This window comes from Chionomys nivalis, chromosome 21 (genome assembly GCF_950005125.1).
Source record: "Chionomys nivalis chromosome 21, mChiNiv1.1, whole genome shotgun sequence".
Taxonomy (NCBI): domain Eukaryota; kingdom Metazoa; phylum Chordata; class Mammalia; order Rodentia; family Cricetidae; genus Chionomys; species Chionomys nivalis.
The window spans coordinates 40,749,430-40,871,325 of NC_080106.1; the positions used below are offsets into that span (position 1 = coordinate 40,749,430).

Sequence of the window (121,896 nt, forward strand, 5' to 3'; positions counted from 1 at the left end):
GAACTCTCTTGTGTCTTTGCAGTCACCAGACATGCACACAGAGAACATACATACATGCAAACAAAACATACATAGACATGAAATGTGATCTATAAATATTGAGAAGTCATACATTTATGTAGTAAGTTCACTCTTTTAAAGTATACAACCCAGTAGGGTTTTTTTAGTATGTTCTTAAAATTATGTAACCATCACCCTATTTATTTTTAAAATATTTTTGTCATTTGGGAAAAAAAAACCTTTATTCATTAGTAGTATTCATTACTCTTCATTCCTCCAGACCCCATCCCCTATCAGTTACCAATCTGACTTTCCGCTTCAAGTGTCTCATTCTGGGCATTTAATAGAAATTAAATCATCTAATAAAGAAGGGTCTCATTCTTCAGTCCTTTGACTACTTTCAACTGAGCTTAATATTTGTGATATTTATTCATGTCCTGGGATGTATCAGTTCTCTACCCCTTTCCATGGCTAGAAACTAGACCACCGTATTAACACACTACCCTTTGTTTACCCACTCACCAAGCAGTAGGTAATTGGGTTTTCTTCCTTTTTTTTTCTTTTATAAATGCTCAGGTGCTAGTGGCTGCACTATCTTAACCTACAATTCCAGCAGTAATGTGACAGGGGAGGGAGGAAGGGAGGGAGGGAGGGAGGGAGGGAGAGAGCACTAGAGACCTGGGAATGGGCAGAGCATCTCTAAAAGGGACAGGGTGTCATTTGCTATGCAGGCAGGCATAGGGTATGACATGCTGTGCCAGGGTGTGCCTGAATACCAACAAAATATCTGATGAGATCCATTGCCCTCTGTGTCACTAGGATGTCGTTTTAGTGTTGAGTTATAGGAAATCTTTACTTCACCCGCCTGCCTCCCACCCGGCGGTAAGATGGCGGTTACCGCGGAGTGCGATGTGGGAATGGCGGGGACCGAGCCTGAACTGCTAGAGAACGAAGACTCCAAGAGGGAAGCGGAATCCTTCAAGGAACAAGGGAATGCATACTATGCTAAGAAGGACTACAACGAGGCTTATAACTATTATACAAAAGCCATAGATATGTGTCCTAAAAATGCCAGCTATTACGGTAATCGAGCGGCTACACTGATGATGCTTGGGCAGTTCCGGGAAGCTCTTGGGGACGCGCAGCAGTGAGACTGGAAGACACTTTTGTCCGGGGACACCTCCGAGAAGGCAAATGCCACCTCTCACTGGGGAATGCAATGGCAGCATGTCGCAGTTTCCAAAGAGCCCTAGAACTGGATCATAAAAATGCCCAGGCACAAAAAAAATTCAAGAACACCAATGCAGTCATGGGAGTATGAGAAAATAGCGGAAATGGATTTTGAAAAACGAGATTTCCGGAAGGTGGTTTTCTGCATGGACCGTGCCCTAGAATTTGCCCCTGCCTGCCATCGCTTCAAAATCCTCAAAGCAGAATGTTTGGCAATGCTGGATCGATACCCAGAAGCACAGTTTGTGGCCAGTGACGTTTTAGGAATGGATTCCACCAACGCTGATGCTCTGTATGTCCGGGGTCTTTGCCTTCATTATGAAGATTGTATTGAAAAAGCAGTTCAGTTTTTTGTGCAGGCTCTCAGGATGGCTCCTGACCACGAGAAGGCTTGTATTGCTTGTAGAAATGCCAAAGCCCTTAAAGCCAAGAAAGAAGATGGGAATAAAGCATTTAAGGAAGGGCATTACAAGCTAGCAGATGAACTGTACACAGAAGCCTTGGGGATAGACCCCAACAACATAAAAACAAATGCTAAACTCTACTGTAATCGGGGTACGGTTAATTCCAAGCTTAGGAAGCTAGATGGCGCCATAGAGGACTGCACGAATGCGGTGAAACTCGATGGCACCTACATAAAGGCCTACTTGAGAAGAGCTCAGTGTTACATGGACACAGAGCAGTTTGAGAAGCTGTGCGGGACTATGAAAAAGTGTATCCGACGGAGAGAAGAAAAGAACACAAAGAGCTCCTAAAGAATGCGCAGCTGGAGCTGAAGAAGAGCAAGAGGAAAGATTACTACAAGATCCCGGGGGTCGACAAGAATGCCTCTGAGGACGAGATCAAGAAAGCTTACCGGAAACCGGCCTTGATGCACCATCCAGATGGGCACAGTGGGGCCAGCGCTGAGGTTCAGAAGGAGGAGGAAGTGGGAGAGGTCTTCACCATCCTCTCTGACCCCAAGAAAAGGACTCGTTATGACAGTGGACAGGACCTGGATGAGGAAGGCATGAATGTGGGCGATTTTGATGCAAACAACAATTTCAAGGCATTCTTCGCTGGTCCCGGGGGGCTTCAGCTTTGAAGCGTCTGGCCCGGGGAATTTCTCCTTTCAGTTTGGCTAATGAAGGGCAACCACTCAGAACTCAGAAAATGTAGACTCACTCAGTTTAACCATGAATGTGGACGATTCACCTCCTCCATCATGTCCCCATGTACTTAGAGCAGTTTCGTTTGCTCAGTTGGGTGCCCTGTGTCTTTATGAGTGGGGTGAAGGAAAGGGAGCCAGCACTGAGGACTGGGGAGGGGAGGGAAGCCAGGGGTAGACAGGGAAGCAGCTTGTGAATTTTTGTTGTATTGTTTAACTTTATTAAAAAAGAAAATTAAAAAAAAAGAAATCTTTATACATTCTGAAGAAAAATTTCTATAGGCCTATATATGGTTATATACAACACATGGGAATAAATAAAAGGGCAGGAAAAATATAATGATTTTTTTCTGGACACAAGAGAATAAGAAAAGCAGGAACTTGATCATCAGGCCCTTGTGTATTATACAATTACTGACTGTACTGGAAAATATTTTGTTACTTTAAAATGTCATAGTTTTTTAAAGTAATAAAATACAATAAAATGAAATAAAAAGTAGAAGAGTCTTGGGTGAAATGTTTTCTTTGTTGGCACAAAATAGAAGAAGCTTGCTGAGACATTCCTTAGGAGACTGAAAAAATATTTCAGAGGCTCCAGTACTGAGGGGACCTAAGATGTAAGTAAACAGCCACACGGCGGGTCGCCCCACTCTCTAGGACCTTCCAGTAGGACACAACCCTGGACTCCTTCCCCAACTCCCTTGGCTTTTCTAGCCAACCAGCAGAGAGAGTTTCCTGTGGCTGGCTCTCCCCACAACCAATCCAGCCCATTCAAACTACTACCTACATCACACCCCCAAACCCGCCTACTCTCCTGCAATCTCTGTGGAACTCTGAAATTCTGCTTGCTCCAAATCTGAGAGGACTTCAGAGGTGAGTGAACAGCCACACCGCTGGACTCCCCTCTCTCTAGGACCTCCCAGTGGGACAAAACCCAGGAGCCCTTCCCCAACTCCCATGGCTAGAATCTAGCCACCTGGCAGTGAGTTTTCTGCAGCTAGGTCCCCCAAAGTGCAAGCCCATCCACTGTACCCCACCCATGCTACTAACCACATCCTGCCTAAGAGCTGAGAGCTGGCTATAATACTGAGGAGACCAAGAAGTTGCCCAAGGACCTAGCTGGGGACATCCCCATGGACACCTGGGAACCCCTCTAGAGCCAAGCCTCTTGCCAACCCTAAAAAGGGCAAATATGGGAGCAGGGAAGAAGATATCTTAATTAAGATGTTTATATTATTATTACCATTTTCAGTGTCATTTACATTGTTGTTTTGAACTCTCATTGTAGCTTGGGAGGGCTTAGAACTCACATGGAACCCATGTTGGTCCTGGGCTCACAGCTGTCTTCCTCCCTCAGCCTCTGCAGTGTTGAGATCAGAAAGGTACTATTGCATGCCTCGATAGAAATATGTTCTTGCTCAACTAACTGTGTTGTGGGATATTTGTTCACACTGTGTGAAGATGTCTAGGTTTTCCCTCACGCTCCTAAGGTACTTCCTAATTGGTTTAACGAAGAGCCAAATGAGAAGTAGCTAAGATAGGAGATGGGTGAAGTCACAAAACAATCCCACACCAGTTTGGAATTGATGTCAGATGTCTGTGCTATTATAGGTGTTGTTGCTTCCTTGGGTTGAGGTTTTCCTTCTAGTACTTTTTGTAAGGCTGGGTTTGTGGATACGTATTGTTTAAATCTGTTTTTGTCATGGAATATCTTGTTTTCTCCATCGATGGTGAATGAAAGCTTGGCTGGGTATAGTAGTCTGGGCTTGGATCCATGGTCTCGGTGTCTGCAGCACATCTATCCAAGACCCTCTGGCTTTCATGGTTTCCATTGAGAAGTCAGGAGTAATTCTGATAGGTTTCCCTTTATATGCTACTTGACCTTTTTCCTTTGCAGTTCTCAATATTCTTTCTTTATTCTGTATGTTTTGTGTTTTGATTATTATATGGCGATGGGATTTTTTGTGATCCAGTCTAATTGGTGTTCTGTAAGCTTCTTGTACCTTCATAGGAATATCCTTCGTTATGTTAGGAAAATTTTCTTCTATAATTTTGTTGAATATATTTTCTGGGCATATATATATATATATATTTGTAATTATGATGAGCTATATTTTAAAGGTGGTAAGACTGTAGGTCAGTGGTAAAGTGTGTGTCTGACATGGTCAATAACACAGTTTCTACCTCTAGCATGGGAAAAAATGAATATGTATTTTCCCTCTTCTATTTTTATTTAAAATAATATCAGTAGCTATAACTTCATTACTGCACTAATATTCTCTGATATATAGTATTCCAGTGCAAGAAACTACTGGAAGCTACTTTGTCTTGCATATTAAATTTGAGCTGCTTTTAGTTTTGCTGTCCCGAGTAACAATAACCTACCAAATGCTATAAGTGTCTGTTAATTTACAGTATTTATGTTCTTACCAGTGGAGAATGAGAATACGGAGAATGAGAATACCAAAACGATTATGAAAAACACTCAGAACTGACTAGTTAATACTAGTTAATGCACAGAATATACTGTTATACTATGGAGAAAGAAAGCCAGATGAGATGGCGCAGACCTTAAATCTCAGCAGTAGAGAGGTAGAGGCAGGCAGAACTCTGTGAGTTTGAAGGCCAGCCTCGTCTACATAGCAAGTTCCAGGATAGCCAAGTGTGCATGAGGGACCCTCCTGTGTTTTAAAAAAAAAAAACTAAACTAAAAAAAAAAAACAACCCACAAATATCCACAAACCTAAATAACAATATTGTAAGTGATATTAGTAATATTAATAGTAATAGCAATAATAAAAAGTGACCTAAAATACAGATTTCTGTTATGATTATTATCATTATAACTGTTATTATTATTATTTTGAGACAGTCTCACTGTTGCTCAGGAGGGTCTAGAAGTCATGTCATAGCCCATGTTGGTCTTGAAATCCCAACTGTCTTCTTCCCGAGGTCTCTGTGGTGCTGAGGTTAGAAATGTTTCAGTTATTTAAAATATTTCACTGCATTTGAACATTCCATATGCTTGTGTTAAAGTGACTTCTTGACCCAGTCTTTCTCACTAGTGTTCATCTGATTTCTTTGAAGGTTGTTTCTGTCCCAGAGATTTGAATTCTAACCAGATGAGGTGCACAGCTGTAATGTCAGCATTGGGAGGCTAAGTCAGATTTTTTGAGCTTGAAACCATCCTGGGCCACATTTCAAGATCACCCACATCAAGGAGGAAGAGAAAATGAAGGGAGGGAATCAACACTGGTTTATTGACCTTATGTCTGACTATTCTGTCAGTCTGTGGCCATTTCGCTGGGGGTCATAATGATATCCCAAACACCATAGAATAGCTACTTTGGGTTCTGGTGATCTTCCTTTTCCAAGTACAGAGAAAGGCCTTTTGACTGAGAGAAGATCCTCCCTGGAGTAATTATGATGGACTCCCCTTAGCTAGGCAAGACTGGCTTTGCAGACAGAAGCTGAACAGCTGTCCTCTCAGGCACCCATCCAGACTTTTCATCTGGTCTTCTGAGGACTTCCTAAGAGGCTGGTCCGCAGTATTTGTTCAGCTCTGTATTCCTTTCTTCATCAGTCTCATAGCTTGTGGTTACCTTACACATTCCCACCCTTTATTCCTATCTGTTACTGTGGATGTCTTTGTTCATACTCAATGCATAGTGGCCTATATTTTTTCTATAGGAGAATGTGATATTATAAAATATACTTAAACAAAATGGACATATTTTTACAATATTATAACTCTTAGAAACACTTGAAGAAATAGCAAGTGTAAATAATCCTATCACAATTGTATCAATTTTATGTACCTATAATGAAATGCCTCAGGATGCCTCCTACAGGAAGAAAGAAGATTTATTGAGCTCACAGTCCTGAAGTCTCAAGTATAGTACCTCTTGAGGAGCTCATGAGGAAGGCCTCACTGTGGGGAGCAGAGGAATGTGTACAGTAAGAAGAAATCACTGCTAGATAAGAAAGCGGGAATGGAAGATGATTTTCCCTTTTGTCATAGCCTCTCTCAGGCACTAACCCAAGGTCGGTCCCATGTAAAAGCTCCAGTGACCTCCCACTAGTTCTCAGTTCTACCACCTCTCCACACACCCACACAGGACTCACCCTTCCCATTTAGTGCGTCAATTATGCAGCTCACATGGTTTCTCATGCAAGAGTTGGTGAAGACTCTGTTCATTGCTTAGATTTGACTCTTTTCCTTTCCCTCTTCGGCATTGCAGACAGCGGGAGGCTCCTTACTGGCAATGTGGTACAGAAAGTGGTGTGTTTGCCGATGTGGAACAGAGACTCCTAAGTTTTTTTCCCCCTTCGAAGGACAGTGTCATACTGTAGTGTTAGAGGAGGGGGAGTTAGTGAATGCTTTCAGGTTGTCGGTGCATGGCTCACTGACCATCTGCTGCAATCGCTCTTGTAGTGTTCAGGGGTACTTCCAAACGTGTTTCCACTAACTGTGTGGGAGGTCCTTCTGTCTATGTGTTTCTTTTATTGGTTAATGAATAAAGAATTGTCTTGGCCTGTTGATAGGGCAGAACTTAGGTAGGCGGAGAAAACTGGACCGACTGCTGGGAGAAGGAAGATGGGGAGAGAGAAGCAATGGAGCCACCGCCAGAGTCAGACATGCTGAAACTTTGCCGGTAAGCCACTGCCACATGGCAATACACAGATTAATAGAAATGGGTTAAATTAATATAAGAGTTAGCCGATAAGAAGCTAGAGCTAATGGGCCAGGCAGTGATTTAATAAATACAGTTTCTGTGTGATTATTTAGGGTCTAAGCTAGCCGGGCAGCTGGGACCAACAAGCCCCTCCTCCTACACACTAATCTCTATTTGAAGGAATCCTAGATTTCTTCTCAAATACATGATCTAAAAATTCTATGATTAGGCCAGGAGTGTATTGTAGTTTTGGTTGGGCATTTCATTTCTGCTGAAGTTCCTTTGACTGAGAATGTTCCATGCTATGTTACACATTAGTTCCTTTTGTCTCTGTGACCATTCATGTTTTGGATGTTTCTGGCATTTTCTGAAGAGTAGATACTATGTTCAGACATGGTGAGACTCTCTACAAGAAGGAAACGTCCCCGAGGTTTATACCTGTTGTGTAGAGGACAGGAGCTCAGAGCACAGCCTCAGAGCTACATTGCTAGAGTGGGAATCCTGCCCCCTCCCTTTCCAGCAGTTTAAGATTATGTAATTTCCATAATCTGATCTTGACTAATAAAAACATGAAAATCATACCTACCTCAGCAGATATTGGGAAAATGGATTGGTTTTTTTTTGTTTTGTTTTGTTTTGTTTTGTTTTTTTTGGTTTTTTCGAGACAGGGTTTCTCTGTGGTTTTGGAGCCTGTCCTGGAACTAGCTCTTGTAGACCAGGCTGGTCTCGAACTCACAGAGATCCGCCTGCCTCTGCCTCCCAAGTGCTGGGATTAAAGGCGTGCACCACCACCGCCCGGCCTAGGGAAAATGGATTGTTAACTAAAAAACTGGTTAATTGCACAAACTATTGACTGCCTTACCAAGCTAGTGACCTCTGGTTCCAGAAGTCTTAGGGTTACACTAGACTGTGACAAGGGAACACACTGAGAGGACCCAGTGTATCCTGTGTCCTAGACGGGATCCCGGAGCAGGAATAACCTGAGGGACTCCAATGAAGAGTTAGCCTGAGTTACAGAAATACTTAAACTGAAGAAATGTGACATCTGTTTCCAAATGTCCCTCACATGTAACATTTTTAACTTCTCTTTTCCTTCTCTTTATTTCTTCCTGCTCCCTTCCTTTGTCTCTCCTCCCTAGCCTCCTCTCTTTCCTTCTATATTTCTTCTTCTTTCTTTTTACTTTTTACTATGATCCCATCATAGCTGAACTCAATACATATGTTCATACAAACATGCAAAACATATATACATGTATATACATCTATATACAGACATGTATTTTGCTTACCTTGAATTACTGAACCTTTTCCCTCCACCTCCTGCGGATGTGGACTGTGTAACACTTGGCTTCACTCATATAACTTCCAAGGTTATTAAAACTCAGTGAAGGGAAACCTTAAACTTCTGTGCCACGAAACTTTGGTAATTTAGAGTTTAATAGAAAACAATTGGCAGAATAACAGCAACAAAGAACATACATGAGACATGCACATTCAGCATGATAACCAGCAAGGAGCAAGATGCTGAACCCAATATGAGCTAAACAGATGGATGGGGCTCAGTCTTCAAGGGCAAGGGAGGTGTTGGCAGGGAACGGGCAGAGGCAACAAAGACATTTGCAGCTCCCATGAAGGCTCCAGGAAGTCTATGTCTGTTTCTAACTGAACCATAGTCAGATTCTTGTCTCTTTTTACTATGAGTGGGCCTTGTAGTCAGGAAAGGGAGAGTCAGAGAGAGGGGCTTTTTGGCACATACAGGTTTTTAAGGCATTTCATTTCCTCATAGATATAAATTTCTATATAGAAGGGCAACCCTTCCTGGTTAATCCTGTCAGAAGAGGTGTGTAGTTTCTCTGACTAGCCATCTTGAAATAGGTGAAGAAAGGTGTTTCAAGGTGTCATATGAAAGCATCCTGCATCCTACAAACACAGAACTGGGTAAATCAGAAAGGAAGTTCTCTTCTCCACAAAGAAAACTAGCGTGACTGTTTTGGAATATATCATTCCAAATCACAACATTTGTATTTATGTATTTGTAGACCAAGTCTCACATGCTGGTCTCAAACTCACAAAGTAACTCAAACCAACCTTTCACTCACCATAATCCTTCTTCCTGCACCTCCCTCAAGTGCTGGTGTTACAGACATGTACTTTCAAATGTAGAATGTGTTTATGTTTATAATGTATTTCCAGTGGTTTGATGCAAAAAGCCTTGGTCAACTTATGGGCTTAAATACTTGGTTCCCAATTAGTACAACTGTTTGGGAAGGATTTGAAAGCATGGCATTGTTGATGAAGGTGTGCTATTGTGAGTGAGCTTTGAGATTACAAATGATCAAGTCAGGCCCAGTCTCTCTTTGTCTCTCTCTGTCTCTTTGTCTCTTTCTGTCTCTGTCTCTCTTTATCCTGCACGTCAGCTATGAGCTCTCAGTTGCCATTCCAGTGCCATGCATGCCTCCCTGCCACTATTTCCACGATTTCACCATGATGAAACTAATTCTCTGAAACTGTAAGCAAACATCTATTTAAATGCTTCCTTTAAAAGCTGCCTTAGCCACGGTCTTTATCATAGTAACAGAATATTAACCAAGACATATTTATTGATTAGATGGAATCAATTGCAGGTAATGGAACATCAGTGTTCCTAGCATCATCATACACCCCACCTGGTGATCAAATTTGTCAGCTATATATTGTATCCCTTCATCTCACACTGACAGTGAACACTAGCATGGTAAAAACTGTGGAACGTGGCTTAGCACTGCTGTGTTCGGCACTTCAGACACTTGTTTGGCCATTAAGGACAGAAGACACATCTTGTACATGAGCATCGAGAACAGTTTATTACACAGACTGAGGATAATCCAGGTGACACATGTGTTTCAATAATATAATGATGTTAACGTAGTCTCCCCTTTACATACCAATAAATCAGCTGAGCAACACAAGAGGGGTTGCCATTGCACAATGTCTGTCTACTGGAAAGGAAAAAGAAATACTATCTAAACTTGAATACTGTTAAGATGCCTTCCTTCCACACTGGTGACTATACGCCTCTGAGCTTAGTGCTAGCACAGTAGATTTTACTTTGCTTTTGCATGGTTTGTTCTTTTCATTAACTTATCAATGGCGGCTTTGTCCCAGGTTTGGGGAGTTTGGCCCGTCTGTGGATTCTCTGCATGGTAAGAAGTAGCCTGGGAATCTGAGTTCAGGATAAGTCAAGGAGGTTGATGATACACAGTGCATCATGGGAGCCTGGACCTGAGTTATGCCTCACCGCTCAGTTCCCAGGAATAAAGCCTCACTCAAGCCCTACCCTCCATCCTCACTCAGGCCCTGCCTCATTACCCCCGCCATGGCCAAGCACTTTCTCTCAGGCCAGGCTCAACACCACGTTGCCTTTTTCAGGCCCCAACCTCGAACTTCTAGACATAGTCAGGCCTATTGCCCGACTACTTGAGTTCAGTCACTGGACACCTACAGAGAAGGAGAAAATTCACTCCTGTGAGTCCTCATCTGACCTCCACTTGTGGGCTCTTATCTGTACACTTGCACACACACACACACAAAATCACACACAGGCTCACACTAAAAATTATTATGTAAATTGACAATACACACTCAATTTCAGTCCTGTACTAGAGTGAAATTATTATGAGTCCACACTGCTGAGTCTGCCTAATACCCAAACTAGGAAATGTGGAAAGTGTCCTCTCTTTTGGTTACCCTTCATGCAGCCATATTGATATAGTCTTATTTTTAATTCATATTTTATTTTCTCAGCTTTTAAAACAGTAAAGAGACTTTCTCATGGAATAACAAATTTCTTCTGCAGAAAACGGGATGTCATAAAATTAATTCTCAATTAAAGAAACTACAAGTTATAGTGTAGAAGGTCTTATTTGTCAGATAAATTATTTGGTCTAGAATATGGGTTAAAATTTCATAGCTCCCCAACCATGATGTTTAGCATACTGTCTAAATTTCTAAATCCTCCAAGAATAGGTAACAATGAATTAGATATCGGGTTCCAATCAGTTTTATATACATCACCAACTGTAAGTTAGTCATTGTACTTGTTTCCTTGAAAACTCACACAAATATTTAGAATGCTGTTACGTTGAGTCCGTAAGCCAAGGATACAAGCATAGAGCTCTAGCAGCTCTACTGGGTCAATGTCTGCAGGAAATATATGGATGCTGTGTAACCAGTTCCAAGGGACTCCTTCCTCAGTGACTGGAAGATGCTGTGGAGTCGCCACAACAGAGGGGAAGGTGGTTTGGGGTGGGAAGGGTCAGGATCTTAGTTTTAAGACAAAGTGTTCATAAGCACCTCAGACTGACCCCACATTAGTGACATTCCTGCCTCCACCCCAGAGAGCTGAGATTAGATGTCTGTACCACTACGTGTAAACCAGGGTAGTTTTGTTATGACTCAGTTGCTACGTTTCCTATTGTCATAGTGCTCGGAGGTAGAGGAGAAACAAAGTGCTTATCCAAAAAAAAAAAAAAAAAACTCACTTAGCTTTTCTGTAGATGGCTCTGATATATGTATACACATAGAGTATGGGAAAAAGGACCTGTTCCATGTGCCTGCCTCTGTCTCCCCGTCTTGTAACAACTAATGTTTTTTTTATATGGTGTAATGCTTGCTTCTCTGTGTCAATGACAAGATATACACAGAAGCAAGTTGTGTTGATTTTTTGCTCAGGTGCTGTGGTAATACATTGACCAAATGCAACTAGAAGAAGAGCTTTTATTTGGGTTACAGGTGGCATTCAATCATCCAGTGAAACCAAGCGAGGACCCAAGAGCAGGAGCTGAACCAGGGACTATGAGGGACTGCGGCTTGCTGTCTTGCTCTACAACAGAGCAGAACAAGAATGGCTGTGGAACATCACTTGCTCAGGTGGTACTCTCTTCTTTTGAAAAATTAATTTAGCTTCAATTAACATATACTTACATTCTCATCCTCTCCTCCCTATAACCTCTCCCATTCACTCCCATGCTGCCCAAGGCTATGTCTGGGTCCACGGTCCTGCTGTAACTGGGGCCTCTGTTGATGCCTATGACTCACGTTGCCTCTAAGGCCATGGGGAGGCCTGAGGTCTGTTTCGCAAACTGTGGTCATTTTGGTGTCAGACTGCGTTGCCATTACTGGGACCCTGTTGATCTGAGTAGACTGTGCTGCTACTGTGGGACACGATGACACCTGATCCAAACTGCTGCCAGGAGTCATGATTGGGTCCAAAGTCCTGCGTCGGTCAGGGTCTGAGTTGATGTCCATGGTGCCTGTTACCATCAAGGTCAGAGTGGGTGCCTGGGGTCTGGACAGTCACCAGAGGTCCAGTTCACCAAAACCTCTAAATATCTGTCCTTCTTTAGAAAAGGGTGGCTCATCACAGCAAGTTCATCCTATTGGCTTCCTATCTGCTGTTAAATGATCTTTCGCCTCCACCTTCTGTCTCACAGGTGTTTCAGTGGAACTTTCAGGCTCATCTAAACAGTATCAGGTATTTCCTGTGCCTAGGAATCCAGGTAGACAATACTCATCGGGTCTTTTACTACCAGTCTCCAGTTTACATCTGGATGAATTAGTGTAAGTTCCTTTGCAAAGAGGTTTAAATGCATGAATTGGGTACCCTTCGTTTTGATTGCTTGGCACCTGAAAATTCACATAATTGATGACTTCACTTTGAGCCATTGGTTGTCCTTTAGTGTCTACAAGACTCCTCTAATAATTCACAGGTCCAAGTCATGGCCTGAAATCTCATTTTATGGCCCTCCCCTGGGCTTAGTGCGACTCTAATTTCCTTTTCCACATTTGCTGTTAACCTCAGGGCTTTGGTGTTTGGTTGGTCCTCAGAAGTCATTTTCATTGTGGCAACTGATAGTGAGATGCTGGAGTTGGGGATGCCGTTACCGACACTGTCTATGCAGATTGGGCAATAGGTTCCTCCCAGAAATTCAGGCATGGAGTAGTGGCCCCTTCTGGTCGTTGTCTAGGATTATTCCAATGCTCTTTTATGTATCCAAAGTTCTGTCCTCTGAACACCTCTTTTCATTTTTGACTCACTAATGTTGTTCTGACAGTGCAGGGAGATTCCTTCAACTCAAATCGCAAAGGCCACACAGTCTTTGGCCTTCTTACAGGTATCCACAGGCCTTGTGTGAGCTCTGTGAGGGTCAGAATTTACATGATCACCAGTTAGAAGGTCTTCCAAGACAGTAGTTACTTTTCCTTCTGTGTTTCTGAACACCTTCCCCTGTGTTTCCGCAGGTGAGCTTGTGCCCACTGAGACCATGCTCAAATGTCACCTCATCACAGCTTCTTCCTGAGAATCTTTGGCACACTCTTGCCTCTTGAACAGTCATCAACACTTCTCCTGGGGATTCCATATCTGGCCACTACTAGGGTCTTCATACTCAATCTCTTTTTCATCGTGTCTCTGTTTCAACCTCTTCCAAAGCTTGGCTGGCTCCTCAGAGTACACATAGATGACTCTCTTCCTGCCGTTTCCTCTTTTGAACTTTCCCTGGCTTTTCAGGGCTTGTGATTCCTACTGCTGGTGAGGTTGCCGTGTGGTACTTGGATTGCTCTTCTCGGGTGCTGGCTGAGGTACAGCTTTCTGATTTCCAAGTCAATGTCCCAGCCAGCAGGACTCTTCGATGGGTGTGCTTGTGTTGTCCTCTAGATGGCTGGAGCATCACTTAATCCAATAGGAGATGTCTTATGCTTTCTGGACATCTTAGCTCAGTGTCAGGAACCACTGGGTGAAGAGCTCAGATTTTCTCTTTATCAGTGGAGTTTGCATTTCTTGACAACATCAATGAGTACTTCTCAGTTGGTGTATCTATCGACTTGACCTTGCCTGTAAAGTGGCAACTGAGCAGGCCCATTGTAGAATGTTCCATGGAGGTCAGGCACTGCCTTTTCAGTTTTGGAGAAGTGGAACTCCAGGGCACAGTGAGCCTTTGTAGACCCCATTATTGTCAAATCACATTGAGCCAGTACCCCCCCAAGGACCCAGCTGCTCTGTGCCCCAGTTCTTGCCTTGGCTATAGGCTTGCAGGTTTCATAGCTAGTTTTGGGTAGTTTCCTAATTCATGATAAAATTTTATGGTGGGTGAGGCACTGTCACTATCATATAGGTCAAGGGTCTTAAAACTTGTTTCCACCCCTGGAGTTTCTGTTGGTCTGTGCCTGTCCCCAAGACTGAAGAAAACCCAAGCTCAATCAGAACTCAAGGGAGCTCTGTCTCCAGAAAGGGAGAAAATGTTGGAGAAGCAGCTGATACACTTCATTTGATTTTTCTGACATGTAATCTAGGAAAGAGGTGTGTATCCTTGGAAGGATTTATACACATGTCCCTTCCCCTCTGCTGAACAGAGAATTATACACAGAGATACATTTTTCTTTCTTTCTTTTCCTTTTGTTGTTGTCTTTTATAGAAAATAGATACTTTTCTTGTGGTCTTAAAAATTGCCGACTTCCCTGTCTCGAAAATCAAAAACAAAAACATGGCCTCTCATATTCTCTGTCCCCATGCTTGCTTGCTGGCTGGCTGGCTGGCTGGCTGGCTGGCTGGCTGGCTGGCTTGCTTGCTTGCTGGCTGGCTGACTTGCTTGGATGACTGAGTCCTCTGCTGGACATCTGTTCCAAAGTCAATCTTTGCCCATACCCTGAAAGCATACGATTTAATATGGCTCCACAAAATTATGTCTTTGAGGGTTTTTCTGTTTTAAAATAATCTCATTTTTACTTTACAAGTATTGATTTTTTTTTCTGGGTGTCTATCTGTGTGGGGTAAGAGGATACCCTGAAACTGGAGTTGCAGACAGATGTAAGCAGCCACATGGGTGCAAGGAATTGAGTCTGGGTTCATTGGAAGAACAGACAGTGCTGTCAACTGCTGAGTCAGCTCTCCAGCCAAGGTTTTACCTTTATAGTCTGTGGACTAAGAATAGCTAAGGCCTTATCTAGCAAATGTTTTCTGGCTTTGCCCTACCCAGTCTCATTTTTATTAAAAGCCTCTAATGTACAAAAATCAAAACTTCAGCCACACTGGTGAATCTCTGAATGACCCAAGATCTAAAACGTTTAGAGGTCCCCGCAAGATCTGCGCATTCAGGTAGTAGCTGCCAGCTTTTTCTGACTGGTCTTGTTGTCGGGGTACTCTCAGCCTGGTGACTGACAAATCAGAAAGGCTTAGTCACTGGGGACTCAGGCAAGTACCCAATGCCTAAACTTCAAAGCCCTTCAGTTCTTGAGGGCTGACAGTCTCAGGCCAAAACATAGATGAGAAAGGCCCAGCGTTGTGGATGTCACTGGTGAAGTCCTGGCATGGGGACAGAGAATATGAGAGGCCATGTGTTTGCAGGGAGCATCAGCAAGTTTTCAACAACAGAAAAGGAAAAAGGAGGCACCTGAAAGTCTCTGGAGTTCTGGGTAATGACCGGCCTGTAGTAGCACACAGTCCTGATTCTTGTGGGAAAGCTGAAAGCAGCATTATTTCCATAACCAGAGGGACTCAGAGGACTCTGGGGACTCGTGGGGGTCCAGAGGACCAATTTTGGAAGAGGTGGCAGCCTTCACATTTCAGTTCCTTTTCTTGTTTTGTGTGTTACTCTGCTTTTTTGTGTGTTACTTATTTTTGAAAAGAATCTGAAGTTATGGGTCAAAAGAGCTCACTCAGGAGATCCCTCTGAACCTGATGAAATCTCACTTGAAGGACTTCCAGAGGAAAGCTCAGGAGTCTGGAGAACACGTTTTTGTAAGAAACCAGTTTGCTTTTGTTCCTCTGGTTGTCCTTCATTCTATGTGGGCTATCCGGCTGAAGGCTCCTTTAGCCTTTTCTTATTTAGAGGGTAAAACAGGATACAACATGTAGAGTTTAGTTAACTGAGGCATGTGGTCAAACTGCCCTACATTCTGGCCTGGATATTCCTGAAGAGAACTCCCTAACCTTGATAAAGAAGGAGAAGCCAAAGTATTCCCTAATGCCACCCTTTAATTTCAGAAGAAATAAATGAACTTAGAGGATAGGACAAAGTCTTGACCATAATATGATCAGTACAGCAGAAGAGAAAGAAGTGTGCTACCACCCTATGTACCTTAAGTACAGGTCATAAAGTGAAGCCAACCAATGGAGAGGCTCCCAGGCCCTTCTCACTTCCCCCAGTCATGTGTAAAGTTATCCTATGCCCCAGGGCTGAACAGGTGGAGAGATTTACAATCAGAGGCAATACTGTGTCTTGTGCACACCTGGACAGATTCCACTATGAGCCCCAGTGTCCTGGTCATTCACTTCTATCTGACTCTGGTTCCCAGTCTACCTCCAATTTTCTGTCAGAAACCCATTCCCACCCACATTCATAGTCATAATAGATTTCCCTAGTGCTCCCCCTTGAGAGAAATGATCCTCCGCCCCCAGCTTGGTTGCAGCAGGATGCGCTTCCCTAGCTTTTTCCCAGCGGACTTCTCCTTGGTTCCTTGCTCCAGGCATTGTCTCCTTGAGAGAAGCGTTCTCATGGATGGAACCCAGAGGGAGGGGGACCGGATGAGAACAGTCATTTTATTTTACACGATCCTTTCTCTACTAGAGATCTATATAATTGGAAATCTCAAAATATTCCCTTCCCCAGTAAAATCCCCAAAGCTTGAATACTCTGCAAGAAATGATGTTTTTCAGACACAAGCCAACTTGGGCATCGTGTCAGCAGCTGCTTTGTGCCCTCTTCACAGCCAAGGAGAGGAAAATAATTTAGAAACCGAGAAATATGTCTTTGGAAATGTCAGAAAAACAACAACTGACCCTGTGATTGTTGAAGAAGTTTTCCCTGGCTTACAGCTAGATTGGGACCTAAGTTTTGGTGAAGGTAGGAAGTCTCTCAACCACTTTCACCAGACTCTGTAAGGGGGTCTCTGGGCAACACACAGAAGCCCACAAATTTAACTAAGGGAAGCCAGATAACTCGGGGCTCAGATGAGTCCCATTTTCGTTTCTAGAGTGCCTCCAAGAGACCTTTCAGACTTCAATCCAATTGACCCGGAGGCCGCAGGAAACCAGAGGGCTATTGGTATGGCTTCTGTTTCCCAGTCAGCACCAGACAGAAATTAGGGAGTAAATTCAGACAATAGAAGGGTTTGGAGGAAAAGTATTGTCAGAGTTAGCTGAGGGCATACAATAAAAAAAATAGCACAGAGGGCAGACAGACTAGGAAACTATCTAAGATTATGGTGGCCACCTACCAAGTACAAGTATCCTGACTTTGAGGATCTGCAAGGGAAGGGCAAAGATTGAAGGAAACAGACATGAAAGAAATAAACATTTTTAGGGAAAACCAATGTGCACAGTGCTAGGAAACAGACCGTTGGGAAGATGAGTGCCCACGATGCTGCTGGTGTGCATCCTGCCAAGAAGTGGGCAATTGGAAAAATGGTTGTCTGACCTGAGAACACAGGTCTGCATCTGGGTTCCAGCTAGGAATAGACTGATGGTGTCCAGACACCGCCACCCCTGAGTCCCAGTATTAGTCTGATGGTGTGTGTGTATGAGTGTTCCTGCTAAATTTCTTAAAGACATGGGAGTCACCTGCTCAGTTCTAAAATGGACAGGCAAACCAATAATAACAGAAAAACAATAATATGAGCAGCTACTAGTTCAAAGATCTGCCCCTGGATCACGAAAATCTACAGATTCACAAAAGAAGACAGCCAATCTTTCCGGGTAATGCCTACATGTCCATACACTCTCCGAGAAGTGATCTGTGTCATAAACTAAGGGCAGAAACAAATTGTGAAAAGAATGAGGTTCTACTCACCCGAAAGGATCCTCAATTAACAGAGTTCTGCTAACCAAGCCACTGGTGGACAAATACATCCTATTAAACAACCCCTCTGGATTAAGGGTCAGATCTATTAAAAGTCTTGCCGGGCGGTGGTGGCGCACGCCTTTAATCCCAGCACTCGGGAGGCAGAGGCAGGCGGATCTCTGTGAGTTTGAGGCCAGCCTGGTCTAGAAAAGCTAGTTCCAGGACAGGAACCAAAAAGCTATGGAGAAACCCTGTCTCGAAAATAAAAAAAAAAAAAAAATAATAAAAAAAAGTCTTACAATAAATTTTTTTTTAAAAAATCCCTTCTTTCTGGGCAGAAACAAACCCACCAGGACTAGCATGCCACCAAACCCCTGTCAAAGTGGAACTGGAAAGCAGTGCAAGTCCTCTCAGGGTAAAGCAATACCCTGTGACTTGAAAGTCCACAATACCAGGGGGTGAAACTGGCACATTGGTCCCTTGCCACTTCCCTTGGAAAACTACTTTCCTGCATGTCAGAAAACGAGGAACAGGGAGTTATAGGCTACTCCAAGAACTTCAGGTGATGAAAAAGAGAGCACAGGACATTCTTCCAACAATTCCTAATGCGTATACAATCTTCTGTTCACTCCCTTCTCACCTCCTCTACCCTGAAAGGCAGGTCAGCTCTGCTAGATCTGAAGGATGACTTCTTCTGTTTTCCTCTGGCTAAATTGAGCTAACTGATATTGGCCTCTGAATGGAGAGGTATGAAAAAAAGAGACCAAGGGCCAATTAAAATGAACTAGATTACCTCCAGGTTTAAAACCTTCTTCAACTTTGTTTGATGACCCCGCCACAGAGACTTGCAAACACTCTGATCCAACACTGAAAATGTCACACTCCTGCAATCCTTGGAGGACCTCCTGCTATCAGCAGAGACTGAGGAGGACTATCTCCACAACACAGAGCAAGTATTGGAAACACAGCAACTCCAGGGGTAGCGGGTCTTTGCAAATATCCCTAAGGCAGCATACCTGGGGAAGAACAGCAGGAAGGGAAGGGATTGCCTCCCCCTCACAGAATCCAGGCAATTACTCAGATTGCAGCCCCTGAGACACAGAGACAATCTGAGAGTTCCTCGGACTGGAGGATTTTGCAGGCTCTGGATACTCAGGCTTGCTGAGTTGGCCAAGCCATTATACGTTCCGCTTGGGGCACTGGAGAAGCTTAGTCTGGTCTCCAGCAGAGAAACAGGCCTTTGAGAGTTAAAGCAGCCTCTGGCTTTGGTTTCAACATCAGCCCTGCCTGACATTGCCAAAGAATTTCAGCTGGTTGTGAATGAGAGGAAATGCATTGTCGCGGCTCCTAACACAAAAACTAAGACCATGGCAATGTGCTGTTGGTGAGTTCTCTAAGAAATTGGATCCAGTAGCAGCAGGATGACCAGGATGTCACCATGGCTCTCCTAACACAGGAAGTGAACAACCTGACTCTGGGGTAAGCTGTCTTGATCATAGTCCCACATGAGTTGGAAGGTCGCTTGAGGAAGACTCCACCCAAATGTGTGACCAACTCTCCTATAACCCTTTATCAGTCCTTATCCAAGTTCAGCCAAGAATCAAACTTGATCAGTCAACTGCCCTGGGTCCAGGCACTTTACTTCCAGAACTGAAGATGCTGCCATCCAATGTGACTGCTTAGAGGTCATCACCACAGTTCAGGAACTGAGGACGACCTGACAGATGTCCCATCTCACCAATCACCCTGGGCAACGTTTTCAGGTGATAACAGTTTCATCTAGGGAAGAACAAGGTCTCCTGGGGCAGGTGATGTGACTGATCACACTGTTTGGCTAGAGATCCTTTCCCCAGACTTCATCTCAGAACGGAGAATTTGGTGTGCTCACCGAGGCTCTCAATTGAGAAGAGGAAAGACTATAAATACGTGTGCGGACAGTAGGCGTGCCTTTGCCACTGCGCATGCGCATGGGCCGCCTACCTGCAGAGGGGCCGCTTAGGAACAGTGGAAAATGGTACCAAAAATAAGACAGCGATGTTGGACCTGGGATCTACAATTTCAACCATAAGACAGGTTGTTAACATACACCATCCTGATCAATACGAAGGAGATTCATAGAGGAAACTGGAACCAGAATGGTCAACAAGGCAGCAGAAGAGACTATCTTAAAAGTGGTAGAATACCTCCTTGTATCCCAGAACCCAGACAGCCTGAGAGGCCACATCGCCCAAAAGAAGTCAACCTGGATACAGAAGAACACGGCCCCTCAAGGTTGGCTTAAACACACTGGTGAAACAAAAATTGTTCCATTGCGTTGGAAGACACTTGGCTGATCAACTCTATGAGGGGAGGTTAACTGAACTTAGGAGGGTAGGATTCATTTTCACAAGAATGGACCAGATGATAGCAGAAGTTGTTTCCAGATGACAAGCCTGTCAACAAACAAATGCTTCCTCAGGAATGGTGCCACCTCCAGAGGTTAGATAACCTTCAAGAGCAGGCAGATTCTAGGTAGTAGATTTTACAAAAGTCAGGCCAGAATAACAAGCATACACATATTCGCTTGTTCTTGTGGATACCTTTTTTGATGGATAGAGAGATTTTCCACCAAGACTGCTTAGAATACAGCTAAGAAACATTTAAGTGAGCTAATGTCTGGGTCCAGACTACCCTTGTTCATAGAGTCAGATAACAAGCCAGCCTTTCTACCCAAGGACAGTGAAAGTATTTCTGATGTTGTGGGGATCAATTGGAAATTACATTGTGCATCACATCCCCAAAGTGCAGGACAGTTAAGAGGATAAATTTGACCCTGAAGGAGACCTTAACTAAATTAACCTTAGAGACTGGTGAAAGTTGGGTGGGGCTTCTTCCCATTGGCCTCCTTAGGCATCCTGTTCTCATGTAAAAGGACTGACTTTATTTGAACTCCTTTTCTGGGAGGCTTCCTCCTATGCACCCGCAGATAGAATTGGAACTAGCTGTTGACATTACTAATCATCAATTGCTTCAATGTGTGCAGGCTTTGCAGCAATCTCAGGTTGTGGTCTCCTCAGTTAATGCTACCCTCCAGAGTCTGATACTTCATCTCCACCCCTTCTAGACGGGAGATGAGGTATGGATGGAGAGACATGGAAGTGAGGATTTAGGACGTTGCAGGAAGGGTCCTACCTGGTCATGCTTACTACCTCAACTGTTGTCAAGGTAGATGGTATCCACACCTAGATACACCACTCCCTGATTTAATCAAGGGCATCACAGAGGGACAAGAAGGCCCAGTTGCAGGGGAAGCCTTCAATCCAGCTCCGGAGAGGTGGACCATCCGCAGACATGGAAAGGCCGACTAAAGAGAAGACAGACTCGGTTTTCATTCTATTATGTGTTAATGCTTATGCTATATGTAATTATGTCTGATCATGCTATATGTAATTATGTCTGATCATGCTATATATAATTATGTCTGATCATGCTATATGTAATTATGTCTGATTATGTTGCCGCCTTTAATGTTTTGGGATTCAAAGTGGAAAACCCTTATACTCCCTCAGATGCCTATCGTCCTCACAGTAGTTTAGGATTCGGAACATCTGTAGACACTCTTGGTGCAATCAGCACAACATGGCTGACTCTAACTCCAGGACCTTAGGATGCCAGGAAACCCAGGATTTACTTGCATTGGAAAAGTCTACTGCAAAGCCAGAGGAACGGGTGGGCTCTTCAGCTGAGGTAATCTTGGAACATGGTAGAACTCTTAACCTACTGCATACAGACCATGGAGGGTACTGTATGAACAACTCATAGAAGCAGGAAAGACTGCATGGAGGCAGTCCAGGGATTCCGGTTTTTTGTTTTTGTTTTTGTTTTTTGTTTGTTTTGGTTGGGTTTTGGTTTTTTGTTTTGTTTTGTTTTTTGGGATTTTTGAGACAGGGTTTCTCCATAGCTCTTTGGTTCCTGTCCTGGAACTAGCTCTTGTAGACCAGGCTGGCCTCGAACTCACAGAGATCCGCCTGCCTCTGCCTCCCGAGTGCTGGGATTAAAGGCGGGCGCCACCACCGCCCGGCCAGGGATTCCATTTTCATAATCAGGTTTATCTTAGCTGGAATCTGTACTGTTAGCTGTTGCAGGACCTCTAGACCTCCGTTCCTTATGGTTACATTGGCCCTGCACCTTTAATGCTATAACTAGATATAAAAATTCATGCTGAGGAGCCATTACCCTGAGGTCACAATATGAGCAGGTACCCACTGCAGCATCACAGATTTGACAAAATATCAGAGTAAGACCGTTATTTGACTTTGGAGAAAACTGCATCACGACAAATCCATCACAACATGAAGTAGTGTGAGTCAAAACAGCATTGGCTCCATCTAATCTCGTGGGCGCTGTCTCTAACTCTGTCCTGCCTTCAGTCACCGCAGGACACTTTCATTAGAGTAGAGTGGGGTAAAATCATCAACACTGTACCAGGGCCCCAAACCTTAGCACAGCTGACTCCATGATGGAAGTCCAATTCGGGCCATAATCTCAGTAGTACATATACAGTACTCACCACCTAATCCATCAAAGTCCATAGTTCTGGGGAAGTCTCTAACTGTCCTAGCTTGCTATTTGGATTCTGGAGTTCCACATCCAACTAACTGTTCTTGTACCTGAAGTATGTCAACCCATGATGTGTGTTTTGTGCTCAAAAACTCACCCTGAGAAAGACTGGGGGCTGCACTGGGATTGTGGGTGATCCTGACTACCCAGTGTGGTCGCAGCCGGGTAATAAAGACTTACTATAGACTTGAGCCTGTGTCTAAGTAGTCTTCTCTGGAGGATACACCATAACAATACAGTCTACATTTGATTCAAGTTTTTATATGTGAAATTATCGTGTGTAGGTGTGTGTGAGTGTGTGCATGCACGTGTCACAGCGTGTGTTTGTGGAATCAAGAGGACAGTTTTCAGGAGCTGAGTCTCTCCATCCACGCTGGGCACCGGGGTAGAACTCAGCTTCGCTGGCTTATCTGGCTAGCATTTCACCCCATCAATCCTGCTCCACATGCACCTTTTCACTAGTAAAACATAGAGTGGTGTAATCCCTCAACAGAGTGCAGAACATTAGCTAGAAAACATAAAGTTATGAAGAATCAAGGCAGGGATAAGACACACCTGCAAGATGGGCATGGTCAGACTTGTATTTACAGTTTTCCTGTCTTTCCCTGTCACACACCATTTGTGTGAAAGATCTTCTGGCCCAGACCCTTCTCTTATATCTAAATATGTTCGTTATAAAAGTACAGGTGGGGGGCTAAATAAATGGTTCAGTGGTTAAAAGTACTTGCTGCTCTTTTGGAAGTCCCAAGTTTAATTCTTCAAACTCACCTGATGGTTCACAAATCCCAGGGGACCTGAGCCCTCTTCTGGCTTCCATGGACGGCAGGTATGCAGGTGGTACACAGGCAAAACACCCATACATATAAAATAAAAACATTAAAGATGTTAACTGCCGCCGGGCGGTGGTGGCGCACGCCTTTAATCCCAGCACTCGGGAGGCAGAGGCAGGTGGATCTCTGTGAGTTCAAGACCAGCCTGGTCTACAAGAGCTAGTTCCAGGACAGGCTCCAAAACCACAGAGAAACCCTGTCTCGAAAAAGCAAAAAAAAAAAAAAAAAGAAAAGAAAAGATGTTAACTACCTCTGCCTATTTCATTATAACTTCCATTTTTCAAAGAGACAAGAACAAAACACAAAACCTCGAGGTTCAAGCATCAGTTCTGCTGCTAAGGACTTTCTCTAAAGATCTGAAAGCCACAGTCAACATAAGACGACCTGCTTCTTCCCGTTCCTCCCTTTTGAGACAGTTCCACTGAGTAGCTCCCATGGCTACTCTTGGTTGTCAAGTTGACTAGATCTGGAAAGTCGAAAACCAAAGGTATGTGTATTCCTGAACATGCTTTCTCTTGATTGGGTCACTTGAGGTGTGAAGACTTCCCTAAGACAGGGCCACCCCTTCCTTAGCCTATGCAAAGGGCAGGAAGAAGGAGGCTTTGCTCTTTGCCTGCTTACTCTCGCTCTCACTGACCAGTTCATCCCTTCACTGGTGTTAGAGCTTGCTTCTTCAGGATTCCAGAATAAGCTGAAGAGCAGCTAGGCTAGTCAGCCTTGTAAACCAAACAGCTATTAGAATCTTGGATTTATTGGGCGATAACCATTGTTGGGATAGTCAAACCACAGCCTATAAGCCGCTCTAACCAATCCCTTGTATACTTGAACCCAGGTGATCCCCCTACATCAAGCCTCCCAGGTAAGGAGATTACAGGTGTGAGTCACGGGCACCTCCACCTTCTTATTAGTTCACACTGAATTTTCCATTTAGGATCACTGCACATCCAATCAAAGCACAGTAAGCAAGATATTATGAGATTTCTCAGGCTATGATGAAAAGGAGGAATTAGACCACTGGAAGCATTCTGTGTTATACTACCAATAAACACTTGTGAAAACCTATGGAATAGGGGCTGGAGAGATGGCTCAGTGGTTAAGAGCATTGTCTGCTCTTCCAAAGGTCCTGAGTTCAATTCCCGGCAACCACATGGTGGCTCACAACCATCTGTAAAGAGGCCTGGTGCCCTCTTCCGGCCTGCAGGCATACACACAGACAGAATATTGCATACATAATAAATAAAATAAATATTTTTTAAAAAACCCTATGGAATAAATGACCCCAAGTGCAATCCAATGTAAATCATGAGCTTCAGACAATATTAGTGCTACCAGGGTTCAGGAATCTGGACCGCTGTTTTCAGGTTCTTCAAAAATGAAATAAAGGAGCCGGGCGGTGGTGGCGCACGCCTTTAATCCCAGCACTTGGGAGGCAGAGGCAGGTGAATCTCTGTGAGTTCGAGACCAGCCTGGTCTACAAGAGCTAGTTCCAGGACAGGCTCCAAAGCCACAGAGAAACCCTGTCTCGAAAAACCAAAAAAAAAAAAAAAAATGAAATAAAGGCACACAGAGATTGCAAAATAGCAGAGATCCTTTACTAAAAGCCAAGTGATAGCACTGATCAGAAAGAAACATGCTGTCAAGAGTGGCATCGGTCTATAGGAGTGAGGGTACTCAAGAACCCCAGTTATTGTTGAGTTTCATTTTGTGGGTGCAGGAGGAAGTCCATGCTCTATTTACCAACCTCACACTTCACTCACTGGGCACATATCTGTGTGTCTCAGAAAAGGTGAGAAAAGAAGGCAGCCTCTAAGAATCTTCAACCAAAATACAAGGCAAAAGAGAGTCAAGGCTGTTCTCGGCTTCTGAAAATATGAACAGAAGTTATCCTCATTTGCTAAGACATCTTTTTGCCCAACTTTACACTGGTACTTACTATGCCACCTTTCATTCTGACCACTGAATTGCAGCTGACACTTCTCGTCTGGTCTAACTTTTGCTGTTTTCATTTCAGTGCTAATACCAATACCATGGTTTAAAAGTAAGCAATGTTGGGCTGGAGGGATGGCTCAGAGGTTAAGAGCACTGATTGCTCTTCCAGAGGTCCTGAGTTCAATTCCCAGCAACCACATGGTGACTCACAACCATCTGTAGTGAAATCTGGTGCCCTCTTCTGGCCTGTGGGCATACATGCAGACAGAACACTGTAAAAATAAATAAATCTTTTTAAAAAAAAATAAGCAATGGGATGTAACATTATTATTCTTAAAGGCCCATGGAATGTTCATATCCCAACTACATTGTACAGCAGACACATGCTAAGACATAGTAGGATTCTAAAAGCAAAAAACAGTTGCCCTACTGCGAGACTCCAAGGTGTAGGAGTCCAGAAGGTACAGAGATGGGATGAAAGAAGGCAGATCCGTTTTAACTGTGAACAGCGAGAAATAGAAACAGATGATTCTGATCACATGCCTGAAGCTATAACAAAGCAGCTTCCATTCAATTGATAGGAGGTTATTTTATCTTTAAATACTTTTCTTTAATATCAGATTCAAAGTTTTGGCAGGAGAGCAGAGTTCAATCGTCCAGTTGAACATTTTCAAATAACTATTCACATGTTTGTCTTTCTCCTTTCCTCAGTATGGTTCCTGTCTTTTCTTTCTGCCCTTTCCTCCCATCTAGCGTCAGGTCTCCTGCTCCACCCATGCAGAGGTTCATGCCAACTCTCCTTTCTCATTTCATCCTGAGCTCCTGTCTGCCATGGGAGGGCGCCACAGAGCTGCTGGAAATACCTTTCCAGAGCTTGTCCATCCCGCCATCTCCTTGTCCCAAACCAAAGAATCTGAGTATTTATATGGTTCCTTTCACCAAGCTTCTGTTATTATTACCTAAGTGCCTTTAAAACAGAGACTTAGACTTCTTGGTTGGCCACCAAGCTACCAACTGGTTGGATAAGCACACTGGACTAATCCAGCCTGAGAGAGTAGGTTTGTTCTATCTGGACAGGGGTGAAAACAACTTTCATCTGGCTACTCCAAAGGGAATCGTGAACACTTCATTTTCTTTATAACAGACAATGGGGTGCCAGGCTTCTAGTTCATTAGGCCAGACTTTATGATGCTACCATTTCTACGTTCAGAAATAATCAAGCATCAGGTGTGTAATGTGGTTTAGCCTCATAACTACCTATAAATATTGTTTATTTGAGTTGAAGAAGCTGGGCATAGTGAGAAACATCTGTCATTGTTGTACTTGGGAGGTTCAGGCAGGAGGATTGCTGCAAATCCAAGGACACCCTGGGTCACATAGGAAGCACATGACTAGTCAGGGCTGCATAACTACACCCTGTCTCACACCCCAACAACAACAAAACAAGAACAAAAATGAACTCCCTAGGCCAAGGCAATCAATAGATTTTGTTCTGTAGACTATCTGAAAATGCATACAGAACAGGCAGAAAAACCTATAAAACAAGTACAATATATGAAGTCAGTTTCCAATCAACACAGGAAACTCCAAGATGAAGATGAATAGAACAGTGAGCAGGTTCTTACGTCTTCTACCTCAGCAGTGGCTGTTAAGGTCAGGCCTTAACCTTCTGTATGGACATAGTCATAATGACACTGACTACAGGAAGTAGTTACTGGCATTTAGTATGTAGCAGACTCGGTGCTAAGCTCTTCAGGCAGCATTGCATTTAATTCCAATCATAAATCTATGAGGATTAGTGTTTGAGTCTTACAAATAAAAAGGTGAAAATAAAAACTTTACTGAAAGAACAATTCGTTTCTTAGAGACTCATTAAATAAAAAAGTCTTAACATCTTCACTATCACCGGAGTAATAAAATTCATCAGTATAATATTTTAATGTCCTTTAGTTGTGAACAGGAAGAGATCTGCCTGGAGAATTTCTTCCTACTCAATATCAGATCTGAAGGTTTCCCTGCTCCTCAAATGTCTTTTATGCAGGCTTCCTGACTTGACCTCCTAGAGCTTATTAGAAATTCAGAGTCGGGGGCTGAGAGATGGCTCAGAGGTAAAGAGCATTGCCTGCTCTTCCAAAGGTCCCAAGTTCAATTCCCAGCAACCACATGGTGGCTCACAACCGTCTGTAATGAAGTCTGGTGCCCTCTTCTGGCCAGCAGGCATATACACAGACAGCATATTATATACATAATAAATAAATAAATATTTAAAAGAAAAAAAGAAATTCAGAGTCTCAGGCCTCCACCCACAAGGCCTCAGACATACATTGGGAAAAGATCTCTGGGTGGCTCATGTGGGCATTAGTGTTTAGAAATGTCATCTTAAGTGTAGTGTGTCTGAATTTAAACAGATTCTAACGCAGTGGTTTTCAACCTCCCAATGCTGTGATCCATTAATTCAGTTCCTCATGCTGTGGTGACCCCAACCATAAAATTAAATCATTGCACTTCCATAATTGTAATTTTCCCTGTGTCGTTAACTATAATATAAATACCTGGTACATAGGATATCTGATATGTGACCACCTGTGAAAGAGTCGTTCATTACCCCCCAAGTGTCAAGAATGACAGATTAAGACCTTATCAGCTAAACTGATTCTGTTGTTGATGATCAATAGTGACGCCATACAGTTTAAAATGTCCCAGGACTCAATTCCTGAAGTGCACCCACTGAAATCCAAAGTGGAAAGAGTTTGAGAAGTCATGGATCTTAGTCAGTCCAGACAGTACAGGATGCGTGTTCAGAAGAGCAGTCTGCTCTGACGCTCTGCCCTGATCCATGAATATAACCTAGCTTACAAGCGGGGCTTTACCTACTTCATTTTTAATACTCCCTGGTGGGGACAAAAACATATCCTTTCATTTAATGGGACTCCCAGAATGGTTCACATCAGATATGAAAAGCACTGAAGCAAATTTATACCCAAAAATGAATGAGACATTTACTACTTTGATCAACCCTGCAACAGACAAAGGTCTGATCTCCAAAATATATAAAGAACTCAAGAAACTAGACATTAAAATGCTAATTAACCCAATTAAAAAATGGGGCACTGAACTGAACAGAGAATTCTCAACAGAAGAAGTTCGAATAGCCAAAAGACACTTAAGGCCATGCTCAACCTCCTTAGTGATCAGGGAAATGCAAATCAAAACAACTTTGAGATACCATCTTACACCTGTCAGAATGGCTAAAATCAAAAACACCAATGATAGCCTTTGCTAGAGAGGTTGTGGAGTAAGGGGAACACTCACCCATTGCTGGTGGGAATGCAAACTTGTGCAACCACTTTGGAAAGCAGTGTGGCGGTTTCTCAGGAAATTCGGGATCAACCTACCCCAGGATCCAGCAATACCACTCTTGGGAATATACCCAAGAGATGCCCTATCATATTACAAAAGCATTTGTTCAACTATGTTCATAGCCAGCATTATTTGTAATAGCCAGAACCTGGAAACAACCTAGATGCCCTTCAATGGAAGAATGGATGAAGAAAGTGTGAAATATATACATATTAGAGTACTACTCAGCAGTAAAAAACAATGACATCTAGAATTTTGCACGCAAATGGATGGAAATAGAAAACACTATCCTGAGTGAGATAACCCAGACCCAAAAAGATGAGCATGGGATGTACTCACTCATAAATGGTTTTTAACCATAAATATAGGACATTGAGCCTATAATTCGTGATCCTAGAGAAGCTAAATAAGAAGGTGAACCCAAAGAAAAACATATAGTTATCCTCCTGGATATTGGAAGTAGACAAGATTGCCGGGCAAAAATTGGGAACTTGGGGGTGGGGTGGGATGGGGGTAAGGGGAAATGGGGAGAGAAAAGTGAGAAGGGGAGGATGGGGAGAGCTTGGGGGAATGGGATGGTTGGGATAAAGGAAGGGTGGATATGGGAGCAAGGAATAAGATACCATTTACTACTTTGGAAAGTTGTTTCGGAGTCTGGGAAGATGGGTCAGCCAGTTGGTCAACTGCCTACTATGAAAGCAGGAGGACCTGAGATCAGATCTCCAGCAAACATGGAAAATTCTCAGTGTGCTGGCCTGCGTCTGTCATCTCACTGCTCAGAAGGCAGAGTCAGGGGAGTTTCTGGAACTCAAGCAGTCTAGCCCAGTGGGTGAACTCCAGGTTGAGAGAGAAACCCTGTGGAAAGGGATTGAAAAGGACAGCTCACATCAACCCATTTCCTCCACATGTATAGGTGCATACACACACACAGGGCCAAACATTTACCAGTGTCAAAGTAATATTTCAGTAATGAGGCCTTGTGGCTGCCAGGCCCCTGGTGAATACTCCTGTTTGCTCCACAGGTAAATTGTCAGATGGTTCATGCAGTTATAGTTATGGAAACTTGGGCCATCCAGAAAAGACAGGAATCTCACCATCAGGCACATGTCTTATAACATCCCTCTGAAGAGTGGAAATTGTAAATAGGAGGCCCTGGAGAGCAGCAGAGGATAAGAAAACAGCCACCACCAGATGGAGCAAGTCACAGGAATTGATGTGAGAACAAAGTTCAGGTGGAACCTGGGTCACCCTGACTTCTAGTCTTTAAGTCACAGTCATTCAGAATAATCAAATTGAGAAATCAATTTGGTTGTTAAATATGAGAAAGATGATTACAGCGAGCTACAAAATCCTTTGATATCCAACCACAATGAGAAGCAGTAATTGTACTGTATGTTAGCCTGAGTCCCAGTTAAGAGATTACAGGCACATAGGAAGCAGAGAGTGGGGAAGAGGACTGAATCTGGGTGCAGGAAGATGTGCTCTGGAATTGTGTCCTTGTTTGACCTTAGTTATTGAACACTGTGTCTCCAAGTTCTCGTTTGTAGTATCAAGGCATTGGTATCCACCTTGTGGGGTTCTTGTGAGGATTGAGCAAAATATTCACCTTAGAGAGTGATGCTCAAATCTAGTAAGATTGAGCCATGAACACACAACGTAATTGTATTAATTGTTGATAGGATACTATGATAGTTAATGTTGTACTTGCCAGAATCCAGAAATATGCAGGACATAAGGCTCTGAGCATGTCTATGAAGGCCAGCTTAGATTAGGTTAATCGGAATGGGAAAGCCCACCTTAACCATGTGTGGGTCTATTCCACAGTCTTGCGTCCAGGACTGAGCAAAATGACAAAGCTGAACATGAGCATTCATGTCTCCCCGCCTCTCTGCTGTGGATAAAATACCTCAGTCTCCTGCCACCATGTCTGCCCCCAGGTTGGCTGTCCCTCCACTGAAAGTCAGAATATCTCTTGTTGCTTTTGCCTAAATACCTTATCACAACATCAAGAGGAGTTTATAATATAGATACCATGGTGAAATCAAAGATGGGTAAGAAATTTGTCTCTGATTTTAAAAATGTTTTCTGTTAAAGGTCATTAAAACTGGATGATATGGGATTCCCCTCTGTATGCCGTGAATATGTTTTATTACCATTGGTTAATAAAGTAACTTCTTTAGGCCTGTGGCAGGGCAGAATAGAACAAGGCAGGAAAACTAAACTGAATGCTGGGAGAAAGAAGGCAGAGTCAGGGAGACCGATGTACTGGAACTTTGCCAGTAAACCATGAGCCTCATGGTAAAATATAAAATAATAGAAAAGGATTAATTTAAGATGTACAAGTTAGTTAATAAGAATCCTAAGCTAATAGGCTGAGCAGTGTTGTATTTAATACAGTTTCTGTGTGATTATTTCGGGTCTGGGAGGCCAAGAGATGAACAAACAAACTCGGTCTACAACTGGGTGTGGTGGAGGAGGTAGAAATATTGCCATGAGTTGCAGGACAGCTGGGCCACATAGCAAAACTCCCAAAAACAAGGAACATAGCACACCAGCCAATTAGAAAAGATTGTAATGATGATAACATGTACTTGGTGTGTTCAAAAGGTTGGCATCTGACTGTTGTTGCTATAGGCATGGGCTTCCTATGGCACCCAGGTTGGTCTCAAACTCCTGACAGCAACCAATTATCCTTTCTTAACCTCTAGATACCTTGCACTGTAGGCCTGTGGTGGTTTAAATGAGAATGGTCCCATTAGGTTCTTAATTTAGAATGCCTGGTTTTCTCTAACTTCCTGTCTATGGTTTGGTTCTTACCTCAACATTTAAGCTCTCAGATGCTGTTCCATGCCTGCCTACCATGATGCTAGCTACCAGATGGCCATGGACACACTTTCTGAAAATATAAACAGATCTCCAGTTAAATGCTTTCTTTAACACACTGCCTGTACACCTCCTAGCAATAGAAGAGTAACATCAGAAAGGCCTCAGCCAGAGTCCTTCCTTTTAAGTCATTTTAAAAAATTATCTCAATAAGAGCCTGTTCTGTTTCAGAGACAAACCCGTTATGAAGATGAAAAAATTGAGTCCTAGGGAAGATCAAGGGTTTTTGTTTGTTTGTTTGTTTTTCATTTTAACTAAAAGGCAGTGGGGTTAGGACACACCACTGAGCCCTTTGTCTGGGGCTCAGTTCTAGGCTAAGGCAGCAATTCATTTCTAGTGGTTCAGTCTCCTGTGCCACATTAATTTTTTCAGCTTGAAATATGGAATAAGTGCCAAGAGCACCATGGATGGTATGAATCCCAGTTAGACTTGAAGGAATCCCATTTAAATGTGACTGTGCTGGTCAAGCACGTGGTTCCCCTGCCTCTGCTCTCACTCTACACAAGCTGACCCATCCTTCTGCCCTGCCCTTCATCATGACGATGTATAATCTAACCACGGCCTTTCTCTACTTGAAAGGCACACTGCTATTCAAGGACCTTGTCCAACACCTCAGCAGGGCACAGGAGTTCTCTCCCAGTTGGCTCTGACCTCCTGTGCAGCCTCTGCAGTGGCCACTCTGGAACTTCACTGTGTACTGCTTCCTTAGTAATACTTAGCTTTTCTTCAGTATTTCCTGATGCTAAGAAAGCAGTCATGTAGTACTCACCACTGAGCCCCTGTGTCTGGGGCTCAGGTCTGGGCTGCCCTGACTGCAGGTGGCACCATCAGGAAGGTGAGCATGTTTGTGTTCCCATATTAAGAAGCGGCTGCGGGAAGACTGCAGAGTCTCAGCATAAACACTTAAAAGCAGAAGTTCCCACACATCATCTTTGCCTCCTAGTCAACCAAGAGAGGCAAACACTCAAGGTTTCTGACAGGGCAGCAGGCATGGCCAAATTGCCCTTGTGTGCTTATAACATACAGGACCTTACGAATGAGCAACTGGACTGGATTCAGTTTCCCTGGGGGAGAAAAGGTAAAGCCTTGCTGCCTGAAGACCTGTGATGGTGAGTGGGACCACCCATCAGGAGAGGAAAGAGGAGGAGAGGAGAGGAGAGGAGAGGAGAGAAGAAAGGAGGGGAAGGGAGAGGAGGGAAGAGGAGGGGAAGGGAGGGATGTAACATGAGGGCCTGGCTTGTTAGGGCTTTTGTCCCACCCAGTCCCCCAGCCATTTAGTCCCAGAGAAAATCACACAGAGATCTCCATAAATTATAAAACTGTCTGGCCCATTAGCTGAATGGCGCCGAATGTGGGGCTGCCCTATCAAAAGGCCAAGACAGTCTCTTTATTCAACCAATAAAAACAATATACAAACAAAAGAACCTCCTACACCAGAGGGGAAGGGAGGGGAGGGGAAGGGAGGAGAAGAAAGGGGAGGGGAGAGGGGAGGAGAGGAGAGGAAGGGAGGGGAGGGGAGAGGAGGGGAGGGGGGGTTCTGGTCTTACCTGCTCCAGGACCAGACCAGCAGGAGTAACCTTTAAGCAGGGGACTCTGGGCCCTGCATGTTCATAATATGATTTGTGCACTGAAAGAGGTAAGCATGTGTGGCCAGGACCTCTGCTCTATGGGACACTATGACACTATGACCTTCAGTCTTTCAAAGGTGTTGGAAGTAAATCTCTAAATTTCATCAAATACTTTCACCATCTTGAATTTCCTGTACTATCTTGTCACAGTCATTCTGCCACCTCTACTGTGTCTGATTGACACACTCTGGCTCCATCTTTTACCAAGAAGCCTGATTCTGGCCCAGTCAAGATGGGGGCCTCCCAGAAGACTTCCTGCACAGCCGGTGCCCCTTCACCCTACGGATACCTTACTGAAGCTCGAACCCCATGCTGTGATGTGGGCTCTCTGATGTCTGGACACTGACCGCTAGTAAACTGAGACTTGTGTGATTTTTTTTTCCCTTGAAAACCATCATGGTGACTGATGGGTGAGCTTCCTTCATCCCTAGGAAGCTATAACGAGCAGATCTGTGTCCCCTATAAGTCCTGTACCCTCAGATGATCTCACTGGGGACACGAGCACCTTAGCTGCCCAAGGTCACATATGTGAGACAATTGGTGATAGTCTTCAATGGAATTGTCATGAGGGGAGCCACAAAATCATGGTGAATGGCAGGTGGGTGGCTATAAGCCATATCCATGGACACTGGAGGAACTATGAATAAAAACTTGACACTGTTACTCATAGACTGTCCCCAACATTGAAGGAAAGCTAAGTATTACTTCAAGAAGATCAGCATGGGGCTGGAGAGATGGCTCAGTGGTTAAGAGCATTTCCTGTTCTTCCAAAGGTCCTGAGTTCAATTCCCGGCAGCCACATGGTGGCTCACATCCATCTGTAATGAGGTCTGGTGGCCTCTTCTGGCCTGTAGACATACACACAGACAGAAGAGTGTATACATAATAAATGAATAAAAGAAAGAAAGAAAGAAAGAAAGAAAGAAAGAAAGAAAGAAAGAAAGAAAGAAAGAAAGAAAAGAAAAGAAAGAAAGAAGATCAGCATGGTTTAAATATCATCAACAGCATGAATGATCACTCCTGGAAACTATGGCCACTCATCTCTTCAAATAGTATACTTACTATGGGCAACGGTGAGTGTGTGCCTGGCCTTGTGCTCATGGGAAGCAGGGATCTCATGAGATTACAATTTGTCCAAGTTCACTGCACAAATAGTACTGCTGCCCAGCTACAGGAGCCTGCAACTAAACAGAAATCCCTTGGAAGGACAACTGGTCAGACTGACCTCTAAGCACATGACCCTGGCCTTTAGCTCCGCAGCAAATGGCAGCCAGACACAACTATCTGTATGTCTAGCACCACTCTCAAGCATTCACCTGGTCTCTATCAAAGCAGTGGCTTTTGCCTCCCTTTCTCCAGGATGGTCTGTCTCCAGATAGCCTCTCCCAGAACCAGTGTGATCTTCTTGGGGAAGCTGCTAGGCCCTGTACAGGCACGCTGATTGAACACCATAACCACAACTTACACAATGAAAAACAAACAAGAACCTTTTATTAAAACCAATATTTAAACTAACACAACATCAAAATATCCAGAAGAATAAAAAGGCTGTTACTCCAGGGAGGGGAAGCTGGCTGTGGGTCTGGGAACGCTGCTGGGTTGAATTCAGGGGTGATTCTGTGAGGAACAACAGAACTGGTGCTGTCTGTAGAATGGAAATATGGGAGATACTGGGAGGAGCCAGGGGGCCAGGCCATTCTCCGGAGAGTTAGGACTCCCCCAGACAAAGTTGCACTGTGTCTGAGCTCCAGCTGCACACGTGTCTGTCTGGGTTAGTGCACAAGCTGGTTCTGGTTCGAGCATAGCCTTCTTCCCAAGCTTAACAGACTTGGAGCTCTAGATCTGCTGATGTGCAGCTCTGCCTGCAACTCTCCAGATCTAAGGATGGAGACAGACGTGCTGCTGATGCGAGCATCTCTAGGAGGGGAAGTGGCAGTGGAGGGACAGGAGGAGACAACGTGCCCAGGATGAGGCCTCTTTCTCAGTCTTTCCAAACACAGGGGATATTATGTCCGCCTGGATTCCCAGATCCCATCTTACAACAGGACGTGTGCCCAGGCTAGGGTCCAGTGACTGCTCCTGCAAGGGGTAGCCTCTCAAGGATCCCCCAATCACTTCAGGCCCTGAATCCTCCTCATAGGGTGTCAGGCACCTCCCTGGGGCTTCCTCATCCACTTTCCTCTGAATCACCAGCCACTTCTGCCTGCAACTTGGAATGGAGCTCATGGACACGAACAAGAAGATCTGAGTAGGGCATGTTAAAATCACGTAGGTCTTCACCTTCTTCAGAATGGACAGGTCTGAGGTCTTGAAAGAATCCTCAGGGAACTCATCAATCCATGTGTCCAGGAGCATACAGGTGGTGCTAGAGGAAAGGCACAGACAGCACAGTCAATGGCCTGGACATTCTTTTGCCACCCCTCCCAAGACTCCGTGCATGTGAGATTGCAGGTAGAAGACATCCAGCCTTATGCATGTGAGTACAATGTGCAGGGCTGTGAGTTCCACAGGAGCAGGGAGATCCACACACCCCTTGCTCAGGCTCTAATGGAGCACAGCTGACCAAGCCTTTGTAAAACTCTAGGACCTAACAACTACACATGCACGTACTGGAATGTTGGAGATTTTCCATCTCCCTGAGTCCTTGTGAATGTTCTCCAGATAGAACTCAGTTATTGGAATTGGGGCAAGATAACCCTTAGGTGTTGACTCAGTTCCTGGTGTTTCAACTTAGTCCCTGCGAAAGGGTCAAAGTAACCCTCAGATGTTCCCTCTTACCTCACCTGATCTGGCAAGCGCTCCCCACCCAATTATTGGTAATAGCCCTTTGAATAAGCCAATCATGATAGTTGAAGAGCAACTCCCAGACTCCCCCTTCCTTTTGTGGCTTTTTGCTTTAAAAGTAACCTGTACCAGCTATTTGGGGTCTTTCTGGCTTCTTGAATGCTGAAAGACCCTGTAGAGGCAGAATTAATAAAATCCTCATGCTTTTACATCAACTGTGGTGTGAGAGACGGTCTTTTGGAGTGACTCCTCCTGGTAGTTGGACTTGAGGGTCCAACACCTTCATGACATGGACTGAGATGAGGGGAGAGTCTCACAGGGGCACCAGATGCTGCAGGCTTTCCCCATATCCCCACTTCTAAGGACCCTGACCATGCAGTTCTTGTTACCCTCCAGGCAATGCTTAGATCTCAGTATGGTAGTAGAAACCATGAGTGTGAGACCCAAGCATCCGCCACGCCTTACCCTTAGAACCCAAATGAGCCCACTCACCCACTCTGGGGAGCCAGGACCTTTCTCTTGTTTTCAAGCCCGCTGACTTCTTCACTTCTTCATCCTCTTTGCAGTCAGGGCAGCATTTCCATACCTGGAGGAGAACAGGAAAGATGTCACCTGTAGAGTCCCAGGTCCCCACCTAAAAGACATCTAGGGCACCTGCTGATTCCTGGAGCAGAATCAAAGTCCAGAGCCTGGAAGTTCTCTCTGCTCTCAGGTTATTAGTTCACCTGCATACAGGAGGTGCTTCAAATACATTCATGTGGTGGGTGATCACAAGTATGTCTACCCAGACATCTCAGTGGACACAGGGTCCCTCAGATTACCCTCCACGGGTCTTCACCCAAGACATAGCTCTATCTGGTACTCCAATATGAATTCTAGAACCTCCTTTACAATGGGAGAAGTGCTTTGGCCAAGGCTTCAGAAAAACTGGGCTAAGGATAGAGGACACCCACACTCATTAGGATCTCAGCTGTGGGCACAGCAGTCCCTAGGGCACACCCCAGAGGAAGCAATGTCTGACTTCATGCTGTTAGCTTCTGACAAGACTCTAAAGTAAGTAGGCTTAGAGAGAGGCAGAATGCTCCCTCTATACAGCAAGAGGATCTGAGGTCTCTGAGCTTGGAGGTGAGCACTCACTTGAAGAGCAGGTCGAGCGCCTGGTGGATGGTGGTATGCCTTGGATATATGCACAGGAAGGCAATGAGAAAGGAGCTGTTCCCACCCTGCGCGGAAGTCTCCAGGTGATCCACCACCTCTTCCAGCGTGTTGTAGCCGGATGTTGTACCAGACTCCCTGAGTAGAACTCCTCAAGCTAAGGAGAGACCCAGGTGGACAGTTCAAACAGGCACAGGACTGCAGCATTATGATTGGCTATTATCATTCCAAGTTTTCCTGAACTTTGACGGTGCCAAACACCAAGAGTGAAATTTGGGAAAGCTGACATTTCAGAGTGGTTACCTGGTCGGTGTGGTTCTGGCCCTGGCTTCCCTGACTCAAGTTTGTTTCTTTCTGGCCAAATGGCCAGAGGTGTTGGAGCCACAAGTGAACGCATGTCTCTGGGCACCACCATGGCCTCCACCATGGTCTCCACTTTTGCCTTTCTTGAGGTCTGAGCCTCCAGTAATCCCAAAACAGCACAACAGCATCCTGTTTTCTCTACTGTCTCAAGACAAATGAGCCTGCTGGGCTGACTCTGAGCCATTGGCTGCCTGCTTGCTGGGTTCTGCACTGTGATGCTGTTAACGAACTAAGGTCACTTCCAGGGTCCCCTCGCCTGAGTCTTCTTCTCACCCAGGGCTTTCCTAAAAGTCTCCTCAGTCCTGGCCCTCCTCCCAGGTGCACTGCTTGACACAGGTACCCAGGTGCTTTCCCTTCCACTGCTCCTAGGGATGTCTGGGTACAGGCAGCACCTCGGCTTTGCAATCTGAGCCCCTACTGTTGACCGGCATCTGTCACCTTAATTCTAAACTCAACCCTAATTTCCCCAGTACACCATAAACCCTTGCCATGTTGCCTTGCTTCTAGGCTACTTTGTGTGTGTTCTGTGTGAACTATGAGCACAAATCGTGTGTGTGTGTGTGGTGTGTGTGTGTGGTGTGTGTGTATGTGTGTGTGGTGTGTGTGTGTGGTGTGTGTGTGTGGTGTGTGTGTGGTGTGTGTGTGTGGTGTGTGTGTATGTGTGGTGTGTGTGTGTGTGGTGTGTGTGTGTGGTGTGTGTATGTGTGTGTGGTGTGTGTGTGTGGTGTGTGTGGTGTATGTGTGTGTGGTGTGTGTGTATGTGTGGTGTGTGTGTGGTGTGTATGTGTGTGTGGTGTGTGTGTATGTGTGTGTGGGGGGGTGTGTGTTGAGATTTCACAAGGAACTACAGAGTGGGGCTTTTTTATCATTTTTTTTCAAATTTTGTTTTTTTCTTTTCTTCTTGTTTTGAGACAGGATTTTTTTAAGTATAGCCCTGGCTGTCCTGGAACTCACTCTGTATACCAGACTGGCCTTGAAATCACAGATATCCACCTGCTCCCTGCTTCCTGAGTACTGGGAATGAAGGCGTGCACCACAACCTGGGCCCAGAGTGGGGCATCTGTATAGTTATATATAATCGTGCGCTTTGTTGAATAAAGTGCATTTGTGTTCGTTCTTCATTTAATCTTTGCTATGCTTTGTTTGTTTGTTTGTTTTGTTTTACAAACTCCTTCAGCTCGCTTCTCGCAGATATCGCTGATGTTGCCTCCTTTATTCTGAAAGTTTGCCAGCAAGGTAAGCAGTGCAAGCAAAGACACTGGGGAAAGATCCAGACAGGAGGCCTGGAGCCTTCAGCAGCTCCTCCCCACTTCCCATCTTTCCCAATGACTGCTGAGCTGCGCTACTGCCCCCGTGTGGAGGAAAAGGACACAGCAGGTGAGAACACCAGTAGAAAAGCCACCTTCGGTGCCGTGGGATTACTTTAAGAATAAGCCTGTTTGGATGCTCACCTTCCTGGACCTAGATAGAAGTGGGAGAACCTTGGACTTCCCGCAGGGCAGGGAATTTGGACTGCTCTTCAGTCTCGAGAGGGAGGGGGAACGGAGTGGGGGGAGGGGGAGAGGAGTGGGGATGGGGGAGGGGAATGGGGGAGGGGCGGTGTGTGGGAGGAGGGGGAGGGAAATGGGAAACGGGGAGGAAGCGGAATCTTAATTAAAAAAGAATAAAATAAAGAGAAAAGAATAAGAACATCTGAGGCTAGATTTCACCAGGTAAATTGAAATGACACAGCGTGTCCCACAAATAGGCACAAGTACTGCATATCATTTAAACATGAAAATGACTTCAGATGAACATTAAAAACTTTCTCAAAATATCTAAAATATCTGATAAAATAGCTAAAAAGTACAAAATATTGTTGAGGATATGGAAACCTGCAGACAGAGAGACCTGTTCAGGAGTTTACAAATTAGTCAGTAAGAGGTCAGTCTCCCCAGGTTCACTCCCGGCAGAGCACTGGGCCTCTTTTCCTACAACTGTTCCATAATTCCCAAGGAAACTGCCTGTTGAGCTCAGGGGCAGAACACTTGACCGACATGGGCCAGAGCTATGTTATGATCCTTGAAATAAAAACAAAACAAACAAAAAAACCTTCTTTTTGCACAGTGACAAACGTGTTCTCAAAGGGGAATTCAAAGGAAGCAGGAGCCTTCCTTTTCTGATGTGTTGTATGTTGCTGCTCACTACAGTCTTTGGACAAGTTGCCCGCCCACCTGTGGATGCCCCCATGCCCAAGAACCATCATCATGGATGAAGGCAGACCCGCAGTCTCTGGCCTTTCTTGACGTAGGGCCACTGTGGACGGCAGCCATTCTCCTCAGACAGCACAGCACCCCTCACCCCCAGGGCTCTTGATCTGCTCTCTGAGATGTCAGTCACACAAAGGTTCCAGAGTGACATCTCCCATGGTGGCATCCTTAGAGCTTTCTGAAGACTCTGTGTCCTTTGAGACATCTGGACCAGTCTCAGCACTAAGGATGCTGTGTCCCTGGTTCCAGGCAGGGTCACTGTGGGAAGCCAAGGAGCCTACAGATAACCCCCTCTGACCACTGTAGCTTCACATCCACAGCCTGCAGGGGGCCACAGGCCACATGGTCCCTCCCCTCTCCCTATCCAACCTAGACCTTAGAGTGAGCCGTACTTCCTGGTCCATTGTAGAACTTAGGTTAAGCACCAAACACCATGCCCTCAAGTCCCACAAGATTGCTCTCATATGCAGAGTCTAAAAGCCACAACACTGATAGACCCAAGGGTTCGCAGGTACACCTCCTCCCATGTAGTCAGGACAGTTACAAGACAGTGCTCGCTGTACATGTGAACCATCCTGCCGGTCACATGACCTAACAGGGACACCCGAGTGCTCTTACATAGTCAGATCCCTGTGGCTGGTGAACCCGGATCATAGACTTTATTTACAGCGAACTCACAGCACAGCAGAAAGCAAATCTTGGACAGCACTGGGATTGACCTCTATACAGAACCTCAGGACACTGCAGTCCCAGAAAATCTCTCCTGGTACCCTAAGCTTCCTCTAGCTGATGACCCTTCTACCCCATGGGTGCAGCAGCTGGAGGATGCCCTGCTGACTGGAGATGCAGTAACAAGAGCTGCTGTCTCAAGACTCGCTGGGCACTAGCGACAGCGCTTGCTCCCAGGCCTCCACCTCCTCAGTCCAATTACCTGTTCTCTTACGTTTGTTTCCTCCTATTCAATTTGTATCGCGGCATAAGATAATTTCATAAGCATCCATTTACCTGAGATGTATCCAGAAATTCACAGTTTCTCACTGTGTGAAAGTGCTGCTCAGAGAGGCCTAGAGCCAGCATCAGAGCCTGAGCGCAGAGCCTGAGCGTGCTCCAGGCAAGGACACATCCCTCCTTGTCTCCCTGTCACCCCTTCCCCTGCTATCGCAGATGATATTCTCTGAAGCGGTCTCCAGCCCAAACTCCCACATCCCCCGGTCTCTGGACTTAGATTTATATATTTTATGTGTGGGGGTATTTTGCCTGAATGTATAAATGTCCACCATGTTGTTCTTGGTGTCCAGCAAAGCCAGAAGGAGATGTCAGATCTGCTGGGACTGTAGTTTCAGACAGTCGGAAGCTGCGGTGTGGGTGCTGGGAATCAAACCCAGGTCCTTGGCAAGAGCACCTGCCAAGCCCTCCTGCTGCTGCTGTCAGCCTCCTGATGACGGCCATTCTGACTGCGCAGGGCAGTAATCTCAAAGTAGTTTGCACTGGCATTTCCCTGGGGGCGAGGATACGCAACACCTTAAAGTAATTGTTGGCACATTGGTTGATCAGCAGTTTTGTTTCCTTGATATTTAATTTCTGCTGTTCTTTATAGACACTGCATTCCATGGTCTGCGGTGTAGCTGCTTGTTTCCTCCTGTTCTGTGCTCTGTGTGCTCTGCCGATTGTCTCCTGAGCTGTGCAGCAACCTTCTGCTTTCACGAAGTCCCAACGGATGACATTGGGCTCAGGTCCTGTGCTGTTGGGGTGCACACCTATAGCCGTGCTTTGCAGAGGACTCCCCACGTGCTCTTCTGAAACTTGTATTTTGGGTTTTCATTTAGTCTTTGATCCATCTTGAATCGATTTTTGTACAAGATAAAATATAAGAATTCTATTCCAGGGCTGGAGAGATGGCTCAGAGGTTAAGAGAACTGACTGCTGTTCCGGAGGTCCTGAGTTCAATTCCCAGCAACCACATGATGGCTCACACCCAACTATAATGGGATCTGGTGCCCAGAACACTATATACATAATAAATTTTAAAAAAAAAAAGAATTCTATTCTATTATTACCCAGATCAATACCTAGTCTTGCCAGCATCGTTTATTGAATGGGCCATACTGTTTGGACGTAGGCTATGTTCGTTATCTACAATTAAGCTAGCATGACTGTGTCATCTTATTTGGGGTCCTGTATGTTGTTTCACTGGACTGTCTACTTGGATGTCAGGAGAAGGTTGTCTCTCACTACATCTCTGTAGTGTAATTTGAGGTTTGTCATGGTGAGACCTCTAGCAGAACCTCTTCCCTGGATCACCTTGGCGATTGTTTGCCTTCTGTGGTTTCATATGGATTCCCGGATCTCCCTTTTTTTTTTTTTTTTTCAGCTTATAAGCCTGTGAAATAAGGACCAGAATTTTGTTTTGCTTTTTTTGGGGGGGGGAGGGGTTTCGAGACAGGGTTTCTCTGTGGTTTTGGAGCCTGTCCTGGAACTAGCTCTTGTAGACCAGGCTGGTCTCGAACTCACAGAGATCCGCCTGCCTCTGCCTCCCGAGTGCTGGGATTAAAGGCGTGCGCCCGGCTTGTTTTGCTTTTTGTTTATTGAGACAGTGCTTCTCTGTGTAACGGTCCTGGCTGTCCTGGAACTTGCTCTGTGGACCAGGTTGGCCTTGAACTCAAAGATCCACTTGCCTCTTCCTCCAAAGTGCTAGGATTAAAGGCGTGCACCAACACTGTCCAGTGATGTCAGAATTTTGAGAGTAATTTCCTGGAACTGTAAATTAATTTTGGTAATATAGTCATTTTCATAACCTTAGTTCCACCAACCCTAGAGCATGGAAGGGCTTTTCAACATACAGTATCTTCTATGACTTCCCTGTTCAACATCTTAACATTTTCATTGTAGAGACTTTCTCTTCTTTGGGTAGATAAATTCATAAATAAATTTTTTGGAGTTAATTTGAATGGGATATTTCTCTCAACTTTTTTAACTGAGAATATATTTGAAGTCTGTTTTTTTCTTTAATATTGATTTTTGTATCCTGCAACTTTCTTATGTTTATTAGGTCCAAGGATTTTCTAGTAGACTTTATAGGGTCCTTAAGCAAAGAAGGCTGTCACCTGCAGTTAGGGACGGTTTGGCTTCTTCCTGTCCTGTTTCTATCTCTGCTGTGCCTTTCTCATGTCTAATTGCTGTAGCTATGACTTCTACCACTACAGTGAACCAGAGAGGGATCAGTGGGCACCCATACTTCATTGATTTTAGAGGACATGCTGTTTGCTTCCATTTACTTTATTGTTACCTTTATTATTTACAGATATGTTCTGTCTGTAATTAAAGTCTGTCTCCAACACTTTATGAAACATGTTAAACTCCGTCAAATGTCTTTTCATCAATCAATTGAACACCGTGGTTTCTCTTCTTAAGTTTATTTAAATGGAGTGTTACATTTCTTTTTTTTTTTCTTTCAGGAGCCTTTGTTTCATACTTTCAGTGAATATTTATTTTCCATAATCTATTAAATAACTTAATATCCCCAAATTGCTATATTTTGTGTTGGTTGTTTTGTAATAAATATTGGCTTTTTATTATACAATTATTATTGTGGCTGTATCTTTTTTAACTTTTTTGAAAGGGCTCCACCAGAGGAAATTACTCAGACATGGATTTAAACCAACAGAAAGTTTTCCCAGTAGGTAGCCCTAAGCCTTTCTCAGGGTGAGCTTTCAAACACAGAAACCACATACTGGGTTGATACTTCAGCTAGCAAGAACGTTAGCTGGAACCAGAGCTACAGAAGTCAAAAAGCAAGGTTGGTCCACTTACAGACTTTCCCAGAACTATGGAGTTTGATAGATTTAGGAGGCGCTGTCTAAATTCTGAATTTTACAGCCTGAACGGTACTTCCACCATGGATCAATTGTGCTGAGGTCTCAGAGCCTGTTACAATTTGTCAGGGTGCACTTTGGTGGAATGGAACTTTAGTTTGTCATAGGAACCTTATAAAAAGGGAGTGGACATTGTTTACCCCATGCCACCGCTAGGGATGTCGGGTCTGAGCTGATGGGTAAGTACAGGGAGCCCCACTTGGGCCTCCTTAACAGATCTGGCCTATTCCTTCAAGAGGGAGACTTAGAAAAATAGAGGCCTGTTTTGTGTCGCAGTTCACAGCAGAATCCACAGTGTCTCCTTCTACCTAACTCTAGTATCAAACTGCCCATGCCAGTATTGGAAATATTACAAGGCCAACGTGGGTCTACCAATGGCTGGCCTCCCTGTTCACCCAATGTTGACAGAGGTTTCTGTTCCGCCTGGTCCTGCAGCCATTCAGTCCCAAGAAACACACAGAGGTCTACATTAATCATTAATCATAAGCTCAGGCTTCCTATTAACTCTTACATCCTACATTAACCCATAATTCTTGTCTGTGTCAGCCATGTGGCCTGACACCTTTTCTCAGCGAGGCATTCTCATCTTGCTTCCTCTGCCTCTGGGTAATGACTGCAGACTTGAGTCTTTCCTCTTCCTAGAATTCTCCTGTTCTCATCTCCCTGCCTATACTTCCTGCCTGGCTACTGATCAATCAGCGTTCTATTAAAACAAGTGACCAATCTTTACAAAGTACAAGACCATTGTCCCACTTCCCCCCCACAGCTTCTCCCTCCTTCCTGCTGCTCAGTTTGTTTCTGGGGACCTGTGCCATGCTGGTGAAGGAGACAGGCATGACCGTGTTTGGAGTATGCTTGGTTTATGACCTCTTCTCCCCCTCCCACAAGAAGGACAAATTGAGCAATTGGGTGATCTGTTAGCACAGCCCACAGCAGCCAGGGAACTCCCAACCCTCCTCTCAGCATGCCCACCCCCACAGTGAGAGCAGAAAGCAGAAATCTCCCACACAGAGATCCTGGGAGAGGCTGCCATTCACCATTGCCACCAGAGCCCAAGAGCTCAGGTTCCCTGTGTCTCCAGGAGCAGTGTGGTCCCTGACGAGGTGGCTGGCATCGTGGGCAGTGCTGATGTGTCAGCATGTCTGCTGCTTCTGCTGGCCTTTCTTGAGTCTGGATCAGGGCTGTGCAGAGCAGCAACCCAAGGCCAGTCCCTGTCATCAGAAAGATGGCCCCTAGGCAGGCTTACATCCCAGTGGCCTTTCTGTTCAAAAGGCACACTCAACCACAGCACCAGTCCAGGTCCCTGTCAAGCCCACTTTCGGTGGCTGACTGCCAATTGCTGGACTACAGGTGGACTTGGGATGCCTCACCCTCCATAAGCCTAGAAGGCCTATCCTCGGTGCTTGTTGAGACAGCTGGGTGAGGGCCTGAGTGGACGCAGGATCGAAGTGGGAGGAGAGGAAGGAAGCCATGAGTGAGGGGAGGGCAGAACATGCTGTGTGGCGAGTCCAGTGGGGAGGTAAACCTCCAGAGAGGGCCTGGGGTCAGGACTGAGTTAGGACTGCTCACCTCCCTGAATCTCACACTCATGTCCCTGCCTCAAAAATAACGCGGTCACCGGGCAATCTGAGTCTTAGTAGCCTTTTAATGATTTTTTGTGGTAACAGCAAAAGGAGAGAGAGGTCTGCCCCTCCTCCCAGCAGGTCTAGCTGACTTCTTGTCATTGAACGGTAGCCACGAAGGTTCGTATTTCCATAGGCTGCAGTGTGACTGAGGTAGGGTCCAAGTTGGAGGGAGGAGGATAGGATGTGGGACCTGTTGACAGAAGAGAACTGAGGCCTGGGCACAGCTGTACACACCCACCTCTCAACTCTGTCCCAGGGCCTCACATGCAGACCTTTAAACCACTTCCCTATGCCTGAACACACCTCAAGATTCCCCAAACCCCCTCTAACTCCTACCCATTTACTCATATCCCATAGGTGACAGACACCATCCCAGAACTCGACACTGATGGAGATCAACACAGCCTCGGGTCAAAACTCCATGGTCCCAAACTCGGGAGCATTGCTGGTCGGCTGGACCCACAGCTCACACTTAAGCTTTAAGCTCCTGTCCGCAGGGTCTATACTGGCTCCTAGCCAACAATCCTCACACTCCACCCTCAACTGCCAGTAACAGGCAGGATTCCTGCCAGGTCTTCACCAGTATTTGTTATCCACTTCAGCCTGGAAGCCTTGGACTTGGACAGGGGTTGATTGGCAGCCAGGGTGGTCTCCTGCAGGTGTGTGATCGTGAAGACCCGGAACAGGTTCTGCAGGGAATGGATGGATCCAGCTGAGATGCAAAGCCCAGCTTTTGCCCGTCTCTCTCCTCCATCTCTTTCTCAGCTTAACCCTCCTCACCTGCAAGTTCAAGGTTACAGGGGAGCTCAGGTTGCGGCCCGAATCTTCTGTCGCAGCGAACTGGTGCTCCAAACGCAGCAGCAGCATCTTTGGTCCCCAGCGGGCCAGTGTAAGCAGATGCACCTGGGGAGGTAGATCCCTGCGAAGTCCGGAGAACTGCGGAAAGAAAAGCTAAGTCTAAGTAGCCCGAGCCTGGCTGGCAATCAGCACTGACTTGCAGGAAATGAAGCTGAAAGGGAAGCGGCATTGATGAGGATGGACTCGATACTGAAGCACGTTGCTTACAACAGGGTGGAACTCATTCCTAAGGGGAAAGACTTAAAACTGAGGAGAAACTCAGTCCTGAAAAGAGGGACTCGGAAGGTGTCATTCGGGTTCTCCCTTTCTGCCCAACTCGCCGTCCCTCACCTGTGTCCTTGGTGCCGCCCGGGAGTAATATAGACTGCTACCAGCCTGGGCCAGCACCACCTGAGGGGCCAGGACCACCTCCTCCGCCAGCAGTCGGTGCCTTGCAGCCGCATCACTAACAGAACTCAAAAGCACAAAGTGGCGCCCTCGCACCGTACTCCCGGCCCCTGACTCCTTCAGGGGCTCCCCCACTCCGCGCGCATCATCCACCAGCAGCCGTCGGTGCACCTGGGAGAAGCGGCCAGGAAAGAGTGAGGAACTAGCAAGTAATCCGGGTTCAGGAATCGGGCACAGGCTTCCAGGAATTCCAAAAGAAACTAGAGCCAGAGTAAACAATGAAGACCAAGGCCAGGGCTGGTAGGGGACCCCAGCAGAAGTGAGGCCCGACTAACAGGAGCCCAGGACAAAGAAAGGCAAGTGTCTAACAAGAGGATCATCATAACAGGACAAGTCAAGGCCTCAAGAGGGGCTGGATAGGAGGAGGGAAAGGGGAATACAGAAATATAATTCCAAAGCCAGGCATGGTGATGCAGACCTGGAATCCCGGCACAATAAAGGGATGAAAGGGAAGAGGATGGAACCAAGGCCACAGGCGGGGTGGGGGGGGGGTGGGGGGGGTGTGTGTCAACAACAGCCTTCAAGTTTGGCTGGGTCTGGGTGGGCCTTACGGGAGAAACCCAGCGTGGGTGGGGCTCCCCTCTCACCATGAGCTCTAGTGAGCCATCCTGCAGACTGCTGCCCCCCTGGGAGCGGTCGGTCACCACAGCCAGCTGCACGTGCCCATCCTAGGTAGAAGGGTGACTGAGAACGCGGGTCCCTGCTGGGAGCCCACCCTGCCCCAGCTATCTGGGAGGTGCTTCCAGTCTGAGGCAGTGGCAGGGCAGGTACCGTGATGTAGATCCGAGTGCTGACAGGATAGTAATTCCCAGCCACGGGTTCAGTCTGACTTAACCTCCAAGTGGGTCGACGATCACGCCTGGGAAGAAGTGTGATGTGGTCAGATTTGGGGTCCTGCTTCCTCTTTGTCCCTCCACACTCATATCATCACCAAATCCCCATGGCCCTGAAACTCAACACACCACAGACTCCCCATGGTACCCTTGTCCCACCTCCTCTTGAGGATTTCCCTGCCGTTGCTGTCGGTGTAGAATTCTCCATTCGTTCTCATTGGCGTGTCAAAGCGGCTGATGACCTCCTTTCCCCAGTGTTCTCTGTGCCCGGCGGAAAAGGACCCTTGAGTCTCCCAAACACCACTGAGCCTGCGCCCCACTCCACAAAGGGTGCCACTTACTCCACTGGGATTGGTCCCACCGTCCACTCCAGCTCCAAGTGACGCTGTCCTGGGTACAGACGAACCACCTGAGAACACCAGGCTGAAAAGTTCTGGTGTACCTCCTGCACCAGGGCTGTCTACAGGCACATAGGAAGGCTGGAGTCAGCCACGTTGAAAATGCCAAGAATCCCGAAAAGGATCCCACTAACACCCACTTCACAGACTTAAGAATGGTGTTCTCACTGCTTCTTCAAGAAAAATTAAGAGTGAATTATCAAATATATACCCACATATAAATGTTTTTGTTGCTGTTTCTGTGCCTGTGTGCACACGTGGGGTGTGTGTGTGTGTGTGTGTGAGAGAGAGAGAGAGAGAGAGAGAGAGAGAGAGAGAGAGAGTCAGAGAGAGAGAGAGAGAGTCTGAGAGAGAGAGTCTGAGAGAGAGAGAGAGAGAGAGAGAGAGAGAGAGAGAGAGAGACCACTACATAGCCCAGGCTGGCCTTGAACCTGAGATACTCCTGCCTCGCCTCAGTCACCCAGTGCTGCTATTACGCCCCTCCCTGTCATGGTGTGTGGTGGTGTAAAGCTAGAACTCGGGGGGCTGGAGAGATGGCTCAGTGGTTAAGAGCATTGCCTGCTCTTCCAAAGGTCCTGAGTTCAATTCCCAGCAACCACATGGTGGCTCACAACCATCTATAATGAGGTCTGGTGCCCTCTTCTGGTCTGAAGGCATACAGACAGAATATTGTATACATAATAAAAAAAAAAAAAGCTAGAACTCGGGCCTTTCTCATATGCAAGTCATCTGAATTACATTCCAAGACATAAGTTCATTTCTTAGACTTTGGTGGACTCTAAGCAATTATACTTTGACAACACCTTCACCTCCAATTTCCAAAGTGAGGAATGGATGTGAACACGTTGACAGAGATGGTTATACCAGCAGGTTTTCTCTGTCAGCAGAGGGAGCCTGGGTCTTGCTCCATATATGCAGGAGAAGAAAAGCCAGACTTGGTGCTGCACTCCTGCAGTCCCAGCACTCCAGGGTCTGAGGCAATGTCGAGAGCCTTGAGGCCAGGCTGGGCTACACAGTAAAACCTTCCTTGGGGAGCAGAGCAATGGTTCGGTGGGTAAAGGTGCTTGCTGCCAAGTCTGATGACCTGTATTCTCTCCTAGGGTCCCATGTGGGAAACTCCCACAAATTGTCCTCTAACCTGCACACATATGCACACCGAAACACACACACAAATAATATTTAAAATAATAATAAAATAAAGATGAACTAGTTCCTACCCCATCCCACATGAGGCACATCCTGTTCCCAGATTCCACATTCCCACCCCTACCCCTCCAAACCCACTCCTGATTTCTGGCTACAGACCTTCACCAGGTGGACCTTAGCCCAGCGGCTCACAGGCAGCGGCTTGAGATGGCTGGGTCTGAAGATGTAGGCACCAGAGGCCTGAGTACTCTTCTCATCCCCGGTGCTAGCGTTGTACCTGGGCCGAGAGCAAATGAGCATCAGGGAGGGCCCCCAGCCCTGCAGCCACCCTCACAGAGCAGCCCTTCCTCACCAAAAGAAGCCTTGGCTCACAGGGAGTGAGAGCTTCTGCTCCATGTTTTCAATCTTCATCAATAACCCTGTGCTGGAGTCAAATGTAGCCCGGATGTACTGGGTGGGAAAATGGAGAACGCGTGTAAGCAAGCATCTCCTCAGCAGCGAATCGCTTCCCGCATCTCACGCATTGCTGCGCCTGATCCAGCAAGCAAACACGTCTGCAACCCCTGCTGTCAGCATCGGCCTCTGGCCACCTCTCTACACAAGGCCCTGGAGGACTAACGCAGTCATTTGCAAAAACCCTCACTTCTATACTTATCCACAGCAGCAGAGCCAACTACAATACCCTAAATTGATCCCAGTCCCCATCTGCTTCAGAGCCAGATCAATATATCATCTGACCCGGGAGCTGAATGCCAGAACCCATACGGCTTCCAGGGCCCCACAGAGAGAGGTATTTTCATGCTGTAATAGTGATCATATCCCGGTTGGCAGAGTGTTTCCTTAGTATGTATAAAGCCCTCAGTACTACATGCCTCCAATCCAGCCCTCAGGAGGTGGAGACAGGAAGATTAGGAGTTCAATGTCATTTTGAGCTACATATCAAGTTCAAGGTCACTCTGGGTTCTATGAAAACCTGTCCCAAAAAAACTGAAGAATATTTCATTTTCTTTAAAAATCTAAAGAAAAGTTGAACAGTAACAATAAGCATGTCATAATGAGACTTGCATGGATATTGCTAATCTTTACAGAAATATCATAAAATGTTTTGTGTGGTATATCTGCATGTGTACATGTTTCTGTGTACATTCATGTGATGCATGTGGTATGTCTGCATGTGTACATAACTGTGTGTGTACATTCAGTGATGCATTGATATGTCTACATGTGTACATGTTTGTGTATCACGTGATGTGTGGTATGTCTGCGTGTGTACATGTTTGTGTGTGTATATTCATGTGATGAATATGGTATGTCTGCATGTGTATGTTTTTGTGTGTACATTCACATGATACATGTGTTATGCCTGCATGTAAACATGTTTGTATGTGTACATTCATGTAATGCATGTGGAAGCCAGGGGCTGAAGTTGGCTGGGTGTCAATGGTTCTACCATAATTTTTTATTTTTTAATCTTTTTTTAATGATTTACTTTTATTTTATGTGCACTGGTGTTTTGCCTACACGTATGTCTATAAGGGTGTCAGATCTCCTGGAACAGGAGTCACAGGCAGTTGTGAGCTGTCATGGGGTACTGGGAAATGAACCTGGGTCCTCTGGAAGAGAAGCCAGAGCGCTCTACCACTGAGCCATCTCTCCAGCCCCTTTTATTTTTATTTTTTGAGCTGGGTTTGCACCATGTACCTCTGGCGAGCCTGAACTCACTCTGTAGACCAGGGTGTGTGCCTTGTTTTTTGAGACAGAGTTTCTCACCAAACCTGGAGTTCACCAACTCAACAACACTGTCTGGCCAAGAAGCCTCACCAATCCCAACTGTGCCCACAAAGTATCAGGGCTATAAACATACGCACCACACTGATGTCCACATCATCCTGATACAGTTTTAATATATTTTATGAAAGGAGCCCACAAAGCAAATACGCCAGGTCTCAGGACAGATTGCTTTTCTTTCTTTCACTTACCTGGGTTTTAGGGGTTTTGTTATTTTTTGTTGGTGGTGGTGGTGGTTTTTTGTTTTGTTTTGGTTTACTTTTTGGTTTTAGTTGTTTTGTTTATGGTTTTTGATTTTGAGACACTATGTAGCTCTGGCTGTCCTAGAACTCACTCCGAAGACCAGGCTGACCTTGAACTCACAGAGATCCACCTGCCTCTGCCTCTCAAGTGCTGGGATTAAAGGCACACAACACTATACCTGGTCAGGATTTCTTTTAAGATTCTTTTTTATTATATTTAATTATGTATATGGGTGGGTAGGTATGTGTCTGCAAGGCCAGAGACACTGTGTCCCCCTAGACCTAGAATTACAGGCAGTTGATTATGAATTGCTAGACTTGGGCACTGGGAACCAAACTTGGTTTCTTTGCAAGAGCAGTGCAAGCTCTTACCCTGCTGAGCCATTTCTCCAGCTGTGCTGGGTCATTTTATGTCAACTTGACAGAGTTAAAGTCATCAAAGAGGAGGGAGCCTCAACTGATGAAATGCCTCTATATGATATAAAGGCTATAGGCAAGCTTGTAGAAGATTTTCTAAATTAGTGATTGATGGGACAAGACCCAGCCCATTGTAGGTGGAGACACCCCTGAGCTGGTGATCGTGGATGCTATAAGAAAGCAGACTGAGCAAGCCATGAAGAGCAAGCCAGTAAGCAGCACTCTTCCATGGCCTCTGCATCAGCTCCTGCCTCCACGTTCCTGCCATGCTTGAGTTCCTGTCCTGATTTCCTTCAGTGATGGACTGTTTCCTGGAAGTGTAAGCAAAATGAACCCTGAACCCCTTCCTCCCAACTTGTTTTGGTCACGTGTTTCATCACAACAGTGAAACCCTAACTAAGACACTAACCCCTCCTTTATCTGTTTCTGAGCTACTGGGGGTGGAGCCCAGGGCTTCACAGACACTAAGCAAGTATCTATCACTGAAGTCCAATTCGAGCCTTCTCCTTATCAAAGAAGCCTTCCTTGACTCCTGAATAGCTACTTGCCATGGGCTCTGACATAGCTCTATCAACCTCATGGTCACACTAGATTTATACAATGCCCCAGAAAGGAAACTGAGGCTCCAAGGTCACCCTCCTCACTGAAGAACACCCAGCGAGATGAGTGAGAACCAAAAACCAGAAACCCACTGATCCAGAGTCCAAGCCATTTATAACACTTGAAATTGTCACCGAGGCTGGCCAGGTGGTGGTGGCGCACGCCTTTAATCCTAGCACTCAGGAGGCAGAGGCAGGTGGATCTCTGTGAGTTTGAGGCCAGCTGGGTCTACAGAGCAAGTTCCAGGACAGGCTCCAAAGCTATACAGAAACCCTGTCTTGGCGGGGGGGGGGGGATGTTACATAGGCAAGGAAGGTGATTCAGGGAGAGTCTTCTCACCTCATTTTCAATGGCCAAGACTTGGGACCTGTCATGGGACCTGTGTTTCCTGGAGGTGGCCTGAAGGCTTTTATGGACAGTCACCTTGTCCACAGTGTAGATGCTGAAACCCAGGGCAGGCACTGAGGCTGAGAACAGCAACTCCCACTGGTCCTTCTTACCAAAGGAGCTGGGGAGCATCACCACCTTGAGTGGAAGAGGATGCTGGTCAAGAGTCAAGAAGACAGGCACGGGTGCCAGCATCAACCTCAGAGGGTAAGGAACGGGGAAGGAGAAACCTAGGTGTGACAGGGTGAGGAAGAGGACATTTGCCTAGCACATCTATACCTAGTTCAAGGAAGAAGAAATAGGAAGGAGAGGGAGAAGGGGAAGGAGGAAAGAGAAGGGGAGGAAGACGAAGGTATACAGAGAGAAACTAGGGGTCTGGGAGAAAATAGGAAACAGAGCAAGAGATGGGACAGGGGTTAAGAGGTTCAGGAAAGGAGCCTCCTGGGGTGAAGAGGCTGACCATAAACAGAGAGTCTGCTGGGGAAACGGTGAGGCCACCCGGATCTGCAATCTAACACTCAGGAGGTTAAGGCAGGAAGACCACAAGTTGGAGGCTAGCCTGGGCTACACAGTGAAAGCCTGTCAGAAGGAAGAAAGAGGAGAGGGTTAGAACAAAGCAAGGGAGGAAGGAAGGGGAATTCCAAGCGGGACATCTAGAAGGGCTGTCACTTACGGAAGGGCGATGTTCCTGATGTCTTAAGGGACAGAGGTGGGAGACACAAGAAGAGAAAGAAGCTCATGGAGATATCCACAAGATTTGGGGGATGCACTGGGGAAGGGAAGAGACATTGGGCAGGCTCACATTATTGTGTACAGTCTTTCCATCAGGGTCCTTCACAAAGAAGATGCCTTCGTCGACTGGCAGCCGGACCATATGATCCACCTTCCGGCCCAGGGGGTTGTAAATAGTTACCTGGAACTACAGCAGGAAGGACAAAGTCACAGCAGGGCCAAACCCATCTTCCCACACAGTCCTGGCCTTCCAGGACAAGCCATGCCCCTTGTGATGAACTATCCTGTCCCAGTGTCCCTGGACCAAGAGGGGCCCTCCAAAAAGAAATTAAGCAACCACTCCATCCCATCACCGCAGGCTTCACCTTCTGGGGTTCTGTCTTGTCTGCCTCCCAGCCCCTACTTACGTGCTCTGAATTCTGGCTGACCGGGCAGACGCTCATGTTGAGCTCTCGGCAGAATGAGAAGTTCTGTTTGTAGTAGCTGAGCTGCGACAGAGCATTGCTCACCAGAACCTGGTGAGGATCACCAAAAGACCTGAACCAAAGGTGTGCACCCCAGGAAGCCTGGCCGTGCCCCCACCAAGGCCCAGTCTCTCCGACCTAGACCTCTGCCCCATTTCCTGTAAGCTCCACCCCTTCTCTCCCAAGAATGGTCACCTCTTCATTCTCCCACAACCCTGGACCACGCCCCTTCCTAGTTCCTTCATGGTCCTGCCCCTCACACCTCACAGGGTCCCCAGCCTGCTGCCAGCTGCCGTGCATAGTCATCTGCAACGTTCTGCCGTGCGGTACCAGTGACCGCGTCGTGGTGCTGGAGCACCGCCATTGCCTCGTCTGCCAACAGAACACCGATCAGATACCATCTCGCAACACAACTCTGAGCCCCACCACCAAGTAAGCTCGCAACACAACTCTGAGCCCCACCACCAAGTAAGCTCACACAAAGGGTCGGGTGCAGGATCACAGGGTTCTTAGGTGAATTAAGAATGGCTCTGGAAGGCTGGAGCCATTGATGGCTGAGAGCACTGGCTGACCTTTCAAAGGACCAGGGTTTGACTCCTGATATCACATGCGTCTGTAAGTCTATAGAAGCTGTCTAGAACTTTAACTCTAGGGAATGTGACACTCCCTTTGGCCTCCAAAGTCACCAGATATGTTTGTGGTACACTAATATACATACAAAACACTCACACACATAAAAATAAATAAATTTAAAAGAAAGAATCTCAAAGTCTAGGGATGTAACTCAGTGCTCAGTGGAACACTGCGTGGTACATTTGAATGCTGTCTAGCATTCAAGATGTCCAGGGTTCGATCCCCAGGACCACCGAAAGTAAAGTGTGCCCTAAGGATGGTTTTGGTTTCTGACCCCATTCAACCCCATGGTCGACAGACACTCACTAAGGGGTCCACTGTCTCCTGTGCCATAGGATCCCAAGTTCGCTGCCACACCGGCCAGTGCCTCCAGCTGGTTGCACACCTGAGGAAAAAGAGGTACGTCAGGCCCCAGCTCCCCTGGGCCTCTTGGCTCCCCAAACGCTCACTCACCTGCAGGAAGTTGTAGCTGAGGCGCTCATAGCGTTTGAGGGCCGGCCTGCTGGAAAAATAGCCGGTCCAGAACATGTGGGGGCCGTCGGCATACGGAAAGAAGTCGTCCTCCTTCACAGACCTGCACAGGGGCATTTAGAGCAATCAACCCACAAAGCAGGCCAACCCCACCCCAAGCTCCCCAGTCCCCTGCCCCAAATACCAGGTTAGATTGGCCTTGTTCAGCTCCCAGAGGTAACACGTAGGCGTAGAGTAGAGAACGTGAACCCGGCTTCCGTTTACCTGCTGCTGGGGGAAGACGTGTGAGCCTCGGGATCTGCACCTTCCTGGGGCCCACAGGCATCCAATAGGTGGAGTTCTCGACACTCTGTTGTTGTTCTTTTTAAGGTTTATTTCTTTTTTTTTTTTTGGTTTTTCGAGACAGGGTTTCTCTGTGGCTTTGAAGCCTGTCCTGGAACTAGCTCTGTAGACCAGGTTGGTCTCGAACTCACAGAGATCCGCCTGCCTCTGCCTCCGGAGTGCTGGGATTAAAGGCGTGCGCCACCATCGCCCGGCTTGTTTTTTGTTTTTTTGAGACAGGGTTTCTCTGTAGCTTTGGAGCCCGTCCTGGAACTAGTTCTTTTTTTTTTTTTTTTTTATTTTCGGGACAGGGTTTCTCCGTAGCTTTTGGTTCCTGTCCTGGAACTAGTTCTTGTAGACCAAGCTGGCCTCAAACTCACAAAGATCCACCTGCCTCTGCCTCCTGAGTGCTGGGATTAAAAGCGTGCGCCACCACCACCTGGCTCCTTTTCTTTTTTATTTGTTTTGTTTGAAGCAGTCTCCTGTGTTATTCAGCTGCCCTGGCTGGCCTAGAATTTTTTTTTTTAAATATTTATTTATTTATTATGTATACAATATTCTGTCTGTGTGTACGCCTGCAGGCCAGAAGAGGGCACCAGACTCCATTACAGATGGTTGTGAGCCACCATGTAGTTGCCGGGAATTGAACTCAGGACCTTTGGAAGAGCAGGCAATGCTCTTAACCACTGAGCCATCTCTCCAGCCCAGGCCTAGAATTTTTTAATTCAAGTGATCCTCCTGCCTCAGCCTCCCTGGTAGCTGGGACTACAAGCATGGACAGGGGCACCTACCTGGTTTACAAAAATTTCTAAATAATTCCAACTTAATTATTTAAAACAGGGAGAGATTGGGCATGTGTAGCTCAGTTGGTATGGGGCTTGCATAGCTTGCACAAAGCCAAGTTTAACCCCCAGCACACCTCAAGAGGTACAAGCCTAGCAAAAGTTCAAGGTCATTCCAGCACTCAAGAGGTACAAACAGGCGGCTCTCTGTGATCTCAAGACCAACCAGGGATATATAGCGATATCCTGTTTTTTAACAAACAAACAGAAGTGGCTCAGTGGTTAAGACCACCAGTTGGCTGTTTCAGAGAACCCAGATTCAACTCTCAACAACACATGGCAGCTTACAATTATCTCAAAGTCCAGTTCCAGGAAATCCAATGCCCTCTTCTGGCCTCTGTACCAAACATATACATGGTGCGCAGATACATATGCAGACAAAATACCCATACACACAAACAACGTTTTTTTAAAGGAGAAACAGGGAGCACAGGAAGAGGAGCATGTAGAAGAGAAGGGGGTGGATGAGAAGAGAAAGGGAAAAATCTAGGGACAGAGCAGCAGAAATGACGAGGCTGATCATGGAGTCACACATCTTTAATCCCAGCACTTGGTTTTTGTTTTGTTTTGGTTTTTCGAGACAGGGTTTCTCTGTAGCTGCAGAGCCTGTCCTGGAACTAGCTCTTGTAGACCAGGCTGGCCTCGAACTCACAAAGATCCGCCTGTCTCTGCCTCCCGAGTGCTGGGATTAAAGGCATGCGCCACCACCGCCCGGCTAATCCCAGCACTTGGGAAGTAGAGGCAGGAAGATTAGGAATTCACGGTTATCCTCAGCTATACATTGAGTTTGAGGCCAACCTAATATATTGGAAAGTTTGTCTCAAAAAACCTAAAGTGGGAAACCCTGTCTCGAAAAACCAAAAAAAAAAAAAAAAACAAAAAAAAAAAAACCTAAAGTGGCTGTGGAAATGACTCAGCAGGTAAGAATGCTTGCTATACAAGTGTAACGGCCTGAGTTCAATCTGCAGAACACACATAAAACACTCGGACTAGCAACCATGAGCCTGTACTCCAGCACTACGGAGGGCCCAGACAAGAGGACAGTGCGGCTTTGTTGACTGCCAGCCTCGCTAGCTTCAGGTTCAGTTCTCAAGGGAATGAGACAGAGACCAATAAAGCAGGACACTAAACATCCTCCCCTGTCCTCCAAGAACAAACGTGGTCATGTGCACCTACACACACGCACACACACACACACACACACAGGCACACACACGCAATACACAATTTAAATTTTAGAAAACTGAAACTATGCTGGGTGTGGTAGCACATGCCTTCAGTCTCAACACCCAAGAGGCAGAGGCAGGGGGATCTCTGTGAGTTGAGGCCAGCCTGGTCTACAGAGTGAGTTCCAGGACAGCTAGGACTAGACCAGAAACCCTGTCTCAAAGAAAAATCAAAAGGAAACTAAAACTAAAAATAACTTTTCTCTATTTTGGTTTTGTGTATGATTTTGTTTTTGAGACAGGGTCTCGTGTGTGTGTGTCCCGGGCTGGTCTTCAGCGTCCCCAGTAGTGGGGTGCACCACTATGCATGGCTCTCTTCCCTTTATCACTTGTCTCAGGCATTTGGCTGCACTGATAGAAAGCTGATTGGCACACACAGGGGCACACTGACCTGTTCGTTCACCAGGCGGATAAGCTTGTCCATGTTTTTGAACCACATGTTGGCATTCTCATACTGGAAGTCAGAACCCATGGTCATCACAGTATGGTTGGTTCGGTAATACTGTTGCTATAGATGAGAAGGCAATCATCAGGCCAGGGTGTCCTGGACTATCCCTACACCTACCGCTAAGTACACGTGGGGGCCTTGGGATGTAGTTCCATGTGAGAGTTACTAGCCTAGCATGTTCAAAACCTGATTGGATCCCCAATACAAAAAAATAATACTGCACTTAAGAAAAAATGACTATGGCACGTAGAAACAGAGGTAAACACAAAAATAACGAGTGAGGGGCTGGGGATGTGACTCAGTCAGCAGAGTGTTTGACTAGCATGCACCAAGTCTTGGGTCTGATCTCCAGCACTGCAAAAATCAGGCATGGTGGAGCACATCTATGTTCTCAGGACTCAGGAAATGGTGGCAAGAAGGTCAAAAGCTCAAAGCCAGCCTCGCCTACGTAGCAAGTTCAGTAGGCAAGTTCAAGGCCAGCGAGACCTTATCTATAAAGAACAAAAACAACCAGTAGTTGCTGAAGTACTCTAGGGTTGACTACTCAGATGAGACGACAAGGACTGGAGGAGGAGGAGGCCGCTTAACCCCGAAATAATCACACAGATACTGTATTAATTAAATCACTGCATGGCCCATTAGCTCTAGCTTCTTATTGGCTAACTCTTACATCTAAATTTAACCTATTTCTAGTAATCTGTGTATCACCACGTGGCTGTGGCTTACCAGGTAAAGTTCTGTCCGTTTCCAGCGGGGCTACATGGCTTCTCTCTGACCCTGCCTCCTTTCTCCCAGAATTCACTTTAGTTTTCCCTACCTAGCTCTGTTCTTTTGCCCTCACAGGCCAAGACAGTTTCTTTATTCATTAACCAATAAAAGCAGCACATAGACAGAAGGACCTCCCACACCAAGCGACTGGACCATACTCTTATGCATTCTCCTCCTCCTTCCTGTTTATTTGGGAGGAGAGGGAACGCATGCTATGGTGTGCACTTATAGCACCAGCTTGGAGGCTGGAAGACAGTTTCCAGGAGCCATTGCTCTCCTTCCACCAAGTGGGTTCTGGAAACTGAACTCAGGTGTTTGGATAGCAAACACCTTTATCAACTGAGCCTTCTCACCGGTCCACTTTTTTTGTTTGTTTACTTATTTTGTTTTGAGACAGAGCTTCCAGAGATCTGATTGCCTCTGCCCACCCCCAGTGCTGGGATTTAAGGTGTACACCACCATAGCTGGCCCACATCTTTTTAAAAAAAAAAAAATAAGGGGTATAAATAAGTATGTGTCTCTATTTTGTGTGTATTTACATGTGTTTGTGAGGCATGCATTTGCCTCTACACACATGCACAAGTCAGAAGAGTGTCAGGTGTCCCCTTACCATTCTCCACCTATGCCTTTGAGGCGGAGTCTCTCCCTGAACTTGGAACTTGCATTTTCTTCGCTAGGCTGAAATTCAGAAGCTCCAGTGATCCTCCAATCTCTACACTCCTTGGAGCCAGGACTCCAGATAACTCTCATACAGGAATTTGCAGTCAGGATGACTAGTTTATTATGTGGGTGCCGGGATCTGAACTCTGAATTTCATAATTGAACAGCAAGTGCTCTGAAGTGCTGAGCTATTTCTCCAGCTCCTTGTGTATCTGTCTAATGAAGAATAAATCCTAAAGGGAAATCCCTTGGAGGTTCTGGACCTACATGCTATGGACCATGATCTAGATATCCATGTTACCTGGGAATAGGCCAGCTTCAGGAAGTAATTGACCAAAGTAACTGCATTGAACTCAGGGCTTTTGGGATCCTCCACCATGGGTTTGTCTGCACACAGCACATCCCAACACAGGTTCTTCGGAGGGTTGTAATTATTGGGGAGCACACCTGTAAGCCAAATTGGACTCAGCACCCCAGACCTTCCCTGGGGTCAGAGCCTGCCATGACCCACCCAGAATAGACTTCTGAATTAGAAAGGGCTGGTACAAAAAAAACACATAGAGCCCAGCTCAAAAATCATTAAAAGTTGTAAGATAATCACAGCATATCACAAAATCATACGGGGACCCTTCTGAGCCTGAGGTCTTCTGTGACTGCCCTACCCTTCCACCTCCTCACCTGTAAAGAGGTCAGCAGCTGGGGGCTTCAAGCTGGCACTGGCCCTCCACACCTCCTCCATCTTCAGTTTCTTCTGCCGAACAATTTTATCTTGATAGTCAATGCGCCCAAGGAAGAAGCCATCAAAACCCATCTGGAGTGCAGAAGGGGTGGAGTGAAGGGGTGCAGGTGCTTCTTGCCCAGTTGGAAAAGACATCACAGAAAAACTACGCACAACTAAAACTAGGTTTTCGGGGGGAGGGGTTGGAAAGATGGCTCGGTGGCTAAGAGCCCTATCTGCTCTTTCAGAAGACCAGGATTCAATACCCAACGTCTATATGGTGGCTCACAACCATCCGTTATTCCAGTTCCAGGAGATCCCACAACCCTCCTCTATAGGCACCGCACACACATGGTGCACAGACATACATGTAGGCAAAACACCTATATATTAAATAATACATGGCATAATAAAACACCCATACATTTAAATAATAAAACTAAAGAAAAATATAGCTAGATTTTTTTTTTTCTTTTTGAGACAAGGTCTCAGTCCGAGGTCATGCTGACCTCAAGCTCACAGTCCTCCTGCACCAGCCTCCCAAGTACTGATATTACAGACATGGGTCACACAGAGCCTATGTACTTCTAAGCTTGAGAAGGGTCAGCAAAAAAGAGGAGGCTCTAAAGACAAAACCCCTTCCATGTCGCTGGTTATGTCAAAGCCAAAAGGAGGCTTCTCCACGCTCTACAATCCAAAGTGGGGATACATAAGCACAGACAAGAAGTTGGTTCTGAAGCAGGGTAGCGCCACTGCTCAGAGAGGAGCCTCAACCTTAGCAGGCTAGTGAAGTCCAAATTCTAGTACAGCCTGGGCAAGGGAAGAGACCAAACCAGCTGGAGAGAGACAAAGAGTTTAGACCTGAGGTACCCTAGGACATAGACCAAGGCTTGAACTCAACTCCCTAGAGTTAAATTCACCCAGGAGTTGGGGTCTCAGCAAGTCAGGGTCTAGTCCCAGGAACTGTTAGAGAAGGGCAGTGTTTGAGCAGCTAAAGGAAGAGCCAAAGTTAAGGGGCAGGTCCAGAAAGAAAACAGGGAAGCTGGCACCTGGGCAAACAGAGAGGCCTGTTCTCGAGAGTGGCCAAAAGGGTCAATATGCCAGGCTACACGGGGACGCCCACTGCTACCGAATGTATCTTGCAGGAAGCGTAGCCCAAGTGTCATCTGGTCCACAATAGCACCATAGTGGGTAGCGGCCTCGTCATTCATCACCCAGCCGCCATTGACAAACTCCAGGCGCCCTATGCAAGGGGCACAAGAGGAGAAGGGTGTGTGTTAGGAGCAGGGCTATCATGAACGACGCTAGGAAAACTGACTGTACTGTTACTGAAGCTGGAGAGGAGGGGAGTTTCCAAGCCAGTATGCTTAGATCTGCATGACAGGCTTCTCGGGAAACTACTGGAGGCAGGGCCTTGCGGGACACAAGTCTCCACACGAAGGGGGATTCTAAGCAGGTAGAACTATAGATACAGTGTGAACACACAATGACATGATACACACATTCCACTAGGGAAGCAGGAGGATTTCCACAAGTTCAAGGCCAGCCTGCTGTGCATATCAAGTTCCAGGTCAGGAAGGGCTATGTAATAAGATACTGTCCCAATAGATAATAGTAATAAATAAATAAATAAATAAATAATCTCTGAAATCAAGCTGGGCTGGGCTTCCTCCTCCACTCCTTTGGGCAGGCTCACCCTGGTGCACCAGTTCCCGTACGGTGTCCTTCGTTTCGTTTGTCTGCTCCTTCCACCAACGGGAAAAGAAAGCCATCTCCACGTAGATGAAGCGACGGGTGGGATCCTCCAGCAGAGAGGAGATTACCGAGTCTAGGATGTACTGAACAGATGCATGCTGAATATCATTTAGGACTGTGGACATGAAGGTCAGGCAGTGAGAGACCACCAGGAGACATGCCTTGATACAAGAGTCCAGATGACTCAGTGTTCTCACCCCAATGTTCACGTCCCTGAAAAAGTTAGCGGGCACCCCCCCCAACTCTCTACTCACTGCCATAATAGTACTGGTCCACTGTCTTCAGCCAGCCTACATCATCATGTGTATGAGGCAACAGGTGCACGTTGAGCATGCCCGGCTTCACTGTGGGACATGTCTGCACAGAGACGCCAAAACAGACACATTCGCTGTGAGTTGAGAGACCGGCAGGTTGGGGGCTCTGAAGTAGAATCTTTGCCTAGCATATCCAAGACTATAGGCTTGGCCTCTACCGTCACAAAACAGGCAAGGAGGTGGTAAAACACAAGTCTTGACTCTGAAGTGACAGAGAGGTCAAACACTCAGTTAGGTGGCGGGGGCGCACGCCTTTAATCCCAGCACTTGGAGGCCAGCGGATCTCTGTGAGTTCGAGGCCAGCCTGGTCTACCAGGACAGAATCCAAAGCTACAGAGAAACCCTGTTTTGAAAAAACAAACAAACAAACAGAAGCTATCATCATCTGTCCCAGGTTGTCTCAAGTAGGACACACCAAGTATTGTGCTCATAGACACAAGTCCCAGTTTGTACAAACCCCATAGAGCAGATTTCATCCTCTAGAGTAACAATAGTAGCTGGAGTTAGCTAGGTATTCACAGACAGCAGGCAAGCGGCCTGCCTTGTGGCCCAATATCAGCTCTAGTCGTGCAGTGAGGCACGGTGTAGAGAGGTGACTTGCACAAGGAAGGAGTCAAGAAGCTGAGGAGCCAAACTGGGACTCCAGGCAACCTGAAGGGAGATGACTAGGAATGAGCAGCCCAGCTCACATACTCTTAACTCTGGAAGTGAAGATGGGGAGCCCTTCCACGTGATGTGGTCAGAGATCTGCAAGGCTGGCTTTTCAACAGAGCCGCGCCAAATGGGGATCTGGGAAATGCACTGTCACCAGACAGCGAATTCATGCAAGTGGAACCATAGAAAGCACAACCCGTTCAAGCTTAGAGTCCTGTTGTCAAGAAGCGCTCATCCTTAGCTCAACCAGTCACAGTTAAGAGCATGCAAAGTCCAAGCGGGAGGTGGATACAGTCATGAGCAGCCCTGTTCTCAGGCGCACGCCAGACCTTTTCAGAAACCCAATGCACGCACTTAGATCACACCACCAGATCAGCAGCAGTTACCATATAAATCATTGTCACCCACACCTCTGGTTCAACTCCAACCCAAATACATTTCCTCCCTCGGACCCCAGCTCACCTCGTAGCCCGCGGCCCAAGCGCCAGGTGAGGCCAGTAACAACCAAAAGAGAAAAGAAATAGGCAAGACAGGCGAACCTAGAGTGCAGGAGTTCATCCAGACCCAACCAACACTCCCGCCACCAGCACAGACACCAGAGGCCAGCCGTGGGGTGCCCATGGTTCCGGAGAGGCCGCTTCCGCGGGCTTCCCTAACCCAGCCAAGTCCCCGCGAACGCTCCGCCCCCAGAACCCTAACTAGCCAATCAGCGCGGAAGGGGGCAGGGCCTAGGCCGTCTACGCGCTATGGCTGTGGACTTGGGTACTGAGGAATTTAGATGCCAGGGAAGTACTGAGTCTGTCCCCGCCCCCATTACACCCAGGGCTCTTTTGGCAGCAGACCTTAGCTGTAAGGCTTTGCTATGCTTTTGTATGAGTGTGGGCAAAGGATTCAACGTTCCAGTGGACGTCAGTGTTTCCTAAGGGGTGGAAAGTGTAGAAGGGATTCTAGGGTACCACACTCTCTTTAGGGCTGAGGTCCTGGAGGGGCCTAGTGTAGCTAGAAGCTGGGGTCGAAAACAGTTCTGGTCTGCCTTGTGGGGCTTGGGACAAACCGCCACCGAAATGTCAGAGATGTTAGAGATGAGGCACTCAGCCGGGTCTGAACAGCTCAACAGCTGGAAAGCGCCTTGGAGGGGAGGGAGAACCCTGAGTCTTTCGTACCCTTTCCATCCCCTACAGTCTATTCATTATTCTGTTGCTCTAATAAGAAAAGCCCAGGCCAGAGTTTGGTGTGTTGGTATATAGCTGTAATCTTAGCGTGCTTGAAGGCTGGGACGGGATATTGCCATCCCAGATACATGATTACCAGATCTGCCAGGGCTATATAGAACACACAAATATAGCTCTGGAGTACTGAACCTGTGTAGAATGTATAACACCATGAAGTTCATGTCCAGCACCTCAAAATAAACAAGTCGATAAATAAATAACCAAACAAAAAAGAAAACCAAAGCCAAGATTAGTTAGGTTGGCAGGGCCAACAGTCACCCAAGTGTGGAAGTAACTGTCTTGCCCCTGATGCCTAAGACATGAGACTTGTGAAATATGAACATTAACTCGTTTAAAAAATCTGGGGGGGGCACCCACAGGACAGTCTTCGCTGGGCAGAGCACCCCAGGAACAAAAGAGAAGTAATACAAGTCAGCCAGAGTGGAAAATTTTATATCAACCGGTTTCAACAAGAAAACAAGTGAATACTTTTAGAAACATGAACAGGGTTTCCCATAACAGTGGCCAGGGAAGGGATGGTAAAAGGGAAGTCTGTGGGTTACCCCTTTGTCAAAGCAAAAGCAGGACCCAATGAAAGTGCCAACTTCCCTCCATTACACTGGGAGACCAGAGACAACACTCAGGCAAGTTGAAAACAGCAGCTAAGGGTAGGTTGGAAATAGCCAAAGGCTAGGCCAGAAGGTGGGCAGGAGTACAGGATCCAAGCCCTGCAGGTGACATCACCACGGGGGCGTCATGGGCTGAGGATTCTGCAGATAGGACATCACCACGGCAGAGATTGAGAGCCTACGACAGAAAAGAGGTGTCAGCTCCCGAGCAGGCATGGTACCCCATCCCCACGCTCAGGGTCCTTACATGAAGCTACTCATCATCTGCTTGGTGTCTTCCGAGCTCCGGGAGTTGGCAAAGCTGATAAAGGAACAGTAGACGGCCACCCAAGCACACCATTTCAGCTGAAGAAAGGTGGGTGGGGACATTGGATCAGTGAGAAGTATGTCAAGAAGCCCCCACAACCCAGATTCTCAGAAAGTAGGAGCCACCTGCAGCTTGGACCTTGTCCCCAGGAAGTACCTCAATACCTACCTTTCAGAGCTGCTTGCTGACCCTGGTGTGTGTGTGTGTGTGTGTGTGTGTGTGTGTGTTGTATCTCTGACCCCACCACATTCCCACATGCTAAGGACCCTGCCCTTTTTCCATAGTCGTCCGCAAATTGCCTCAAACTAAGGCCCACCCTCAAACCCGCTCAGTTACGGACTCAATCCCAACTTCCCCTTTGTTGGAGGCGTCACCAAAGCTCCGCTCACCGCAGACCACAGGCCCCATCCCCTCCTCTAGCACCCGCCAGAGGACTCGCCTCTTTCTGAACCCGCCCCCAGGCCTCATTCTCTGGAGGAGCTACACCAAGGGAAATTCAACCCCGCCCACCTTAAGCATGAGGCCGCACATGCTAAAGATCATGCCGAGGAGATTCATGTAGTCCGGCGTCGGGTCGTCCAAAGCTGGGTTGCACTCGCTCGGCGGAGGCTTATACCTGCGACATGTTCAAGGGTCAGGAGCGATCAAGTCCCACCAGGGTTGACAACTTGGCCTGGACCCACAGCCACAACCAGAGATGCCTTGCCATGACTTGCTGGACTGCTCACCTCAGCACTTTGTTGGGTCTCCGTGGGTCGGACATATTGTTGGTGGACATCGCGAACTGAAGACCACGCCGTGCCTCTTTCACTGCTAGACCAGCAGCTTCCGGCGTGAGAATGAAGGGTTGCTTTTAGAGTAACACCAGTAGCCTAGCGCTTCTGCTCCCAGGCTCAGGACAGCTCTCAGCCCGAGAATGGAGAATAAGAAAAGACCAGAATCGTTCCTGAAAAGTAGGCAGTATGGAAAAAACTGAAAGGAACCTTCAGTGTTCCCAACACTGTCATTAACGCGATGAAAATCTGAACACGGAAATGCCAGGCCGGAAATAGATCCTGGGGGACAATAATAAGGTTACACCCGACCAAGGGCTTTTGAAAGCCTGGAAGCAAGGCAGTCTCAATACAGACAGCAGCAATGCGGGTAACAGTCTAATGCGTTTGAAATATGGCTTTTCCTGAACCAAAGCCACGGGCCCCGGAGCTGCCGCAGAAACGGTTGAAGACCCTGGACTGTGGCCAGGGCGCGGTGCGAGCCGTGCGATTTAATGGTAAGCATCCTCGCCTTCATCCTGGGCCTCCTGCCTCCTGAGGCCCGGAGGTCCCGTAACCCCCTCCTGCTGTTCCCCAGTGGATGGCAACTACTGCCTGACGTGTGGCAGCGATAAAACCCTAAAGCTGTGGAACCCGCTGCGTGGGACGCTGCTGCGGACGTACAGTGGCCACGGCTACGAAGTGCTGGATGCAGCCGGGTGAGTCCGGGGCCAGACTGGGATAAGGAGTGCAGAGGCTAGGATCCTAAGTGGATATTGACCTTCCTTTTCCTGTCCACCAGTTCCTTTGACAACAGCCATCTCTGCTCTGGTGGTGGAGACAAAACGGTGGTGCTGTGGGATGTGGCAACTGGGCAGGTCGTGCGCAAATTTCGGGGCCACGCTGGAGTGAGTACAAGCCAGAAGACCCTCATTAACGTGTGCGTTGTGGAGATCCGTATTAGCGCCTAGGTGGTTCAGAGGAAGATCCTTCCATGACAAGTCTTCCCCGTGTGCCCATCACCTACACCCATGCAGTTTCCCCAAGGTCTTTAAACCCTTCCTACCAAGAGCGTGTGTCCTTGCTCTAACGTGCACCTGGAGTCTCCCCTTTATCCCAATCTTCCAAACACCCCTCCTCTAAAGTAGTAATTCCTGTTTCCCAGAAGGTGAACACCGTTCAGTTTAACGAAGAGGCCACAGTCATCCTGTCTGGTGAGTCTAGGGCTTAGACAGCAAGAAACCAGTTGCTGCCCAGAGACTCAAACCTGACCTCCCCTTTATGTTGGCCTTATAGGTTCTATCGATTCCAGTATCCGATGCTGGGACTGCCGTTCTCGGAAGCCTGAGCCAGTGCAGACGCTAGATGAAGCAAGAGATGGCATATCCAGTGTAAAGGTGTCAGACCATGAGATCCTGGCAGGGTGAGTCGGTCCAGGAGCTTACTCCTGCCCTGGTGTCACTGGAGATCATAGTGGACACTGTGTTTTTGAGACAGGGTCTTATGTAAACCAGGGTGGCCTTCAGTTCCTAACCCTCTTGCCTTCACCTCCCAAGTGTTGAAATGATGAGTGAGCCATGACACATGGTGGCCCAGCCCTTTAATACAGGCACTCAGGAGGCAGAGGCATTCAGATCTCCGAGTTTGAGGCCAGCCTAGTTTACATAGTTGAGTTCCAGGACGGCCAAAGCTATGTGGAAAAAATCCTTTTTTTTTTTTTTTTTTTTGGTTTTTTGAGACAGGGTTTCTCTAGCTTTGGAGCCTGTCCTGGAACTCCCTTTGTAGCCCAGGCTGGCCTTGAACTCCCAGAGATCCGCCTGCCTCTGCCTTCCGAGTGCTGGGATTAAAGGCATGCGCCACCACCACCTGGCGGAAAAAATCCTTTTTTTTTAAAAACAAAAACAAGCCGGGCGGTGGTGGCGCACGCCTTTAATCCCAGCACTCGGGAGGCAGAGGCAGGCGGATCTCTGTGAGTTCGAGACCAGCCTGGTCTACAAGAGCTAGTTCCAGGACAGGCTCCAAAACCACAGAGAAACCCTGTCTCGAAAAAAAAAAAATAAATAAAATAAAAAAATAAAAACAAAAACAAAACAAACAAACAAACAAAAAATAACACCACGCTGAACTGCAGCCTAGATCTGTTTTGTTTTTGAGACAGGGTCATTCTGTCCTGGAACTCACTATATAGACCAGGCAATGCTCCCAGCCCCTGCCTCCTGAGCGCTGCACCTCAAAGCCTGGTCCAGCTCTGATAATTTCGTTCTGTAAGTCAAAACAAGTAGCCCAAAACCATGGGGGATGAAGAGATGGGTCCATAGTTAAAAGCACTGGCTGCTCTTCCAAAAAAAAAAAAACCTAGGTTCAGTTCCAGCACCTATATGATGACTTACAACTCTCTGTAACTTAGGTTCCAGAGGATCTACTACCCTTTTCTAGCCTGTGTAGGCGCCAGCACACACATGGCACACAAACATATATGCAGAGAAAGCACAAATACACACAAGAAACTTAAACAATAGTGTATGTGCATCTGTATGGGGGAGTAATATATGCTGGGGGCAGAGTTAAGCATTAAGGTCCTCTAGAGCTGAAGTCACAGGGAGTTGTGAGCTACCTGATGTGCCCCACTCAGCTTTTTGCTTTTTCGTTGTTTTTTGAGACAGAGTTTCTGTGTAGCCCTGGCTGTCTTGGAACTCACTCTGTAGACCAGGCTGGCCTGGAACTCACAGAGATCCACCTGCCTCTGCCTCCCGAGTGTGAGATTAAAGGTGTGCACCACCACCACCTTGGCTTTTTTTGAGTGTGTGCACACATATGTGTGCGTGCGCTCAGGCATGTGTGGAGGTCAGAGGACAGAGTCAGTTCTCTCCTTCAGTGTATTGAGGCAGGATCTTTCTTGCTGTTTCTACCATACTGTGTACTCCAGGCTAGCTGGCCCTTGACTTTCCAAGGATATTCTTCTGTCTCACCTCCCATTTCCCCAATAAGAGGGCTGGAATTTTAGATGCCCACTACATCGTCCAGCTATTATGTGGGTTCCAGAGATCAAACTCAGATCATCAGTCTTGCTTTTTCCCCTGCTGAGCCCTCTCCCCAGCCTAAAGAGATCACTTAACTTCAGTTTGGCGATATAGAACTTTGTTGTGGGCGACTCCACGTTGTGCCAGTGCACACTTTATATCTCGGTTGGGCTCCGCCTGGTCTGCTTCTTTCACCTTCCTCTTCCACCACTGCTGTTCCTACTCTCTCCATCTCCCTTGTTCAGCACAGGCTGCTTACTGGGAGAACTGTGCAGGCTCTTCCAGTCAAAGAGCTACAGTTCACAGTACTACTGCCTAGCAGGACAGTCAATAAATGTAGCCGTGGGGCCTGGAAGGATTGTTCAGTGGTTTAGGGCACTTGTTGCTCTTGCAGAAAACCAGTTTGATTTCCCACATCTACATAGTGGCACACATCCAGCTAAAACTCCAGTTCTAGGCAATCTGACAGCCTATTTTGCCCTCAACAGCGAACCAGACACACATGGTGCACATACATACATACATGCAGACAAAACATTCATACATATGAGATAAAAATAATCCAAAAAAATTCATAAAAATATAAATAAATGCAACCATGAGCCAGGCATGGTGACACATGCCTTTAATCCCAGTACTTAGGAGGTAGAGACAGGTAGATTTCTGAGTTCCAGCTCAATCTGTTCTACATAACAAGTTCTAGGCCAGCCAGAGCTTCACAAAGACCCTGTCTCAAAAAAACAAAAGTTACTAAGTGCGAACTGTGGCAGGTGTGGGGACATCCACCTCCCCAGCAGTGAAAAGGCGAGGGCAGGGGACCAAGAGTTAAATGCCAGCCTATCTAGAGCTGAGCAGTGGTGGCACACACCTTCGATCCCAGCACTAGGAGGAAGAGGCAAGTGGATCTCTGACACCAGCCTGGGCTACAGAACAAATTCCAGGTCAGTCAGGCCTACAGAGAAACCCTTCCTCAAAAACCAGATAAAACTGAATGAATGAATGAATGAATGCAGAAATGCGACTAATCTAATTGCAGCAAGAACACGAGGAAGTTATGAGACAGCAGCTTTAGATGGCAGAAGTGGTAAGATTGTTCTTAGTAAAGGCCTGGCATGAGCAACCATGGGTGGGTAAGAGCCATCTAGTGGCAAGCCAGAGGGAGAGCAAGCACATGTCCCAAGATGATGAATACGTGCAACAGGCCAGGCGGGAGAGGCTGAAGGAATGGAAGGAACTGGGTCCAAAGGGCTGCAGGAGGCATTTGAACATTTTTTTCTTTTCTTTTTTTTTTTTTTTTTTTTTGGTTTTTTTCGAGACAGTGTTTCTCTGTGGTTTTGGAGCCTGTCCTGGAACTAGCTCTTGTAGACCAGGCTAGTCTCAAACTCACAGAGATCCACCTGCCTCTGCCTCCCAAGTGCTGGGATTAAAGGCATGTGCCACGACCACCTGGCTATTTTTCTGAGAGTAGTGAAAAGCCATGTTTCTTTGAGGGAAATACTGGCATGAAGTGGCTGTGCCCTGAAAGTTTCCCCAGTGAGCCAGGTGTGGTAGGACACCTGTACTCCATGAGTTCAAGGACAGCCTTAGCACAGTGAAAGGAGACCATCCAGGCCTGAGTTCCTGTCTCAAAAGGGATGAAAGCTGCTTAGTGTGTTTCGGCATTAAGGATGGAAGATTAGGCAAAACCTTCATCCGTGTAAGAATAGGATGGTAGTGGAGCAGGAGGGGTAAGGAGTCACACCCTGAGAACAGTTGCTTTGGTAACTGTAGTAGGCTCATTTCAGGATCTCCCAGGGAGAGCACATTTTAAGCTGTCCAGCCCTCTATAAAATAGCTTGCAGAGTCTGCAAACTCTGTTACGTGATTCTGGTTTGTGTGTTTGCTGTGCTAGGATGGAACACAAGGCCTTGTGTGTGACACGAGGCCAGCCTGGCCTACAGAGCGAGTTCCAGGACATCCAGGGCTTTACAGAGAAACTCTGTCTTGAGAAAACAGATAATGATAACCTTACAAAATATAGTTCTGCAGTTGGTCAAATGTGCAGATGTAGAACCCAGAGACAGATAGGATTGACTGTTGTGCCAATCAGGAATTGGGAAGCTCTGGGGATTTTGGAAAAGAGGGCATGGTTTTTGAGTGGGACCAAGTTGTCCCTTGGACCTGAGTCACAAAGCAGAAGAGCACCTTTTCCTTACACTTTCCTAGATGCCCAGGAATGCGTAAGGTGCACAGGCTGCCCCTGGAGTAGAAGACTGCAATGCTTCAGGCTGGATCTACTTTTTTTCCCCCCTTTGGTTTTTTCGAGACAGGGTTTCTCTGTAGCTTTGGAGCCTGTCCTGGAACTCCCTTTGTAGACCAGGCTGGCCTCGAACTCACTGGATCTACCTTTTCTTGCAGCTCCGTGGATGGCCGAGTGAGGCGCTATGACCTAAGAATGGGGCAGCTCTTCTCAGACTACGTGGGCAGTGAGTGTGGCCCTGGGTCCCAGTGGGACAGTCAAGACAGAAGATGGGGCAGGCAAGAGTACCCAGATTCACCTGCCTGTCACACTCTCTCCCAGGCCCCATCACCTGCACCTGCTTCAGCCGCGATGGGCAGTGCACTCTGATATCCAGTCTGGACTCTACTTTGCGGCTTCTAGATAAAGACACAGGGGAGCTGCTGGGCGAGTGAGTCTCCACGGTTGGCCTCCCCCTCCTTCTGGGGCTGAGAGGAGCAAGCCTGATTCTACCCACCCTCACTGCTAGGTATGTTGGCCATAAGAACCAGCAGTACAAGCTGGACTGCTGCCTGAGTGAGCGTGACACACACGTGGTCAGCTGCTCTGAGGATGGGAAGGTGTTCTTCTGGGACCTGGTAGAGGTAAGCCTTCCCCTTTCACTCCTTGCCAGGGCATCAGCTGTGTGTTTACCTCAACCACATCCAGGCCTAAAAACAGCAATAATGTTGGGTATTTGAGCTGAGACTTGTGGGAGGGGGTAGAGGTGGGAGTGTGTCAGACTCTGATTCATCCTGCCTCAGCCTCCCAAGCTGGAACTGGAAGGAAGGAAAAGCAGGAAGCATATTTTAAGAAGGGAAACAGCATATGCTAAAGGACCTGGAGAAGGTGATGGCTGTATCTGGTTCCAGGTCAGACAGGGCTGTAAATGCCAGGCTGAGCTACTGAAGCAAACCCAAGCACAAGGAGCCAGTGCCAGCCACCGAATCTGGGCTTACATCACCCAAAAACCCTGATCCGCATATGGGTTCCATGTGGCTTTAAACCCCAGATCCTGACATGCCCCAGGTGGGAGATGGACCATTGGCTTGGTGAGGTCAAGGTTCTAGGGCCTCCAGGAAGGAGGTATCAGTGCTGGGGCCAGCCAACAGAATTAGGCTCGGTAAAAGGACTGGAAAAACTAGGGGATCCTTGAGACCAGCTCTTGCTTTGGGAACTAAGGATGGTCTGTCAACTTCTCCTGAAGACAATCCACCTTGAAAGGCACACAAAAGGATATTGTTAAGGTACGAAGTATTAGGTTACAAGCTATAGCATCATAACTTTGGGGTAGCGAGGGAAACGACAATCGCTGGGTCTACCTGTTAGTACCCAGAATGTCAGGGAACAGTGAAACTCGAACAAGACATGCCTGAAGCAAGTGGTGGGCAGAATAGGTGCCTAGAGTCTAAGGACAGTGCCGAGCTTCCCCTGAAAGGAAAGTGAAGGCTGGGCATGTAGTATGTGTGTAATCCCAGCAAGTGGGGCGGCTATGACAGGAAGACACTGAGTTCCAAGTCTATTATCTCAGCACTGTATTGCAAATAAAGAAGGGTTTGCTGAGCCACGCTGTGGTGGCACACGCCTTAAATCCCAGCACTCAGGAGCCAGAGGCAGACGGATCTCAGTGAGTTCAAGGTCAGCCTGGTCTACAAAGTGAGTTCTAGGATAGGCAAAGCTGTTACACAGAGAAACTCTGAAGGTGGGGGGGGGTGCTTTGCTGCAAGTTTGAGGTCAGCCTGGATTATAGAGCCCTTTGTAAAATAATAATAACACTTTTGTTCTGTTTTGGTTTTTCGAGACAGGGTTTCTCAGTAGCTATAGAGCCGATCCTGGAACTCACTCTGTAGACTAACTAGCCTCGAACTCACAAAGATCTGCCTGCCTCTGCCTCCCAAGGGCTGGGATTAAAGGCATGTGCCGCTATTGCCCAGCAAAAAAAAAAAAAAAAAGAAAAAGAAAAAAGGAAGGTAAGTGAGACTTCAAGATAATTAGCACTTGGAGGTGGAGTTTGGCCAGATGACATCTGTACTGTTTTGTTTTTCGAGACAGGGCTTCTCTGTGTAACAGCCCTAGCTATTCTGGAACTAGCTCTGTAGACCAGGCTGGCCTCAAACTCATGAGATCCACCTGCCTCTGCCTCCCGAGTCCTGTTATTAAAAGGCATGTGCCACCACCACCCAGCTGACATCTGCAGTGTTTGAGAAGCCACTATAGGCCAGTGGTGGAACAGTGTTAAGCACTTGCCTAGCATGTGCAAGCCTCAAATCCCTAGCACCCCCCAAGGTACCAAGAACACTCAGACTAGGAAGACACAGTAAGGTGGGGGTCACAAGGCCAGGGCCTTTTTATGTCCTCCGGACTAAGGGTGTGCCTCAGTGGCAAGATATGCCTAGCATTCTCAGCACCACCAAAAGAAGTCAGGGAAAGGTGACTGAGGACTTCAGGCTAGATCTCAAGGAGACAGCCTGATCACTAGTAATTGTTCCCCAACATTCATTCCTTAGGGTGCCCTGGCACTGGCCCTGCCCGTGGGTTCTAGTGTGGTACAATCATTGGCTTACCATCCCACGGAACCCTGCCTGCTGACAGCCATGGGGGGCAGCATCCAATACTGGCGAGAAGAGACCTATGAGGCAGAGAGTGGAGCAGGCTGAGGCTTGGGGATCTGACACCAAGCCAAAGGACCCAGACCAACTCACAAGACCTAACAAAGACCGTTTATTCTAGAGATGCTGCTGATCAAGGGATGGGTGGGCCCAGGGAGGGACTGGTGTATAAAGTTAATAAATAAAGGAATAGCAAATACCCCCAATCTTCACCAATCTTCTTAGTCCTCATTCTTCTCAGTTGTAAAGGCATCTGCCTTTTGGGCAAATGTCTTAGCAACCAGCAGGGGGAAGACCAGAGAAGCATCAGCATAGACCTGCAGAGAGGCTGTGTGAGCCATGGAACCCATGCCACAGCCCATGGCCTCACCCCTGGGCAGCCAGCTTCTACCTTTACTGGCTGAGCATCCATCCGGATCTTGCCCCAAGAGACAGCCTCATCTGGCCGGGCTCCTGAGTCTGAACCATCAAACTCCTGGGCAGTGTTGATATAGACAGCATAGTCAGCCCCATTCCGCTGTGGGCAGAAGAGAGCTGGTCAGAAGCCAGAGCCAGGGAGAAGGCTGGGGTATGACAAAGGAAGGCCTTGAGAGCTTCTAAGAAGGGCCATCCTCAGTGCCTGAAGTGACTGTGCAGGTAAGATGGTCCATGTTTCCAACACAATCACCTCTGCATACAAGCTCTTCCTCCATAAGCCAAAATGTACCCACTTCTGAGACCCATGTGACAAGTCAGCTCCAGGCAAAGTAAGAACACTGTCTGTACAGGGCTGGAGAGATGGCTCAGCAAGTAGGGCATTTCATGCTCTGACAGAAGACCTGAATTCAATTCCCATATTCATGTCTGATGGCTCACAACCATATATAAGTCACCTCCAAATGATCCAGTCCCTCCTGTGGACTCTCGTGGGCACCTACACTTTACTCAGAGGTGCACACAGGCACACATGTATACACATAATTAAAAATAAAACCATCTCTAAAAATAGCATATGAAATTACCTTCAAGCTATATTCATTCACATTTAAATTCTGGACATGATTTCCTTCTAGGTTTCTGCCCCAAAATATGTATGTAAATATCTCAAAATTTAAATATAAAAAACAAAATACTAATCCAATACACTGGTGTTACCAAGCATTTTGGTTAAGGACTTCCGAGCCAGCTGTACTGGCACGGGCTTGTGGTTCCGGCTACTAGGCAGGGCAAGGAAAGAGGATCCTTGATCCAGGGAGTCAAGACCAGCCTCAAAGAAAGAACACAGAGGACTGCCGAGTTGTAGCCAACACCCTATGCTCAGCAGTAGCTCCTGCTGCAACCAACCGTCTGAGAAAAGCAAACCTGTTCCCGCACTGCTCTGCAAGAGGTCTCTGCAAGCTCCCGAGTCCTGGCGTCACCAGCCTCAGAGGACAGGGTTCCAAACCCTCTTTTGTTTCACAGGCCCTGCTGGTTCTGCGGTGTAGCCTCCAGGTCTTCACCGCTCCACTACCAGCTGTTCCTTGGCTACTTGAGGTGCCTCCGGGCCTTTGCACTGGCTAGTCACCCAACGGGAATGTTCTTCCCATAGCATAAGGCCTGTGGGGGGCACCTCTAGAAAATGTCTGCTCACGGTCACATTTCCCAGAAGCCTTTTCCAACCCTCCCTTCATTAAACAGCATTCCTTTCACATTACAGTATTCCAGTTAGCCCTGAACTGTGTACAGGCCATCTCCCTGCCTCAGTCTACCAAGTAGCTGGGAATACAGTCACCTTGCCTGACTGACATTACTTATGTCCCTACAATTATTGCCATATAAAATGCATGTCACTTCTTGCTGTGTGATTGCCTCAATCCAACCTAACTCCACAGAGGAAGGGATTCCGACCCATCTAGTCCACGCCTGGCATGCTGTATGTCAAGGGCCACCCTACTCACCATGAGGTTAGCATTGGCGATGTGGTGCTTGACCATACCTCCACCCAGGATGATCATGCCAGAGCGCTTGGCGAAAATGGCCTGCATGTTGATGAGGCGTAGGTCTGAGAGGGAGGGCTGAGATCAGGCATTGGCCTCAGTGCACCCTCCTCCCTCTTCTCCCAGGGCCCGAGCACCTCACCTTCAACGATGTCCAAAACTAAGCCTGGGTTTTTGTAGGAATGGAAGAAGATCATGTCACCCAGTGAGCCATCTGTGAGCGCAGGGCTCAGCACAGGAATGTGGTTCTGGTGTGGAGACAGGACCAGTCAGTCAACAGCTACAGCTCAGAGCCCAGAAAAACTCTGGTCCCCAACCCAGTGGCATCTTCCCTCCCTCCCTCCCTCCCTGAACAGGCTGCTTATTTCTCTGGTGGACATGAGGTAGATAAGAGGAAAACCATACACGCCTCTAAGTAGGTGTCTGGCAAACTGAGCGGTGGTTCACCATTTTCCAGACTCTTGAACACCACTGTCTCTAGGAGCATGGTACCCTGGGTCAGGCCACACTGAGTTCTTAAGCACTACAGCTAAGTACCCCCAATAGTGTAGGGCATAGCTAGGAACTAGAGCCCTTCATTCAACAGATGACCTACTAGCCTCTCGGGGTTTGACACGCCTCATCTAAGTCTGGGAAGACTAAGAATAATTATAGAGACTCTCAGGTAGCTGCAAAGACAAAACAAGTCAGCGCATGCCAAAGCCCAGGAATTCGTCCCCACCAACCCACCTTATAAGCCCAATAATACACAGACTCTGGGTTGTTGATCTCCTTGCCAAGTCGGGAGATCATCTTGGAAGGTGTCCACTTCACACCCTAAAGGAAGAACATCAGTATTAGCCCGGACGTCTTCTGACTCCACTAATCAGGTCCTCCTGAACCCTTCCAGCCCTACCTCTGTGTTCTGTTCCAGCACCATCTGGTCCAGAATGGGCATGAGCCAGTCCTCAAACTTGCAGTAATTATCGTTAGGCACCAGCAGGTTCCCAATCCTGGGGATGGGAGGCACATGGGCATCAGTCACCAAGACCCTCGGCCCAGGTCCCCTGCCCCACCGCTACTCGGGAGCCCCACCTGTTGATACCATTCTCCCGGAGCTCCTTCCCACTGAGGCTGAACTCGCCAAGGTAAGTGGGTGCCAGGCACTTGATGATATCTTCTTCCACGCCTCCAGCAGTCGTCACCAACACATCCACCTACAGGCACAGAAAACAAGGCTCGTGCGCCGCACTCCTGACATCAGCCCATGCTCATCCAGACACAAGCGTGCAACAAAACAGCGCAAGCCTGTTAATCTGCTTAAAGCAGACCTGTAGCCAGAAAATGTGGCACACTCCTGTGATCCTAGCACTCAGGAGGCTAAGGAATAAGAACTGTCAGCATGTTCAAAAACAAAAATCCATCTTCTCGCATCCTTTTTTGAAATTACTTTTTTTTTTTTTATGTGCACCAGTGTATTGCATACATCCCTGGAAATGGAGTTACAGACATCTGTGAACCACCACATGGGTGCTGGGAACCAAACCCAGGTCTTCCACAAGAGCAGCAAATACTCTTAACTTCTGAGTCTCTTCAGAACCCTCTTCATGTCTCTTAAATGAACAGCAGTTTTATTATCCATTTGCCCGGGGAGGTTGAGGCCACAGATCTAACATCGACCCACCATGTTGTGCTGCACGAGGTAGCGAATGGTCTCCCGGATGCCAGAACTGATGAGGTTGGATGTGTAGCCCAAGAAAATGGTGCAGCCAGTGAGTGGGCGGCGGCTCTGCGTCAGATCTTCGTGATGGTCTTCATCTTCTGGTAGCGGCTCCAGCTTCTTCTCAATCTGCGCATGAGGGCACCGGAAAGTTGCACTGACTCCAACCCTCAGTCGTCGAGGCACCCCAGGTGGACTGGACTCCGGAGTTTAATTGTACTCAGGAATACTAGACTATTTCGAAACGAAAACGCAACCCCTGCGCAGACCCTACTCCCCTCTTTCCCGGTCCAGGTCTGTCACTTAGGGTTTGTCCCCTTTTAGGAATCACACAGCATCTTCTTTTCAAGCCCCCTTCCACTGTGAGAAGCTACTCCAAGGCTCTCCAGTCCTTAAGCTCCTCCTACAATGTCCTTCTTTTAACCCCAAGCTCCCCCCATCCCAGACCGCCAAATTACCAGGACTCCGCCCCGCCCAGCCACTCACACGCGGATCCGCGTGGCGCGGTCCCGCCCTCCCGTCCCGCTTCGGGGCCGCCCAGCGCCTCACCATGGCGTTGACTTGCTGCACCGCGCGACCAAAGTTGGTAGCCTGGAAGCCAGTGGTGCCGAAGGCGTCCAGAAGTGCCTGGTAATCAACGCCGCGGTTGAAGTCGTAACCTTGCACCTTGGCGCTCTCAGGCGGCAAGGCAGAGCTGTGCTTAAGCACGGCGGCCAGCGCCGCGGCGGGCGCCGCCCCCTGCGAGGTCCCCTCCATGCGCCCACGGCCGCTCTGGGTCACAGCCGCCTGGGTGCTGGGAAGCGCAGAATCTCCCCGCGTGGTCGGCCTGAGCCCAGGAAATAGGACTCGAGAGCCCGGGGTGGAGGAGGGCGGGGTTGGAACCGGAAGCTATTTAGTCACATGACCCAGGATAGCGCCTGCAGTCCTGGTAGCGGCCATTTTACTCCTGTGTTCCGTACACCGGCTCCGGGAGCCTTTTTTTCCTGTCGTCGCACTCAGCTTAAAGCGGATGAAAGTGCCTAAGTTTGAAAGTTGTCTGTCCAAATATTCCTGACCCCTGTGAGCGAGATGATTGTTCTTAAGATGGAGCCCTTGGACAGGATTTAGGGCATCAGGCAAAATTAGTTGCAGCCTCTTGTCAAATAGAATAGTGATTCCTTTTGGTGCCTCCCAGAGTCTCCACAAACTTCCTTGCCTCTTCTTCCCTACCAGCCTCAGTTGTCACCTTCCACTGGATCATGGGCCTCTTATGGGAAGCAAGGATGACTGCCATCTTTTTTACCCCAAGAAGCACCTATTAATATTAATTCTACAATTTGTGTAGTCTGCACTAAATAATGCTCTCTGCTGGGCACTGAGATTCAGCACTGAACAAACAAGACCTCTGCTCTCCTCATGTCCATAGTCTGAACGATGAAACAGAAAACTGTGATTAAGCCAAGCTCGGGGTACACACCAGCCTGCAGTCAGTGGAAGCAGGAGAACCTCAAGTTTCAGGCCAGCCTGAACTATAGAGACCCTGTCTCAACAAAAGGGGATGGTGTGGCTAGACTAATCACGGTCAGTGAAGCCCTTGCTTTGCAAGAGTGTGGATTAGATGTGTGTGTTCAATTCCCAGAACCCAAATTTAAAAAGATAGATAAAATGTCCGAGAGGGCAGTGGCAGTAATTCCAGCCCTGGAGAAGTAGACAGGCAGATCCCTGGGCTTGCAGGATGGCTTGGGATCAGTGACCAAAGGCACAGGGTAAAAGGAACGAGCCTCAGACTCCAGTAAATTATATTCTGACCTCCATCCGCAAGCATGCCATGCATGCACATGCTCATACATGCACAAAATAAAAGGTTAGGGGCCAGGTGGATGTGTCCTGAGGAATGACATCCGAGGTTGTCCTCTGGCCGACAGCACACACACACAACCTCAGATGTTAATGCTCAGATAAACAGAGGCCCCAGTAATTTGCATCGAGAGGAAAGAGCAGGTGAGGACGCAGCAAGAAGCTGACCAAGATCGTGAATTGCTGGCTACCTGAGTTCAGTCCCCAGGACCAACATGGTAGAAGAAAATGGACTCCAGAAAGCTGTCCTGTGATCTCCACATGCACCTCCCTTCCCCCAACACACACAAAATACTTCTGTGACAGTCTCACCATGTAACTCTGACTGGCCTGGAACTTACCATGTAGACCTGGTTGGCCTCAACTCACAGAGACCAGCCTGCTTCTACCTCCTGAGTGCTGGGACAATGAAGGCAATTTTAAAATAATTTTTAAAGAGAAGTTGATGAAACAGTTCCTAGAGACACCAGAAGCAGCACTCTGACCTCCAGCTACCCAGTCAGCAATTCCCGTTGTTTATCCAGTTCAGTCCATGGCATTTGTTATAGCAGCTCAAGTCTAAGACACTGCTGAGTGAATGAACGAAGGAATCAGCACAGCAGTGTCACGGTGATCCCTGAGGGATAAGGGGCAAGAATACCAGGCTGAGTGTGCTGGGAGTATCTCTAGAGTCCCAGCTACTCAAGGGGATGAGGCCGAGGAAGCCTCAACCTAGGAGAGAAAAATGATACATAGCCAGCCCGTCTGAATGACAATGATGGTGTCAATCATATAAATAACAAGAGAAGACGGACAGCAGCACCCTGTGGACCGTGCAGAGGATGAGTTTACTGCAAGAGCTGCAAAGCAGGTGGAGAGCAGTTTCTTGATTTTCTTGCAGGGTCCTTCTATGGCCCAGGCTGCTTTCCAGCTCCTGGCTCCTACCTCAGCCCTAGAGTAGCTTGAAATATACATGGTGCCAGCCACCCCGACCCCCACCCCCGATTGTTTTTGTTTGAGATGGGGTCTTACTACATAGCCCAAGCCAGCCTCCTGAGTGGCAGGATCACAGGTGTGCACCACCATGCCCAAAACAGCCAGGGCACGGTAGAGAAGAGCTGGCAAAGGACATGGAGACTATCTGGTTCAGGCGGGGCGGGGGGGTAGGGGGGGAGTGGCATGAACAACAAGAGCAGGAACCAGACAGAACTTCACTTAAAGGCTGATATGGCTAGGAGGTGGTGGTGCCCACCTTTAAATCTAGGAAGGCAGGGCAGGTGGATCTCTGAGTTCAAGGCCAGCCTGGTCTACAGAGTGGGTTCCAGGGTGGCCAGGACTACACGGAGAAGTCCTGTCTCAAAAAAAACAAAAGAGGGGCTGGAAAGGTGGCTCAGTGGTTAAGAGCACTGGCTGCTCTTCCAGAGGTCCTGAGTTCAATTCCCAGCACCCACATGGTGGCTACAACCATCTATAATAGGATATGGTGCCCTCTCTGGCATGCTGAACACACATACATAAAAATTAAATAAATTAAAAAAAAACCAAAAGAATGAAAATACAAACAAAAACAAAAGGCTGATCTGATGGTACCTGAGGCAGTTAGATAAGGAGGGATAAAGGCCTTGGAGATGGGTGTCTGAGCAGCTGGGATGCAGGTCTGGGGATGACCATGTTAAGAGGTATCACACAAGAGTGATGTCATGCGTGAAGGCAAGGTCAGCCTGGGCTCAAAACCCCATCAAAATTAAAAAAAAAAATTTAAATGGGGTGGGGGAGTTATTAAAAAGACAGTTTGGAGTTCAGGTACACAGAGCCTGCAGGAGGTAGCAGAAGCAGGAAGGGAGGTCTGCTGGGAAGCACACAGATATTCAGCAAGTCAGAGTCCCACATCCTTCGGGCCTGCAGCCAAGCTGCCTAGTCCCCCAGGGGATCCAAGAAACATGTGACACCAAAGCAGCCACTGGGCCTCCTGGGGAACGGACCCCTTCTGTCACAGCAGCTGCTGCTGCTGTTGCTGGTGACATTTCACTGGGTCCTGGCTTCAAAGTCTCTGCAGGGACTGGGAAGGGGGGAGGGGGGTGAAGTATTGAGGCCAGTATTCAGAGAGCCAGAGTGGGGTAGCCGAGGCTGGAGCAGGCAGTCGAGCCTGTTCAGGAGTCTTCAGCTGAGGTAGCTGAACGTGGGGGACCCAGGAGGAGCTGCAGAAGCTTGGAAGCTCAGGCTTGCGGAGTACTGCTCACCTTCTCCCAGATGTCCAGCAAGGTGGCCACTGGCAGTGACATCGGACAGGCCCGCCGGGCAGTGGAGCAGCTGCGGATGGAGGCAGGCATCAACCGCATAAAGGTAAGGGTTGGGCAGGCGTGCAGTGGGCACAGCTGGGCAAGGGAGCAAGTGCACACCCAGATGTGCAGATGTGGCTGACATGGTTGGTTTGCAGGTGTCTAAGGCAGCCACAGATCTGCTGCAGTTCTGCACGGAGCAGGCCAAGAGCGACCCCTTCCTTGTGGGCATCCCCGCTGCCACCAACCCCTTCAAGGAAAAGAAGCCCTGTGCTATCCTATGAACCCATGATAATGCTACCCCTATGACCCTGGATACCACAGGAAGGCCTCAATAAACATGACTGTCCTGTGTTACAACTTGTGTGTGCTGCTGTGGGAGGCTGAGGGGTACCACAGCTATTGGGGATCAGTGCACACCTCTCAGGCTTCCTTCTATGCCCATGTCCACAGTCACACATACCTGCATGCCTAGAGCCCTGCATGAAGAGACCTGCACTGTGGCCCTGTGCCACATACCTACAGGGTGACGGGGCAGGCGTCTGTCTGCTTCTTCCACACAGACCTATCCTGGGAATTTGAGTCAGAGTCTACATGCCACACAGCCCACACTCACCTCACTAAGCTATGTCAGACCAAGTGTCTGTGGTCCTCGAGTGCATACACACAAAGCAGGAGGCACCCCAGCCCTCACATGCTACCCTTCCCCCTCAATCACATGAACAACGCAAACAGTCACAGACGCGTAGTCACAGAAAGCTCACACTCCAGTTCCCAACAATTGCACAGTAGGTTGTTTATTCCTTCTTCACTCTCCTGTGGGAAAGAGGCACCCAAATCCTAACAAAACAGGGATCACCCAGGGTGGCAGTGCATTCAAGGCTTGCCTCAAATACATAGTAAGTGTAAGGCCAGCCTGGATTCCATGGAGACTGCCTCAACAAACAAAATAAAACAACCAGGGGTGGAAGGTAGGGAATAGCCCCCTGGGTGGCTAAAACTAGAATGTCACCTCCACAGGCATAGGTGTGGGCCCAGCCCTAGGGCTTCTTGTGCCCCAGGACTGTGGAGCAGGGCAGAAGCAGCACCAATTGCACGAAGGTTCTCCAGAGCTGAGGCCTAGGGCAGCCTCAGCAGGCAGTGTATACCAACATCCATCGCAGCCACATCCAGCTGTTTAGGCCAACAGCCTCCAGACCTCCAGTGACAGGCCACCAGAGGCAGCCACCACCACATTGCCCTCGGCACAGATCTGGGGAGCAGTGGCAGTGGAATTAGGGGATGGCGTGGGCTCTTGGCAGGCCAACAGGCTATATGGGGCAGGACCTTACCCCATTCAACACATTGTGGTGGCTTCTGGTACAGATGGTCCTTGGTGGGTCTGTGGGCACGTGAACCTGGGAAGGGTAAGGGGCAGAGGTCAGGATATGTGCCCTGGCCAGCGCTGGGGGTCCGCATGGGTCAGTGTCCTCACCCGAATGGTCTTGTCAGTAGATGTTGTATACAAAGTCCCCAGCGAGTGCTTGATCCCTGTGATCTGAGACTGGTGACCCACGTCAAAGGACTAGGGAAGAAAGGATGGGTGACACTCAGGCAGAGTCTCCCCGTGGTCAGCCCTCTACACCCACGAAGTCACAGGGGAGGTCCAGACAGGAGTCCTAGCTGACCCGGACAAGCTGGAAGCAACCATCTCGGTTGGCGAAGACGTGCAGCAGGCCCTGGTTGTCACCCGCCCAGAGCTGGGGCTCCTGGTAGGACATGCAGAGCAGATAGGAGTCCAGCTGTGGGAAGGACGAGGCACAGAGCGGCTCAGGAATGAGCGCTGGGCTGCAGTCCTCCTCGGAGCCTCTGGGAAGGGCACCCACCTGCAGCCGCTGCAGGACTCTATTGGCTCGGCGATCAAACACCACAAGACTGTGGTCCTCACTGCCTGAGATGATGTGCCTGTCATCTGCCAGCACCGCTAGCACAGCACTCGAATGCAGCCTCCGGCTCTTCACCAGAGCCAAGCCAGCTGGAGTGGGAATAGGGCCGGGGAGGACGGAGGGTATCAGAGCCCTTCAGAGACCCAGGCCCACCTGGGGATCTGGGCTACCGTCTCACCTAGGAAAACTGCTGACGGCTGGGCTTCTCACCTGATCACTCCCCTCCCCTCCTACCCCATCTGGATCCAGGACCCACAGGCTTTTGTCCTCTCCTGGTCCCTACCTCCACACCACCTTCCCTCTCTACCCCACCAGTATCTCCCAACACATAGCCAAGCACTTCACTCCACCCAAACCTAAGTCCATCTCAGGATCCCTTCAGTTTAATGGAGTAAGATGACTCAGTCATGGCTGGGGTGGGGCTAGAGCTCAGCAGCTAAGCAATAGCCTAAGCACAGGCAATGGCTTCCATCCCAGGATGGGGGAAGGGGCCGATTAATCATCAGCCAGGCCTCATGATGCAATCCTGTAATTCCAGCTACTCAGGAGCCCACAGGCTGAGATAGGAAGCTGAATATAGGTGGAGGCCAGCCTAAGATACAGAGTGAGTTTGAGGGTAGCCTGGGCAACACAGTGAGAGTCTATCTCAAAATGAGCAAAGTAAAAGGGACAAAGCATCTGTCTAGCATGAGGGAGGCACCAGGTTCAGTCTCCGCAACGGGAACAGCGTAGACAGAAGCACAGGAAAGACTCGCAGTGCAGACAGGCTTATGTCATCCACCAGTGTTCTCTGTTCACGTGATTCAATGTTTTAATTTTTTTTTTTTGTTTTTTTTTTTTTTTTGTTTTTGTTTTTTTTGTTTTTTGTTTTTCGAGACAGGGTTTCTCTGTGGTTTTGGAGCCTGTCCTGGAACTAGCTCTTGTAGACCAGGCTGGTCTCGAACTCACAGAGATCCACCTGCCTCTGCCTCCCAAGTGCTGGGATTAAAGGCGTGCGCCACCACCACCCGGCCAATGTTTTAATTTTTGAGACTCCTTTTCTATCTTACGTATATAGGTGTTTTGCCTACATGTATCTGTGCACGGCATGCATACATTGCCCATGGAGGCCAGAAGAAGGAAATGGATCCTCTTAAACTGGAATTACAGGTGGTTGCTAGCTACCATGTGGGTGCCTCCCAACCCAATCTAAGTCCTCTGGAAAAGCAGCTAGTGCCTTTTTTTTTTTTTTTTTTTTTTGGTTTTTCGAGACAGGGTTTCTCTGTGGCTTTGGAGCCTGTCCTGGAACTAGCTCTGTAGACCAGGCTGGTCTCGAACTCACAGAGATCCGCCTGCCTCTGCCTCCCGAGTGCTGGGATTAAAGGCGTGCGCCACCATCGCCCGGCCTGCAGCCAGTGCTCTTAATTGCTGAGCCATCTCTCCAGCCCCTGCCCCCCAACCCAACCTCAGCGTTCTTTCCTATGTTTTGTGTTTCTGTTATTTTGTTTCTGAGCCAGGTTCTCACTGTGTAGCCCTAGTTGGCCTGGAACTTACTGTGTGGACCACACTGGTCTTGAACTCACAAAGATCTGCTTCCCTTTGCCTTATAAGCATAGGAATTGGAATCTCACCTCTGGGATCATAGGTGGTCACCTTCTTGTCATAGGTACCAGTCACGAGGATGTCAGGTTGGTAGGAGAGGCACAGCACTGCCGCCTTGCCCCTGGGGACACACGGCACACAAGGCTGGGTGATGGCTTGGGCAGGGCCCTACCCACCCAGGCCCCCTGCCCAGGCCCCCTCACACTTGATCTCGCCAAATTGCTGCCCATCAGCCGCCATGTCCCACAGCTTCACAGTACTGTCCCAAGAGCCGGAGCACACACGGTGGTCCTGTGCTGCTAGCGACCACACCCAGCCCTGCGGGAGCAGGCACAACAGTCACATAAGACAACTCGCTTTAGGAACTGTATAACAGCTCGTGTCTCTCTCGTCCCCAGAACCCAAGAGGAAGTCTGCACCTTCCTGCTTTTGCAGAGAAGGATCCAAGAGATGAACAGATTCACTCAAAGCCAAACAGCTTTTCCTCTCTCATGCCCACTTCCACAGATACTTCCGTAACACACAACTCCCACTCCTCCCACAAATGACAAAACGAGGGTCAGAAGGAGGAGAGACAACTGAAGAACACAGTAAATCCCAAGGTGTGGGAGTAGGGTCTGCTCTGCAGCCTGTCAGAGCCTTGGGGACAAGAACACATCCCAGCGGTATCCACAGAGACCACGCCCTCTCTTTGTGCTAGACTAGAACCCAGAGCCTCAGCACAATCTAAGCATGGGCTCTATCACTGAGCGACACTCGCAGTTTCCAATAGCTCTTTTTGTTCCTCTGCTCTTTGAAACAGTCTGACTCAACAGTTCAGGCTGGCCTGGAACTCATGTAGCGTAGGCTAGCTTCAAAACCAGAACAATCCTCTGCCTTTAGCTCCCTGAGAGTGTTGTAACACAGGCCTGAGCCATCAAGGTCTACATCAGAAGCCTGCACTAATGGAGGTTTGAAGCCTCAAACCTTCATCTTACTGCCCACTGGACAGCGAAAACCGAACTCACCAAAAGTTACACCACCAGCAGGGTAGAGTCGAGTCTGCGCAGCGCAGCCTGCTGTCAAAGCCCTGACCCTGAGCCACAGTGCCCTCCCAGCTTCTTTCATGCCCCCCGAGACTGCTCACCTTGTGTGTGCTATTGCCCTGGGTGCCCAAGGCCTTCACCAGAACTCGACTAGGCTCCTTCCCTAGATGTCGTAGGTCCCACAGGTTGACGTTGCGATCTCGGGAGCCTGACAGACACAGTGCCCCACCCTGGAAGGAGAGCATGGAGCTGGTGTTGATGTTCCCCAACCTTTCCCTTTCCGAGCCTCCCATCTAGCCCCCCTCACCTGGAGCAGCAACACTGCATCAATGGAAGCAAAGTGCCCATCAGCTAGGCAGAAGTACTCAGCTCTCTGTCCATCCTCTGCCCAGCGGGCCAGGTGCTGTTCCAGCTCGATGCAGGCGGCTGGCCAATCAAAGTCCTCCTCTATGGGGTACCACAAGCAGGATAGTCAGTGGGCATCAGCTGACAGAGTCCAGCCCTGGCTGCCAGGGAGCCCAACCTTCACCAGACCTGGATAAAACGTCACCCCCCCACCCTAAGCAGGCACAGACTCTGGCCTTGCTTCAGGATATCTGACCACCCATCTCCCATGCAGGACAAGGAATACTCCCAACTCTAAGAAACCGAAACATCACTCTCCAATCTTCATCTCACAACCCCGGTGACAGCAGTTCCACCCTCAGTCCTCTCTGGGCCTCACGACTAACCGAGCGTTCTGGCCTTAGCCCCAACCCAGACCTAAGGACATGGTTCTAAATTTCTTTTTTTTTTTTCAGTTATTTTAATAACTTGATGTCAATAATTCGTTTTTTTATTTATTTTTTTTTTATTGAAAATTTCCACCTCCTTCCCTCCTCCCACTTCCCTCCCCTCACTCCACTCCCCCTCCCACTCCCCCTCGGGCTTTGTGAGAGCCAAGTCTGTTTGGATGCTCACCTTCCTGGACCTGGGGGGAAACAGGGAGGACCTTGGACTTCTATAGGGTAGGGAACCCTGACTGCTCCTTAAATTTCTAACTGTAAACCAGGAAGTCAGTCACAAGACACAGAAGTCAACGGAAGGAAAGTTGTGGCTTGGTAGTCGAGAACTTACCTAGGAAGCACAGGGCCTTGGCTTTATCCCTAGTCATTCCCCCTCCCTCTCAAGACAAAATCTAAACCCCAGGTCACCCATTCAATCATTTGGATGAGGTTCAAGCACATGTTTTTTTAAAAAACATGTTTGGAAAGCATTTTTATCCAAAAGCTGTTTGGAAATCTGACTGGGGGTTGGAGGTCAATTCCCTAACCCAGAAGTCTGCAGAATCAAACTCTTCCAGGTCAGGGGAATCAACTATTCAGCTTTCCATGTCTATCTGAAGAGCCTAAGGCTCCAGGAACATCAGCATTAACAGTATCTCAAAGTCGTGCTGAGGACATGACATGTGGTAAAATAACGCATTTGCCTAGCACACCCAAAGTTCTGGGTTCCATACGTACAACCTTAAAAAAACAAAACAACAAAAACTCATCAGCTTCATGTTTTCTTTTCCTCCACAGACCAATGAACTCAAGGGCAGAATGAATAACACCTGCTCTGCAAAGGTGACAGCTAGCTAGCTAAGACCAAAGAGAGAGGATCGGGAGGACGAGGGAACCCTGGGCTACATAAAAACCTGTCTCAAGCCGGGCGGTGGTGGCGCACGCCTTTAATCCCAGCACTTGGGAGGCAGAGGCAGGCGGATCTCTGTGAGTTCGAGACCAGCCTGGTCTACAAGAGCTAGTTCCAGGACAGGCTCCAAAACCACAGAGAAACCCTGTCTCGAAAAACACCAAAAAAAAAAAAAAAAAAAACTGTCTCAAAATAAATAAAAAATAAACTAAACAGAAGAAATGACAGGCTAGACCCAGATATCAACGATTGCTGGTATCAGTGATCCCAGCTCAAGTCCCAAGGCTAGTTCAGGTTTAGGAGTCTAGAGATTCAGAACCTCTGCTTCACCTATCCTGGATCAACATTCCAGGGGTCAGGGGCTTTGTTTAGGCAGTTTCCGATTGTTTCCAGCTGTATCCAGAGCCTGAGGACTCTTTTGGACCTGTTTTCACTCCAGGTACAATCTAAAAAGTCCTAGAGCTATCCACATCAGGGCTAGGGCCTTAGTGCTAACAAAGCCCAAACCGGGGAAATCTCTGAATTTTAAGTTTAGAGATCCCAGGTTCAGAACTCTGCCTGAGGAAGTCAAGTATCTGCCTTGTGGTCGATTAAGGATTAGGCAACACCTAGAAATTTCCTCTGCCTCCAGTCAGAGCTGGGACAACCTGGAAGCCTGCTCCAGAAGCAGTATGCACCCGCAGACCAGGTACCTCTCTCTTTTGCTCAAGCCTGACCTGGGCAGAAGTTCCTGTTCCCCGGGGTGTGCGTACCTTCCACTACTGGGTAGGGTGCGCGTACGCGGCGCTGAGCGCGTAGCCTCCAGGTGACATGATCACGCACAAGGTCGTTGAGTGCTTGGCACACGCACGGCAGGACGTGGAGCACGACCCGTGCATCCAGGTAGGCGCAGATCTCCAGCAGCAGCTCCGGGGGAAGGCTCAGTAGGCCCGGCAGGCGCACGGCCGGGACTCTGGGGGCAGCCTTTCGCTCCGGCGCGCCCAGGGACGCGGAGAGCGTGGACTTCAGCGACGAGCGCCGCGGGGTCAGGCCAGGTTTGGGTGGGGTGAGAACACGGGCTACGTAGGCCTCAGCCTGAGCGTCAGGGTCCGGGTCTGGCTCGGGGTCCGACTCATCGTCACAGGAGCGAGGATCCCCACACCGCCCCGAGGGAAGCTCCATGGCGACCGGGTGGGTGCGGCTGCCCCAGGTTTAGCTATTACTGGGCCGCGTCCGGTTTCCTAGGCAGCGCGAGATCATTTCCGGCGCCTTTAGATGACATCAAAAACCACTGGCCGCGAATTTCCAGCGAATAAACCTGATGTCTAAACCGCAAGCTGGTCACTTTTTTTTTTTAAAAAAACCATTCGCGACTGACATTTCAAAGGAAGATTTTTTTTTGTTTTGTTTTTAAGGATTCATTTTTACTTTTATGTGTTTGGGATCCCTTGAAGCTAGAGTTAAGGGCAGCAATCGCCTGGTGTTGGTGCTGGCAACACCCACTTTGTTTTAGACATGGTCTCACCACGCAACCCAGGATGGCCTCCAATTCGGTGATCCCGTCTGCTTCTGCTTCCCGAGTGCTGCCGCTAAAGGCGTGCGCCACACCTAAAGTTTTCTTAACTATACTGGACCACTTACCACTCCAGCCCAGCACAGGAGATGCTTTGTATCCATCTGAGGTCGAGATGGGGGGGGGGGTGTATTCTTCGATGATCTACATCTTAGTTTTATTATCGTGAATTTTATTGTGTGAGGTGTTGTGTTTCAATGTGCCACAGCATACACGGACTGGTCAGTTCCCTTCACCTGTAGGTGAGTTCTGGAGGGAATCAAACCAGGCAACAAATGTCTTTATGTGCTGAGTCGATCCTCTCAGCCCCGTCATGTATCTTGAAACAGGTCTTTCACTGCTGACCATTTCAGCTAAACTGGCTTAGCCAACCAATGAACTTTAGGAATCCATCTGTTTCTGCTCCTCCATTCCTCCTGCCCCCAACATTTATGTGGGTGTTGGGAATCCTAACTTACGTTCTCAACCATGCACAGCAAGCACTTCATCAACTAAACTCCAAGAGATAAGAGTTTATTTGGGGTTGAATGACCATGACCCAGGAACTCAGGTTGCTCCAAATAGCATTAGGTCAGACACAGGTGGAGCAATAAATGGTTAAGGTCTAATGGTAGCCAGAACAAGTTTGCATCTACAGTACATAGCTCCCCACAAACACAATTCCAAATTGGCCACGTAGAACCTAACACATAAGGTTTTTTTTTTTTCTTTAAATTTTAAGGACCTCACTTATGGGGAGCCCCATCTGGTCTCAAACTCACATTATATAGACCAGGCTAGCCTCCAACTCAAGAGATCTGTCTGCTTCTGACTTCCAAATGCTGGCATTTAAGATGTGAGCCAACAAACATATCTGCATAAAAAGTTTTTCTTCTGAGAACGTCACACTGGTCTCAATTTAGTCCTTCTGCTTCAGTCTTCCAAGGAGCTGAATGACAAGTGTACACTGTCACATTCAAAAACTCACCCTATAGACCAGGTTGGCCTTGAACTCAGAGAGATCCTTCTGCCTCTGCATACCAAGTGCTGGCATTAAAAGCATGCTCCACAACCACCCAGACAGCTATTTCTATTTAGTATCTCCAAGAATTTCTAGCCTGCCCAGTGACCTAAAGTTGTGTCTGTTATAAGGCCTTACAATTATGTTCAACAAACCAATGAAAGGCCGCCATACATTAATCTTGGAAAACAGCCTGCACGATTTCTGTGCATGCCTCTTTCACACTCGCCTTCCCACGTAACAAAGATGAAAACAGGTTTCCTTGGACCCTCAATTTTACTTTCCAAGTCCTGGGAATTAAAGGTAAGACTTGATGTATCACTCTAAGCTAGCTACTAGCCCTCTCAATTTGATTTCATGAATGGAATTATAGCTCCCTTTTTTGAATCAAGGTCTCAATCAACCCAGACTGACTTCAAATTTGCTATCCTCCTGCCTCAATCAGGCAGCATCTCAGCTCACCAGGTGTCCTGCTCCTGCTCTATCTTCTCTGCCTCGTTGCTCAGAGCCGGCAGATTCTGTCAGCACTCCCACAGCACTGGAGCCGCAGAAAAGCCCACCTCCACACCACTCCACCACCCATGCCAAGGACCAGGAAACCAGACACCAAGACTTTCACAAGAAACTGACCTTTACTCAACAAAGTTCTACACAAGTGGAATCTCACGCCACCTAGGCGCCAGTCCCCAGCACAGCACAGTAACAGATGGATAGACCTGGGAGCCCACAGGGGAATGGTAATCAGACTCAGGAAAATGGGGGGCGGGGGAAGGAGCTGCAGATCAAGGTCAGTCTGTGTCCGCAGTCCTGGGCAAGGAAGGTTAAGAAACTGAAACTTCATTGTGCAAAAACCAACTAAAAAATAAATTAAAAAATTAAATAATTTTTTTAAAAAATAATAAAATTAAAAAAAAAAAGGAAAACACAAGAATTGGGCTCCCTTCTCCTGAAGACAGTTGGAACTCCCACCTTGGGCAGAGGGGGTCACAACTCCATCAGATAGTCAATCCATCAATACACCCCAAGACCCAGCAGAGGATGCTCCAAAGAAGTGGAATTACCAGAAAGCTAATGGTATTTTTCTTTAAAAAAATTTTTTTCCCTACAAATGGCTTCCAGAGACCTGCTCAAGTTTGAGGCTGGAGGGGATGGGGGCCACTAGCTGAGTTATGGAATGTGCACTAAGTGTCCCTGGGAATAGAGGCAGGGCCTGACCCCGCTTAAGAGAAGACACATGGCCTGGATGGGATAACAGGTCCTTAGAGGGATGATGGAGCAGGCCCTAAGATGCAGAACTCTGGTCAAAGCCCAAAATATAATGGGCTCCCAAAGTAGTAAGAAGCAAGGAAGGGAATGGAGGAAAAACATTCAGGGATCTTGCAAGGCTGATTTCCACAGCCAATTTGGAAATATTCATGCCCCCCTCCTCTCAGGAAGCCCCTCCCACCTTGATGGCATTCCCCCACCAATTTCTTCAAGGATTTTTGGAGTCAGTATACCAATCTGGTGGGGGGAATTCTGAGTCCAGTGGACACTATGATGAGCACTAAGTCCCAAAAGGGACAAAGTTGGAGGCCCTGGGTATACCCTGCTCCCCCAAGCCTTCAGATCTTGCTGGACCCAGTAAACCTTTGTCCTCACCAATCACACGCTGTTGCCCCAGCTCTTGAGAAGAGAGTTCTCAGGAGCGGAGAACTGGACTATCCTTGAAGCTGTTTCAAGAAAGGCCCAGGTAATCATGCTGGCAGCTCTGGCTGCCCTTAAGCTCTCTTAAGGAAAACTAGTCCAGTCCTGTGCTTTCAATGCCTTTGGAGCACAGGAAAAGTGTGGAGGGTAAGCCTCAAGCCAGTTCCAGCTGCTCCAATGGTCCCCACTCTGCTGCTGGCTGGGATGTCACAAAGAGGGGGACACACTAACTGAGGCTGCCGTGAAGCTGGCAGGAAGTGTGTGGAGCAGGTTCAAAGTGTGCAAGTGCTGAGAGGTCAGTCCCAAAGTGACCGCCCTCCTCCCTTGGCCCTGGGGGCCCAGCTGAGGTCCCCCAAACCTCCCAGCCCTCCCAATCACTGCCAATTCCGGCAAAACAGCAGAAGCTTCTTATACTCTAGATGCAAGGTACACAGAAGGCCATAGGCATAATTTGGGGGTTCACTAATTCTACTGTCTCCATGCAGTCGAGGAAATGGTGGGACGGCTGACCCAGCCTAGCTGGCTGCGGTGCCCGCACATGCGTGTGTCCACATGTGTACATGTGAGTGTATGCTTCTCTACAAGGAACCCCCCTCCCCACCTGTAATTCCCTTGCCTTATCTGACACCGGATTCGGTAGGCCTTAGGATTCCTCCCTCCCACATGGCTGACCCAAATGGGCTGCCTGAGATGACCCAGATTAGAGCCCAGAGAACTCTTGCCCACCAAGAAGTCCCACCCCCCTCCCTATCTGTAGGATGAGCATGGAGTCCCCACCCACCTGCCCACTCATCAGGCCTGGTGGGGCAAGTGGACCGACAGATGGACAGATGCACAGCTAGGCAGCATCTGGATTTAGGTCCCACTCACTCCTCCCTAACCCCCCTGGACCAGGGCACAGTGACTTCTGGAAGCAGCACATTCCCCAGCACACCCTCCGACGATGACGCAGACAGAAACCTGCAGGGGAGAGGGAGGGTCAGGGCCTTCATCCTTTTCACTCTGTGATAAGCCTGAGAACTGAAAGACCCGCTCACCTGGTGGTCTCCACGTTCACCTAGACCCCGTAGAAGGCTGCTAGCCTCTCCTTGAGCAGTGGCGGAAACTGCTCTGAGAACTGCTGCCAGTTTTCCTCCCCGACTTGGTCTTTGAAGCCATGGAGGATCTGCAGAGAGGCAGGGTTGACTACGGGCTGGAACAAGCTGATGGTGTCTACTCCCCAGGACTCCCCTGGACCAGCAGGAGCCTTACCTTATAAAACATGTCCCGAAGGTCATCCTTTGGACTCACCCAGGAGGCTACAGCATCGCAGAAGAAAATAAAGTCCTGAAATATGACAGAGCCCATGTGAGGGGCTGCCCAAGCCAGCCCCCGCCCTGCCCTCTGGGCCCCGCTGCGCGGACCTGCACAACACCCCCAGGATTGACACCAATCATCATGCAGATGCCTCGGAAGGCAGAATCCTTCTCCTCGTTGTCCCGGATGTTCCTAAGGGATGTGCACCTGGCCATGGAGGAGGGCAGCAGGTCAGTGGATGGACTTGGGGCTAGACAAGCATAGATGAAGGATGGCTGGAGGGAACAGGGAGGGGGGTATCCATAGGAAGAGGTCTCCCACATGCATCCATGGGGGTGGCGCTGGGGAGCACAGCTGTTCTGCCCACCCCCAGCAGGCCCCACCCAGGCAGGCACACACCAAGGCCGGATGAACTGCTGCAGCATGGGTGCCACCTCCTGTGGGCACACGTAGCCCAGGCGGCCGATGGTGATGGCTGGAATGGCAGAGGGACTCGTCAGGCGACCTGCAACCCCGAGCGGCCCCGGGACGGTACGTGGCGGGGCCTCTGACAGGAGGCACCGAGCCCCGCCCCACAGTCCCCAACTGAACGACCCTGTGGTTATCCTGGGCCTTTGAGTTTGGCCCATTCGGGTGTCCTCCCCACCCAGCCTAGGTCTCTTCCCATATAATCTAAAGCCAGTATTCTTTCTTGGGTTCCTCCCAGAATCCCATTCCAGGTGCTGACACCCTTCCTGGAACTCTCCCCTCTCAGCCCAATCCTGGTACTCACCTGTGTTTTCCAGTAGTGTCTTGGGCGTGTTGGGCCTGTTAATGATCTCCACCAGATTGTTGAGGACCATCTGCACATAGGGCTGCATCTCTGCCCCTAGGAACCAGCCATTTAGAGCCCTGCATGGCCCACTTCACCCACAGAAGGTCAGCTGGGTACTGCTGACCTCAGTCCATGGCCCGAGTTCCACGCAGACTGGTGTACCACAAAGCCCGAGAGCACAAAAAACCTCCTCGGGATGCTCCCACACGAGTCCACAGCCACAACAGACCCACCCAAAGGACTCTCTCAAGTTACTACCCACAGGTGAGGAGGCCCAAGTCACCTAACTGATCCCACTGGGTTTTTCAGGAAGACAATTACATGAGAAGGCCCAGCAGGAACAGACCATATACCCCACCTCATAAATGATGTTTTAGTTCTTTGATTTCACCTGTCAGGGAAATCAAAACATGTTCTTGTCCCTGTCCAATCAGAGGCATTCCTTTAGGGGGCCTGTCGGAATCAAGGTCTGGCCCCCAAGATAGAAACAGAGCAATGAAGAGGCAGTCTGCTACTTTTAGGGCACTCACCCATCTGCATGCAGATCTCCCCAATGGCCCAGGTGGCATTGTTGCAGACAGAGATGAACTCAGGGTTCAGGTTGGTGCCCAGGATAGGCATGAACTCAGCTAACGGAAGAGAAGAGCAGGAAAATAAAAGACTGAGCAGAAAGGCCAATGAGGCCACATTCCCAGAACTGGCTGAGCAGTCCATCAGACAGTATGAATACATCCCAGTCCAGTCATTGGCCTCCCAGGGCATACCTCCATCACTGGAGGCCAAGACTGGGGCCATAGGATAGGGAAATGGGGTAGCCTACCGATACAGGGCTTGACGTGGATAAAGCAGGCTTTGGTAAGGTCTCCCAGAAGGGCGAAGGAGCTCTGCCGGACCTCAGGCATGGAGTCCTGGAGTTGGGAGAGGTGGCAAAATGACAGGGCTCCCACTCCTTCCATCCAAGCCAGCTGAGGCGGCACAGTCCCTAGAGCACATCCTGACCATAAACACTGGCAGAGGTGCAGGTCTGTCCCCTACCCTCTTAGCCGTCTCCTACTATACTATATAGCCTGTTGCCAGGACCTGGCAGTGAAGTTCATTGGTGAGCATTTACTTAAAATGCTCCAAAATCCTGTTCCATCCCCAGCCCTCAAACCACAAATTAACAAATTATTAAATAGACCCCTAAATTTTCTTTCTTGAGACAGGGTCTGTTGCACAAACAAGGCTGACTACTGTATGTGGCACCAGTGTCCCTGTGCATGAGGTCATCTCCCTCGGTTGCTACCCAACCTTATTTTCGAAACATAATTTCTTTCCAAACCTAAGCTCACTAAAACTCAAGTAGACAAGCTGGCCAGAGAACTTCAGGGATCCTCCTGTCTCCATTTTCCCAGTTGGAATTACAGGTCCCTGTGCAGCTGTACCTATTATTTTATCTTTGTGTGTATATTCAGGGAAGAGAGCTGTACAGGTGTCCTTGGAGGCTAGCGTGGGACTCAGATCCCTGAAGAGTTGGAGTTGCAGGCACTTGTCATTGTCAGGTACCTGATTTGGGTGCTGGAACCAAACTTAGGTTCTCTGAAAGAGCAGCAAGTACCCTTAACCTAAGCCACCACTTCAGCCCCTGCCCCCATGGGTGATGGAAATCAAACACAGGTTCCTATTCTTGTCCAACAAGCACTTTACTGACTAAGCCATCTCTCTAGCCCATACATACATACATACATACATACATATTTTGGAGACATGGTCTCACTACATAGCTCTAGTTGGGATTAAAGGGGTGCACCACCACTGCCCAATGGTCAAACTTTATTTTTGAGATCAACCTGCACTACATTCCCTGACAAGAATTTTATTCTATCTCTGTGTGAACAGGGTATGAGTGAACACCTGTACATGGGAGGACAGGCAAAAACCAGGTGTCATTCCTGAGAACCTCCCACCATTTATTGTTTTTATTTACGTTAGTGTTGGAGGTTGCTAGAGTGGCAAGAGCTCTACCACTGACCATCCCAAGCCTTCCACTTTGTTTTTTGAGACAGTTTGTGGAGCTCATCATATTTATACACCCTTAAAATTTGTATTTATTTAATTTTTGTGTGTATGCATGAGTAAGTACAAGTGCCATGACAGACATGTGGAGGTCAGAGGTCAACTTGCAGGAGTTGGTTCACTCTTTAATTCATGTGGGTCCTGGAGTTCTCTGGCCAGGTTGTCATAAGACGTGGTGGTAGACATCCCTACCTGCTGAGCCATTTTGACAGCACAGAACTGATTATTTTATTTTGGAGACAAGGTTTCACTATGTAGCCCTGAATGGCCTAAATTCAGATACCCACAAGTCTCTGACTCCTGAGCACTCGATTTCAAGTCATGTAACACCATGCCTAGTCTTTAAAAGGAAAAAATATTGACTTTCATCTTAGGTGTATGATTAGAGTTTTGCCTGTATGCATGTCTGTGCACCATGTGTGCGCCTAGTGTCCACAAAGACTAGAAGAGGGCGATCGATGCCTTAGATCAGGAATAACAGATGGTTGTGAGCCACCATGTGGGTGCTAGGAACCAACCCCAGGTCCTCTGCAAGAGAAACAAGTGCTTTCAACTGTGGAGTCCTTTGTCTAACCCATGAAATTTTATTTCTTAAGGGCTCCTTTTCTTTGATGTTCCCTGGGCACAATCAGGATCCTGACCCCGCCCCCTAAGGGTCAACTATGGCAGCTGCTATGTAACTATTATGGCCTATAAAAAGTTCCTTTGGCCTTTTAGGTGTGGCCTATTGTAGGGTACCCACTCACCTGCATACATTGGAAGAGCAATGTCATGATGTTACTTCGGGCTACCAGCTGTTCCACATGGCCACCCAGGCCCTCAGCCAAACCACTAAGCAGGTCCAATGCAACGATCATGAAGTCCTTGTCAGGGGCCTCGTACTGTTCAGGGTGTTGTGTGTACATCTGGATACAAAGGGGGTAGGTGAGGGAGATAGGCTAGGGCCTGGGCAGTAGAGCAAGTGTGCAGGGGGCCCAGGGTGCTCACCATGGCCTGGGCCAGTGTCTTCTGCACCAGAGTAACACAGCGCTGGTAGACAGGCTCACAGTAGGGCAGGAAGCCACTCTGCAGGGCAGTGGCCACAGACGACAGACACTGGCAGGGGAAAGGGCAAGGGTGAGCTCTGGCCAGATGGAGGGGCTCTGCAGAAGGACCTAAGCCCACTCACCTCCAGCAGGGGGAAAAGGTCCTTGTCTTCATCCTTGAGCTCATTCCACTTCTGGATCAGTGGAGGCATCAGCTTCTGAATATATTCCTGAAGAAGGAATAGCAAGTTGGGTTTCCTGGATAGGTTTGGCAGTCTAACTCTGTCAATGCTGTCCCTTAAAGGATGACATCCAGGCTCCTGGCCATAGTTCAAAATCTGTAAGCCCTTCTGATGTTTCTCATCTGTCCCTTCCTCCCACTCACAGAAACCTGGGTGGGGCCTCCTGCTTCCCACAGCCCATGCACTCCCAGATCACAGCACTGGCCACACTGCCTCATTACTGTCCATCTCTCGCACTAGACTAGAGGCAGGGGAAGTCTGCCTGTCAAAGCCGTGGTCATGTCCCTGATATGTGACATATCATATCACAGGGTAAAAACACAAGACACCAGATGCCCAGGGACACAAGGATAGGACACAGAGGGTCTCTAGGGACTCACCGGCTGATTAAGGTGGTGGCCCACAGAGTCGGCCAGGGTGCCAATGGCATCATAGAGGATGAGCAGATTCTTATGCTGGTATTTGCCAAAGGCAAAAACAAGAGTGTCAAGGATATAACTGAGGTAGGGGACCAGCTCCGTGCATGCCTCCTCCTCCAAGGTAGCAAAGGCACTGGTGAATGCAAGAGGAAGGAAAAAGCTTAATGAACTTGAACTTGGCAGACAGAACTGCACCACAGGCACCCGGGGAGGATGTTCATGGGATCAGCCAGTACGAATACGACAGAGATCAGAGTCTTGTCAGCAGTCACAGGCATCATCATTTCCCAGGGTGAAGAGCCACTGGAGGGACAGGGGTCAGGGGTCAAGGCTTACCTGCAGGCTGCCTCCTGCACCCTCTTGTTGCCATCCAGGATACGCTTGAGCAGCTCTGTCATCAGAGGCTTGAGGTGCATGTCTGGTGGCTGGCTGACTACCCAGTGGGCATAGCGGCTCAGTGTCCAGCAGGCAATGGAGCGTACCAGGGCCTTCTTGTCTGACAGGCACTGGATGAGGTGTGGGATCAGCTCAGGTAGATAGGGCACCATTCCCTGCATACAGCCTGCAGTAAGAGAAGGCTGGGGCTTAGGCATATCCAACCAAACATAATAGGTGGGAAAGCTGAGGCTTGGTGGCGTTTCAGAGCCCATGAAAGACAGGAGCAAGAGGAGACAGAGAAGATATACTGGAGCTGAAGGTGGTTCAAATTCTGACTGGTCAGTAGCTCAAACCAACAATGCCAGTACTTAGAACAAGGCAGGAGGCCTGCCACAGGTTCAAGACTAGTACATCATGGAGAAAGGACCCACAACCCCAGCCTTAAAAAAAAAAAAAACACAAGACTAATCAAAATGTGCAGGATTATTTAGTGAGTTAGACTTCATGGGACAGATGGACAGGAAGTGATTCCCAACTTGGAACCTTCTGTGTTTCTCTTCTTTTTCTTTCGATTTACTTTTGTGTGAGGGGTGTGTTGGTGTGAGGCACCCACAAGGTCAGAAGAGCGTGCCAGTGGTCCAAGGGCTGGAGTTACAAGCAATTGTGAGAGGCCAGGTGGGTGCTAGGAATGACTCTCAGGTCCTTGGGAAGGTCATGAGCACTCTTAACCATTGAGCCGTCCATCTCCCCAGCCCTCATTCTTTTCTTTCCCCATGAGAGGCTCCAAAACTACTCAGAGAAACCCTGGCCTGCTGGGCGGTGGTGGCACATGCCTTTAATCCCAGCAGAAGCAGGCCAGCCTGGTCTAAAAGAGATAGTTCCAGGACAGGCTCCAAAGCTACAGAGAAACCCTGTTCTGAAAAACCAAAAAACAAACAAAAACAACAAAAAAAACCCCACAAAAACAAAACAAAGAAACACACACAAAAAAAAAACTTGTGTTTTAGCTTCCCTTCCCCCACTTTTTTGTCCTGACTTTACTGGAACTTGATGTTTAGACCAGCTGGCCTTGAACTCAAGGGATCTGCCTGCCTGAGTGCTTTGAGCACACGTTGGTATCAACTTCTTTAGATCGCCCTCACTGGTCTACAGAACACAATACACCTAACAAGGTTTTCTCAACACAGTCAAAGGTGACACTCCCTGTACTCTGAAAGCTGAGGCAGGACTGCCAGATCTCCAAGACTTGCCAGGTGTGGTGAAACATACCTGCAATCCCAACACTAGGAAGCTTGAAGCAGGAGAATCATAGCAGAACAAGACTCTGTCTCAAGGAACAAAACATAAGCCAGTCGGTGGTGGCCCACGCTTTTAACCCCAGCACTCAGGGAAGCAGAGGCAGGCGGATCTCTGTGAGTTTGAGGCCAGCCTGGTCTACAGAGTCTAGAGTGAGTTCCAGGACAGCCAGAGATACACACAGAGAAACACTGTCTCAAAAAACCAAAAGACAAACAAACAAAATAACCATGCACACATGTTGCATGGTATCTGAGATGTCATAGTCACCTAGTAAGCAGAAGTCAGGAAACCATTTTTAGATAGACTCTTGAAAAATCCAGACAAGTGTTATACTAATAGACTGCATCCCAGGCCTCACTCATAGGTATTAAAGGCTCTCCAGATTGAAACCTCTTACTGCCTAATGGCTGGAATTTGGGTGACAATTCTGGGTGGTGAGATGGTCACACATGGGCCAAAAAATGGTCAGTCCACACCCTCTGTCTTGTGGAAGTCCAGAGCTGTGCCAACTCGCAGGCACACTATGTGTTGTTCAGATGTCTCCCTAGCCTGCCTGACTCCCTGTGTAGACTACACTGGCAGTCATGCTCCTCCAGTCTGTGACCACAGGTCACAACTGTGCTCGTTTATACTGGATTAAATTTAAGGGGTCTCCAAAACGAGGCACTTCTAATTCTAGGGGGGCAGCCTAGCACACAGCAAGAGTCAAGTTTGAGTCCAGACCTAAACTGAACACAAGGAAACTGACCGCAGCTTGTGTAGCTCAATTTGCCCGTGTATGAAGCCTAGGCCTGGCCCTGGCTATATGGATGAAGTACCCTGCAGACTCTGATGCAAAGGGTACCCCAGTGGTATGGGTATCGAGGAAGGACCAGTGGGCACTATAGCTGCTGCACAATGCTTGGAGCATTGCAATCACTTGCTTGTGAGAACCACGAAGAGGGCTGCTGTGTTGAGAATTTGCTGGGGGGGGGGAAGCAGGGGGGGGGCTGAGGGTGTGTCTTTTCAGGTCAAGCAAGGAGGAGACAAATAACAAAGCTCTTTGGAAAGAATGAGGAAGCAGGCTGATCTCTGAGCTGGTGGCCAGATTGGTCCACATACAGAGAAACCTTGTCCTGAAAACCAATAAAGAATGGAAGGATGAAGAGGCCCAGACTGTGTTGTGGAGTTGCATTCTTCATTGGCATTGACCAGGTCAGCCCAGGCAGATGCCGATCACATGTTGGGGACTCACCCTCAGCAATGGCACCCAGCACCAGGATCCCTGACTCCTTGACCACCCACTCAGGGTGGAACAGGAGGCCCTTGAGCAGGGGAAGTAGGTGGGGCAGCAGTTCCTCCCGAAAGACATTAGCAAGGACGTCCAGCGCAGCGGCGGAGCATTTCCCTGAAGGGGGACAATGGGACTCAGGGTGAGAGGCCTGTGGAGTAGGTATTCAGTCCTTTTATCTCAGCCCTGGGACCAAATGTCACCACCAGTTCTTCACAAACTGCTCTGCACCAACGTCTCACCCTCTCCCTGCAGAGCTGGCCTACTACCTACTCAGATTCCAGTCCGACAAAGCATCGTCGTCATCATCATCCTCCGCATCCTCAGAGCCATCAGGCCGCTCAGCCTCGTGGGGCAGTGTCACTGTGCGTGACTTGTGGAAACGGGGCTTGATATCCTGCTCGCTGTCAGGTACTGCCTCGTCCTCCTCCACATCCCCCTAGGGACCAGCCCAGGAAGATTTCTCAGCACTGGCTGGAGACTCCAACCCAACACCCATGCTCTTGGCCACCCACAGCCAACTGTGGCCACTCCCAGCTGACCTTAAGTAAGATGATGTCAATTTCAGAGTACTTCATCCCATTCACGAGGATAGGAATCAACCTGCAGGGAGAGAGACTGTTGGTAAGAATGCCAAGGGCCGGGCAGTGGTAGCACATGCCTTTAATTCTAGCACTTGGGAGGCAGGGAGGCAAAGGCAGGTAGATCTCTGTGAGTTCGAGGCCAGCCTGGTCTACAAGAGTTAGTTCCAGGACAGGCTCCAAAGCTACAGCGAAACTCTGTCTCGAAAAACTAAAAGGAATGCAGGGGGCTGGAGAGATGGCTCAGTGGTTAAGAGCATTGGCTGCTCTTCCAGAAGACCTGGGTTCAATTCCCAGCAACCACATGGTAGCTCAAAACTGTCTGTAACTCTAGTTCCAGGTGATCTGATACCTTCACACCAATGAATTTTATAATTTTTTAAAAAATGCTGCAAGATCCCCGGCGGCAGTAGGCAGCAGAAATGCTGTAGGTCCCAAATGGTGGTAGCGAGCCATGTGGCAGCAAACAGCGGGCCCTGGAGCAGCCAGTCCCAGGCAGAGACGGCTGCCGGTCCCAGAACAGTGGCCCGAGCGGTGGTTGTGGGTGATGTGGCGGCAGGCAGCAGGCTCTGGGAGCAGCCAGTTCCAGGCAGAGATGGCTGCTGGTCCCTGAGCAATGGCTGGTCCCAGGCAGGGAGCACATGGCAGGAGGGCAGGAGACAGAGACATGGATAGACAGGACATGCAGAGTGAGGCTGAATATTTATTCAGGGGGTTATGGAGGGGGAAGGGGGAAGGGGGGGCAGAGAGAGGAGAAAGAGACAGAGAAGGGGGGGAGAGAGGCAGAAGCGAAGCTGCCTCTCCGAGAGGAAGATGGAAAAGAGACCGAGCTCAGGCCGGAAGCTGAAGATCAGCCTGCTCAGAGGATGGGGGAGGGAGTGGGCGTGGCTTGTCTCTTAAAGGGACCAGGGACCAAAACCATAACGTAGAACATAAGATAAAGTTAAATAAATTATTTAAAAAAAAAAAAAGAAAAGAATGCAGGGACTCTGGTTGAGGTGCCATCCTGCAGAGGAAGCAGGAATGGTGGAGGGCTGAGAGAGGGACAGACTGTTCAGCACACCCATGTCCCTGTGTCCTGTCTGTCCACTCTCCTTCAGGGAACTAACATTTTCAGTCACCATCATGAAGAGACATAATTTCCCCCTATCTTTTGAAACAGGGTCTAAGTAGCCACTGGGACTAGAGAGAGCTCAGTCACTAAGATCATCAGCTGTTCTAACTCTAGCCCCAGGGAATCAAACATTCTGGCCTCTGTGAGCACCACACACACAGATGCACAGACGAACATGCAGGCAGAACACCAATATGCATTTTTAAGAAAAGGACATCATGAACTTTTTACCTCAACCTCCAAACACCGAGATTACAAGTGTTTACTGCCACATGCAGCTGCTCCATCTTAGTGGCAAGTACCACCAAACAGCCCTTGACCCAAACACAATGAATGCCAGAATACTGAAAATGCTGTACCCCAGCAAAACAACAAAGCACAAACATCTGACCCAATATCTGGGCACTGCAGAGATGAAGCTACTGGGCCCATGGCAGGAACAAGCAAGGAAAATAGTTACACACTCTGGAGCACAATAACCTTAGGCATAAAAACAGACTCAGCTGTCCTGCCCCTGTCTGCTGAAAGTCCTGTTGTCCCTTCAGCCACAACACCTACTTGTTATCAATAATTTCAAAGGCAAGTGATCCAGACTGACCAGAGCAAAGGAAGGGGCTCCAAACAGCCATGGTTCACATGGGTCTGCCACTAGGACTTCAGAGTCTGAGAGCTGGAACTCAAGTCCCATCCCACTTGTCTCAAAACCCCAAAAAGGTGATGAAGGTCCTGTTACTTAAATATCACTCAAGTCTCTCAACTCCTAAACTGAAGAATGCCAGAGCTTGCCAAGCGGAGTGGCACACATCTTTAATCCCAGCACAGAGAGTGGCAGGCAGATCTCTAAGTTTGAGGCCAGCCTAGTCTACAGAGCGAGTTCCAGGATAACCATACACAGAGAACTCTGTCTCCAAAAACAACAACACACAAAAGTAACGCCAGCACCACAGCATTGCCTATGCAGGAAGGTCATGCCAGAAAAGGAAGCTAAGACAGCAGAAGTGGACGGCTTTCTTGTCCTGAGCACCTGGGTCTGGCCAGGCTGAGGCCTTGATTTGCTGGAGAATTGTTTTCTCATCTTTTTGCCTACTAGCTTTTGTTTTTTTTGTTTTGTTTGAGGGAAGGTCTCATTATGTAACCCAGAACTGACCTAAAACTTATTAGGTAGCCCTATCCAGCCTCAAAAATTTGTGCTAATATCCTACTTTAGCCTCCCAAGTGATGGGTATGAGCCACCCTATTTGGTTTCTGTTACTTAATTTTTTAAGCCATTTAAGTTACAGTCTCAAAAAAAAAAAAAATCAATATACACAAGATTCAAAGTAAACTGACAGTCAGGCAGTAATGGCGCACGCCTTTAATCCCAGCACTCAGGAGGCAGAGGCAGGCGGATCTCGGTGAGTTTGAGGCCAGCCTGGTCTACAAGAGCTGGTTCCAGGACAGGCTCCAAAGCTACAGAGAGACCCTGTCTCGAAAAATCCAAAATCAAAACCAAACAAAGTAAACTGACATGGACTGCGTGAGCTGTGGTAGGCAGAAGCATTTGGGGGAGGTACAGGTGCAGGGAGGGCTGCAGGTGCTGGCATGGGGCTAGTGCACTCACTGGACCAGATGGGAGGCCAGGACTTCCTTGCAGATGGGCTGCTCGGCCAGCGTCAGCCAGAACTCACAGGCCTCCAGGGCCACGTTCTCATCATGGTCTTGGGTCCTCTGCAGCATGTACTGGGGCAATAGGGAGAGGCTGAGACCCAGCCCGACTGCGGGGGCGTCCCCGACCCCTCCAGCCGCCCACCAGCCCTGCGGTGGCCATGCATACCTGAATGATGCTGTGCATGTGAGGGATGAGCCTGTCGATCCGCACTTCCAGAAGCATCACTAGTGCACGGCACACGTTCTTCCTCACCTCAGGGTCGTCATCCACAGCCAAGGCAAACAGGTGCTGTGAGAAAGAACAAGGTCAGCTGCCCGAGGGCCCTCAGCCTCTCCCTATCCACCCGAGTCTAGTGACCCACCTCGATGAAGGTGTCGATGTTGTCCATTAATGCCTGGGCCCGATCCATGATGAACTGGTTCACACAGGCAATGGCATGGGACCTGGTAGTCAGTAAAGGCACGGATCACTTCTGAACTGCACCTGCCTGCCAACTCTAAGACCCCTTTTCCCTGGGAACTTCACATACCGGATCTTGGGGCTGCAGTGCTTGAAAAACTGCAGGAACTTAGGGATCATGATGTTCAGGGGCCTGTTGAGAGCATCACTATCCAGAAGCTCAGAGGAGTCTTCACAGATCTTCTGCAGGGCTCCAAAGGCCCCCTAGGCAGAGAGGCAGAGATGGCGGGGGTCCTACTCCAAGCTCCAGCCCCTGCTTGGGCCAGGCCATCGCCTGCTTGTAGCCTACCTCACAGGTATTATAATCCTCTGAGTTGAGCAGGTTACACAGCTGGGGCAGCAGCTCGGGCCACATCTGCAGCTCACCCTTGGAAGCGATGGTGGTGATGAGAATGCCTGGGGCAGCCAGGGAAAGGAGGCTGCTCAGGCTGGGCAAGGGCCTAGCGGTCCCCCCAACCTCCCCACCAAGGAACAGGCTCACTAGTTCTCTTCTTTCCCATGCAAGTCCTGCATGGCAGCCTGATCCTTTAGGGTACCTCACGAACGCCAAGTAAGCACTCTGCTGCAGAGTGGCAGCCCTTCAGGCAGTGCTTGATGATTCAGCACACATCCTCTGAGCCAGCCCTGTTCTAGATTGTAAGATCTGCCCAAAACTACCACTCTTAGAAATGGAGGGAACGTGTGGGGTGAAGATACATAAGCCAAAGATCTGGGTGGACACAAGCCAAGGGCTGACAAGAGAGCAAACTGTTTTTCAATTATTTTTATTTCATAGTTCTGAGGACTGAACCCAGGGCCCTGTGCACATTGGGCAAGCATTTTGTTGTTGAGTTAAATACCCAACCCTACTTTTTAAATTTTTTATTTTAACTTTTTGAGTTAAGGTTACCAGTTGCCAAGATAAGACCTGAAATTGCAAATCCCCTTGCCTCCACTTGAGTGGCTGGTTACAGGCCTGTGTCAACAGGTGCAGCTAGAGAGTAGCAATTTTAAAATGGCGGTCAGGTGACATCTTGACATGTACGCAAAGACCTGAAGGAAGTTAAAACAGATGAACAGGAAGCAGCCTCCAGTCACCTGAGGCAAAGGTGTCTCGGCTAGAGTATGGCAGGCCTGGTGTAGTAACAGAAGAAAGACCAAGGTGAAGAGAGAGAGGCTGTGGGCAGGAAGATGGTGGGACCAAACAGTCAAGTCATGAAAGCTCTTTTATCTGAAGAAAGAGCTCTAATGACTAGTAGAAATCCAGGCATGGGGACTGTGGAGATGGCTCAGTGGGTAAAAGTGCTTGCCGGGCAAGTATAAAGGACCTGAGTTCAGTTCCCAGCAGTCAGGTAAAAAGCCAGGAGTGCTGATACACACCTGTAATCCCAAATGCAGTAATCAGTGGAGACGGAGGGTCTCTGGGGCTTGCTGGCTACCAGCCTAGCTCCAGATTCCAGAGTGAAAAAAACAAGTATCTGATGTCCTCCTCTGGCCCCTCCTGTCCACGTGCTTGTAAGCATGTAAGCACACACACAGACCAAGAGAATGCTTGCTTAAATAAACAAATATACTGATGTTGGATTAATGCTCACATTACAATAAACTGATTTAGAATAATGAAATCCGGCCGGGCGGTGGTGGCGCACGCCTTTAATCCCAGCACTTGGGAGGCAGAGGCAGGCGGATCTCTGTGAGTTCGAGACCAGCCTGGTCTACAAGAGCTAGTTCCAGGACAGGCTCCAAAACCACAGAGAAACCCTGTCTCGAAAAACCAAAAAAAAAAAAAAAAAAAAAAAAGAATAATGAAATCCACAGGTACTAAGCATATGGTTCCTCTAAGGTCTTAGGGCAATGGAGTCACCAGTGGATACGGTAGCCAACGCACACACCACTCATCAACACAAGATGGCAGTGTTTTACAAGGGCAGAAACTGCCACTGCCAACTCTCAAGTGATGCCAACCCCCAAAATTGAAAAGTCTCTCTGAAGTAACTGGATAGACTATGAGGATGCCACCCCATGATGGAACGGCCCCATCCACTGTTGGCCACACCCCAAAGCCTCTCTTGTTCCACATGAATCTCAGCCTTCAATGGAAACAGTAAGAGTGCCAGCGTTGGTCAGGCGCTACAGTGGAGAACTGTAACGCTAGCTCCCAGGAGGCTGAGGCAAGGAGATGCCAAGTTTGAAACCCCAAGCTGAGTAGCAAAACCCTGTTTCAAAAAAAGCACCAGAACCCTCAAGCTCTTCCAAGTACAGCTATTCCATGGGGGTCAGTTCCAGGTCGTCAGAGATGCCAGAATCTAGTGCGTTACAGGAACTGGCACAGCGCTAACACAGAACTTATGCACACCCCTGTAGAGAACAGGCACACTCCATCAACTGAGCTAAGTCCCAACCTCTCATTGACTTTAGATCACCTCTATGTGACTTAAATTCCTGTAACAACGTCAATAATACCTAGTTATATAAGTACACTGTAGGGCCAGAGAGAGAGAGCGGAGCACATAAAGGTGCTTGCCACCAAGCCCGACAACCTGACTTGGAGATCCCTGGCCCCACATGGTAAGAGAAAGCAGCTCTCCAAAGTTGTCCTCAGACCTTCACATGAATAGTGGCAGTGGCACTACATACCCCACTCCAACCTCCACACAAAGTAGAAAGGAAGGAAGCGAGGGAGGAGGGCGGGCAGGCACACTATATTGCTAAAGGAAAAATAACAAGAAACAAAATCTTGACAAGTATAGACTTTGCAAGTCTGGAAATCTCTATGCAGATCAGGCTTGCCGCAAACTCAGAGACCCATCTGCTACTACCTCCCAAATGCTGAAATTAAAAGCATGGGCCACCATACCTAGCCATTTTATTTATTTATTTGTTTCCTTTTTTTGAGACAGGATCTCACCTAAGGCTGGCCTAGAACTATTTAAATCCAGCTGGCCTCAAACTCCCAGTAAGTGTTGAAATTGCAGGCGTGTGCTACCATGCCCAGCCTTTATTTTTTAAGGCTTCCTTACCTGAGATATAAATAAATAGCTGTCTTTTCCTTAAAACAGTCTATAGAAGGTCAACAAGCTGGCTTAGTAGTTACAAGCACATGCTGCCACCCTGACGGCGTAAGTCCACATAACAGAGAAACATCCTCCAAAGTTGTCCTCTAATCGCCAGGCACATCACACAACAAATAAGAAAGAAGACAGATTTCAAAAAGATAATGGCAAAGAAAGGAAGAAAGAAAGAAAGAAAGACAGACAGACAGACAGAAAGAAAGAAAGAAAGAAAGAAAGAAAGAAAGAAAGAAAGAAAGAAAGAAAGAAAGGGAGAGAAAAAATTGGAAGCCAGGAGAACGACTCGGCAGGTAAAAACGCCCATTATCCAAGCCTGATGACCCAGACTTGACCCCAGAACCCACATGACCTGGTGCAGTGGTGTGCACCTGTAATCCCATCATTTCTACTCTGAGACGGGAGGAGAGGGAAGAAAGGACCGGAAGCTACTGTGCCAAAACAGCCTCGAACACACTGTGCAGCAAAAACAAGAGAACATCTCAATAAGGTGGAAGGTGAGTGTTCTTCTCTGACCTCCAGATTCAAGAATGGCTTGTGTGTCCTCACTCACACAAAATTTAACTAGAAACTTTGAAACACTCCTAGAAACCACCTAAGAGAAAAGAAATCGGCCTAAGTCAATCTTAGTCCTCCTGCTCTAATGCCCTCGGGTACTTCTTTTTCCTGGATTCAACAAGGTGCCTCCATTAACTAATTCCCACAGTGCACGAGTCATTTGAGGGGTACTACTACTGACTGTGTGCACAGAGGAAGCAAGTATTGCTACTGTTGCGCCTTAGGCACATAGTTTGAGACTAAGTCACAAAACTGTGGACACCGAGTTACTGAGGCACTCAGGAGAATGGAGAAGACTGGAGACTTTGAGCCAGCTTGGACTACCTTGTCTCAAAAAGTAAAAAAAAGGGGGGGGGGGGGCTGACCTGCACTTCCTGGCTTGTTCCCAAGCTGTTACTTGCCAGGCAAGTCCCTTTAGCATCTCTGTGCCTCAGTTTCCTCTCCAGTCAGATGGCAGTAGTAACAGTGCTATCATCACAGAGGGTGTTGGAGCATTCAGTAAGCAACACCCTGAACACGTTGAATAGCTTCTTGTCCCAGAGAAAGCCCTTAGTGTGTCCTTGGTGACGACCCCCACAGCCCCCTCACCAATGGTGGCTCGGATGAGAGAGGAGGCATCGCCAATGTTGTTGAGACACTCTTGTTTGATGAAGTCAGCCACAGGAGGTGGGAAGCTCTGGTAATGCGCCTTCACATTATTCTTGAGGATGAGGCCACTGAGAGAGCGGGTTGGCTCGTCTGTGGGAAAGTGCTAAGGTCAGAGGGCTGTGGCAGTGAGTAGAAGCAAGACACGCATGGCATGGAGGGACAGAGAACATACCTTCTGATTTGAGTCTGGTCAGAACGAAGATCAGATAATTGTTGAAGTCGGGAAACTGGTTGAGTTGTTTAAGTTTCTGCCAAGCTGTTAAGGGACTTGGAAAGTCACTTGTATCGGGGCACCCCTGTGATCCCACACTAGGGAAGCTTAGGCAAGGTCTTGAATTCCAGGCCAGCCTGGACCATATCCCAAGATCTTGGCTCAAAAACAAAAAAAAACAAACAACTAACAAACAACTTGAGAGACAGGAACCTTTCCTTGGCAATATTCCTTCAGTGCTATATAGCTCAGAAAGTGAGTGACCAATGCAATTAGGCAGCCAGCTCCTGGGATGACACTGACCAATCACCACCGCTACAGCACCAAAGGGCCTTTTCAGGAGACCAAGTCACACATGGACTAGGATGCATGTCTGAGCTTCCTGACCACCTCATGTCCTTGCCAGAGCAGGAGTGCGTTCGAAAAGACTACTCCTCTTAAAGTGAGAGCTGCTACTCACTTCTGACGTTGGCACTCCACTGATCTGTTTTTCTCAATCAGAACGGAAGGCTACTGGGTGTGGGGCATGCCTATAATCCTAGCACTAGGGCTGAGACAGTTGAAGGCCAACCTGAGCTACACATTCAGTTCTTACTCTGTTATACAGAGAGACACTGACTCAAAAAAGCAGTCAAGGGACACAGCTCAATAGCAAAGCACATGCCTGGCACACGGGAGGCCATTCAGTCTCCGGCCTTGGGAGAACAACTGGGAATCCAGGGAGCAGGACTCAGGGATGCAGCTGGAAGACAAAGCGAGTGGCCAGCATGCCCCAGGCCCTCATGTTCCAGCCTCCACACTGCAGAAAAAGGTGGGGAACTTGTCCCATTTTCAAGTGAAACTTGATACTGTTCACAGGTCTACATAAGACCAGGCTGCCCTCAAACTCCGAGATTCGCTTGCCTCTGCCTCCTGAATACTGTGATTAACGCCACCATGACCATTTCATTTAACTCTGAACTCATTATTCTAATCTGCTTCTCTGCTGCTGCAATAAAACACTGACCAAGAGCCAAGGCAGGGAGTAAAGGGTTTGTTTTAGTTCATCATGGAGAGAGATGTTCCAAAGCAGAAACCATTGTGCAAAGTTGCTTACTGGCTCCTTCCCAGACTCACAATCCTTTCTTATACAGCCCAGGTCCACAACGGGCTGGGCTAGACCAGCAGGCCTGCCTACATCAATCAAGAAAATGCCCCACATCCATTCCCACAGGCCATTCTGATAGAGTTAATTCTTCAATCGAAGATCCCTCTTCATAGGTGTATCAAATTGACAACAAAACTAACCAAGATACTTATATTGCTAAACAAGCAGCAAAAAAAAAAGTTTTCAACTACACTCATGTTGCAACTCCAGCGTTCCTCCCCATCTAGCCTCATTCTGACAAGGCAAATTGGACTAAATCTGAGATGGCTGGGCTTCTCACCCTGGTTCCTAGCTGAAGCTTAGCCAAGGCATTTTTCCTTTCTAAGCCTCCAGGTCCCCATCTATAAAACGAGAGTTAACAGCATCATTTTTAACAGGATTAAGTGCTCAGTGAACTGACCAGGCATTCCCATCATTCTATGCACCTCTGGAAATGGAACCCAGGGATCTAAAGCCTTTAATTCTCATTCTCATGTCATGTTCTTTCTGAGTCTGGGGATCAAGAAGTGGTCCCTCCCTCTCTAGCTTTCACGAGGTGCAGACACCAGCCCTGTTCCAGCAGCCCCGGAAGGAAAGAAGGATACATCCTGCACAATGCGCTGAGTAGCTGTGTTGGGCGACTGCGAGTCTTTGAGAAGCTGCAAGACCTGCTGCAGGCCCTGCTCGTCTGGCTGCCAGTCCATGGCGCAAGGCGAACTGCAGGGGTAGGGGCCTGGGTCAGCGCTGGGTCGCTGGGGTTCTGTGTGAGACCCAACTTGAGTCCCCAAGGCAGAGGCGGCTGCATGCAGACGCAAGCGCTCTCCGCGGAGAAGCAGAGGCCTCGGATCCGCGCCTGTCCAAGTGCGGGGTCCCCGCCAGCTAAGCCATCCTCGGCCACTCACTCGCGGGCTCGAGAGTGCGAGTGGGGGGAATATAAAAGCGGGCCATCAGGGCCGGTGGCGGGGGCGCGTCGGATCCACAGCGAGCCTAACGTGGAACCCTCTTCCCATGGCGCCGCCGCCGCCCCCGGTTATGGGCCCTACGGCTTCCGCCTCACTCGAGAGCGAGGGCCCTGCCCCAGCGGTCTTCCAGGTGAAGGCTCAGTCCACGAGGATTCCTTCCCCCAAAATCCAGCCTTCAAGCTCCGCTAGATCCCAGCCACCTCCTAGGTTCCAGAGCTCCTCTAAGTCCCTAAGCGCCTAGATCCTTCTCATTCCTGCTACCTCCCCTAAACCGGCCCTACAAGCTCCTCAAACGTACATGCCCCCCCCCTTTTTTTTTGTCTAGACGCGACCCAGTGACTCCCCTTAATCAGAATACCAGCAATGCCCGGCAGGTCTCTGAACGAGAGCTAGTCAAAACCACGCAACCCGTCCCAAGCCCCCAGAACCTGTGCCCGCTGCCTGCCCCAATCAGGTCTGGCCAAGCCTCTCTCGCTCTCACCCTCCGCCCCAGTCAGCAGTAATTCCTGCTGACGGATCTCTGGCAGCTCCCCCAGTCAAGTTCCCTTAAGCCCCCCACCCGACATTCGTCCAATCCCTAAAGCTTCCCCTAAAGAGTCCCGCACAAACACTCGCCCGGAGCGCTACTCTCAACGGATCCCCATCACCGCTTCACAGTCAGACCCAGCAAAGCCCTCTGGGTTTAAGTCTGACGCCCCTCCCTATTAGGACCTAACAAGTCCCCCCTACCCCCCAACTTTCAAGGCTGTCGCTCCCAATCAGACCCAACCAAACCCCGCCGAAACAGATCCCGACACACACCCGATCCTCGAGACGTCCCCCGACGATTTCCCCCAATCAGGGCCCCTCCAACCCGACCCCAGCCGCCCCACTGGCCCGCATCTCGTGGCACCCAAACCTGCCCGGGCGCCGAGGCCCCACCCCCTGAGATCGGCTCAGCTCCCCCTCCCCCGCCCGGCCCGTTCTGCCGGCCTCGCGAGCTGGCCCAACCCGGTTCCCCGCCTCTCAGCCGGGCGCGACCCCGACGCCTGGGCGGCGCGCGGCGCAGGCCCAGAACCTACAGAGGTTCGAGGAGAGCTGAAGCCAAGGGGCCCCAGCCGAGAGAGGCCCACCTACCAGGCCCCGGGAGGCAGCGGCGGCGCCTAAGTGCTGCAGCTTCTCCAGAGGCTCGCGCGGAAGGAGGGAGCCAAAGGCTGGGAATAAAAAAAAAATAAAATAAAATAAACGCGGCCGAAATGAATAGCTTCGGCTTCCGTAGGCCGTTCAAACTGGCCTGGCCAAGCCAATCGGAAGGCGCAGTAAGCACACGTGATCTGGAAGAGCGATCACAGCCATGTTCGGTCACGTGACTGAATAAGTACCGCCCCGCCAAGCCTTTCTAGCCGTTAGGTCCTCCCAGCATCTCGTCTCCTTTTTTTCACTGCAGCTTTCTTCCTTTCTTTTTAAATATGTATTGGTGTTTTACCTGAACCATGTGTGTTCAGTACCGTGGGAACCAGAAAAAGGCATTGGGCTCCTCCCTGGAAAGGGAGTTACAGATGTTTGTGAGCCGCTATATGGATGTAGAAATCAAACCTGGGTCTTCTGCAAGAGTAGCCAGTACTCGTAACCATTGGACTTTCCCTCCAGCCCTCCTGACTGCATCTTGTTGCTGGAGCTAGAAATTTTTAAGTGCATGGGTGCTCCGGTATGTAATGGGCCTAGGAATCCCTCAGCCACAACTAATTTCGCTCTTACTACACTCCTTAAGAATTAAACTGTTCTCAGCCCGGTGTGGCGACCCATAAAACTGTAATCTCAGGATTTGGGGGAGGAGGAGGGCGGAAATAGGAAGTAGGGCAACAGTATACCCACTGGTACCAGGAAAGCCTGGGCTACATCATGGAACCCTTACATCAAAAAACAAACGGTCTGAAAAAATAAAAAACTGAAATGGCTGTTTCTCTTTCTCCCTTAAACAACATCTGACCCACATGTGAATAAAGAGCAGGACACGCAGTTTGGGGTGGATTTTATACCTGAGACACAAGCAACTCTCTGATCTTTGTTATTGTTCAATACTGTAACACTTTTACATGGAACTGAAAATACTACAGGTTATTAACTTTTTGAATTTTATGTATGCGGTGGTTTTGCCTGCATGTGTGTCTGGTGGTAGTAAAAGTCAAAAAAAGAGTTGAATCTCCTGGAAATAGAGCTACCAGTTGTGAGCAGCGATAGCACTTGAACCATGGTCCTATGGAAGAGTAAATAAATTCTCTTAACAGCTGGGTAAACTCTCCAGCCCCTGGCTATAACTTTTTAAATAAAATGATCTAGTAAATTCGAACAGAAGACCTAATCCCTTTCCCTACCTGAAGATAAAAGTGAGATGAGAGCCCTTGCCCAGAGAATTTAGGCAAGGGCAGGATCATGAGTGCTTCTGCCAACAAAATCCAATAGTTTTCCTTTTCAACAGCAGAACATAGTACTCTAGAACTGGAGACCCTGGTGGTTCCTCTAACTTCCCCTCCTAGCCCTGTCGCCCATTCAAGTGCTCGCCCTCCTGCGACTGGCCTCCTCCATTTCAGGGAATAGTGTATACTTTATTACATTAGAGATAATCAGATAATCCAAGACAAATTTAGCTGACAGGTCGTAAATTAGTCTTTGAAATTTTGGCTTTTAGCACAGTTTGAAACTGCCCTTCGTTGTCTTCGCACAATGCCTAAACCAATATTTACTAAACCAACCAGAACTCTAATCCCAAAGGACAACCGAGTTCTGTCCTATTTCATTGACCTTCAGATGAGGGACAAGGAGGTATGCCTCAAATGGAAAAGAGAAACAACTTACAACACTTCATTAGCACAATCAGTCCCGACAGCGTTCACTAATGAAAAGCAAGAATTGGAGCCTCTTTTACTAGGCTCGGGTGAGAGAATTAATGAAAAGCTCCCGAATAGATTAGCTGAAAACTCTCACTATAAACAGAAACCCTCCTTAAAAGACACGTGCAGCAAGCCGCATACACATGCGCAGAGCTTCCTCTTGTCCCGCCACTACTCATACACATCCGTGACCCTTGAAACTACAAGTCCCAAGGTGCCTTGCGTTCAGGACGCCACACACGGTTTATTCGCGGTACTGGGCTGCTCCCTCACGGTTCTGAGTTGGAACGCTCCACCCAGGAAAGGTTAACTTTTGGGAATTTTTTTTCATCATTTTTTTTTTTGGAGTGGGGGGTGAAATGTTTGATCAAACATGGGCATTGACTCCAGGTAGAGGCCACGTGGAGCGAGTACGGAATGGAGACTAATACTTTTTCAATGTTTGTGTTCAAATGGCTTGTTTGACAACTTGCACAGCTGGTTTTCACTACGTGGGTCCTAGGAACTCAGGTCTTCGGGATGCTCCTTGATCCACCATGCCATCTCACTGGCCCTTTATTAAAATCTCTTTTCCTAAGGCAGAGTCTATCGGTGTTGCCCAAGCTGGCCTCCAACTTGCAGTCTTCTTGCCTTGGCCTCCTGAGCGACCACTACACTAGCTTAGTAGCAGTCTCTTCACTTTTTCCACAAGAGATTTTGAATCAGAACAAGTTTCCTGGCCTGTTTTTTGCTGTTTTGATACGGTGTATTTTTTATTGCCCAGGCTGGTCTTAAAACTATCCACATCAGCCTCCTGTATAACTACAGTTGAGCACCACTATTCTGGGTTCTCCCATCTTTATCATTTATTCCCTGTCATGAGGTTTCCAAACAGTATTTTCCTATGCAATTCTCAGAGTGGCCTAAGGCACCCAATATTTACTTGAGTTCAACTAAAAGCATCAACTTGCGTTCAACTTTGAATCTGAAGGGAGAACATAAACACTTTTGGTGTTTAGAATGTGTAGTTAGTTACTCATGGTCTCTGGAGTGGTCTCCTAACATAGATGAGGCCTTGGGTTCCATAGCAGTCGTTCAAAAGCTGTATTCTAGGAGAGTTGGAAGGAAAGATGGCTCAACAGATTAAGGTACTTGCCACCACACTAAACAACCTGAGTTCCATCCCACATGGTAGAGAAAACTGACTAATGGAAGTCCACTGACTTCCACATGTGTGCCATAGTAGAAATATGCACACGCATACACACACACACACAGAGTTTAAAAACAAATGTAACAAGGGCTGGAAAGAAGCCTCATGCACTGCTCTTGCAGAGGACCCAAGTTCAGTCCCCAGGATTTACAATCTGGCAACAAGGAAGCACCTGCAACAACAGCTCCAGAGGAACCAAACTCCTCTACAAGAGCAGCAAATACTCACAACCAGTATGCCATCTCTCCAGTTTCAGTCTAATTTTTAAACAAGGCCTTCAAGATGTAGGTCAATGTTAGTGTGCCTGCCAGCATGCACCAAAAAATAGTTTCCATCCAGAACTGTAGAATACAGCCTGTAAACAACATAAGCTAACTTCTCTCAGAGAACCAATGAAGGCAGTTTAATAAACTATATATATGTGTGTGTGTGTGTATACACACACACACACACACGCTTTTTGTAGTGATGAGGATCTCAAATGCCAGGCAAATGCCTGGCATCACTAAGATACACCCCAATCCTGGCTCTTTACAACTTGAATTTAAAAATGCTTCTCTATCTTTAAAAATAAGACAAAAGGCCGGGCGGTGGTGGCGCACGCCTTTAATCCCAGCACTTGGGAGGCAGAGGCAGGCGGATCTCTGTGAGTTCGAGACCAGCCTGGTCTACAAGAGCTAGTTCCAGGACAGGCTCCAAAACCACAGAGAAACCCTGTCTCGAAAAATCAAAAAAAAAAAAAAAAAAGACAAAAGAAAGTCAGGTGTGGGGCTGGAGAGATGGCTCAGTGGTTAAGAGCACTGACTGCTCTTCCAGAGGTCCTGAGTTCAATTCCCAGCAACCACATGATGGCTCACAACCATCCATAATGAGATCTGGTACCCTCTTCTGGCCTGCAGGCATACATGTAGACAGAACACTGTATACTAAATAAATAAATAAACTTTATAAAAAAAAAAAAGAAAAGAAAGTCAGGTGTGGGGCCGGGTTGCAGTGGCACACACCTTGATCCCATCACTCAGGAGGCAGAGGCAAGGGATCTCTGGGAGCTCAAGGCCAGCCTGGTCTAGAGTAAGCTCCAGCACAGCACAAGGCCATACACAGAAACCGTCTCAAGAGCCCCCCTCCTCCCATAAAGCCATGTGTTTGTACACACCTTTAATCTCAGCTTTTGGGAGACAGAGTCTGGTGGATCTCTCTGTGTTGAAGGCCTTTCTGGTTTACATAGTGAGTTCCAGCACAGTCAGGATTACAAAAAGAAAACCTGTCTCAAATGACCAAAAATAAATTGACGGAAGACCTAAGCCATGGAAAAGTTGAGTGATGGAGTAGTGAAATGGCCCAGGGGTTAAGGGCACTAAGTGCTCTTCCCTAAGACCAGAGTTCAGTTCCTAGCACTCTTGACAGGTGGTTGACAACTGGCTCTAACTCCATCTCCCGGGGATGTAACACATCTGTATACATATGGCAGATATACATACAAATGAAAAAAAAATCCATTTTAAAAAGAGTAAGTGATCTATAGAAACAGCTAACAGGCACAAAAAGCAGCAGAAGAGGGCTGTGACTCAACCAAACTTGTACCTGAATTTCCTTTTGCTTTTCCTAGGTTGTACATCTGGCTAGACTGTGATGAGAAGGGCCTGGATTTCAACTTGCCCTGATTATTGACACACTCCAGAATAGAGGCCAAGCTGCTGTAGCGGTGACCTACTTGTGTCTGTGTGTGTTTAAGATCCACTGCTGCTGGCTTCCAAGGAGATAGCCACAGTTGACTCCTTGGAAGTTGACTCCTTGTGTTTGCTCCCCTATCATTAACCCACCCAACCCCTTTTGAAGACCTATGACCCCTAGGTCTTTATACCTGCTGTTACCTCTGCCTGGAGCACTTTGGAGGACCTTCCACAAACTATCCTGCCATCTTTGAAATCTAGAGCAAATGTTATCTTACCAATCTGTCAATCCTGACCAACTTTACATTTTATATGTGGTTTTGGGGAGACTCTACATGAGACAAGGGATACCCTAAATTCCCGATCCACTGCCTCCACCTCCCAAGCACTGAGATCAAAGGCATGACTCACCATGCCCAGTTCCTACATCATATTTGTTAGCTGAGTGAATGAACACAGTGCCTTCAGATTGCTTTAACCAAAGGCCGGGACACCCCTCAACATTCCTGGACCACAGCTATCTGTCCTTCCTCAGTAACCATCAGAGCTTGCTACTGTAAAACTTATCCTTATATAGTGTCTTGAGATCTCTACTAAGACACTTCCTCTTCTCACCTCCTTCCCTCCAGACTTTGATCAGATGTCACCTAAAAAGGCAGGAAAGATGGCTTATCTGTCAAAAAGCATTGCTGCTACCCTATAGAACCTAGGTTGAGTTCTTAGCAACTATATGGCAGCTCATAACTAACCAGCTGTAACTCTAGTTCCAGGGAATCGGCTACTCTTTTCTGGCCTCCACAGGTACCAGGTATGCATGTGGTACACTGACATACATGCAAGCAAAAAATGAACATGTAAAAATAAAGGAACATATGGGCGAGGGGGGAAAAAAGGAACATATGGCCAGGCAGTGGTGGCACACTCCTCTACTCCCAGCACTCAGGAAGATGGGACAGGCAGATCTCTGTGAGTTCAAGGTCAGCCTGGTCTACAGCGCAAGTTCCAGGACAGGCTCCAAAGCTACACAGAGAAACCCTGCTCGAAAAACAAAAAACAACGGCAACCAAAAAAGTGACATGTGGGCTGGAGAGATATATAAGCCATTAAAGGCTATGCTCACAACCAAAAATATAAAAAGTGGTCTAAAACAGACATCCCCTCCTGCAACAAGCCTCTGTTCTACTCTTGTTAGTAGTCACCAACCAAAAAGCCATGCCTTTCCTTCCCATCTGTCTCCTGTAACAACAGAGAAAATGGAGGCTGTTTAAAGCTCTGGTCCCCAGAATCCAGAACACCATTGGCATATATGCTTAGTCAGGACTTGGGGAATGAATAAAATAGCAGCTCTGTATTAACCAAAACCTAAGATTAGTGCACTGCACAAATGTGGAGTGCTGGAGACTGAATACACCTTACGTGCACTGGGCAAGCACACTCACACTTAAGTACACCCCAAGTCACAGCTAAACTGAGACTGTGAGGAGACTTGGTAGGTAGTACAAATCCATACCATGCTGCCAAGGCAGGAGACAAACCCTGTGTACATAAGACCCTATCTCAAAACAAAAACAAGACAGGCCTTTAAGTGTCACAGTTACTAAAAAAGGAAGAAAGATGTCCTGAGTATAAGACGGGCAGCACGTGCCCCTGCCTACAGAACCTTCCCCTCTGCCCTTCACAAAGGCTCTACCCCAGCACTGGTAGACATGGTAGCCACTAGTGGGCAAAGTCTTAGCTTGGAGATCGCAAAGATGACAAACCGAGCACACAACTCCAGCACTAAATCAGGTTCTTTACTTCTCAGAAGTGACTGCTAAAAGGAGAGACAGCGAGAAGAGACAGAGCCAGAGAAAGCGAGGTGGTGGGAAGAAAGGGGACAGTAAACCACTGGTCTAGTAAGTCTCAGGAGGCAAGTGCTCAAGGTAAAAAAAGAGTCCTGGAGAATGGTCTGCGGCCACGGGAAGCGCCTTGGTTTCCTTCTGTGTATCAGTCCTCCAGGAAGGCCGCTGCCATTACCGCATTAAATAGTTATGTACATCGCAGAGAGTCCCAGGCAGTGAGCACCCAGGAAGGGGTCATTTCACCAGGGGCCGAGTTTTATCATCATCACCGCACTGGTGGGCTTTGTACTTTTTCACTTCTGCCATGTACTTGGCCCATGCGTCACCTTTACTTGTTAATACCTGTGGGGTCGAAGAGGGGAGGACCAGTTGGAAGACAGATGACGAAGCAGCTGGGACAAGAGTCAGGAACACAATGAGACAGCTAACCCATCCCTAATGTCCCCCTAAATGCCCTGGGTTTGAGGTGAAAATAAGCAGAAGCAGGTTATCTGGGGGACTTCCCACCCTAGCAGACCCACCCATCCAAAGCCTGAATTTGGAAAGACAAGACAGTTGGGGTGGCACCCTAGCCAGCCCACTCACCTCATCCTCCGTCTTCTGCTTCTTGGCTACTATTCCCGTCTTGAGGGCTAGTTTGTTTCCGCCTCTGCGCTTGCCCACCTGGGTGAAGGGACAGAAGACTGCAAGGGTTACAGGAGCCGGGCCCGCCCTTGGCGGTGCTGAGGCCCACTACACCTTCCTAGCGACGCCTCGCCCAGCTCCTCCAGCCGGCCGACCTGCGCAGCAATCAGAGAGGAGCACACTCGACTCAGCACCTGCCCTGGGCTGCCATTCCCAGGCAGTCCTGGGCCCCAGACTACCCTCCCAGGGGGCAGAGGAGTGCTCACCTTGCTGGGGAGTGGCACTGTCCTCACTCTTTCTGCCGAGGCCTCCCCCTGTCCTGGCAGGGACCACATAGGTAGCAATACCTTTATCGAGTACTACTATATACCAAGCCTTATACACAACACAGAGAGTACTGTGGCCATGTTATCTGCTCTCACATTCAGTTATGCTATTAGAAAAGTAATAACTGCCCCATTTTAGAGATTAAAGACAAGTCTCCGAGAGGGACAGAACACACTGCAAAACAAGAGAGCAATGCTCAGGGTAAGATGATGCAAAGCCAGTGGGAGCACCCTGAACCACAACACATCCCTAATTCTCCTGCCCTGATCTGGCCTGGCTTTTTAGAGGTCTAACTATATGGCTAGTCACGAGCATATGGAATTAATAGTGCCACTACTGCTGCTCCCATTCCTGGAGAAGATTTCAGCCTCTATTCTTGACTGTCACATCAACCCAGATCCTGTCACTTTCTACTCCAAGAACAGTTTTACTCTGGATTTCAACCCTGGTATCCCATCTTCTCCCCTTACTGGGGGGTGGGGGGGTGGGGGGGAGGTGTCTCCAAGCCATCATCCTGTACTCACCCTTCAACTTAGGCATCAGCTACTGCTGTGACTATCCCCCATCACCTGTTCTCGTGTAGTTCTACAGATGTAATCTAGGCTCTCAAGCATTCGAAGTAATCTACGACTGAGCTAGATCTCCAGATCTCATTTTTATTTTTGAGATGGGTCTCACTAAGTTGCTCGGGTTGGCTCTGAATTCATTCTGTACTTTAGACCCTCTGGTCTCAGCTCCTGAATAGTTGAAGTTACAGGAACACAGTACTGGATTCAGTCACACAAACACAACTTTTTCGTGTTGTTTCTAGAAACAGGTTATTGCTATGTAACTTTGGCTGATTTCAAACTCTTCAATCCTCCTGTCTCAACCTACACAGTGCTAGGATTACATGTATGTGCCACCTTATCTGGCTCATACACCCTTTTAAGAGCTAAAGAAACTTAAGTTTTGCCCCAAATCACACAGTTGAGTTCAGGATTTGACCCACGATCTGTTATTTTCAAACCAACATTTCTTCCTCCCCACTACAGTGCCTCTAACTCAACACCTGAGACAAAGCAAGCTCAAAACTAACAAAAATTATATATCCAATTTATTTAACCTAGAACTCCTCAACCTGGTACTCATGACGTTTTCAGCTAAATCATTCTTTGTTATTCCATGTACTGTAGGATACTGAACAGCATCCCTGTGCCTACCCATAGATGTCACTAGCATCTCCTCTTAAGAGTTTTAACAATCAAAATGTCTACAGACTTTACCAATGAGGGTAAAGAGAGTTGTCCCCAATAGAGAACCACTGGTCTCGTTCTTTCTGTAAGAGTCTGAATTTTCTAAGGAATATTCTCACATCCAAAGGTGAAATTTCAATAATTTAGAACTACAGAAAAACAGGGTAGGCAACCCAGGCTCTGAACAACAACGTTTTCTGTCAAATTCAACACTGAATACCCAGCACAAAGTAAGGTGCTCAACAAACCGACAGTAGTTAAAAGATATAGAAAGGAATCGACTGATCTTCCTAAGGCCACAAAGTCGGTGATTTGCATTTTGTTGTTGGTGGTTGGTTGGTTGGTTTTGTTTAATTAGGGCAGAATCTCACTTTCGAATCCTCGGTCTTCTTGAATCCGGAGTGCTGGTATTGCAAGGCGTGTACCACCACGCCCGGCTACGGTCTGTGGTCTGAGTTTAACGAATACAGCAGACTCGGAATTTGAATTTGTACCCTCCTTTTCCCACAAATTGTGTGTTTGGGTCCCCACTATTCAAAGTCTGGGTACAAAACAAACAGGAATCCTAGCGTCTACGGTCCCCTATCCCCAGAGTGCTGCTTCCAATACAATTTCCCGGTTCCCAGGTCCCGCGAGCAAGATCTGGGTGTTCCCACTAACGCCCAGAAACACCTCTCGTCCGGAATCCAGGTTCAACATTCTCAGCAAGCAACCGGGACCGTCCGGGCGTCCCGACGGAGGGCTGCCTTGGACCATGACGCCCCTTCCCGGGCCCGACTCCCCCTGCCAACACGGGCCCCGGCGCCCGCCCCCACCCCCGCGGCTCCTTACGAAGCTGAGCGTGGGGCCTGGGCCGCCCTTCCTCTTCGGATTCCCTGGGCCCGCCGCGGCGGAGGCCGATGGGTCGGGTCGCTGCGGGCCCGGGGGTGGCTCCTCCTGCCGCTGCCGCTGCTCCTCCTCCATCTTCCGCTTAAACAGCTCCAGGAAGCTGCCGTCGTTGGCGAACAAGTTCACACCGCTGGACACCGGACTTGAGCCAGACACCTCGTCGTCCCCGCTCTCGGGTGACGTTCCTGGCCCCGATTCAGCCCATCGACTCCTGCCGCCGCCCGCCGGGCCGGGCGCCTCCCGACCCGGAGGCTCCGCCCGTCTCCCTCGGGCAGCCATTTTGTCGCCAGGTGCCGCGCAAGGAACGTCGGGAAAGGCTCTCAGATCGCGCGCTTGGCGCGGGACTAGCTTCGTCTGGAGCACTGCATGCTGGGAAGAGAGGACGGATCCCAGAAATCAACGCAAGTGGGCGGGGCTTGGGTGGAGCCAAGGTGCTCTGACCTGGCGACCCAGAAGTCGGGTTCAGAAGTCGGGCTCCTTTCCTTCTGTTCCACGGATTTCCCTAATCCTGCCAGACACGAATCCGTTAAGCAGACAGAAGCTCCCCTAGAATCGAACCATCGTCTGGGACCCGGGTCCCCTCTAAAGGCTGAACGCACAATCCCAGTCAGCCGCCAGAACTTTAGCTGAAAGAATCTTGTCTGGGCACTGTGTGCTCTCTTGACTCGTGGGAACTTGGGCGGCCCCAAACTAGGTCTACAAAGCTTATCTATCTAACTTGACACCTCCTATTAGAAGTGAAAGCTTCTCCAGGTTGGGCATCTGTCTCGGAATTTAATCTCGTACCTTTAAATAAGCATACTGCTGACTGCGTGCAGCTAGACGCCCTGTCTCAAATGTAGCCGAAGATAT

General features: G+C 48.1%; 8 protein-coding genes, 2 non-coding genes and 1 pseudogene across 20 annotated transcripts; 3 read left to right on the plus strand and 8 right to left on the minus strand.

Moving 5' to 3' along the window:
- The first annotated feature begins 806 nt into the window (after positions 1-806).
- LOC130863751 (dnaJ homolog subfamily C member 7-like) lies at positions 807-2,354 on the plus strand (annotated as a pseudogene).
- Positions 2,355-45,152: 42,798 nt separating this feature from the next.
- Positions 45,153-62,940, minus strand: Man2b1 (mannosidase alpha class 2B member 1). The gene is made up of 24 exons (XM_057754112.1): positions 62,729-62,940; positions 61,553-61,655; positions 61,240-61,413; positions 60,593-60,786; positions 59,504-59,636; positions 59,127-59,272; positions 57,341-57,457; positions 54,745-54,827; positions 54,543-54,663; positions 54,396-54,474; positions 53,719-53,828; positions 53,400-53,507; positions 53,063-53,179; positions 52,213-52,398; positions 49,179-49,276; positions 48,986-49,103; positions 47,624-47,742; positions 47,442-47,543; positions 47,221-47,308; positions 47,037-47,117; positions 46,333-46,560; positions 45,925-46,080; positions 45,725-45,833; positions 45,153-45,334 (listed from the first exon to the last, which is right to left on the minus strand). The coding sequence occupies exons 1-24, from the start codon at positions 62,885-62,887 to the stop codon at positions 45,240-45,242; spliced, it is 3,024 nt and encodes a 1,007-aa protein (XP_057610095.1). The 5' UTR covers positions 62,888-62,940; the 3' UTR covers positions 45,153-45,239.
- A 974-nt stretch (positions 62,941-63,914) lies between these two features.
- Wdr83os (WD repeat domain 83 opposite strand) lies at positions 63,915-65,384 on the minus strand. Its single transcript, XM_057753547.1, has 4 exons — positions 65,142-65,384; positions 64,924-65,029; positions 64,354-64,451; positions 63,915-64,284 (listed from the first exon to the last, which is right to left on the minus strand). The coding sequence occupies exons 1-4, from the start codon at positions 65,189-65,191 to the stop codon at positions 64,218-64,220; spliced, it is 321 nt and encodes a 106-aa protein (XP_057609530.1). The 5' UTR covers positions 65,192-65,384; the 3' UTR covers positions 63,915-64,217.
- Positions 65,385-65,498: 114 nt separating this feature from the next.
- Wdr83 (WD repeat domain 83) lies at positions 65,499-73,250 on the plus strand. The gene is made up of 9 exons (XM_057753546.1): positions 65,499-65,683; positions 65,764-65,884; positions 65,968-66,073; positions 66,331-66,379; positions 66,462-66,588; positions 70,583-70,650; positions 70,746-70,854; positions 70,933-71,047; positions 72,950-73,250. The coding sequence occupies exons 1-9, from the start codon at positions 65,581-65,583 to the stop codon at positions 73,097-73,099; spliced, it is 948 nt and encodes a 315-aa protein (XP_057609529.1). The 5' UTR covers positions 65,499-65,580; the 3' UTR covers positions 73,100-73,250.
- Dhps (deoxyhypusine synthase) lies at positions 73,141-77,581 on the minus strand. 2 transcript variants are annotated; one of them, XM_057753544.1, is made up of 9 exons: positions 77,255-77,581; positions 76,670-76,834; positions 76,081-76,202; positions 75,902-75,998; positions 75,736-75,822; positions 75,149-75,254; positions 74,968-75,071; positions 73,443-73,568; positions 73,141-73,368 (listed from the first exon to the last, which is right to left on the minus strand). In XM_057753544.1, exons 1-9 carry the CDS (start codon positions 77,459-77,461, stop codon positions 73,273-73,275), a joined length of 1,110 nt encoding a protein of 369 aa, XP_057609527.1. In that variant the 5' UTR covers positions 77,462-77,581; the 3' UTR covers positions 73,141-73,272. The 2 variants fall into 2 exon arrangements, with proteins under 2 accessions (XP_057609527.1, XP_057609528.1); XM_057753545.1 differs by lacking the exons at positions 76,670-76,834; positions 77,255-77,581 and having other exon boundaries at positions 76,091-76,113.
- Positions 77,582-80,655: 3,074 nt separating this feature from the next.
- Gng14 (G protein subunit gamma 14) lies at positions 80,656-81,083 on the plus strand. Its single transcript, XM_057754264.1, has 2 exons — positions 80,656-80,863; positions 80,958-81,083. The coding sequence occupies exons 1-2, from the start codon at positions 80,771-80,773 to the stop codon at positions 81,081-81,083; spliced, it is 219 nt and encodes a 72-aa protein (XP_057610247.1). The 5' UTR covers positions 80,656-80,770.
- Positions 81,084-81,578: 495 nt separating this feature from the next.
- Fbxw9 (F-box and WD repeat domain containing 9) lies at positions 81,579-88,214 on the minus strand. The gene is made up of 10 exons (XM_057753712.1): positions 87,757-88,214; positions 85,638-85,777; positions 85,432-85,560; positions 84,511-84,623; positions 84,335-84,426; positions 82,665-82,813; positions 82,467-82,580; positions 82,274-82,363; positions 82,131-82,196; positions 81,579-82,051 (listed from the first exon to the last, which is right to left on the minus strand). Exons 1-10 carry the CDS (start codon positions 88,163-88,165, stop codon positions 81,977-81,979), a joined length of 1,377 nt encoding a protein of 458 aa, XP_057609695.1. The 5' UTR covers positions 88,166-88,214; the 3' UTR covers positions 81,579-81,976.
- Positions 88,215-90,175: 1,961 nt separating this feature from the next.
- On the minus strand, positions 90,176-111,649 carry Tnpo2 (transportin 2). Of its 8 annotated transcripts, none has more exons than XM_057753401.1 (25): positions 111,511-111,649; positions 110,038-110,149; positions 108,268-108,343; positions 108,036-108,185; positions 104,132-104,238; positions 103,913-104,046; positions 103,745-103,826; positions 103,549-103,671; positions 103,336-103,454; positions 100,583-100,643; positions 100,314-100,479; positions 100,005-100,157; positions 97,430-97,655; positions 97,055-97,226; positions 96,576-96,662; positions 96,395-96,502; positions 96,154-96,312; positions 94,173-94,260; positions 93,883-93,981; positions 93,311-93,400; positions 92,938-93,013; positions 92,646-92,745; positions 92,494-92,568; positions 92,280-92,407; positions 90,176-92,202 (listed from the first exon to the last, which is right to left on the minus strand). In XM_057753401.1, exons 2-24 carry the CDS (start codon positions 110,134-110,136, stop codon positions 92,300-92,302), a joined length of 2,658 nt encoding a protein of 885 aa, XP_057609384.1. In that variant the 5' UTR covers positions 110,137-110,149; positions 111,511-111,649; the 3' UTR covers positions 90,176-92,202; positions 92,280-92,299. The 8 variants fall into 8 exon arrangements, with proteins under 8 accessions (XP_057609384.1, XP_057609382.1, XP_057609383.1 ...); XM_057753399.1 differs by having other exon boundaries at positions 92,938-93,043; XM_057753400.1 differs by having other exon boundaries at positions 93,311-93,406.
- LOC130864246 (small nucleolar RNA ZL2) lies at positions 94,060-94,133 on the minus strand. Its single transcript, XR_009055938.1, has one exon. It is a non-coding gene; the product is annotated as a small nucleolar RNA ZL2 (small nucleolar RNA).
- LOC130864238 (small nucleolar RNA SNORD41) lies at positions 97,314-97,383 on the minus strand. Its single transcript, XR_009055932.1, has one exon. It is a non-coding gene; the product is annotated as a small nucleolar RNA SNORD41 (small nucleolar RNA).
- Positions 111,650-117,901: 6,252 nt separating the features above from the next.
- Trir (telomerase RNA component interacting RNase) lies at positions 117,902-121,389 on the minus strand. Of its 3 annotated transcripts, XM_057753194.1 has the most exons (3): positions 120,988-121,385; positions 118,556-118,633; positions 117,902-118,312 (listed from the first exon to the last, which is right to left on the minus strand). In XM_057753194.1, exons 1-3 carry the CDS (start codon positions 121,321-121,323, stop codon positions 118,205-118,207), a joined length of 522 nt encoding a protein of 173 aa, XP_057609177.1. In that variant the 5' UTR covers positions 121,324-121,385; the 3' UTR covers positions 117,902-118,204. The 3 variants fall into 3 exon arrangements, with proteins under 3 accessions (XP_057609177.1, XP_057609179.1, XP_057609178.1); XM_057753196.1 differs by lacking the exon at positions 117,902-118,312 and having other exon boundaries at positions 118,557-118,633; positions 121,011-121,389; XM_057753195.1 differs by lacking the exon at positions 117,902-118,312 and having other exon boundaries at positions 118,610-118,749; positions 120,988-121,389.
- Between the last annotated feature and the right edge of the window lie 507 nt (positions 121,390-121,896).

What these genes read in the sequence shown, in the direction of transcription:
- Man2b1 (XM_057754112.1), bottom strand. Translation starts at nt 62,887, where the DNA reads ATGGGCACCCCACGGCTGGCCTCTGGTGTCTGTGCTGGTGGCGGGAGT. An exon ending in AGGCCTCTCTGTTTGCCCAG is followed by an intron (nt 59,637 to 60,592) that starts GTGCCAGCTTCC and finishes TCTGCACTCCAG; the next exon opens with ATGGGTTTTGATGGCTTCTT. An exon ending in AACAAGGCCAATCTAACCTG is followed by an intron (nt 54,664 to 54,744) that starts GTATTTGGGGCA and finishes GCCCCTGTGCAG; the next exon opens with GTCTGTGAAGGAGGACGACT.
- Wdr83os (XM_057753547.1), bottom strand. Translation starts at nt 65,191, where the DNA reads ATGTCCACCAACAATATGTCCGACCCACGGAGACCCAACAAAGTGCTG. An exon ending in TGTGCGGCCTCATGCTTAAG is followed by an intron (nt 64,452 to 64,923) that starts GTGGGCGGGGTT and finishes ACCTTTCTTCAG; the next exon opens with CTGAAATGGTGTGCTTGGGT. An exon ending in CAGATGATGAGTAGCTTCAT is followed by an intron (nt 64,285 to 64,353) that starts GTAAGGACCCTG and finishes TTTCTGTCGTAG; the next exon opens with GCTCTCAATCTCTGCCGTGG.
- Wdr83 (XM_057753546.1), top strand. Translation starts at nt 65,581, where the DNA reads ATGGCTTTTCCTGAACCAAAGCCACGGGCCCCGGAGCTGCCGCAGAAA. An exon ending in GCGAGCCGTGCGATTTAATG is followed by an intron (nt 65,684 to 65,763) that starts GTAAGCATCCTC and finishes GCTGTTCCCCAG; the next exon opens with TGGATGGCAACTACTGCCTG. An exon ending in GACCATGAGATCCTGGCAGG is followed by an intron (nt 66,589 to 70,582) that starts GTGAGTCGGTCC and finishes CTTTTCTTGCAG; the next exon opens with CTCCGTGGATGGCCGAGTGA.
- Dhps (XM_057753544.1), bottom strand. Translation starts at nt 77,461, where the DNA reads ATGGAGGGGACCTCGCAGGGGGCGGCGCCCGCCGCGGCGCTGGCCGCC. An exon ending in TGTATTATTGGGCTTATAAG is followed by an intron (nt 75,255 to 75,735) that starts GTGGGTTGGTGG and finishes TCTCCACACCAG; the next exon opens with AACCACATTCCTGTGCTGAG. An exon ending in TCGCCAATGCTAACCTCATG is followed by an intron (nt 73,569 to 74,967) that starts GTGAGTAGGGTG and finishes TTCTGCCCACAG; the next exon opens with CGGAATGGGGCTGACTATGC.
- Gng14 (XM_057754264.1), top strand. Translation starts at nt 80,771, where the DNA reads ATGTCCAGCAAGGTGGCCACTGGCAGTGACATCGGACAGGCCCGCCGG. An exon ending in CAGGCATCAACCGCATAAAG is followed by an intron (nt 80,864 to 80,957) that starts GTAAGGGTTGGG and finishes GTTGGTTTGCAG; the next exon opens with GTGTCTAAGGCAGCCACAGA.
- Fbxw9 (XM_057753712.1), bottom strand. Translation starts at nt 88,165, where the DNA reads ATGGAGCTTCCCTCGGGGCGGTGTGGGGATCCTCGCTCCTGTGACGAT. An exon ending in ATGCAGTGTTGCTGCTCCAG is followed by an intron (nt 85,561 to 85,637) that starts GTGAGGGGGGCT and finishes CTCTCCTTCCAG; the next exon opens with GGTGGGGCACTGTGTCTGTC. An exon ending in CAGCAATTTGGCGAGATCAA is followed by an intron (nt 84,427 to 84,510) that starts GTGTGAGGGGGC and finishes GTGTGTCCCCAG; the next exon opens with GGGCAAGGCGGCAGTGCTGT.
- Tnpo2 (XM_057753403.1), bottom strand. Translation starts at nt 110,136, where the DNA reads ATGGACTGGCAGCCAGACGAGCAGGGCCTGCAGCAGGTCTTGCAGCTT. An exon ending in CTGGCCTCCCATCTGGTCCA is followed by an intron (nt 100,644 to 103,335) that starts GTGAGTGCACTA and finishes CTCTCCCTGCAG; the next exon opens with GTTGATTCCTATCCTCGTGA. An exon ending in ATCCTGGGGGTGTTGTGCAG is followed by an intron (nt 92,569 to 92,645) that starts GTCCGCGCAGCG and finishes GTCATATTTCAG; the next exon opens with GACTTTATTTTCTTCTGCGA.
- Trir (XM_057753194.1), bottom strand. Translation starts at nt 121,323, where the DNA reads ATGGCTGCCCGAGGGAGACGGGCGGAGCCTCCGGGTCGGGAGGCGCCC. An exon ending in CAGGCCCCACGCTCAGCTTC is followed by an intron (nt 118,634 to 120,987) that starts GTAAGGAGCCGC and finishes CCCTTCACCCAG; the next exon opens with GTGGGCAAGCGCAGAGGCGG. An exon ending in AGCAGAAGACGGAGGATGAG is followed by an intron (nt 118,313 to 118,555) that starts GTGAGTGGGCTG and finishes TCGACCCCACAG; the next exon opens with GTATTAACAAGTAAAGGTGA.